The sequence below is a fragment of the Nymphalis io genome, chromosome 13 (assembly GCF_905147045.1).
Source record: "Nymphalis io chromosome 13, ilAglIoxx1.1, whole genome shotgun sequence".
In the NCBI taxonomy this organism is placed as follows: Eukaryota; Metazoa; Arthropoda; class Insecta; order Lepidoptera; family Nymphalidae; genus Nymphalis; species Nymphalis io.
Window position 1 is genome coordinate 6,352,162 of NC_065900.1, and position 141,044 is coordinate 6,493,205.

General features: G+C 31.5%; 1 protein-coding gene across 1 annotated transcript; it reads left to right on the top strand.

The window, feature by feature from the left end:
• Nucleotides 1–17,754: 17,754 nt before the first annotated feature.
• LOC126772839 (lachesin-like) lies at nucleotides 17,755–112,917 on the top strand. The gene is made up of 9 exons (XM_050493441.1): nucleotides 17,755–17,982; nucleotides 57,133–57,215; nucleotides 58,919–59,040; nucleotides 73,000–73,185; nucleotides 74,052–74,241; nucleotides 108,715–108,846; nucleotides 109,082–109,201; nucleotides 111,695–111,874; nucleotides 112,658–112,917. The coding sequence occupies exons 2-9, from the start codon at nucleotides 57,152–57,154 to the stop codon at nucleotides 112,840–112,842; spliced, it is 1,179 nt and encodes a 392-aa protein (XP_050349398.1). The 5' UTR covers nucleotides 17,755–17,982; nucleotides 57,133–57,151; the 3' UTR covers nucleotides 112,843–112,917.
• Nucleotides 112,918–141,044: the final 28,127 nt, after the last annotated feature.

Genomic DNA, 141,044 nt, shown 5'->3' on the forward strand with positions numbered 1-141,044 from the left:
GCGATACATACTGATGATCAAAAGTCATATCGATGACTATTGAATATATAAATTAAAACAAAAATATATACGAAAAACATAAATATAATAATGACGGGCGAAATAAATAAGCATATTGCTTATTAACCTTATCTTACATGTTCCAGATTCTTGTGAGTCGTCAGTGAAGCAAGTTCCTGTAACAATATCTAAAACTGTGTCGATCGACGGACGCAATTTCGTAAAGCGGTCGTTTAAAAACTCTTATAAATACTTTTAGCAGCAACCAGATAAAAATGGAGGCTGTTGGTACGATCACTCTAAATCCGGGTGACGATTAATATGTTTAAAGACTATTATTATTGTTAAATAACAATTATTGTACTAAGTACATAAGAAATGATCTCAAGAAGTGCTTTTACATTACCGAGTACTCATAATCTTATTCAGAAAAATGTTACTGTGTAGTGCGATTACTGTACTGAATATACTCTAGCGGATACTTGATAATTCGACATGGCGGGAGGCTATGTGGCTTGATCTCGGTCGCTGCATTAGTGTCCCATATGGCGATGTCTTCTTGTATTTGTTTAGGTGATGCAGTTGTGGGGTTTGATGTTACCGTATAACGTCTTCGGCGATAAGGTAGGGTCCCTCCTTCTGTTACCGATGAGGCTGCTTACGCGAGATGGTTTTGGGATTTGAGGTTACTATATAACGTCTTCGGCGATATGGTAAGGTCCCCCACTCTATCTTGCCGGGTTGCTGGAGTAGTGTCTGTAGTCCTTATTAGGGGACGTCCCTAGCTTAGTGTAGGGATATCTCAAATGACATTATAGCATTTCATAGTAATAGGGTCATTTAGTTATATTTTTCTACATGAGTCAATATACTAGCGATAGAAAGTGCAGCCTGCATATATCTCATTTGTGTAGTTTACAATGTGCAAATAATGTGCAAATAATAATGTGCAAATAATAATGATCTGGGTTTTGTTCTGGTTTAGGTAATCGACCAATAGGTGCGTTGCTTTCTGTAGGCTGACGTTAAGTTTTATATTCACTATAGAGTTATAGATTTAAGTAAAGCTTATAAGAGGTATATAAATAGGATAGGGATGCGTTCAGTTTAGTTAATAAGTCTTAGCTATAAGTCTTAATTTTAAGTAGGGAACCGCGTTTATAGGTTACAAAATAATAAGATATATTTATATTTTATAAACAATACGGAAATAAGCACATGAGCCTATTGAGGTAGAACATATAACAAATTATATTTAAGTCCACTTGAGTGGCATCTACGTGATTTACACAATTGATGCAATATTTAATTATTGTATATTATTACACAATGGTTGGAATTAAAACATATTATTATTATAACGGCGCTCCACTTCGGTGGATATAAACTTAAGGCGTTATACTTGCATTAGGCCGCCTGGCGGTTGTGCACTTAAGCTGGAATGAGAACCAGTAATTTATCTATATTATTACAACCTAGGGCTCGTCCCTTTAGCTTCGGCTTTTCTACAGCTTTGACTATCCGAACTTTGGACTTTGTTCCTTATTTTTATTATTGTTGTGGCTACGGCTACTTTATAAACACCGCAGTTACGACTGTGCTTCCTACTGGACTACGGTATAGTATATTGATTTATTGATAAGACTTTTATACACCTCAGCTACGGCTGTGATACCTAAAGGACTTTAGTTCCATTCCATATATTATTAACTAATTGTGAGCGCACTATAAAATTGTATGTCCCATGATCGAGGAAGGTTCACCGATGCGCGGTCGGAGCCTATAGCTGATGGCGGGTGTGGGGCCATTTCAGCCTCCTCCCCCTTTTATATTTTTCTAAATAAGTTAAATATTTAAAGATGGGAAGGAGCGACATCCTTCAACTACTCGTAAGAGGTGTTAAAGAAAATGGGACCGGGATCTCATTACTGAAATTGTTTACAATTTTAGTCAATTAATGTATTTAGCATTTATTAACCAAATACATAAAAAAAATATTATAATAAAAACGTATTAAAGATAAACATAGTTTTATTTGACTCCTCTATACTTTTTTGAACTTTTTTTTATGTGATCTCTGACGCTCTAAAAGAACACGGTTATTACGAAAACAACATTATTAAGATCCTAACTAACTAGATGAAATCACGAGCCAATGTTTAAATAATAAAAATATTAATATTTAATTCTTTTATAATTAAGGTAGGCAGGGATTAGTAACAAAGTGATAGATTTTTTACAACAACAACAATATAAAAAGTTTAACTTAAAGTCGATGTTACCAATAGTTTTACACATTGGAAATGCTTTTACTGGTGGATTGTTTCACCATCACCATATGCATACAGGAGCAGAATACGCTGAAGTAAAATTACCTACATTGGCTCGTATCGTATGACACCCATGGGTTGTCGGAAACGAACTGCAACAACAATATTAAAGATAGATATGACTATGTAATTTAATGACAAATATACAAAGAAACAAAAAATATTTGGGAACATAAACAGAAAATAACACGTTTTTATTTTAATTAAAAATGTGTTTTATTCGTTACACTTACAGATTTATTATTCTCTGAGTTTTAACATAGCAAATATCAAAAGGATTCAATTTTATTAAATAGCTCAGTATAAATTCAGATACCAGAAAAGGTTTCCCAAATTGACGGTAAAGTACACAAAGACCGGCGATGCGTTATCTGACCTATTTGCCTCGGGCCGCGATACCACAGTCGGAAATATAAAATATGACGTCATCAAAAATGCAACGAATACGACTGTACAAATTACGTTCATTGATCATAGGTCATTTAAATTTATAACTAGCCTTTGTTTGATTTTTAAATAAATTTAAAATAAATGCTATTTATTAAATTATTATTGTTATTCCTTTATACCATTACTCTCATTTCATCTAACCAATATTTGTATGTAAAGCATACAAATCACAAAACAATATATATATATATATATATATTTTATATATATTTTAATTTATGCCAGGTACGAAATAAGAATAAAACTTAACCCGCTTAAAGTAAATATTGAATAGAAATACTGCTTCATGAGTATCGACAAGTGCTTACGTACAAGTTAATTGGTTGCAACTTGTACGCAATACCGAGGGGTGAGTTCATGACCCAATGTGCTACAACTATTGATGTGATTTTAAAATATACCTTTAATTACATTAATACTGCTTACATTATTTATTATTGGAATATATGTGAAAGAAATTAAAACTTTCTAACTACTATAAATAAAATAAACAGGATACATTTTTAAGATATATATTTTATTGTTTTTTTATAAAAAAACATATGTCGGTCGTTTTGCTACGTTCTGTTCTGATCGTATTCCCACAATGTTCTTGACAATATAATGTGGTATGTGCTATAAACTAAAATTTCCTTATTTATTATTGAAGCGTTACACGTTTTTTATTAATAGTCAAATTACACTGGTTAGTAGAAGAAAATAAATCTGTGTTTTCTTTGACAAGTTCAACATCAAAATTTTAATAGCTTGGAGGCGATTGTATTATTCTCAAGGTGTGCTATCATCTAAAAAGCAACTAATCGTTGGTAAAAAAATGACCCTTTATATTTAGCTTCTGTATTTGTAAACATTGCCCTGTCATAGAGTTACTAACTCCATATAGTACTTGACATGCAAATAAGTTTGTATTTGCTTGTTATATTATTATTACGCGTATCTCGATTTCTTACGAAATCCGAGCATTTGCAATTGCGTTGAGAAATAGCAGCGCTAAGCGCTTTCTATAGAATGTATCACGGCGGGTGCTCTGAGGAATTATTCTCCCTCATTCCCGCTTCCCCTTTCCTTCACTAATCTACGCGTGCTGGCTCTCGATGTCACCGCCTTACTGTGACATCAATTCCATCGCGCACGAAGAAATTTGGCAACTCTTTTCATTGTCGTACCACTAAAAAATGGAAATCTTTACCAGCACACGTGTTCCCCTTTTAAACGAGGCGTGAAGAGGCATCTTGCGGGCCGGCAAGGCGGGGGTGGCTAGTGCAGAACATTCTCGACTGTACTAGCCGTCATCGCGTTTGGACTCCACTACCACTTACCATCAGGTGGAGTGGAGTCATTTGCTTTCCCGGAATATATATTAAAAATATATATATTCACTAATAAACATTAATAAAGTATTCACAGAAATATAACGATTATTTTACGATATAAGCTTAACTTATAGCATATGAAAATTGTGTAACACGTGGTAGCGTATTTAACCTATTGTGTGTGTCATTTAAATGAAATGGCATAAGTGAAAAATAAAATCAAGCATAATTTACGGGCGTTACATTAAAAGCGTAATGGTATTAAATCGACAGAACGTGAAAACTGCAACGCCGAGAACAACGCTTACAATTTTCCTGACGCTATATTTTTATCGACAATAACTGTCTCATTAATGCAATTGTACATTTTGTTACTTGAATTTTACAAAACCACCGATTTTATGAAACATCAATTTAAATGAACGCCCCAAAATATTCCGTGATGAATTATGGCGGGACCCATTATAGTTGCTACGATATAAAGTATTAAAATTTACGATTGGATATTTTTAAAATACTTCTTTGTTTTAACAATCATCAAAATAATTTAAATATTTTATTAAAGTTTACCAGAATATTTTAAGAAATCAAATTTAACGGAACAAAGAGAGCGTAAAAATTTAAAATTGGCTTGAATTCTTTTATCTTAATTAGCGTTAAAAATAATTAGTCCATATTTGACTTTACTGTCTTTCTACGTGTCTTAGTATTTTATTTTTAAACACGCTTTAAAACATTGCATATAACGCATACATTGTTATTTTGTAGAGTAATATGAACTTGTGTATTCGTAAAATGTTATGTAATTGCATATTATATTCAGATTTTGTATTATTTATAATAAGCTTTTGAGCAACTTTCGTCTCGGTCTATACCAACGCAATAATAAGGTCAAGTACGAAAGCAATGCTTCGCTGTATTAAAAATCCTAGCTATCTTTAAAATTTAATATAAGCATTTTAATGCTTTTTAGGTTTGCGCAATGAACGTCGGATTTAAATTAAAAATTAAGTCTCATTTCAATCTCCATAAAAAATTTCCATACTACGTTTTTACTTCAAATATAGTTTTTAAAATTGAATACAAAAAGCGTATCATATATTTTATTAAATTACATAAGTAATAATTTAAATTAAAGCTAAATGCATGCGCTGATAACTTACTTTACTGAAGTTTGGGATCCATTCTTCCGACTTTCTATTAACTTCTTTCTCGGACTGCAGTCTCTTAAATGCAAGTTGCTTACAGCTGTTTGAGTTATTGAAATTCAGATGATATTGAAGTAATTACATTCTGTAGTACTTTATTATTTGCGTTATTCAAATGAAATATTCAGAACCTTAGAGTAATGTTCTCATCTTAGTTAATGAGTTACATGGCGTAAATGTCCGACTGTGCAAAAGCCACATCTCTGGTTGGAGATTATCTTGATTCGCATTAAGTTTTTATATAATGAGTTTAGTATAACTGTTCAAGGCCTACTAATTAATAATTTGGCATACTGTTTTAGTAGATATAAATATCGTTTATCTTATTGTACACAAATGATTATACAAGAAGTAAGCTTAATTAAAAAAAAAGAATAGCAGACTTAATCCCATTAGATATTAGTCTGCCTAGACAACAACAGATTAAGGTTTTGAGATTATTGCAAGTGGAGTATATAAATGTGGTTGAGTTTCATTCATAATATGATATATACCTACGATGTTGTCCTTCAATTACAACGTGACTTAAAAACACAATTTAAGCACGGAAATTAGATACATACAGGTTTCCTCACGAGGTTTTCCTTCACTGTCAAGCACAAGATGAATTATAATTACAAATTAAGCACATAAAAATTCAGTGGCGCTTGCCCGCGTTAGAACCCACGTTCGTCGGTTAAAATTTACGCGTTATTACCACTGGGCCATCTCGTACTTTATTTATTTATTATGAATGATGTAAGCAGCAATATTTTCAAAATTGCATTTAAATTTGAGAAATCTCAAACAGATCAAATCAGAAAGCACAGTAAAAAATTATTTACAAGATTTCGTACAAAAATATTCAAAATAAATCAATTCAGTGCTCTAGATAATAAATGGCAGGCATTTGTATCTTGCCAAATCTAAATGAAATATTATAAAAATATTACTTCATCCTTAAAGACTTTCTTTATATATTTAATCTAAATGATGTATTTTAAAAAAAGTACTAATTTATGCCTCCCACTTCGCCAGCGAGAACATTTCGTAGGACAAATTTATAAATAAGTATTTTTAATGACCTTAAAACAACATGATTTAAACTTTATTTTATGAAGTAAGTTCTCAAAATGGAGAAATAAGTTTATAAAATAATAATATAAAATATATAAACAGTGACTTTCTTATATGTTAATTATTATATAGTTAATTATTTGATATATTATATCTATGTACCAAGCTGTATTTTTTTTATATTTTTTTTTGTTCTCATCATCAGCTTGAGCTATAGTTTTTTTTTTTTCAGCCTTTTGCCGTCCACTGCTGGACGAAAGCCTCCCCCATAGAACGCCAACCATCCCGATCTTGGGCAAGCCGTTTGTGGTACCCTGCCGTAGCCCGGGGATTCTTAGCACACTCCATCGCACCGTTACCATGACCGGTACCGTGGCCAGGAATAGTGTGATTACCGGGAATTGGGGGCCGTGAATTTTTGTCGTCGCTCATAGGGGGGTTTTTGCCTTAGTCACCACGCTTGGCAGGCGGGTTGGTGACCGCAGTGGCTGGAAATCTTTCACTAATAGCGCTGCTGCCCGCTATCAGGATTTGCACTTTCGGATTCCAGCATTTGTGTGGTCATACCGCCACGATTTCGGTCGCCAGAGCCTCGTTCGTTGATTAGCAGGATGTACCACGAGCAGGTGAGGTTGACGGTAGAGAGCCTAGGTAGTTATCGGCTCCCCTTATACCCCAGATGATTTCACTTTGACCAAGTCATGAGCTATAGAGTACAAGTGAAAATTATTGTTGGATGTCACGTAACTGTATTTGCATCTCGTATATAGTAAGCCCGTCGGTACGTACCACCACGACTTTTTTTTTGATAGAATAGGAAGGCGGATGAGCATATGGGCCACCCGATGGTAAGTGGTCACCAATTTTTGCTGTCGTGTCTATTATTGAATAGAAGTAATTAATTGTTTTTAAAGTAATATATTCTTTTTATTATGTACCGGTTAAAATACAAAATACAATACTATAGAACTTGAATAATAATAGAACATAAACATTTGTATTAACTTTATAGAATATCGTAGTTTTCATACAGTGTAAGGCGATACATTATTAAAACAAACGTAACATAATCTCTTAAGTCTTTTAAGCACGCTTGTTACTGTTTTTCTTTTTAAATTAAACATAGAGATTAAAAAAAAATAAAGTTTTAAATTTTTTAAAGTTTTATTATTATTCGGTTATATAATATTAATATTAGCGATATTTCTCGTTTTTAGTGGTATGTTTTGTTTAATAATAAAGGTATTCTAAAGTAGAAATTTAATTAAGCTTGTCGTAAGCAAATGTCTTGTCTCTCGAAGAAATGTCACTTAACCCAAACTCGAGATGACGTAATAGGTTTAGATGGATGCACTTCACATTCTATTATTTATATTCCAAATTCAAGTAAATCAGTACACCAGTGTAGACGCTACACGTAGTGTTATACTAAGACTTATAATTTCTTAGGTTATTTTTGAAGTCGATTGTATTTATTACTTTTTTAACATATGTAAGTGTAATGTTTTCATATTGAACATTAAAGGTAAGCTAGGTCTGGCATTTTTGCTAATTGCCCATCTGCAATCTTTACGATATTGGTATAAAACTCCAACTTAGCACTTTATTATTTACAAAGTGATTATTTGAACATTTTCAACTGCATCACGCGAACTTTTATGCTGCATCAAGCAAAGCTATTTGAGGTTGTATCGACCCTTAAGTGCATTTTCTAATAAAAAAACCTGTAACGTTCGATTTGAACTGGCGTGGAGACGCTTAAGATTTTTGTTAAGGATTTCGTAAGGTTCTGTAAGAGTGTGCCCTATAGGTTTTTCCTTTTTTATTAACAGTTTCGGAGATATATAGAGGAAGAAGGTTCGAATATTTATTCATTTAATTTATATTAAACAATGGATTACGTGCATATATATTATTAAATATATTTGGACACGAATCAAAATCATTTAATTTGATATAACACGAGTTGTAGCTTACAAATACAATTGAATATTGATTTGGCTTCCAAAATTTACCCATAAAACTAAAATATATTAATTTACGTTATATGATATTCAAATATCCGTGATTTGATCACGTTATTCTAAATACTGTGGACCAAAATACAGCTTTGTTATACACTATACTTAGATAAAATTATTATAGATTTTTGTATTTTATAAATATATTACTAAAAACAAAACAAATATAACAGTTAAAATGTTTTGAAATTTGTTAGTCAGTATAATAAACATTGAGCCGTAATACCAGATAAAAAAAATATAACATTATCTATGGGCAATGTTATTTTAAAACAATTGCTTCTTACTAGAATTAAAAAGTTAAAAATAGAAGTAATTTTTTGTTCGATATTTAGGTTTAGGTTCTCAAAATAACTTTTATAACCTATAAAAAAACGTAACAACACAAAATTTTAACTCGACTCTGTCTTAAAAGTAGGTACCATAGTATACATAGAAATAATTGAACTTGCACGCAAGCGTTTATTATTAATATTTTGTCACTCATGCGAATGAATTAAAAATCTTGGGAATATTTTCTAGATTAACCTTTAAATAATGAAACTATATAATACATATTTTATTTTATTGTCATTAATTTCAAAAGAAAAGTGAGGTTAGAATTATCCATTTTTTATATTCTTAATTAAATTTTATATAAAAAAATATATCTGTAAGTATATCGCTTGCTCTTTAAAATCAAATAAGTAATATAGATCCGTGACCGGGTCACCTGAGTAAAACTAAAAGTTTGGTGTTCTATCGGATTTCCGAAACCTTAAAACTCTAAAAATAGTAAGTTTATATATTTTTATTCTGAAATAGAAAAATACAAGTGTGACTACAATAAAATTGTTATATTTACTTATTATGTACAGAGTAAATTCTACCTAAACAGATAACGGCTTAACTTATTAAGTTAATGTATATACGTGTAAGCGTTAGCAGACCGACATATCCAACAATGTCCATAGTATGGCACCAGGATGTAATGGATAGTGATACTGCTTTGTCCTTTGTGCCGGCGTTGTAGACAAGTTAGCGGTTAGCGGACACGTGTGACGCGGCATTTCAAATTCCAGCGGTGGCTCCCTTGGCCCTCGTCAAGTGTTCACAAATGGTGTTGAATTATGTATACTGATTTTGCTACATCATATGAATAGCTTGATAATTTATTTGTTTTTTAAAAATGTTCAATATATTAGAAGCTTTTTGTTGGTTAAAATTGTGTTATGACAAGTGTAAATATAAATTATTATTATGAGTTATATTTATTTATTTGCTTTCTGATTACTGAAACATTTTACAAGTTTCTTTTGAGTGCTCACAATTCAATTTCAAAAGTATTTTCTTAGATATAATATATTTCGTGTATCAGATACCATTTTTATTATTTTCAGAGTCTAAGAAAGGCGTCTTGTTAAAGGCGATTTTCCAACTGCACAGGAGATATGTAGTGCACAAGTATGTACGTACACGTAAGTGCACTTACTTGGCCTATTTTTTGACTCATATAATCCAATTGAACGGCATATTTCACAAGACCGAAAAGAGTTCTGGTGCACGGAATGTAAGCTGACAATTCCCAATTTTCAGGTTGCGACTAAGAATTTCTTGTACCAATAAACATATATTTACCAAGTTAACATTTAGTAAATTAGAAAGCTAAATAATAAAATTGTTATTGACACCTATAAACAGTAAAAGTTATCTTTGTTGTTCAGTTCATTTAATTTTTAAATAAGAACGCAGATGCACTCACATGCTACCTCATGGAAAGTGTTTGCGTCGAGCGCCTTGTCTTAACGTCTAAGAGGACATACATACGTACGTGATTATCTTCTTGTAATTAAAATGCCTTCTTAGTCATTTAACAGAAAGACATAGCAATAGAAACGATACTAAATGTCGTTAGAATTACTAGTAAGTAGTATACGTAGTTAATCCGCAATGGACCTGGCCATAAACAAAGACTTACCTATTACATATGTACTTATTTATATTTACTTTTATACCAACAACTTGTATGGGATGTCTGCTGTGGTTTCCTGTAACTGAGGGATATATAGATTTATTATTATTAGAACGCGCATAATATATTTGAAGCTTATCATATATATTCCTTGTTGGAGATACTGTTTAAAAAAAACCTTTAAACTTTAAAATGTGGTAATTTAAAAATCGAATCAATTAATTTTAGAATGATAAGTTAAAAATATATATTCCCACACAATAATGTTTTAATTTACAAAATCATTTAACAATATTTCACTGGCTTTATTCTGATCTTGACTGCCTGTTATACGCGGAAGGCGAACTTTTTCCTTCATTGATTGTTTTCTTGCCAAACACTTGCCTTGAGACTCACAACAAAGAGAGATGCTAGAGACTTTATTTGTCTTCCGAAATTAAATTCTTAACCTTTACCAGAAGACTTAGATTACTGCTATATATTGTACGATGATGTTTTACAGTAGTTTTATATTTAATAATCCAGTTCAATGAAGACAGTCAAATTAGTTAGCTAATTTTATATGGTCACCACAACTTACAGATAATTGTAAGACATATTAACTTTAGTCTGAGTTTTAATTCGTCGCATATAACTTTATCTTATAAAATAACGATTCAAAAGTGCTAATGCTTAAATGGACTCTGTAAGCCTACTAAAATACAGTATATTTTAAGATGATATATTACTTTTTCTTTGTTATTCACGCGTTCACTCAACCTTCAAACCAATACTCACCAATAAAATGTATTACAGTTTATCATCGGTACAATAATAACTGTTACTACTGGGTAGATGCGCTAGCAAAAGTGACCTCTCAAATTTTTATTTCAGTTAGTAGATGTTCTTTCTATGTATAATTAATGTTGAAACATCTTCAACGATAAATATTTTTAACCCATATAATATAATTCAAACGCATAAAAAGCGGGTTCTCAAGAAAAAAAATTATAGTAAATTTTGAAATGTCAAATAGAAGAATAGAAGCATAAGGTCTTATGTACAATAATATAAGACATCATATATTTTTGGTTATGAATATTAATACAATTTTTAACTGATAAAAACAACATACTCTTATTTTCAGCGATTTCTTATTTTTATTCATAATCTAACTTAGTTTGTATAATGTATTGCCAGTAAGCCCACTTCCCAGCACCTGAGTCAAAGCTATTAATCCGTGCTCCATCGCACAGCAGTCTTTCAAACTTTATTCATTGTTTTACTCGCGATGCACTTTCGTTGGGACTCACGACAAAGCTTGTTCAGATTGAACTTGTCTTCCGAAGTCTAATTCTTAAGTTTCTTAAAATAAAGTTAAAATTAATTAATTTTATTATTAATAAGATTATGTCACGCTTAGAAAGGTGTATTAGATGTTCGTTTATGAAATAAATTGTTATAAACATTTTAAGACATTAAAAGTTTTGATAAAATTAAATGAATAAATTTTTCATTTGTGAATTTATTTACGTAACTGCAAACAGCAGATTTGCAACGCTTGTCTTGAGATTTGTTACTAGATTTCTGAAGCGGTAGCAATATATTCTCGCTATGTAAGTTCAACGCATAATTTTTCATGTAATAACAAACAGCGTGTGCTAAAGGTCTTAAATATCATAGATTTACTAAAAACTTAAATTTAAATACATTTCAGTACGAACACATAAATATTCTCCAGTTGGAAAAGGACTCCACTCCTATTAAGAAAAAGGTTTGAAACCAATAACACTATTGTTTGATATACATACATTTTGCAAAATTTCATTTGACGATCCTACGATCTTCTGGTAAAATTCGCAGGTTCTATATCCATTATCAAAATACAAATCACGAACCATGTGATTTCAAATACTTTATGTACTACGTCTGAAACTTATGTTAACAAAATTATTTTAAACATTTGTTGCCAAACATTGGTATATTTGAATCCAATATTGTTGTCCACATATCCCGTCTAATAACATGAAACTCTGACAATTGGCGTACGTCATTTAATTTTGCTGATCTCATGTTTGTTCTCCGCGCCGTCATATTTAAATTGAATTTTGGAATAACCATGTAGGAGCAAACAACAGCGGATTATTACGATGCTTTCAGTTCAAGTAAATGAGTTTTAATGTACGTCCAGAAAATTCAGATCTACGTTCAATTGATTTTTTTAAATAAATTAAATAAAGCTTAGCGACAAATAATTTACACTCAAAATTTGAAATTTAATTTTTACGTACAAATTGTAGGTTTATTAATGTTTTTATCTTTCACGCATTTAAATTAACCGCATATCAGGGGCGAATAAAATAACCTTAATAATCTAGTAAACTAATAATCTGCTGGGATTTAGTAGCCGGCATATCATTACATGCAGAATGTCGTCATACTAACGAGCTGCGAGCAAATAACTCCTCATGATACCACAGGGAACTCGAGGACCATAGATGCTGTCTTTACATCAATTTTATAAATAATACAAATTGACATAAATACATACATTGGAACTGTATGATTATTTAATTTATTTTGTAAGTAAAAAAAAATAACAATGGATGGTCCATTTGAGGTCTTAAATTATTAGTTTAAATTCATTTTACTCTTTAAGTTTATACGTTTTATTTACTTGTATGAAAAATATTGTAGTATAGTATTTAGAAAAATGGATGTATAGAATTTAGAAAAATGTGGGTGACAGAAATATGGATAATTAAAAAATAAATATTAACTTTTTTTTAAAAATATATATCTGATATATTCAATTCATCAAAAAGAGGAGAGGAGGCCTTTAGCCCAGCAGTGGGACATTCACAGGCTGTTACGGATATATAAAATTATGAAAGTAAACTAGCAGAGCTTAAACGTACACCCTGACATAGAGTGTGGTTCGCGCGCATATTTACCGGCAACTCTGTTTCTCTGTTATTAATAAAGCCTAGATTAAAAACATAACATATATGCGGTTTAAAATACATCCTTTGAGATGTGCTCTACTGTGTTATTAGATTTTTCGAGTTACAATTCTAAAAGGCCACTTAATATATTGAATATTTAATAATACGTATTGCATTTTTTAGTTTTATAATAAATGTTGTTTTGCAATATATGATCATTATTTCTCTCTAAACTTATGTAAATAATATGAATAATTATAGTTTGTCAATTTTATTCAAAATATTCGTTGATTTTCTATACTTTCTTCTGGTTAGTTAATAATGATTAAAAAACTTTTGCTATCGAAGTATAATACAAAGAAATTTATCGCCTCGAAGTTACTTTTGTATATCTTATTTTCTTTGTCTTCGGCTATCTTATACTTTAACTTTGTTTTCTTGAAGTTCATACAAACGAAATGGAAAAAAATTGGTCGTCGTTTTGAGAGTATCTCAGAACTTAACATTTATAAAATCCGCTGAAGGCCAGAGTTGAGCAAACTGTCGACGCATTTTTGTCGGGACCCTAAAGTTAGCATTTCATAACTCTTTGCCGGAAAGATAAGTTCCAACAAGTTCCCCCTGACACAGCAGTCCTTGCTCTTATACTTTTAACAAAATTATAAACGAATTGAAAATCGTTTTTAAAAGGTTTTAAAAACATTATTATTATTTTTTTGCTTAAAATAATATATACCTTGTCATAGGGGAAGCTCAAGGATGAGTCAACGAAACAAGAAATATTTCAGATCAAAAATGGGTGCACTCTCTTTTTCCGCACTCTCATTATCTGATGGGACAATAATCTGATACAACCAAAGAGTGATGAGACTTGATCCAACGCCTTATCGCCTTTACGTGCTTTCCGAAAACCTAGCTCAATCCGAGCCTGTCTTCAAAAATATAACTATTTTTACTCGGGCCCTTTAATATGAATCTTTATTAAATGCCCACTAGATAAACGAGTGAGTTTAAGCTTTAATTTAATATAACCATCGTAAAAATACACACATAACTTTGCTCTGTATAATTTATACAGGTTAATTTTGTGTGGAAACAAAACGAGTATTTGCAGCGTTCCATAACAAATGAAAATGCATTAAAGATGAAACAAAAGTTTGTACAACATTTTTAAATATTTGCTTTTATTTAATAATTAAAAATAATACCCGGTTTTATGTAATAAATCAATATTAAATAATAAAGAGAGTGCATATAATATATTAATAATTCTGTTCAAATATAGTACAATTTTACTTGTGAATTAAATTATTTAAATAGTATTTTTTTAAATATAATATTAAAACCCAGACACTTGCAATAAAGACATCACACAATAAAGCCCAATTCAAAGTTTCAGTATAAACTCATGAATTATAACAACTTTCATAAGATGTGTCAAACAACAGAACTTGAATTTTGTTAACAAGGAGTTAAGAAAGAAATGTTTTAATGGATTAATGGCAAAGTCGATGATTTTATAATTCTAAGAGATTTTATTTTAAAATTTTATCGTGTTATTTCTTAATATAATTCGATTATGTTATCCAATACATACCTTATCATATTATATTATTAGTGTCACATGAAAAATGGCAAAGACAAAAATAGCGCAATCACGATATTGTTATAACCGAAGATTGAGCCTACGCCGCAGATAAAAACTTTACTTACCATTTAGCGTTCTGTAATTGATTAATTTCGAAAATTTTATATTTAAAGCATTTATAGTTGAGACGATCTAGTGGATAAAACAAGAGAATCGTTCTAATCCGAGTAACCATCACTGAGTTTAGAAGGACTTGTTATAAATTTATTTTTATAATTAATCTGGTGTGGCGTTAAAGGAAACGACACGAAAAAACTTGCATGAATTTTATCGCAAATATGCACCAACCAATAATAACGGCTGTTTGACTAGTTGGGAAACATATAATATTTATTCAAATAAGGGCAAAACCTTGGCTTGATATATTTACTCTTATTGGTGTAAGCTAGTCTGGGTAGGTACCATCCATTCATCAGATGTTATACGGCAAAACAGCAGTACTTGGTATTGTCGTGTTCCGGTAAGAAGGGTAAGTGCGCCAGTGTAATAACAGGCACAAGGGACATAATATCTTAGTTCCCAAGGTTGATGACGCATTGGCGATGTAAGCGATGTTTGTCTATGAGTCTTGGTGAACGCTTGCCATCAGCTGGCCCATATGATCTTCCACCTACCAATACTATAAAAAATATCCAATGCACACTGCATTTGCATAATTGATACACTCGCAGACCGTTACTGTATTTAAATAATTTTAAAATATATAGATGTAATCAATAATGTATATATAATTATCATATCAAATTAATATATCATAATGAAAGTTTATTATAAACGAGTAATACCGATTTCGTAACGTCACGTGAGGCTATTGTTCTGGAGTTTGGGCACTTCAGAACAAAGTTCCACGCTCAAGTGTTTGCGCTCTCGGCTCTTTAGTAAATTGTTATTCATAGCTCCGTATAAACGCTGGAAAGAGTGCTCCATACTCTTATCTTATGTTTAATATCTGTAGCAACTAAATTACTTGGCTGTCATTGTTTTGTTTCAGTTCTTGTTGAAGTTATGGTTTATTTACTAAAATTTCAACTTGTAAATAGTTACATATGTCATAAAATATCGTTAAACTGTTTTTATTGGAAGTTTTATAGATATCTAAAAATGATTTTAAGTATCTTGAAAATTCCCTATTTTTTTTTAAATAAAATAGGTAGGCGGACAATCATATGAGTCACCTAATGGTAAGTGGTCACCACAGCCCATTTTCATTAGCGCTGTAAGAAATATTAATCATTCCTTATATTGCCAATGCCTTGTGCCTCTAGCGACACTGGCTAACTCACGCTTCAAACCAGAAAACTACATTTCTAAGTCTTTGGTACCTCCCCAAACGGGCTTGCACAAAGTCCTACCAGCAACTAAATTGCTACCCAACCACAAAGTACACCACTAAGTAAAATGCTATACTGTAATGATAAAATCATTTTAACTTTGACTGTTTTATATACATATATCTGAATTATGAACTTATTATAAATAATGCGTATAACTCATGAAACTTACACAAAAAGATCTAGTATTAAGGATTTTGTAGCTGTAAGTTTTAATAGGCTCCGCTTTTTCCGAATTCTTCGAACTTGTTTTTATAATATATTAAATTCTCTAATATATTTATTCCACAGATAATTCAAAGAATTATATGACTGGCTGTTGTAAGAAAGGGGTTACCTCAAGCCAATTAAACTGAGTCACAAGTCCTGTCCGATCATCTTACGAGTGGACGAGATTTGCCCACACGATAATAAAAAAAATGTACCTTATAATTTGATTCAACTTAAAATGATGAACTCCAGTACTTGTATATTCCACAATATAATATGAATCCAAAACGTATTTACAGTGTTCCTTGAATATTACCAAAAGTAAGCGAATAAAAGATTTGTCTTACAACAAATTAATAGGAACGGAAACGAAAAGCACTTCTATAATTTCGTTGGTTACTTTGAAGTTCTTTGAACGTTATATTTTCTCTATTGAAATTGCAGTTCATTTAAATTACGACTAACAAGCAATGTAGCTTAAGGGAGATTGCATAATTTGTATCTATGGATACTTAAATAAGAATAAATAGGTTAGCCTCAATTAAATAGTACTTTTTGAGGTTACATACACTCGTATTTATGTAGAAATGTGCAATTTCTACAAATAACTATAATTATTATCTTTAATTTAATTATAGTGAGTTTATTAACAAATATAAAATAATTTAAACTATTATACCTGAAATGAAAAAATAAATAATAACACATTAAACTATTAATGATTTACATGCATATTATTTTTCTTTAAAAACACTGTTACTGCAAAATATGGGATAATAGCTTTATAATGTTAATATAATATACTAAATGCAAACAACTAGCTAGCTATGCTGCAACACAACGTTTCCATAAAACTTTTCACGAAAACTTAAAGAAAAATAAGGACAACAATAGTTTTCGTAGTTCAACAGATAAAATACTGAAAACAGACATGCGCAAATATTCAAATGATTATTTTAGAATTGGACGTATCTACTTCATGGATGTTTTGAATTTTATACCTTATTCCATTGCAATGAGGTTCTGATATTTAAAAAAACCTTATATTTTTGTGTGCAGCATTGCAATAGTAAGCAATCGTGAAGATGTGTCCTAACAAAACTCGCACATATGTGCAATCGATGCACACAGACTGATAAAACGGAATATGTACAGAATCATACTAAGTTGTTTTTTGTGTGTGTACGGACCCCATTTATATATATTCGTGAAAGCAAGATAGGGCAAGAGAGGAAAACGTTGGTAGTAAAATCGTCTGCAACACCGGCCGGGAGTTCCGTGACAGTTGTCAGTATATTGTGAGGCACGGAGAGGGATGGTTGTGTCGTCCACAGTGAATTTTGGCGCTCGATCTCTCGATTTCCCGCGCATTAACTGCCCACGTGGTTATTTACGTGAATGAATCAAATGAATGAAAGTTACTGTACGGTAAAAATTAAAGACGTGGTAGAATGAATTTGTGTTTATTTTTAAAAACAATTATTATAAACTTATGACTGTGGCGTGCTGTTTTTATTGTTATCTTCGTTCGATTGAGGAAGTAAGTTAACCTTATTGTAATCATAATTTATAGTTTTATAAGAATACAAAATTAAAAATTATAAATATTATTATTATTATTATACTATATTATTTCATAATAATAAATTTAAATTACTTTTACTACGCACTGTATTTTTGTGATGAGTTGTTTCTTAAAACTATTCGCTACGAACCGTGTCATTAAATTATATAAACAAATATATTTCACTTTAAAATTACAAAAATAGTAATCAACAACTTAAATATTTAATTTGAATACATAATTTAATAGCTTTTTAAAGCTTCGATTGTAAAGCTAATATATATTTCTAAAAAAAAACTTCTCAATTTTCATGTGCGTCCCCAGGGGCCAACTATTGAGAAGTGATCTTGTTTCATCAATTTTTATCGAGGTTGTTTGAAATTCAATATAAAATTGCTTGTAAAGCAAAATAAATGATTAATCTATGAATAATGTAAACCTCATATCAAGGTAATATTATCGTATTTAGAAGATTATTTCAAAGCTTAGCTAACGAAAGCTTATTAAATATTATGTACCAAGAAAAAAATTATGTATGTACTTTTATCAAAAAAAAACAAAAATATTTCTAATAATAACTTCATATCAATATTTCAAATTATATCTATAATATAATTTGTAACAAAAATAGCTATTAATATTAACTCCGTCGTCAACGGTTATATGATAATTTGAAAGGAAATTTACATAAAGAAATTACATGAAAGAGGGCGAAATCCTTAATAATGAGAGGGAAGGAAATTCTGCAGGAGGTAATGAAATAAGGATTTACGACATCCGTAGCACAGCTCTCACGTAGCACGGTGGCAGCGCTACGTTCACTCAATTTTTACGTGTAAAACTAAATTCGTTACATTAAAATAGTGATTTTATTTATATATTTGTTTTATAAGTAACTCAATATATTTAGCTTTTTAAAAAGTTTGTAAAGACTACTATAACAAGTATTTCCAGAAACTTAAAAAAATATTGTATTCTTAATTTTAGTTTTTACCTAATCTATTTTATGATATACGATTATAATTACACTTATTTTCTATCAAATAATGATGTAGCTCAAGTATTGTTTATTTATGATTTTTTTATAAATAACGTAACGTAAATATGATCATAAATTTAATTTTATCCTGATTATAATGAAGCTATTTTCATGGTATTGAATATTTTAAATATAAAAATTCATTTTATTTAAAAAAAAATATATAATTGATTTTATTAATTTGTGCCAGCGGGCAATGCAAGTTTTCCGTTTATTATACGTAAATAAATCTGCATAACTTATGAAGCAGCATTTGTAAGGTAATTAAGATATAATTTAATAAGAAATATTTTTATAATTCAATCATTTTATTTTTTGCATCTTGCAGATTACCGTGATTGTTAAAAACGTCATTTATAATATTGCTTCTCATTTAAAAAAAATGAAATCATTATGAAATATGAATCATTATGAATAATATGAATACGAGTGTATCACAAAAAACAAATTCAAGTTAACACAATATTTATATTTACTAAGCTAAAATTATTAACTAAATAAAAAATATCACACATTGTGTTTAATATATATGTATTTGATTTGATATAATAATCCATAATTAATAATATTCGGAATGATAAATTATTATTCACAACGCTCAATCCAAATCATATACATATGAATTGTTAACCGCGCACTACGTAGGCGTTATATGTTAACTAAATTATTATTTAATAATATTTACTCTGCATTCAATGTAATTGAAATATTTTTCAAATATAGAACATGATATAATCAACTTTTAAACAGTTATATTTGATTAAATGTCAAACAAAGAATCATTCACGATTGTACATTTTGTATAGAAAAAGCTTAAACGTTTTTAAACTAATTATAATAATTTATAATTTTGAATAATGAGTATTCAAAAATAAATTCTTAGATACAGACCGATTTACAGTTCAATTGGAACGATAAATGTCTATACGATACAAATAAGTAGGAGTCCTAAACATAAAACTGGTTTCAGCCAGTTTTTGTGGCTTTAGAGATGACTTAAATTCTATTACAATAGTTTACATCTCTGATTTTTAACCGATAACAGTTTACAAAAAGATGATAATGCGTTTAACATAATAAAACAATATATTATCTAAAGTGTCTTAGTATGACACCCGCGTTAACAACAACTAAAATGTTATACAGAAACCTTCATGGTCACTTGCCGCTTAATATGTATAGAACAAACTAGTTTGATTCTTGTTATATTGAAGTATTTTCTTGTTCAACTAGGTTAAGTATTCATTTGATCAAATCAATTTTAAACTCGAAACATTATGTTACAACAGTTAAAGTATAAAAAATTAAACATTCACTGACGATGTAGCATTTGTAACAAAAGTATATAATATCTCGTACATAAAATGAGTTCGTTTTGAGAAGTTGAAATAAACACTACTTCCTTAATGTTGGTAAACATTAGCTACCAACATTTGAAAATTACCGTAATCTTGAATAATTAAGGTAATAATATATATCCCCAACTTAGTATATAGCATTTAAATGTGAATTATACGAGTAATTTACACTTACTTAGTCGGCCTGTCCAATGCAATTATATCTTATCACACGCAACACATATATATTTTTACAACAAATATTTTTAGTTTTTAATACCTTAAAAACCTCAAATTTCCAATAGAAATTTCAATCTTCGATATTTATTTATTTTCTGTAATTATCAAAAAAGAAAATAGTATTTTTATAAAGTATTTTTATCATGTATTTTATTTAAAATAAAGATAAAACATTAAATCACTTTCGGTTTTAAAACCCCTTATAAAAATTCCATACACAATAATAACCATTAAGAAAAAAATTAAAAAGGATTTATAATCTAAAAGTTAAATTTTAATGTTAATGGGCATTTATTGTACGTGAAAATCAAGTATTTAGTATTCAATTTTTATTTTTTTGTTTCGAATGTAGAAATCTATATGAATATATTTTGTTCATATTGTTTTACGAATTTAGACAAATACCATCTCTTCTTGTCATGCAGTTGTTTTAGTTAATGAGAACTAGGGATACTATATTTCATTAGCTAACTAGGTAGGTCTTTGTGCAAGACCGTCAGGGTAGGTACCACCCACACATCAGATATTATACAGCCAAACAGTAATATTCAGTATTGTTGTTTCAATTTAAAGAGTGAGTAATGTAATGTAACTGCAGACATATGGGACAAAGCATCTCCTAGTTCCCATGGTTGGTTGCCCATTGGTGATGTAAGGAATCGTTGATATTTCTTATATCGCCACTGTCTATGGGCGGTCCTGATTACTTATCATCAGGTGGCCCATTTGCCATTCCGTCTCTCCTTTTCATAAAAAAATACTTTATAATAAATTGTCATTCTATTTCCATATGAAACTCGTTATATAGTGGTGTTCTTATATAAGGGATGATTGAACTCAAGTTATAACACAGACAAGGAACATGTTATGCTTCGCTTTACAAATGAGACATGATCAGAGTCCATGAACAAACGTGACCACTTATTAATCAAGTCTACTCTTACTTCATTCCAAATTGAAATAATTTGTATAGTCACCCATTTAACATGCAAGTAAAACCAATTGCCAGAAAAATCATTTAAATTCTAAAGCGTAGTACAGTACAGTTTAAATGGTGATCCATTATGAAAAGTTTTATAGATATGGAAAAAATAAGCCCAGGAAAAATAGTCTGGTGCTATTCAGCTCACTTCAAAACGAAAACATAGTTGGTAGTAAAAATGTCATTTGCACGTGCATTTGAGCTATAGTATACAGGGCAACAAATAAGATAAACATTAGTAGTTCTTATTTGTATAAAAATAAAGTCTATAATGCATGGAACTTGATGATGTTCACACTGTACAGAACAAGAATGCCTTTGTTTGAATGAACAAAGAGTATGCATTTACGCTCATGCTTAGTTATGTACGTAGTAAATTTTCTGTGACGACAATGTGTTATCAGAACTTGTGCAATATTGGTTGTCATATAAATCAGATTGGCTTAACATGAATTTTGTTTTATCACACTGCGTGGAGGTTTTATTATAAATTTAGATAAACAATAGTGTGATGTATGTGTTTTTTATTTTATTTTTTAAATATATCAATCTATATTTGTTTATATAAAAGGCAATGACTAGATTGACTGATAAATAATCAGCCCACAGACTAATCTTACAGACTTATATAGTCGCAATTTTTGATCGTGTAATGTACAAGAAAATTATGATAGGATTATACGAAATTTAGTTCTTATGGGGGTGCCACCTTTCAATCTTTACCTTGCAGTTTTAGTATAATGAGACAAATAAATAAAAGCGCATTTTGAATTTGAGGCTTATGGAATTAGACTAATGTTTTACGCTGAAAAACTTTTTTTTAAACGAACCTACAAAAATGACTATACAGATATAATAGCGTGAATATATTATACGCATACATTTCAATAAATATAATTAAAAAAAAAAAACATTTTTCTTAATATTTTTTTAATTAAGATATAATTTCAAAATAAAAGATTTCTTGCTACAAAATCGCTCATTAAATTACTACTCGTGTATATTCAAACCTTTAAACATACATTTAAGCGAATCATTCCAATTTTTTAAGTCTATCGAAGTAAGAACACGTTATTACCGACTTTGTGAGATTTTCATTTCAACGGCCTGAAAATTACGGGAGCGAGGAAACTGTTAATGGACTTGAAAGTCGATATTTCGCGGATTTAACGTCAAAATAAAAATTTAATATTACGTAGGCACGAGTGAAAAATTTATCCATATGTTTTATAATTGAATTTAAACACTAGAAATACTGAAATTCATTTTCAATTGCTTTAAATATTAAAACTTGTTTAATTGTTAAATTTATTTATTTTAAGATAATATTGTTGAGTTAAAAGTTTCAATAATGTTTTATTCATAAAATATAACACATTTTTATATTATTTTAAAAATTACTGCAATCAATAACGCAGATCTGCAGTGCAATTTCACAAAGTTAAGAAGAATTATATTTCTCACGTTGAAATAAGTTTCTGCAGTCGAGATAACAAGTAAAGTAAAAGAAAAATCCGAAGATACTTCAGAAAGAGTCGCAATCAGCTCTACATAAAGTTCAAACCTGCTGGATGACAATCGAAAATTGTTGAAAGCACCTCAACACTGTAGCAACGAATCTCTTTATGAGTAGAATATTTGTTAGAAGCACGAACAATATAAAACAAGCGTGTTGCTTTCAAAAATGTTCGTCGTTAGATACTACTAACTTTTCTACTACACAAAAACATTAAATTTATGGTATGACAACCATGTCAATAGTCTAAATTACAAAAGGATGAAAATATAAAGTGTAGCTTATAGAATAATATTTTTTACAAAAATATCTCCAAAACGCGCTGCAATTACTGATATAAATTTTATATATACATAAAACTATTTTTGTAGTTTTTTCAGTTTTTCAAACAACTTCGCTTTTTAGTATAGATTCTACCGCCAATTTGCAATATTGGCGAGTGAGCCAGTGTATTTATAAGGGATATAACATCTTAGTTTCAATAGTTGGTGTGCAATATATGGAATAATTATTATCTTTTTTATTAATTCACTGTCAGTGAATGATGACCGCGTTTGATCAGATGGCTCCCACTTAACCATCTGCTTTCTTTTATTTAAAAAAAAAACATCTTGATAGATGTAAATGCAATGTGTTTGGTTGTTTACGTTATTGGTTTTCTGTCATACGTTAAAAATTTAAACCTTCGGGCACACGTTCATATCATTTTATTCAATTCGAAACCCAAAAAAATGTAAAACGAAACATTCAGACTAACTGCCTATTAGGTTTGTTGTTTATTTTTTAAGAATTGATAAATTTTAAGTTATGTATTTTAAGTGAATTTATAATGAGAGACCAAAGTATTAAGATTTTATTAAATTTTATTTTCTATTGAATTTAAGAATCATCGAGTATATCGAGAAAAGAACAGGAATTGTAATTACAATACAATTGTATTTAAGATATAAAAATTACAATACAATTGTATTTAAGATATAAAAAGTATTGTTTGTTTTGTTTATATTAATGGTATAATATTATGTCGAGTTTTATCAGAAAAAATTGTTAAGACAATTTAGCCTCATTTCTACTTAAGATTTTTAATAGATTACGGGTTCAAACCCGAGCAAGCAATGAGTTTTTGTGTGTATCATTTGTATTTCAAATTCATCTCGTTCTCAGTTAATATTACATACGTTCTCAAGCGCAGTAGAGGCTTTTGTATGGGACATATTAGAATGCTATTTATTAAAACCAATCTGGTGGTAGGACTTTGTGTAGACCCATTTCGATGGATGGTAGCTCCACTGTTATTAAACCATAAACCATAATTAAATAATACGCTGACTAGCTCCTGAACATATGTTTTTAATTCAGATGTAGATGCCATCCCAAGCTTGAATTAAACAACTTTTATATTTGAGTCAATATTTTATTTTAAAAAAGTTGTTGTTTTTATGTGAATAATTAATATAATATTTCTGAATTCTATCTGAAAGTTAACAAATTTATTTAAAATATTTTGTACTCATTTATATCTTCTGTAACAAGGAGAGCATAGAAACGAGACGAAATAAACTCAAGGCAAAGATTTAAGCCGGTTTCAGACCGCCCTGCTTCGCTACTCAGTATAAATATATGGATTATTCAGAAAATCGATTTCCATTTTCCTCCCCGATAAGAAAATTGCCTGTATAGATTTAAGATGATATAATAATCCGTGTAAGTTTTTAATTATATATACAGTAACAGTAACAGCCTCTGAATGTCCCACTGCTGGGCTAAGGCCTCCTCTCCCTTTTTGAGGAGAAGGTTTGGAGCTTATTCCACCACGCTGCTCCAATGCGGGTTTGGATCAGCTACCTCGAGGGAAGCCAGTACTTGTCAAGCTGGTTTAAATTGACAAATCAGTTAGATGACTCAAATAGAGTTTACCTTAAGCTAGATCAGATTCCGCTAATTATATATGCTGTAGGGTATTATTTATATCAGTGTTTGTTCAGTGGTCGAAAATCCATAATTATGAATGTTTTTTATTGAATAATACATACGAATATTTTGATTCGAATTAAAGAATTAATAGGAATATTTCGAACACTTTTTTCTTCTCTTATATTCATTTTTTTATATGAATAGTGATACCATTAACACTTAACATTAGCTACCAAAACAAAAAAGGAAATCATACAAATAGAAAAGAAGAAAGGTACTGCCTGTCATTACCTATTTGTATTTTGGTTAACAAGAACAAATTTAGTTGACATAAGTATTATTATTATAATAGATCGTACAGAGACAAATAAGACCTTTGGAGAATTTTAAAATTGTATTTATACATTCTTATTTCTTTGTTTTAAATATTCGTCATGTCATTTAAAAAAAATCATCACTATATTTTACATTGGCTAGGTGATTTGTATTAAATATATTATAGCCCAGTGGGCCACCACTGGCCAGAGCCGTGTGAATCTTAACCGAAGATAACTAGTTGAAACCCGAACTAGCTCCAGTGATTTTTTTTTATATTTATCTCATGCTCGGCGATGATATTAAAATCATCGTGAAGGGTGAAAATCTTCCAAATTTGTAAGAATTAACTCATATTGGAGCAGCGTGGTAGATTAAGCTCCAGCACAGCAATGTATCACAAGTGGCGTTGTAGAAAATGCTAAGAAGAAGGAAGAAAATATATAACAAAAACATCTTTGTTATAATAATTTTAAATGAACCTATTTCGTGCATTTGTTCCATATAATCTTCTACATATCTGTCTCTTTCAGATACTTGAAGGTTTGGCTGTTAGAAATTCTATCTTCGTCTTGGTTACTGAAATTCAGAAAACAGTACTTTAAGCTGTCCTTTGCCTTAAGATATATAAGGTTTTTAGGGAATCTACTGTTTTCAAAAACTGTACATCTATTCGAAAATACAAATGTGAATGTCTCACTGCTGGGCTAAGGCCTCCTCTCCATTTTTAAGGAGAAGGTTGGGAGCTTATTCGCATTTAGCAGAATTTCAGCGAATTTAGACACATACAGTCTTCCTCACGATGTTTTCCTCCATCGCAAACACGAGATGAATTATAAACACAAATTAGGCACATAAAAATACAGTGGTGTTATCCCGGTTTAAGCTCACGATCATCGGTTAAGACTCACTCTTTCTAACCACTGGGTCATCTCGGCTTTAATAAACAATAATGATGTTAAAATTCAAAACAACACAACAGTTTAAAAATATACGCTTGATTATGTAAGCTCAATTTAATTAATTAAAATAATTTCCAACTTTCGATATTCTCACCCGTATGTTTACCGAGCCATGTCACGTACAAATCAAGATTAAATTCAGAGCGAAATTGAAATCGAAACAATCTCAGAATCAATCAAGATGCTCAGGATCATTAAACTTAATACAGTGTCAGTTCAGTAAACGCAGGGGACCTCGGGTGTTGCATAAATAGGGCTAAATTGGACTCCTCCGAAATTCAGCCACATACTGACGCCGGACTAGGTCCTTGGGGACGGGGAGGTGGGAGGAGGGGACAAAGTTAGGAACTTCAGAGTTTGCATTGTTGGTTCGACCGCTATGACTGGGACAGAATTCACATTGGGATTGAATTGGACATAACGTTCCCGCTATCGCCGAATTAAATCATCGACATTTGCTTATACGGATAGTGCTATTTTAACTTTTGTTGTGAACTTTTATGCTTCGAATAGTCGGGAACTGTTTTAAAACGATTTGAATAGATAGACCTAGATCTAATATACGTTTGTTAGATATGAATGTAGTGCATAGAATTTCTTGTAAGCAAATTGATTACATTGCTTTTTATACTTTATTGCTGAAGCATAATATGTATGGTAAATTCCAGTTATCTAATCAATTTTTTTATTGAATGAATTTATTGAATTTCTTTATTGAATGAGTATTTCTCGTTTTGAATATTGTAAGAGGTTATACAATTTAGTAAGAGAGCGCAATCTAACAGATTGTTTCCAATTTATTTAGATTAAATTATTTTGTTGTGCCTATTTTGTAAATGTGGGAATATTCCAAATGTTTGAAGTTCGATCGACGAATAAAAATTGAAAATCTGTCGCGGCATTTTTAACAAACAAACACTTAGTTTCTTTCACTAACTCTACTAAAGCTAATTTTTCCAAAGAAGATTAATAAAATATTTATAATGCATATTTTATTTTATTTTAGGAAACAAAAACCTACATTAATCTGTAATTTAATTTTAATTATAATAATATATTTATGTAACAATAAGAGTAAGTAGCATAGTCTGAAATAAAAATCATCAATAATTCTTATGGTTAATAAAATTTTTAACTGTGATCATAATGTATATTATAATATATCATCAAGTGTCGAACGGACTTTATAAATAATTCTAAATAAAGGTTAAATTAACTTTTATAGACAAATACATTGGGAATTAAGCGATCGAACTTAATTGATAGAACTACCAATTATTTTAATTATAAATAACAATTGTCGGATTATAGCACAGCTGAATTTTCGGTCTAAGGTATTATTTATTAACCGTTGGTATATTTTTGATATTAATTAATAAATATAGGGATCATGTAGTAAACACTTACTGTGTACATAATCCCTATATAGTCAAAGTCAAAGTCAAAAATCTTTATTCAATATAGAAGCTTTACACTTACTTATTCATTGTCAAATTCAAGGTGAAATAAACACCTCAGACCTAAGAAGAACTGGCGAAAGACACAGCGGGATTTTTATTTTTTATATCATCCTTTACAATTATAAGTAATATTTAAAATATAGAAAAAAATATTGACTCTGACGTTAACATCTACTCTTTCGCCTAAATTTATTTTTAACTTCAGTAAAAAATAAAAATAAGGCTAAGCCTCAATAAGTAAGTTTTCATGTACTACCGACGGAATTTCTATAGAGTGAGTGTATTTTAGTAATTTAAGCACCGAATTCACGTGAAAAACACTGAACTCAATATATAAAGGTTTATTTATTGCCCACTCACTCCGGGTTAATGTAGAAATTTCCTGTTAAAATGTTGCACCCACGGATACGCGAAGTTATTTTACATAGCGTTTATGCAAAATAGGTACAGAATTAAAAAAAAAAGAAAAACGATGATGATATTTTGCTTTTCATATTCGCTGCTTCGAAAGTTAAGAAAGTTTTCACTGCTATAAAATATACGTAGCTATTTGGTACTAAATATAAAATAGACGTAAATATTTGGTTGAAAATTTAAAATGTTTTGTTTATATTAATACATTACAAAGATAGAATACAAACGATACAACATTGGATACGTACATACATAAAACCGACAACAACACAATATTAAGTTATATCTCTTAATAAACTTCCGATTATATTGGTAGCACTTTTTTTAATTTATTATATATAGGCTAACGGGAAATGAGGCCTCATCTGATGGTTAGGGGCCATCCTTAACATTGGCAGTTAGACACCTGCCCACACCACAACTCGTGGGCAAAGCCGCGGGCGAAAACTAGTACGAAATGATACTACAGACCTTTTTTAAATTGTATTATATAACTAATTATCTAAAATAAAAAAAAATGCCCGCCTTAAATCGATATCAACAATACAAAATACACTATTATAATAATTATAAATCAATTTATAGTATGTTATAATTACATTAAATATATGTAAAAAGTTTTATACTTCAATCTATCTCAATGCGTCCATGAAAATTATCTACCTAATTTAATAGTTCATTATCAAAAAGATATGAAAACGCGTAAGATTAGAAAAATCGCACCTGATCTTAGTTGACCTTAAGATCCAACTTAAATGCCTTTAAGATGGAGCTTATATAAGAAGAAAATCATCCTCTCTTAACAACCAATAATACTATATAATTTTCTTATATATATATATATATATATTACTTGTTTGTCAGCTAATCGAAGACAAAATATAAAATGCAAATAAGTTTCCTTGGATGTGTTGGTAAATTTAATAATTCTGACCAACGAATTAACTCAAAAACAATATGTAAATTGACATTTAAATAACAACAAAGGTCTATTTTATATATATTTATTTGAGATATAATATAAAATAAAACTAATTATAATAATAAATTAATTATTAAACATTAGGAACATATTATGAAATTATATTATAATTATGACAAAAAAGCGAAATAATAAATACTAACCTACAGATTATGATTTTAAATTTTTATACTATATATATTTTTATATAACAACATAGAGTGATTAAAGAACAGAATAATCTTAGCCGTGCCAAAATTTTACTCACTCCTGTCGAGTGGCGTAGCGCAATCGCATGGCAATAGCATACATTGTTGCTTCAAATGTATTGTTGTATGCACCTGCGAGTTCCCATTCCTCTTGTTCAGAACTAGAACACACGGACCGCGTCTTTTCATTGCAATTGTATTGCATCGTATTGTCTCGTTTCATTTATTCAGTGCTATAGTTTGGTGACAGTTTTTTCCTTTCTTAGCTTGTTTATTGCACTTATTATATTCGGGGTTTTGAACACTATTTCTTTTGTGTATAATTTGACTTAAGCATTAAAGCAATCGATGGTATCAATTTTACTGGTGGTAGGGCTTTGTGCAAGCTCGTCTGGGTAGGTACCACCCACTCATCAGATATTCTACCGCAAAACAGCAATACTTGGTATTGTGACCAACAAATTAACTGAAAAACAATATGTAAATTGACATTTAAATAACAACAAAGGTCTATTTTATATTTTATCTATTATCTATTGGGTGGTATCTACCCAGACGAGCTTGCACAATGCCCTACTACCCTAAAAATGTATATATAATATATAACAATGTTATCAATAAAGCTGATTCGTAGATATTCTAAAATCTTTTCGTAATATTATTCTAACTCTTAAACAAAAACATGGATCCATCTGCGAGTTAAAACAAAGTATACCCAATACTTATTATACTGACTTTCGTTACATTGTTTTCGCCATTTTTAGATGTTAGACCATTATTAGTAACATTGAAACTTTTTTACCTCATTTACCGTTGGTTTTGTGGAGACTAGTCTAGTAGTATTCCACAAACTGATACCAAAACTTTGATTGATTCCAGTTTAAATGATGTGATAAAATATATATACAGTGTACACAATCAGTTGGTAGATGTTAGTTAATAATTAAGATAATTGTAATTATAAATTTCAATTGCTTGGTAAAAAATGTATTTAAATCAACTTAATTCCTTTAACTTTTGCAAAATAGTAAAACAAAAACAATTTGAGATTAAATTAATACTTGTAGGTAACACAATTGAATTTAGTCATCATTTCGAAGGAGTCCTGGTGACAAAAAGTTAGATCTATTAAATTTTTGCCAGTGACTTTTGTAATTATTTGAATTGATTAATCCGACTATAACTCGTCATGATTTGCGGCTTGCACGCGGCACTGGTGTAGCTGCGGGGAGGCTTTAATATTAAGTAAAAAACAATATTGCGAATTAGCACCGGTACAGCTGCTTCGCTATGAACGTGGAGCCTTGAAACGAGAAAAAATATTTACTATAAGAAAACTTTAAAACCTATGCATATTTCGAATTGATATTAGTATTATGAATATTTTGTCGTAAAGTTATAAATTCAAAACAATGCTATTTGTAAAGCTCTTGAAAGAAATACGTTGAAATATGTTTATAAGGGATTATATTTTTGTTTTGTTTTGTTATATTCTATAAAGTTCACTTTGAAACCTTATACGAGTATAAGTTTTAACGGGTGATATAAAATGAAAAAAAGCCAGTAATTTTAACCTTCATTTAATAAAAGGAAAAATAATGACAGTTTATTGTAGCTGATTAAATGGAATTGCATTTATAATAATTCTTATAGAAAATCATAAATTTTTAACATTATTCATGGACAGTTAAATTGAAATAATATTTAAATAAAAACCTAATGATTAATTGTGATTGTTACTAATAGTATACAATCATTATAAAATTATTTTTAGCAACATAACATTAAACTATTATTTTATTATATTTTAAATTAACAGCTTGGGAATATCCCACCCCTAAAGTGTATTTGGGGTAGTGTCTTCTCTTATAGATGAAAAGGTTTGGAGCTGATTCCGTCATGCTGTTGGATACACATTTAGCAGAAACACATACATGAAAATTTAGTGATGATTGCTCGGGCTTGAGCTCAAATCATCACATCATCAAAAATGTTCAAAGTGCAAGAATTTCTACTTATTGCCTGCACTGTTCATGTTAATAATTATGATATTGCGTGACACGGGAGGTATATAAAATGTATTTAATACCTGCAAAAGTAACTAAGCGTTTTTGTATTGCATTTTTCTATTTACTTAAAGTGACTTGGTTCATCTTTTTTCAACTGTTTTTTAATTTGATTTTAAATTATTTAATTCTTTAAATATAATAATAATGGAATAGTTTAAATTCGTTAGTTAATAGAGTAAATTTACAGTCAGTATATTAATGTATTAAAAAAAAACAGAAAAATTATATTCATAAATTTAAATTTATTGTAACCCTCTTACTGCATTGGTGTTTTATTTACAACCCAGTTTTGAAAACGTATATTTTCCTTTACACATGTGCCCTGTCGTTAACAAACTAATCTGCGTAGTGTATCAAATGGCACAAAGCTGTGGTCACCCGGGATTCAAGCGGCTGTCCTCTCATCAATCATTTTGATATTGCGTGACGCATCAACTTGCGACCCAACTGAGCATCCACGACATTTCAGTTTACATGTTCGTCAGGATAAAATTGACCGCCTACGGAGCCTGAGTTGAGGGTTAAGTCAATAGACATTACGTTAATGAAACCCTATTTGAGCCTCACAAAAAAGGATAGTAAACTTTGTTGCATGGTGCGTTGGGAATATATATTTTATTTAAATAATCATGCTATAAATAAAAAGGTACTTGGACGACATTTGATGAAATCATTTAACAAAAAGCTAAATATTTTCTCATTACTCAGTTAATAAAATAAATATATAAAACTAAATAAAAATATCATATATATATGTATGGTTTGCATGTAAGGGTTTATTTATTATATTATATAAATTTAAAAAGTCTGCAAATATCAATGCATCCTGTAAACTGCAACATTGATTGTTTATTTATCATGAGAACCAATTTGCGTGTCATCTTTTGATATTCATTAGTTGTATGTAAATTATACGAACATTTAAACTTTTTGATTCAATAAATTAAATAATTGCCGAGTTATTTTACACTGGTTTTTCTCAGTTGGATTCGATATGTACTCCAAATCAATTATAACTTGGCTATTCAAAAATATAGTTCAATAATTATATTTTCATTTGATATTATTTGAATGAGTATAAAGCTTATATAGGAGAAATAAACTTGCCTGTTTTAAGATTAAATCTTATAAATTGAAAATATACACGATATGTCTTTATTAAGCTCGATTGCAAGGAGATTTTATGTTAAGTATATATAAAAATAAATAGATATAAAAAACTAAATGAATATTACAATAAATGTACGAAAACGCATTATTATTGATATTTATATTTAAACAAGCTGTACATTCCCCGGAATAAAAACATTGGCTTACAGACATACAGCTAGGAATAACTACAAAATTTTATATATATATATATAAGGAGTTTATTTAAAACTTGCATAAATATTTCCTACAATGTCAATTACTTCAAATGTATCAGTTAGCTCAAAACAGAATGGCATGTCAAGCATACCCTCACAAGTTCGGATCTACTTATAAACTCGTTCACAAAGCAAATTCTTGTGAAACACGCACATTCCTTTTAAATAATGAGTGTATCGTTAAGTTTACTTCAAACTTGAGTAGCCTCGAGAGCTAAATTAAAAACGTAATTTATTTAAATAAATTATTGTGACAAGTTGGTACATTTGTAGCCCTTTAATTAATTGGTACCATGTTTTTTTTTAAATTGAAAATAGATAGACGGACTTTCGAATAGGCATTGGTGGTAAGTGGTTCGAAGTGTCAATAGTTTTTTTTTTATAGAATTGGAAGGCGGACGAGCATATGGGCCACCTGATGGTAAGTGGTCACCAACGCCCATAGACATTGGCATTGTAAGAAATGTTAACCATCGCTTACATCACCAATGCGCGACTAACCTTGGGAACTAAGATGTTATATCCCTTGTGCCTGTAATTACACTGGCTCACTCACCCTTCAAACCGAAACACAACAATACCAAGTACTGCTGTTTTGCAGTAGAATATTTGATGAGTGGGTGGTACCTACCCAGACGAGCTTGCACAAAGCTCTACCACCAGTAGTGAAATGGTTCATAGGCCGTATAGCTGTGTAAATTTTTTTTAATGTAAAGCGATTTTGACGAACCGGTTGGCGTGGTTGGTGGATGCTTGCCTTTCACGCCGAAGGTTGTAGGTTCGATTCCCACCCAGGACAGATATTTGTGTGCATGAACATGTCTGTTTGGCCTGAGTCTGGGTGTAATTATCTATATAAGTATGTATTTACAAAAGAAAAAATAGTATATATAGCATATCAGTTGTCTGGTTTCCATAGTACAAACTCAGTACATGCTTAATTTGGGATCAGATGGCCGTATGTAAAAATGTCCCAGTATATTATTATTATTATAAAAATATGAGGTTCGATCCTGACCTTTTGAGTTATTGTCATCCCCACATAAATAGGAATATAAGTATTTTTTTAAACAGTCATTGCTAAAATAATCAAAAAAAAAAAAAAAACAAACACAACGATACTAAGTATTGCTGTCTGGTGATAGAATATGTAATGAACAGGTGGTACCTACCCAGCGAGGCTTGCAAAAAGCCTTACTAACAAGTGAAAGTAGGAAATCATGTTTTAACAAACCATTAGTCAATTTATCGCATTACGTCTGCTATATTAATGTGACGTTAGTTAAACAAAGCCTTACTTTTTACGAAGTGACAAGGCAACGTTTGTTTCTCATTAATAAGCACAGTTTTCGGAATGGTGTTATACAAATAAATCGTTACAGTAAGACATAGTTGCGGTGACCGTAAAACACTAGTTACAGCTAAACCATATATAATATTGTATATAATTTTAGTTACAAATTCAAACTGTGTTGATTAAAATATCTTGAAGACAGCGCACATTTTATAGGCAATTCTTACCACAAGATTTATATTCATGTGTTTTTTTAGTATGAACACAAAAACTGATTTCTATTTCTTTGAAAATTGCTCATAGTTAGTACTTAGTTCATTAGACACAAGCATATAAATGAAGTGAGTATTGTCTTAACTTATATTCCTATGTCATTATCTTGGCCGCAGACTACCTTGAAGTCGAATTATATAACAATCGATTCAGTGACTTAGTCGTAATGAGGTAAGACAGACTGATCTATAATAGTCTCGGATTTATCATAGGAGTGTAGATAAGTAACAGTAATTATTTATAAGTTACCGTGGCTTTACCGGCATGTAGGGAGGGTCGAGTGCTAACTACTCTTAATCCTTTTTTAGTCCTTTGGCATTTACAGGCTGTTTTATAAAATACTAGTTTGTATCCGCAGCTTTGTCTGCGCGAGGGGGAGGGAGTTTGTTAGTATATCCTTATATCACAGAGGAAGAACGTGTAAACAAAATTTCATGATGGTTACTTTCGCATTTATAATATTAGTAACACATATAGTTTAATACTGTCCAAATAATATTTTTACAACATTTATAAACACGTTCATACATTTTTTTTACGAGATAGCGTTTCAAATATTATAATCGCAGTGATAGACGTGGAATATTTATGTTGCGATACCGATATGCGGTGCTCCCGAAGCCTTTACGGTCTGAAATAGAAATGGGGAAATTCAAATAAACGCCACAACGAGCGGCTCTGAGAGGAATGGATTTAGATTTGTTTTACGGAATGTGAACAAAAATTGTTTAATATCCACGTTGGATATAGTAAAGGAAGGAATCACGAACGAAGGCTTCACGACTTTACTTCAGCGTTCAGTGTTATGTAGTATAATAGAACTATCAATTTTAATATATATATATATATATAAATTTACACGTAGTAGTCTCAGTTGTATATTTTACATTTACCAATAACTAAAGGAAAATGGTGAGATTGCATATATTTCGGGACCCACTGATAAGGGGATAGCGTACAACATAGAAACTTAGCAATAGATGATAGAACTTGACAAAACTAAAAAAATCAAATTAAGTCTAAAAAAGTGGGAGAAAAAAGATAACCTAAAATTATTCATGTACCAAGTACGGGTAAAGGTTATTGTTCAATTGTATTAAACTCACATATGTGTCTCTCTAGTCTATGAAGTTATAAGATTTATTTCATAGTCCAACATTACAGTGGTAGTATTTTATAAATACGCATGCTTTATATTCTGGTAGTAAAGTGGTCCATTTGAATCAAGCTCTATTTGTAATAATATATGTTGTCTATTCTTAATTACTGCCTGCGAAAAGAGAACTGGGACAGCTGTTGAGAAGACTGTAAATCCCTAGAGTGGTCTATAGGATTTACTATCCTTAGCACCTTTTATAAGGTTGATTAACGAAAGAATAAAAAATTAATAAAACAATATTAAATTTATGCTATTTTATTTGTTTTTAATTATTTAAGTACATAGTAAATATTAGGTCCTTACATATGAAATTAATGTTTTGTACGGGAGGAATATAAAGTCTTTTTTTTTTTTGTAAAATATATTTAATTAATCATAGTCTGCAACGTTGTTATCTATGCACTTTTGCCATCTCATAGGTATATAGGTTCATTGATCCCTTTACTAAAAAAACCATGGGGGCGAGAATCAATAACTTCTTTGAAGGCAGTTTTGTAATCTGTTGGAGCAAGTTCCGGGGAGTACGGTGGACGTCGCAGATATTCCAATTGTAGCTCATCTAACTTAGTGGTTGTTTGTTGTGCAGTGTGTGGTCTTGCGTTGTCGTGAAGCAGCAGTGGCCTAGAGCGATTGACCAATCTCGGTTGTTTAGCAGCTAGTTCTTCCTTCATAGTTTGTAGTTGCTGACAATAGATATCTGCCGTAATCATTTGGCCAGATTTTAGTAAGCTGTAGTGAACGACACCGGCGCTAGTCCACCAAACACTCAAAAGTAACTTTTTCTGAGTCAATTTTCGTTTAGGGCAGAGGACAATGTGATGATGATTTAGTTTGTGATACGATAATTGGGTGTCTTATTTTTTTTTCGCTAGAAAAACGCGTAATCTTTACCCCCCCCCCCCTTATGTGGGACTCGCCGGATGTGCGCCGGAATACCCACTAAAAAACCAGCGGTACCCACACCGCCTTTTCGAGGGGCGTCACGGGATGGCTTGCACATACTACCGTGACGCTCCGATGGCTGGCTCGCCTCTGCAGGCCTCCAAATCCTAGTGGGTTCTCGGGGTACAAAGACCCCCTAACCCCGGCAACACTTACGGCGGGAGGAGAAGATGCGCATAGCGCCGACGCCTTCTCCCCGTTCTTCTTCGGCGAAGTGAGTCAGCAGAGGCCCTCTCCTCACGCTCCCGCTCCGCTGCCTTCTTCTGCAACATGACATTTTCGCAAAAGGAGACCGTCTCCAGCCAGCACCTCTCGCTACCAAGCATGGCGCTTATCACATTCGGCAGCGAGAGATCTCCACCGACTACCGAGGCCGCTAGGAACGGGCGCTGAGGTCCCCAAGCGGCACACTTCATCAGAGTGTGGCATGCTGTGTCCGAAGGCGCACCACACTCATAGAAGGAGGGTGTCACCACCCGCCTCGCTATCCTGTGCAGGTACTTACCGAAACCGTGTCCGGTAAGAACCTGCGTCAGCCTGAGTGTGAATGTGCCGTGACTCCGTTCCATCCAGCGACTCGAGGGGGCGGACCGCCTCCACTGAGCATCCACCCAAATGGGTGCACCGTACAACGCCATGGAGCGTGCCACGCCAGCATATAAACGTCGCCGTGGTGTTTCCGGCCTTCTACATTGGCTAGGAGGCGGCCCAGGGCGGCAGCAGCGCTTATGAACTTCGGGCCGAGTTGGACAAAATGCTGCCTGAAGCTCCATCTTCCGTCCAGGATCACGCCCAGATACCTCATCTGGGCTTGCACCTTAATCAGCGTCCCCAGGACAGTGATAGACGCCCCTCGAGGGGATAGCTCTGGTGTCTAGTATAACCCATATACCACAATATGCACGTAGAATTTGAGCAGCAGCGTCTTATGTGACTAGATTTATTTCTATCACGTAAAATAAGAGGGTGACTGTCATCAAATATCCCTTCTAGATGTAACATTTGCTCATCCTTTCGTCGCTAAAAGTAGTCGTTAAAAATCTACAAAATTGCATAAGTTAAAACATCAATAATTTCTTTTTTTTGACTCCTAGAGTCTCAATATTTTTTATATAAACATCCTATAAAGTCGTTATTATAATTTATATAAACTTTTATATGGATGATGCTTCGTTATTTTTTTAATTGGGTCATTGTCGCCATTCTCCTTTAAAACTCATGTATTTTTTTTAAATAAATGAGGTTTATTATTTTGTATTTTAAAGTCTGTTACTACATACCTACGGGAACGAATACTAAATATAGACTTTATAAACCTCATTTTGACGTACGAAGTAAGGATTAAATATGACTTGCAAATTAACCGCTGACTAATTTTTAAACTTTTTTATTCTAAAAATGTTTTTATGAATACCTTTTTTTCTGAATATAAAAAAACCTGATTCCGAATCAAAAACTTTGTTTTGTATAATTCGCATAACCGATACCTATATGTAAATTGTATGAAAAACACCTATATAAAGCCTGACTTCTCATTTACATGTCCAAATGCGAATGGAAATAATAATAAAATACATGAACGTCTATTCGTTCAAATAAGTAATTATTAGATAGTTATTTTAGATTAGTTTCAATATTTTTGCATAAAAACACGTCATCTTTTTAATTTTAAAACCGGATACGTACTCATATTTTGAATGGCAGAAACAAACACAGTGAGCGTTTCAAAGCGTACCTATATAAATAAATGTCAAAATGCTGGGCGTGATCTTTCCTATGGTAATTATACCCATGCTATAAGGTAATGAATATCATTAACGTAACAATATACCTATTGTAAATATTAATTAATTGTTATTTGCTCAGATTGAATTCCAAACTCAACTTGGAAATTAATGTCTTTTATTATCTGGACCATCTCACTCTATACCAAACAAACTCTTACGCATTCTTTTATATAGGAACATAAACAGATATAAAACGAAAACAAAGAACGAATCATATCATTCATAGCTTTGTGCAAGCTCGTCTGGGTATGTACCACCCACTCATCAGATGTTCTACCGCTAAACAGCAGTACTTGGTAATTGTTGTGTTCCGTTTTGAAGGGTGAGTGAGCCAGTGTAATTACAGGCACAAGGGACATAACATCTTAGCTCCCAAGGTTGGTGGCGCATTGGTGATGTAAGCGATGGTTAACATTTCTTACAACGCCATTGTCTATGGGCGTTGGTGACCACACAGTATTTTACTCTATTTATTTTAAATATAAGATAAAATAAAGTAATAATCATAAGTTTATATTCTGTCGAAAGGATATTGATTCATTTTAACTATTTGTTTCCATTGATTCTATGAACATCGGTCGTTTACCATTGTTTGCTATTAGTACATACGTATATTAAAACTTTTTGGAATAGGCTAAATGTACAAAAACGATGATATGTTTTATATCTTTTAGTATCTTCTATCAGTATGCATTTATAATTTTGAGTAGATAACCAAAATTGCTATTCTAGTAAACTAGCATAATTCTAGAAACCATTTAAAATGGCTATGCGTTTGAGTATCTCTAAAAATATTTTATTTTGTAAAGATTATTTTCATATTACCATTAAAAAAACTATAACGAAGTATATATTGTATAGCTTGTGATGTCTTATAACACAGCTTGAGATTTTATTACATTGTTTAAGGATTTCAATGACGTATGACGCAACTTGCTTAAACTATAGTTATTCAGGTTTCATACTAGCTCGAGTATTATAAGTCTCTTAAGTTATTAGGTGAGAATACCTACAAATTGCATAAAGTTGCGAACAAAGGGCACGTAACTTGAAATACTATTAAGTAAACTTGGCTTCTAAAATATTAGCGAAATCAGATCAATGTTAGTATTTCAAAATTAGTTAGAAGACTATGTTAATTAAAAAGTAACTCTTATTGGGCTAATTATAATTATCGAATATTTAAAAACTATTAATATACATATAATTACAAGATTAAATGTAACAATTATAATATAAATAATAAAACTCAGCTGTGTTAGTTTAAAAAGCCGAGATGGCCTAGTGGTTAGAACGCGTGAATCTTAACCGATGATCGTGGGTTCAAACCCGGGTAAGCACCACTGAATTTTCATGTGCTTAATTTGTGATTATAATTCATCTCGTGCTTGACGGTGAAGGAAAACATCGTGAGGAAACCTGCATGTGTCTAATTTCATTGAAATTATGTCACATGTGTATTCTACCAACCCGCATTAGAGCAGCGTGGTGGAATAAGCTCTAAACCTTCTCCTCAAAAAGGGAGAGGAGGCCTTAGCCCAGCAGTGGGACATTAACAGGCTGTTACTGTGTTAGTTTATGTTAATAATAATAATAATGTCCTCCAGGCCGATTTCGGTCACGGAGGCCAATCTCAAGAGAGATTAGACAACTACGCAGTAGATATTATAGTGCACAAGTGTGTGCGCAAACACAAGTGCTCTCTCTATTCCTTAACTCTTATAATCCGATGGGACGGCAATCCGACACGACCGGAAAGAGTTCAGGCGCAGGACCAACGGCTTCACGTGCTTTCCGAGGCACGGGAGTGTACACACTTCCAACTTTCAGACTCCGGGCTGTTACTGAAAATTTTCTGTCAGAAAAACCCAATAACTTTTTATTGGCCCGACCTGGGAATTGAACCCAGGTTCTCCGGGTCTGCGGCCTTACATCAAGCCACTAGACTAACGAGGAAGTTTATGTTAATGAAATATTAAAACTTTATAAAGCTTAAAATGAATTTTGAATAATTGCTATGTTATGCTGATAATTAATAATTTACGTTTTAATTACATTTTAGACTCAAAAATTACAAGACCATTAATGTCCCATAGCTGGACAAAGACCACTTACTGGTGGTAGGGCTTTGTGCAAGCTCGTCTGGGTAGGTACCACCCACTCATCAGATATTCTACCGCAAAACAGCAATACTTGATATTGTTGTGTTCCGGTTTGAAGGGTGAGTGAGCCAGTGTAATTACAGGCACAAGGGACATAAAATCTTAGTTCCCAAGGTTGGTGGCGCATTGGATATGTAAGCGATGGTTGACATTTCTTACAATGCCAATGTCTAAGAGCGTTGGTGACCACTTACCATCAGGTGGCCCATATGCTCGTCCGCCTTCCTTTTCTATAAAAAAAAAAAAAACCATAAGGAGTTTTTTCCAAAATATCAAAATGGGTGGTTAGTTTATCTTGGCCAAATAAATCATGTTGTACAATATTTAAATAATCGTTGTTAATGCGCAATGTAAGGGTGAAGAACAACCATACTAAGGGCTATTAGTGAAAAGTCTGACTGTCCTATAATGAGGCACTGGATGTCCGCATAATTATGTTTATATAAAAATACATAGTCTCAATACACAAAGGAAAATCTATACAAATAAATAAACTTGAAGTGTCTTTTTCTCTGATTCAAAATAATAGCCTCTTTTAAAGTTAATCTGGAAATTATCAAAACCAAAACAACCATTACTTTTTTGTCTATCTATCTATCCATTTTTACGAAATAATCTTTGAAACGGGTAAATACTATAAATATAAATATTTGGATGAATTATTATAGTGTGTATTTCGAAGTATCATTTAGTTGGCTTTTATAAAAGTCGATTGTGACTATCGAAGGTACGGTAACAACGAATTCATTGTGATTAAATAAACAATTCTGTTTCTCTCAATCAAAATACACCTTTAGAAATATTTTTTTATGTCATGTATTGAAATCACCGACTACGAACTCTACACATTTTGTCATATATATGTTCTTGTATTGTGTAATAAGCCTCATATTTTAATATTTTCTAAGTTGGTTTTCTTTTAAAGTTAAAAATATATGTGAAATCTTGCTATAGTTAAACAGCCATAGATAAATTATTTTTCACTAAAATGAAACTTACAATTTCAATTAATATTAAAACCTTTGAACCACATTCCGCTTACATTGAAATGTACATATCCTCAAGTAATATATCAAATAGAATAAACTTGAATAGAATCCGATAAAGTAACACTGAAAAGCCGCTTTTCGTTCGGTAGCCGTGAATGTAAAGGGGAAACGTTTGTGTAAAAAGCGACTATGGTAGTCGCTATTGTAAGGTGAACATTAGGCTAATCATTCAATGGGTATATACTGTGCAGAACTATGTAATAATTAATTACGTAAAAAAGAAAATATGTGTTTTAATCAATTAATATTTTTTTCAAGTACATGAATTGAATTTCATTCGGGCATCGCATTCATATTTAGCGTGGTTACGCTTGTGCTTACAATGCTTTAAATAGACGATTAAACGTGAAACAAAAATAAAACTTACGTTACAATAATAATGTAAAATAATCTATACATGTAATAAAATTTTAACAGGCCAATGTTGGCCTTTACATTATAGTTATTGGAAAAAATAATAATTTGAAATCTTTATTAAAGCAACCATGGCCAAGACAACAGTTTTTAGATTTTTTGTCTGTCTGTCTGTATATTTGTACCCGCCTCAAGTAAAAACTATTAAATGAAATTGAATACGAGCTCTTTGTGAGCTCTTCGAGGCACGAGAGTGTACACCCTTCAACTTCCAGACTCCGGGCTACTGAGAATTTTTGACAGAAGAAGACGTAGGGTTTGAATCTAGGGCCTCGGGGGCTTATATCTAGCCACTAGACCAAAGATTCACTCATTTGGCACTTTACTGTATGGACGAATAGATCGATTGGCGAATGTTTAATACATTGTTGATTAAAAATGCACGGGAAGAAATCCTTATTTTGCCCGTACGAAGTCGGGGTGAGCAGCTAGTCTTATTTAGAAAACATTTATCTATATATTATATAAGTGTAGTCTGCTATGTCGTTATATTGGCTACTATAAACCAAACCAGTAAACCATTCCACCGACAAAATGTTTTATATCTAATTCCTCTATAACCATAATTCTTTAATTTTTATCTGTTTCTATCAAGCAGAAACAAAGGCAAAAACTTATCGCAATGACTCGCAATACATAGCGTGTGACCGGTAAAAATTAAGCTTTAGCCAACAGTTGCAGTTGTGGCGTCGAACAAAAAAGACGTGATGGTGATAGAAATGACACAACGAATAAAAGAGACGTTTTCATCGTCACCTATCGCGAGTTGTGCGGTTTTAATTTTTTTTTACATGTTTTTTCATGCGGTATGATGTGAATGTGGAATATATTTAGTTATAACGAGATGCTTTACTTGAAACTTTATCCGCATTTTTAGTACGAAGTTACGCTCTTTATTATCTCAATTCCTTTTCTGCCTTAACTCGAATAAAAATTCTATCCTGGGAATAAACTAAAATAGTCTAACCGATATGGCCTAGTGGTTAGGACGCGTGGATCTTAACCAATAATCATGGGTTCAAAGCGGAGCAAGCACTACTAAATTTGCATGTGCTTAATTTGTATTTATAATTCATCTCTTGCTTGACGGCGAAGGAAAACATCGTGAAGAAACCTGCATGTGTCTAATTTCACTGAAATTCTGCCATATGTTTATTCCACCTACCATTGGAGCAGCGTGGTGGAATAAGCTCCGATTCTTCTCCTCAAAAAAGCAGCAGTGGAACATTCACAGACTGCATTTTCCATTAAAATCTCGTTAGGTTTTAATATGTAAAATGCATTATTGTAATAGTTAAATACTTTCAAATAATTATTAAAGTATTTCAAAACTTTTCTTTTTAAATTGTTAATATAGTTAATAATCAGAAGAATGCTATTTCTTTGAATGAATGAATAAAAAGGATATCTTAATCCAAATCTTAAATATAAATAATATATGAATAAAACGAAGATGAATGTGACGAAATTCACTAAAATCAGCTTAACATGCTTACATAAGGATTTAACAGTGAGCAAATATTGCGCTCACGAAGAAAATCCAAAGTGACAACATTCAGAATCGTAACAGCAAATAATAATTACAGAATAAATAACGACCTCAATATATATTTTGTACTTATATATACATAAGCGCTAAAGTAAAAACATCTAACTTATCCAGCTGTTGATGTAAATATTTGATAAAAAATACATATTGGTGGTAGACACCATTCATTCGTCATCTTATATTTTTTTTATATAGAATAGGGAGGCAGACGAGCATATGGGCCACCTGATGGTAAGTGGTAACCAACGCCCATAAACATTGGCATTGTAAGAAATGTTAACCATCGCTTACATCACCAATGCGCCACTAACCTTGGGAACTAAGATGTTATGTCCCTTGTGACTGTAATTACACTGGCTCACTCACCCTTCTGGAACACAACATTACCAAGTACTGCTGTTTTGTGGTAGAATATCTGATGGGTGGTCCCTAACCAGACGACCTTGCACAAAGCTCTACCACCAGTGAAAGTTTTCACCAGTTTTACCGCCAAACAGCAATATTATATATGTATTTTAATGTTTCGGTTTGAAGGCCAAGCCAGTGTTTTTATACAAAGGCCATGATATCGTACATATTTACCGAAGAATTTTGTTTAGCTGGTGATTTGTTAAACATTCCTATGCCTTCTTATAATGTCAAACCAATGATGATAGAAAGAGAGAAATCATGTTTAACTAAATTCCCGCTAAATAACGTTTATGATTAAGGCTGTTAGTTTCCACGGTTAGTGTTTTTAGCAATGGCTCGTCTGAATAATTAAGAAATTGAAAAAATACACGTAGGTAATGTAAATTATATTATGGCTATAATATCGTTAAAAAAAATGTCAATGGCGTATAGCTGTTTTGATAACGTTACTGAACCGATTTTTCTGAGAATTAATAATAATCTATCCTGTAATCACACGTAAGCAAATTTAAAAAAACTTTCATCGTCATTGATATTAAAAAATTTAAATATAATTTCATTTCATTGCAGTTCCAATGAGATTAAGCTTATATAATATAATGACACGGTAAATTTAAATATATGCGTAATTAGGTTCGATTTTACGTAATTTGCGCAATAATTAAACGGATCACATAATATTTCATGACAACTATAGGATTGCATTAATGTTTTCTCCAGTATTATATGCTTATAGTATTTTGAATATGCGTTCAGTTTTACAATAAAAATAGCTATAATTAATTAATGTATATTTTGTCACACTTTTAAACAGCAATATTACAGTTTTTTTTTTATAGAACGGAAAGGACGAGCATATGGGCCACCTGATGGTAAGTGGTCATCAACGCTTTTAGACATTGGCATTGTAAGAAATGTTAACCATCGCTTACATCACCAATGCGCCACCAACCTTAAAAATTAAGACGTTACGTCCCTTGTGCCTGTAATTACACTGGTTCACTCACCCTTCAAACCGGAATACAACAATACCAAGTACTACTGTTTTGCGGTAGAATATCTGATGAGTGGGTGGTACCTACCCAGACGAGCTTGCACAAAGCTCTACCACCAGTAGATTACATATGGACTGGTTTTTTCGAGAGACGTAGTTTATGGACCAGATGACAGTAATTTATGATAGAGCGTAGAATAAGACGAAGACGATTATAAAATTATCGCTTGTAAAATTAATTGTTTTTGAATGGATTGTGACAATAAAATATCAGCATTAAGCCTGTTATAATCTATTATAGATTTGACTTTAATGTAATGGTAACAAAATGTGTTGTCAAACTTTTCTTCCAACAATATAGTAAAAATATTGTAATATATTTCATGTTGATTTTACTTTTAAATAAAATTTCAATTAATAGTAAGCTCTCGAATATACTTTAGCGTTTTTAAATTGCGACCTACGTTTAACAGCAGTTTATCTAACTACATTGGTGTAGTGGTTTTACCGTTCTGTGGTAGTTACGTGGAAATAAATTGAGTCAGCCTTTCTACGGCAGGAACACCAAAACTTTTAGAACGTTTCTGGTCACGTATATACTTTTATTCCCATTTAAAATTTAATGTAATTCAACATAATAATTGTTTATATTGTTACATAAAAATACTGATATATGAACGGAAAAATATGTTGGTATATGTAAAAAGTAGGTAATGTATGTAAGTGGTTAATCTATAGAGTGATCCCACTCACACACACACTCAAAGGAGCATGCACGCAGATTTTCTAACACTATTCTGGAATAAAAAATATATATTTGTTTAACTAATATATTATTTAGCTTTCATATAAAGTTTGATTTGTATCTATTGACATTCTACTTGTTATTTTTGTTAAAAAATATAAGCATTTACATTGAACAACAATAAAGTAAAATATTTAATATTCATTCGTAAAAAATATATAACAAAAATCGTATATTCGAGTTCATCCAGCAAGCGCATTAGTGTCTGACAGTTCATTTATCTTGTTTGTTTGTCGGTTAATTAAGTCGCCCCGTCGAGGTGTCGTAATTTCCTCGTTGATTTGTTAATTTTAGACAAATTTTAGGAGTCTCCTAAAATATTTCGAATTCATTTTACGTTTCCATTTTGAATTGTTATTCGAAAAATTTTGACAAAATAATAATTATACGTTTAAGAAGCACTGTAATATTACGTTTCACTTTTAATTTAAGAGAATATTGGTGTTGAAAATATGAATAATGCAATTTTATTTTAAGGCAAACTTTTTAATGTAAGGACATAAATATATATAAATTTCAATAATTTCCTAAGATGTATTATTAAATATATTTATTTATATACAAACAATATACGTGTTCTTACTATATGAATATACTATACATTTGTACCGGCTTACTTACCACTTACAATCAGGTAGTTAAATATTTAACAACGTTTTTTACATAGCAGAGGTAGAAATGGATAATATAAAAGTCCGATAAAAAGGCGAAGGTAGATAATTTCGTTAGAAATCTTATCTTTATTCTTTCCCACATTTCCCGACAGTCAACTCTGCGAACGTGGCCACTGATTTGCAACCCAAATGTTCATTAATTATGGGATTCCCGCCACAGTCTAAACCTCACATTAAATACTAATTACATTCGGTAATTGCATATTTGATTATATGGGAAACAAGGATAATTGATGTGCTATTGAGGTAGATTAAGTCGTATTGTGTAACGTTCTATATTTTATTACACGATTTTCAGTATTTATAATAATTTTGTTTATCATTTATGATGTTATTTATGTATTTATCATTTATGTATTTTTGCCTACAAAATTGAATAAAACTATTACTAAAACTATAACTACTAAAATTGAAGACATGTAATTTTTTTAAGTTTCTACAAATTTAAAATATAGCAAATATTACTAAAGTTTTGTAATAATCTCGCGTCAGGAAGTTCATGATAAAGTGACTGCTTACAGAAAGAATTACTTGGTCTGGAAATAAAATGAAAATTTTCTCGGAAAGTAAGAAATTGAATACTTAAAAGCATAACAGTTGTATATAAAGTTGTTCTTGTATTGTAGATATCTGTGTATTTTTCTTAAACAACATATGTACATATTAACATAAATTATAATTGTATTGCTTTTATGTATCTTGTAACATATGGAAATATTTCAAGATCACCATTCAAGATCTCATATCATTTCATCATCAAATATGTTGTATGTTGTGTAGGTGTTTTCGAAAAAAATGGAGGAAATATATAAAAAAAAGTTTTTTTCACTATTTTGCTCTGTGATGTTATATATGAACCGAGATGGCCCAAAGATTAGAACGCGTGAATATTATCAAACTGTTGATTGACTATTCAAGCCCAGGTAAGCACTACTGAATTTCTATGTACGTAATTTGTGTTTATGTATTATGTAATGCATCTCGTGTGGCGAATTAAACATCGCAAGGAAACCTACTATAATCTTCACCAGTCTGTATCTGCACTCTAGGACAAAGGTTTTCTATTATGTTAAGAAGTCGGCTTCTTCCACTGCTCCAATCCTGATTTATATATATGAAAAAGTAGGTTTCGCAAAGATCCGTCTCTGAACTATAAATAAAAGATAATATAACCACAATAAAACGGTCACGGCCACAAGGAAATGGTCGGATTTGAACCTGCAATTTTCAGTTAAGAATTGCATACAATTCATTGGGAAACTTGGCAAATAGTAAAAATGACCAAAATAGTATAACTTAAAAGTCCATTAAACAGCTGTTAGTTAGTAAAAACTAATTTATCATTTATAGTATAGGATGTTTGTGACACACGGAAAATTGTTGTTATGACTAATGAAGGCGGATGACATGTCGACGGATACCATGAATGATTCTGACCTTTGGTGACTATATTTATGCCTTTATTTACTTTACTTCCATAGAAATCTTTCACTGTAATCACGTATACTGTAATGTAAATATGAGGATTAATCACGTATGAATTTGATGTTACATATATTCATGATTAGTGAAATTAAGACAGATTATGAATAGATTATTGGTAAGGGACATATCACTGGTTATTTTAGATTACTGAAGAAATGTATTTTAACAACTGTACCCTGGACTTTTATGATAATATATTGGACTTAAATTGGACATTATATTGTATACATTTGACGTGATGCAAAGCAAGGTGATTGAAGTGTCACACATCGATCAAATGAGCTCTTTGTTTTGTTTTTAGAGTTCCAAGTTCACAAATAGTTTGTATATAAAATAAACGCAATAAATTTTGTATATATGTTTGTTGTGGTAATTCTAGTACCTAAAAATAATAATAAATATAAAGAACAAGTGATGAAATGACGATGATAGAAAATATCAAAAGTGCTATGCTAGTTTAACTGACTGAATGTGCTACAAAGTAAATTAAATACAACACGATATGGCAATTAAAAAATCGATTAGCTCCATCTATTGTTTTTGTTTTTATTTATAGCTTTTAAGCGATTGTTTTAAAAGTCTTTATTCGATCCGATAAGGTTATGGAATGTGTATATAATAGTGGTTAGATGACACCTATATTAAAAATGTCGTTCAGATGTTTCCTTATGCAATATTTATTCAATATGAAAGGATGCAAATCTATGCATGTGTAATAATGTGTGCATGTCACATTTTACAACGAATTTTTGAACGGCTAGGATATCCATGAGATGGTTCAGTGGTTAAAATAAATAACTTAGCAGATTGTGCTCAAAGCCGTGCTAGCAATTGGCGCTGAAGGAATACATATATAATACTGTATTGAGCCATATATGTATTTACCAACGATATTGAAGCAGAGTAGTGAAAAAAGATCCAAAACTGCCTCTCAAAAATTAGAGGATACATTGAGCCTGCAGTAATTAATACATATATAGCCTGTAAATGATTAAATGTTACTTTAGGTTATAAAAATTAAGCAAACAAACCTGTTGTTAAAATTTATAATGGTATAAATAAATACGTAAACGTAGTCGGAATGAAAATTGCCGATCCAAATGCTTTTGTGATACGTTATCGAAAATCATTTACATTTCTACAGTAATTTTGGATTTGGATACGTGCAAAGATGTGTTTGCTAAAATAACATATAGGAGAAGTTTGAGTTAACTCGTGTATCTTATCTTTTACGTGTATAAATAATAGCTACCCGTCCCGCCTTCGCTCGAATAGAATAAGGGTTTGCATAAAACGTTTTTATTGAATAATAAACATACAAAGACAAATTCAACTTTTTTCAGCCAAAAACCCTCGCTGGCGTAAGCAGTACAAACCACCAAATTTTCATTACAATCGTCTGAATGGTTTAGCAAGACATAGAGGGCACACATACAATCATTCATTTTTATTTATATCGATGATAGAGATGTATGTTTATATATGTAGAGTTAGCCAATTACAATTAACCGATTGCCGCCTGCACGGATTTCTATTTAGCCTAAATGTTGTCTGGCAGAGAATTTATTCCGGCATTAAGTAAAATGAAATATAAATAAATATAATTATATAAGAAATTCTCTAACATAGCTGTCTGCATTTGATAAGAAACTCCAAATATTATATAGTATGTAAATAAGTTTAAATTAAGGCTTAAGAAAATTACGTAGGACGTACGAGACGATGTGAAGTATTACCGATAAGAAGTTTAACTGTACCCTTGAGAAGCTAAGACGAGTAACATCATTTATTATAAATGGCTACATTGTGGAATTTCTTTGTCTTTCTTAGGATTTTGAAATACCTTTAACGAATTTCTTTACTATTGGTTTCGTCCTAAAGACATTTCGGCGATTACGTTTAAAATCACGTTTCAACTATATTTCTTTTAAGATTAAATATGTTTTTTGATTTGTTGCTCGTTAATTTTTTATAACTAATCGCCGAGCTTGAGATGAATTATTATAAATAAAAATACAACATTAAAAAATGAATTAAAATAACTCAGCGATTAATTAAACAATTATTATTGAAAATTTGAGGAAAATATATATGAAAATATGATGAAATATATAAAGATAAAATCTATAATCTAGTGGCTATCTTATATGGCTGCAAATTTGGAGGTCCTGAGTTTTAACGCCAGGTCGGGCCAATAAACGATTATTGTTTTTTTTTTCAATTTCAGTAGCAGTTTACTGTGTATAATGGCCAGCTGCGCAGGACGCTGTGCAGTTGGCTAGTCTCCCTTGTGACTGGCTGCCGTATCCAAAATCAGTTAGGTCAACATCACCAATGAAGATTATAGACATTAATAACAGATTCAAGTATAGCATATATTACATGCAACATATTTTATGAATTTGAGCTATGATAATGATACAGATGTGCAGACATTACGAAATTGAGAGGTTTTTACTCAAAATCTGAAACAAACTGCTTTATCTAGTGATTAGTTTTCGGTGAGGAGGGTCGTAGTCACTTTCTAGCTAGACCCTAATGGTCAACAGCCGCGAATATTAAAATAACCTCGCGGCCACTTCGATCCTTGTCGATGACGCCATCGCAGGGATTTTAGTGAATAAAAATCCCAAATATCTAATATATATTAATCGACCACGACTTCAACTGATATTTGACGATTTAATCACAGACTACATTGATGTATTAATCTTTGTCACAAAAAATAACTGACATATAAATATTATATAGGAAGTATGACCATACTTACGTGAGTTATGAAAATTTTCTAACAATCGAGTTACTTTTGCACGAATTTGGAATAACAAGCCAAACTTATCTCTTTACAACAATATCATCGCATTTACAAATTTTGAATGATTTTGTTTTACTTATTTTGTGTGCCAATTCTACTGAAATCTACAACACATTATCCAGAAGAACCTTATTGTTGGTAACGTATGAACACCGAGAACAAGCGATAATCTACCGACCTTCGAATTATGACTTGATGTCGAGCGAACGACAATAGCTGGGGCCTTGTTGCTCGATTTATTTGACAATTTATGGCTACAGATTCTGACTCGAACTGGATTTATTAAGGTATTCTCGGTAACAATTTATGAGTCTTTGTACTAAGCAAAAGAAATCACTCTTGTTACAACTTTAATTGGTTCGTTAAAGATTTCATATTTAATAATAAAAATAACTATTACTAAATACTGTATGTAGGTTAGTCTTAATATCCGGTGTTGATTCTTTGCCTTCCTAAAACGATTATGTTAGATATCGCGATAATTGCAAAATTTTAAAAATTGTGTATGTAACTGTGTTATTATTACATATATTGTTTGTGACTGTAAATGTGTGGATGTGATGTATTTTGGATGATTGTGTTATGTACGCATCTATTTAATTCAACAGATTAAATCTCTATTTTTCTATTATCAACAAAAGAATAAAGTGCTTTACATCCCATGATTCAATAACTACCCTAGTCATATATCTAACCATGGATAAATAATATATCACAATGTATCTTGCTTTTCAATAGCTACCATACATTCATCAGGATCAACACTAAAATACACAGAATATCCGTTCAGTTTTATCCCTATACCTCCATTAGATTCAGCTTTATGTCAGCAAATTTTCATACGATACTTCTTTAGATACGAGCACGTTGCGTAGCTAAATTGAGCATTTATTTTTCGTGTTTATTACTAAACGTGTTTACTAATAAACTTTAAACGTGCATTTTAAAAAATATATATGGTTTAATTGATAAGTTATAAATCATACTGTCTTTAATACCGAGAGGATAAAAGATTTAACACGACTCATCAAAATATATTTTTTTTTTTTTTTTTATATGCCCCGGGATGGCAAATGACTCCACTCCACCTGATGGTAAGTGGTAGTAGAGTCCAAACGCGACGACGGCCAGTACAGTCGGGAAGAATGTTCTGTACTAGCCGTCCCCGCCATGCCGGCCCGCAAGATGCCTCTTCACGCCTCGTTTGAAGGAACCCGGGTTGTAAGAGGAGGGGAACACGTGAGCTGGTAAGGAATTCCATTCTTTGGTAGTGCGGCAAAGAAAGGAGTTGCCAAATTTCTTTGTGCGCGATGGAATTGATGTCACAGTTAGGCGGTGACATCGAGAACCAGCTCGCGTGGACTTAAGAAGGAAGGGGGAAGCAGGAATATAATTCATTAATACGTAAGAAAAACTAGATTATATTATTTTCACAAAAAATGGGGGTGTAACGCATGGCGTCTTATTGTTTTTTTTAAATCAGCAAAATAAATTACAGTCTCAGTCATCCTAGAAATTTCTTTTGACCTTAGTAGTAGGTTTAAAAAAAATTACATGTTTTTACGGCTGCTTGTCTGACGCTAATCCTTAGCAACACTTTTGCTTGAGGGTTCTCATCACCATATTATTTAACTCCTTGTGAAATTATTTTAACGGCTCGACTGTGCTAATTAAAAGTGATAAATAATAGAATGATAAATGAGTATAAAAAAACATTTTAGTAGGCTTTTTGGGCACACGTGGGCTGAAATAATTGAGTTAATTTCTATTAATTTTTAATCTTTATTGACATAAGAATTATTTACATTGAGGAATTATGTATTTAACTCGTGCTGCAAAGACTTAATTTCATTATCACGCAATCAAATAATTATATCTTCTATATTTCTACCTCAGCTGTCATGTAACCCAATTGGTACGTAGTCAGATAATCTTACGCAATAATTATCGCTTTATCACGCGTGGCTTGTGGCCATATGATTGGATTTGCATTGTATACAATTTCCTTATCTTAAACGAAATCTTATTAAGACCAAAAGCTTGATATTGTACTTAATCATCAAGTACACTAAGTGTATTTATGTTGATTATTAGAAAAAAATCTTCAATATTTTTAATAATATTTATTTATTTAAGTTCCGTAGTAACGTACGTTTTTTAATGTTTTTTTTTTATAATACTATCTAAGTAGTTATCTGTTTATAAAAGCATTCTACGAGAATTACGAATGGGTTTGCGTGGAACTCAATACATATGTTATATCCTATCGAATACTTTTTAATGGTAGATACATATAAAATAATATTCAAGGTAACAGTCGGTTATAATGCACTATTTACGTAACTAAAGTATATTCACATAATCGTGTATTTAATAAAATAAGCTATCTTCTACTAATAAAATCAATAAATGTTTTATTTTTAAAATAAATTTGTTGCATTAACAAAACAATCTTAAACCAATTGAATATTAGATGAAATTTAAATTCTAAATTTATATAAATTATTCGGTTGTGCTGTCTCTAAAATGACAAATTACATACATTTGAAATGAAGTGTTAAATACTGAAAATCAATCTGCGCTTCACTTAATAAAGATTAACATTCAATAAACCCGCAATTAAATCAATTATTATTAATTAACGATATCATCGTTGTACAATATCAAATTAAGAAGCAATTGAAGTTAATTAATATACCCGGACAAATATGAAATATGTAAATTATGTACATATATTGTATCGATTATATACAAAACTTCGTATAATATATTATCTACTTTCCTAAGCGGCTGGAACGAGTTTGATTAAAGATTAAAACAAAATAACTAATATTACTATTTTACTCGTACGAAGACGGGTAGTTAATATTTTTTATATAATTAAAAAATTACATTTGCAAATGATTCAACTAACCATTGACAGAGTTTCAGACAAACGGACACTGAAAGGATTTTTATTTTCTTTCCCGATAATTTTATTTATTTGTCAATGTCATCTTGGAATTACGATAAAACATTATCAAAATTATTTGCGCTCACTGGTTGTTTATATTATCTTAAAATGCTTTCTTGTTACTGTAACAAATAAAAATAATTATAATGTTTTTGTTTTTTTATTTTTTTATTTATTGACTTGCTGGTTGGCCTTTGTGCAAGCCCGCCTGGATTGTACCACACACTTATTCTACAGCCAAACAGGAGTACTACTACGTAATGTTGAGTTACGGTATAAATGGTTAATGCAACTGCAGGTACAAAGCACGAACAATCTTAGCTCCTAAGGTTGGTGCCAAATTGTAAGTAATGATTAATATTTCATATTAAAATAAAAAATAAAACATTACAGTAATACAACTGTGAAATGTAAATTCAACAATCCGACATTTAGTACGTATAACATCACAATGCAAATACTGATGTCAGTAAACATTTGACAATACCCTATTCAAATTGATTTTCAAATACTGTTATAATTATATCGTCCATAATTGCATTTCTCATTTATTTGGTGTTGGAGCAATGTGTAAGCTACATAGCAGGCTTACTGCCGGCACGATGCCAGACCTCATTGGGAATGCTTGCACTGATAAGTTTATTTTTTTATGTCTATGGAAGACAAATGTCTCCACGCCACCTGATGATAAGTGGTAGTAGAGTCTAAACGCGAACGCCGTCCGGAAGAATAATCTGCATTAGCCGCCCCCGCCTTGCTGGCCCGCGAAATGTCTTCACGCCTCGTTTGAAGGATCTCAAGTAAAAGTATACAGGTGGTTGAGGCGCTTACGTGTTTGATTGAACTCACGAAAATCATTCTCATTAATTCCTACAACACAACCATTGATAAGGAGTGGTTTGGTTCTACTTTATTGAAACCACACACCATGATTATAATATTTGCGAAAATAGTTTCTTAGTATAGGATTAAGAAAAAGATCATTCAGGGTATTATGTAATACTAACACAAAATTAAAAAGCTAAACAAAATTAAACCCAATATTTGTAGAAATTAATATAACAAAAATTAAAAATATAATTATCTTTCTCAATTTGAAAAAATAATTATCCCGGGATAAAATTTTAATTAATTTTGTGAAGTTGAGCTAGTAGAATATAGATTTGTAATAGATTAAGAATTTAACAAATAAAACGTTATAGTGATATACGATAATGGCATTCTGTGGATCAGCTTGGATAATTTACATTGATCCCCGTTCGTTTGTGCCATCAATACGGATAGGGCTGCAATTAGTTTTCTAGGGGTGTTTCCGCTAGAGATATTTATTTCTCAGCCGGTTTCACCGTAGAACATAATATGATTTGGTAATGACATATGATTCGATAAACTTATAACATATTTAAAAATAATTAATCATTAGGAATTAATGTCACTATTGTGATTTTTTTTTAAATCACTTGTAAATATTGTTAAAATAAAATAATTAAAAAAAAAACAATTTTATCATTAGATGAAATGTCTTTAAGAAGAAGAAGCCCCAATATTTGTTGTAAATCCCTTATTATTGTTTTATCCCTTAAAATAATCTGTCTATATATTTCAACTTCTTAAATCGGCTATCTAACATATAAAAAAATTATTATTCAAATCGGACTAGTAAATCCTAAAATTAACTTTAAAAAAAAAAACTTATAGTATAAACAAACTTATAAGTATAAATTCAATTAAATTACATAATTTATAACCAATTCTTGTATACATACAACGTATTTTGTGTATCTCGGAAACCGTTCTAACGATTTGGCTCAAACTTTGTATTTAGATAAAGTTTTGCTTTTTAAGTGTATATATATAAAGGTGTTTTTCTGACAGGGCACATATTATTTCGTTAATGCCACGAATGAAGTGTAGACAAGGATTTTGTATTTGGCTTTGACATTGATGACGTTATATGACAGCTCCGAATAAATAAATATCAGGGTCATGTCAAAAAAAAAAACTACTTTTACTGCAAAAACATTATTCAATATAGCAATTAATAACTTTTTTTAAATAATACACTTATTATATGACGTTTTGTTTTCGTTTATCACTTTTGCTGGATTACATTCTAAGGAACTCACCATTTCCATAGAGATCGAATGAAACTACAGAAGGCCGGCGATTTGTGGCGTATTGATTGATTTTCTATAGCCTCTAATTATACACGTAATCGAGTTGTGTAAGCCGGATTTGCTGAATTAATCATATTATTTGTGTATCAAATCTGATTGGCGACTGTTTGTCGTTTTGTGTAATATTATTTTTCGCTATGCTTGCACACACAACACATTTTAAAAAGTATTTAATGGTAATTCAGACATTGTTTTAATAAAAATATTAAGTACTTTATTAAAAACTATACTTTAAATATAAAAACGGTTCGTCAGAAGTGACGTAATTTTTTTTATTGTATCTCTCACAGATAAATTTCTGTGATATTATAACAGTTGGCTATTATAATAACTAAAGGAACGATCCCTCATGGATAGTTAAGTTTAAAAAAGAACGACACATAACATATGAGATTTATATGTGAATAAGATAAACTAAATATGTGTAAAATTTGTTTTTTTGTTAATATGTTAATGAATTTAACTTTTTGCCAGTGCAATAAATATACGTTAAATTTTGTTTTTATATTAATAAGCTAAATTGCTATATTAATCATAGCAAGCGTGAGATATTCAAAATTATATTCTAAAGTTATATTTGCTTAACCTTTCCTTGTTTAAATAAAAAGCAGCGTAAATGAGTACTACGTGCAAAACAAAAGCGTTACACCAAATTAAGCGAGCACTTTTAGTTAACAAACGGAGTTTCCACTATACAAGTTTGTTTAATTCTATTTAAAAATAAAATTGTTTCTGTATTTAAAAATTATAATATATTTCACTATGTTCTTTTTGGATATTAATCAGATTAATTCGAAAAACCAAGGATAGTTTTGTGAACAAAGATATTTTAAGAAATTATAATGATTTTAATCTGAAATTAAATGTAGAAAAATAAAAAATATAAATAAAAGAAGTTTAATGATGTCCTAATAACCAATTTCGGTCAGCACGAAAGTTTACAAATGAGATTAGCAAACCGCGCATATTATAAAATATTATGTAATAATGTTTATTTGAAAGTACAAGTGTTAGTGCTTATTAATTCGATTATAACGGATGGAATCCAACACAACCAGATTCAGGACCAATTATGGGTGTTTACTATTAATTTCCATTTTTCAGTCTACTATTGAGAATTTCTCGACAGAAAAACCCAATAACTTTTTATTGGCCCGACCCGGGTTTTTAACCTGGGACTCGGAAGTGTCACCTTTTAACCTAAACGCTAGAACAACTTAGGTTATAATATGCACGAAATTAAAAACGAATATATAGCGCAGTGAAAATTATTTACCTCGGTGAAGTGTTGCGTTAATGCCTCAACCATTTGTCTTCTTCAGCTGCCGGGAAAATTTTCAACTAGAATTTAACCTATAGTTTAAGAAAATGAATTTGTATTTTTCATTTTTGTTTCAGATATATCATCGACAAACACATGCTTTCACCGTCGACGAAGGCGGCCTGCTGGCTGATGACGTTTCTGAGTGTGTTTGTCACAGGTACTGGGTTTGTTATAATTTATTTCTTTATTAATATTGACTTCACCGTGTGAAAATTTCACATGCTATTTTAAAATTTAAGCTGTAGGTATATACACTTTAATCTAAATTACTAACTAAATTAAAAAATATATATGGTGAGACCTTTACAAAACAATTATAGCGAGAATATGTTGTTTGTATTCGTCATAAATCGCACTCTCAACCTATCGTATTGAAATTCGAAAACGTGTTATGTAGTTGGAGCAAGTCAGGCTTTTTGTCCTAATAGATAAATTACATAGCCCAGATAGTATATTTTTTATTAAAGTATTCAAATTAAAAAAGAAAAAAAAGAATAATCTTTTCGTGAAATCTGTTTCGAGACGAGAGTTAGCGATGCATTTTTATTAATGACGATATGCCGCTTAAAAATTTAGCATCTGTCGGCAGACTGGTTGGAAGAAATTGTACAATATTACACATATTTTAAATAATTTAATTTGTCCAAAACATAACATAATGAATAATTATATAAATAGTATTAATCATAACAGAAATAGTCAACTGGGATACCTACTTAATGTTCATTGCGTTAGTTACTTCATAACATCGTAAATATAAAATAAGATATAAAGCAATTGCCACCACTGCAGCTGGCACTTTCATCCCTTAATACCCGAGAGGAATTATTTGAAGCATAAAATGATTTTGTTGTTTTCAGTGCGGCCTCTCGGCCAATATGGATTCGACACCAAGGAGAAAAAAGATTAAAATATATAATTTTAATGACAATATGTGTGCGTGTGTGTAATTTTTAATAAATGATTAATAATAAATCAATGTTATAAAAGTAATTTAGAATGGCATATATACTATATATATTAACTGGTGGTAGGGCTTTGTGCAAGCTTGTCTGGGTAGGTACTACCACTCATCAGATATTCTACCGCAAAACAGCAGTACTTGATATTGTTGTATTCCGGTTTGAAGGGTACGTGAGCAAGTCTAATTAACATTTCTTACAATGTCAATGTCTATGGGCGTTGGAGTCCACTTACCATCAGGTGGCCCATATGCTTGTCCGCCTACATATACCCATTATATATATAGCCGTTTTCGTATTAGAATTTAAAAAAAAAAAACTCGTCTGCACTTTTTAAACGATGTATACAATTATGTACGTATTAAAAGTTAATTTCAAGAAAAAAACGTTATTTAAAGAAATATATAATTCACAAACGCTGCTCTTTTACAGTTTTATTGTATAGATTCAATATGAAATAAGGCAACGGAAATTCTTAGACATTTTCAGAATTCCACTTGTGAAGTTAAACTGAATATTCGACTAATCATTTTACAATTCCCGACATCGACAAGTTAAGACTCGGGATTTGCTGAGTAAAATTGAATATTAATTTATAAGAAAATCTTTCAGATTTCGCTTCACTGGTTTCCTTTAGCCATTCCATTTTGTACTGCTAATAGAAAATGAAAAAAAAAAAACAAATTAAGCTTGTATAATAAATTATTGTGACATTTTTTTTTCTAAATATTATTTTAAATTTCAATTCAGTTTTTATGATCTCATAACAAACAAAACGAAAAATTATGAAGAAAAATTTTAACGTTCCTTCCATATTTGAAATATGGCAAGTAAATTGATATAGCAAATGTATTATTTATATTTTTTTAAACATTTACTTATTGCTCAAATGTTTTAGGAGAAATGCCGATTCAAGCAGAAGTGGAACCAGAATTTTTACAAGCGCTCGAAAACCACACTGTCACTCAAGGCAGAGACGTCCACTTTACCTGTGTTGTCAATCACCTCTCCCATTACAGGGTAAGCTGAATTTTTATTTGGACACATTTACGATCTCGGCTTACACTAACGAGACAACATATATGAAAATACAAATATCACACTAACGTCTAATTACTACACACAATAACTACTGTGTAAATCATGTTAGTGTAGAATGAACTATTATATTTATATACTTTAAGCTTTAATAGCGCGTGTCTCGTCTTAAAACTAAACAAAGATATAATTGAGATTTAAAGATGAATATTTGCTTTAGCATTTCTCGCTGCGGCTTCGGCCTTTAACATTAATTTCCTGATAGAAGACGGACATGGTGTCAAAGCAGCTCATTCTAATGCCAAAGGAACCAACCGGTGGTGGATCCATTCTAGCAGGTTCCTGTCATCACAGTTAATTACAGAGGGCTCAATGTCATATACATATATAGCAAGATCTTTAATGGTGGCGAAAGCCCTGTTTATTATATAGGTAAACGAAGAACATCTATAAGTTATGTATAGAGTCATACTTTTATAAGATTTTATATATCTTCTAGTTAGCTTACTGGTCAAAAAGTAAAATGACTTAAAGTTTTTTATTGTTAAAGAATTAATTTGTATCTACGAAGCTGCGCTGGAGCAGCATATTGAAATACCAAGCCCTTTCCTTTATCATATCATTCCAATTTATGTTCGAATAAAACAAAAACTGAACGTGGAAAAAATAAATGAAATATCGTTCAACGAAGAACATAGTATACGTAACACAAATGAAACATTATATCTATAGTCAAAAACATATTTTATGTTTAATGATTCACAGAACAAAATGATAATCAAACAAAAAATGCACCGTTACAATTGATTTAGAGAAACATACAAATTATTTAATTTCTCTCGACGCAAACACGACATTCGCTTAAAATTTAATAAAATAAAATAAGCGTCTATCCTACGATAGCAACGAAGACTACAAAATATTTTTAATTGACGAATTCAAAATTTTAATACAAAGTTTTTAAAATAATACAAAATATTGTACTGTAATGGTCAGTTAATCATTTACATGTTAACTTATACCTGATAAGTAGTAATAATAATTCTGTACTTATTATGTTGTTTAGTTGAAACTAAACAAACGCTAACAAAATCAATTTAATACTTTTTATTTGCAAGCCAAAAGTTTTGATTTATTTTTATAAAATTTATATAAGTAATAATTATCACGCATGGTATCTTGTTTATTACAATTATCAATTATTTTAGGTTCTCACAGCATTATGTTTTCGAAGATATCGTAAATTTAAATTATATACTTAAAAATTGGATTAGTTTTATCAATAATAATACTAAATAACTAGCTGTGCTCGCGGTTTCACCCGCGTATAACCTAAAAAAGAACAGATACATAATATCTCAGTATATACAACATTTTTAGTTTTATTTTCGTGGGATATTAGTATTCATTGGTTTTCACCGCACCCGGATCTAGATAGAACAACAGCATTCCCTTAAATCTATTTCGATATTCTTAAATATCTTTCCCTGTACTTTATTTAATCACAGATTTCTATACCTATCCTTTACCTACAGCGAAGCCGCGGGCAATAGCTAGTTAAATATACAGGACCGAAAAACAAAAGAAATGTGTAACACGTATAATAATTGTTGTTTTTTCAAAAACGAATACAGACAGAGGTTTACTAGGTCCCTGTTACAAGTACCAGCATAAGCTGAACCCTGTAAGATATGATTGATCACATTGATCTGAGCTCACTTACTCTGAAACAGTCCAATTTTTAACGTTATTTTGTTCCTATTAACTTTCAATCATCATCATTTTACAAACTACAATTTATAGGTAGCTAAAGTTTTAACCAATTCAAGTGAACAGTTATTTTATATAATTTTTATTAAATAAATGTGCGAGGTGATTCTTTAAATTGACATAATTTTTTTTTAATTATAAGCCTATTGAAATAAAACAAATACTAAATTTTAAGCGAAGTTTGCCACAATACATTAGTTAGAAGCACACCCAAATCAGTTAAACCGTTTCTAAGATAGATAAGATAACCAAAGTTAATGAGTCGCAGGTTATGATGCAGAAAAATCAAAATTTTCGCATTATTGAGGTATGCATGGTAATTCGTATTTTCATGTAATACAAATAGAAAAGAGTACTAACTAATATTATATCATTTAATTCCAATGAATTTGTTTATTCACCAACATTATCTTTCTCATTTGCATCACCAATATTAATATTTTCACAATTACAAGCATTTTTTACAGTTTTCATCACTATGACAGAAAAACGACAACAACGTCAACGTTTAATTTTAATTAAATCTTCATTGAAATCTTTTTTTCTACTTATACTTCATCTACAATAATGATAATAAATTTGTTTCAATAACCATATAAAAAGCACATAATTTCAAAATTTGTTAACGATATGCACATCTTTACTTTTAGAAAAGAAATAATAGATGTTTTTATTATTTTCTGTTTTATTATTTAAAAAAAAGTTTTCATAAATAAAATCACATGCTAAATTTGGGCTATTTCGTGTATTTATTTTCAACGACGAAAATATATTTAACAATATATAATTAATATAATAAATACTGCTTACAGGATAAGTTTAATATAAAATGTTATGTTTAATTTTAATCTAGGTGTGTTTTGTTTTACTTACTTATTTTAGATATAAATTTAAACATTGAAGGATTCGTATTTGAAGAATACGAAATAAAATAGGCAAAATATGCATTATATATAAATAATTTCTGATTAAGCGTCAGGTTGTAAGATGGCCATATCTTTCGTTGTTTTTTTCGAACTTCCTACAAAATAAGCTTCTATCTCTTTAACACTTTTATTTTTTGTCTCTGGCAAATAGAAATATAGAACAAAGGTGATAATTGATGATGAAATTGCAAAAAATAAAAACGTCCCTGGTAATGTAAGGGTCTTAAAAAGGAACAGAGATGCTTTTATCGATATAATCATCATTAAAGTGGTCATCAGGCCATACATTGTGGTAGTCAATTGTTGATATCTGAATGAAATAAGTTCACCGTAAATAGACGATAAGAGAATCATCGGACCACAACAGACAGTTACAGAAAATATTGCCAGTAAAAATATCGATATTATACTGTTTTCAATAATTATAGATTCACGGACTAAAAATAAATAAAGAGAAAATATGTATAATAACGCAATGGCTATAAATGAAGTAGTGAACAATAATTTTCTTCGTCCACAAAACTTTGATATAATGCAACCGCAGTATGAACTAAATACAGTTACACCATCTAAAATAAGCATCCCCTCGTAGGCCATGGCATCATTTCCTGTTATTTTCTTCAAAATTTGTATAGCGTACATACTACATATTAATTTCCCCAAGAAATGATATTGCACTCCTGTCATAGTAACAATAAGCATTGGACGATAAAATGTTTCACACGTTAATGGTTTAATGTATGAATAAAAAAAAATCTTCCACTTTTCTATCTTACAGTCCTCATTTTTATCTCCATTGAAACTATAGTAATTGATAATATGGTTAAGATCTTCTCCAGAATTTCCTCTTAGTTTTCTGTACGCCTTTTTGCAATCCTCAAAACGTCTCTCTTTGGCCAGCCAATAGGGTGATTCAGGCCAAAAAAAGATTGTCAAAGTATAAACGTGACATATAAACATAACTAAATATATATTCTTCCAATGCCAAAATGTTCCAATTATGTTGGCTACCCACATACCCCAAAATCCCGAAGCCGATTTAATTGTCAAATATAGCCCTCTATATTTTGGAGAGGTGTATTCAGTAATAATCGAAGGTGAAATTGTGTTAAGAGAGCCTAATATAATACCTAAAACAAATTTACCAATGAGTATTTGAGATATAGTTTTACTCGAATAAACAATCAAGTTACCGATACAGCCGATAAAACAAATTAAAATATATGTTTTTTTTCTGCCAATTTTGTGTACGGTTATTGGAACTATAAAAACCCATGGTAATGCGCCAAATGCAAACATAGATGCTGTAAAAGAAAAGAAAATAGAGTTTAATTTTAGTTAATTTATTTATTATATAATAATAAAATAAAAAAAATACTTTGATAAAGATAGCTTTGATCAAATCTGATTTCGACTTACAGAAAATATCACGTTTTTTTTTTAAATATTCTCACTAAAGATGAATCTTTCCGCATGTTCACCAGGCAAGCATGTTGTAACAAACGGACTGACAACGATATTATAAAAACGAAAACATGTGAACTCTTTTCAATTTTACGCTTAGATAATAATAATATATGTATTTATGGCACATCTTACTTATCCAAGAGCTAAGATCATCGTCAATCAGTAGAGAAGAATTCGCTTGTTTTCGTAATTGTGGAATGATAACAGTTGGCGCTCCCATTTGTAGACCATAAATGAAGTATAAATTCCACATCGTGCTGCATACTAATACCTGTAATAATAATATGGGTAACATAATGAATATCTATATAATTAAGAAGAACTGATGCGGGTTGGTGGAACTAGAGATGAATTGCAAACACAAATTAAGGCCTTGGAAAGTTATCGATGCTTGTTGATGTGTTGGTTTATTTCACATATCCTATGCACTGGGCAATATCTGATCTCATGATTACTATTAATTTATGTAAATATTATTATTAAAATTAACATTTAAATAAATGTTAATCGATCGGCACCGTAGCCATATTCGCACTGATTATACTTACTGCGTATGGACATATACTTGGTCCTTCGCTTATAGACTGGCACGGCTTTATAACGCCTTGGGGGTCCATTTTTATGCAATATGACGTTTCTAAATAAATTTATTAACACAAACAAATTACTTAAAGTAAAATGTTAACGACCATATTAAAGGCGTTGCTAAAGTTTTGTTAAGCTATTATTCTAATAACATACAATAGGAAATGTACTGTAACTCGTAAGTCAGTTAATTGTTTACATACAGATACATTAAATACATAAAGTTTCGGAATATTATACAAAGTTTTAAATTTATTTTACCATACAACGTTATCATATATACCATAAAAAATTAGTATTCATTTAATATAATTAAATACCTGTCTCATTAAATTCCACCGCGATGTCTTTGTCTGTTCACCGACATTATCTGTCTCATTTGCATCACCGATATTAACTTCTTCATAATTTAAAGTATCTTTTACAGTTTTCATCGCGTCTTAAAAAGGAGAACCATCACCTATGAATAAATATTGCATTATTATTAACATGAAAATGTCTTATAATTATTAAATCTATTTTTTCATGAGTCAAACATTTAAAAAAATATATATAGGAGAATTTAATCTAATATAAAATAATTCTAAATTTTATTTATTTAATACTTAATTATAAGTAGACGAAATAAAATTCGCCAAAGCAGAACTAAGTATAAAAGGAAGAGAATTATTCAAGCACTAGCTGTGCTTAGGGTTATACTAGAGTTTAACTTAAAAAAAAACACCAATAGGTTATAATATTTCAGTATATACAACATTTTTAGTTTTATTTTCTTGTGATATTCGTATTTATTGTTTTCGTCACGAAAATAGGGCAAAATACAATTAGCGATGAGAATAACAGTTTTTCCTTAAATCTATTCCTTCATACTTAAATGTATTTTCCTGTACTCTATTTTATGTGACTGCAAACGACAGCTTCACAGAAAATAGTATTTCAAATTAAAGATAAATCTGTGTTTAAAAAATAAGTACTAATTGTCAACTAACCGACCAAGTATAAATTTAAACATATAGTTATTTACAAACCGAAAACAAATCTTAAGTATGAGTATTTTCAAAGAACCTACTCAACTACCTGTTAGAACTACATATGTCAAACATATTAAAAATTACTAAACACTAACCACTATCTTATGATATTAAGAACAAATTTGATTTCCATACAAAAGGTTATAGAGTCAACCATAAAAGATAAACATAATTTATCGCGGACTTTTACGTCATTCTTTGTTGTGTAACTTTAACCGTTTTAGCAGCGTAAGCAACGGAAGCTTTCAAAAGAAATAATAATAATAAATGTATTACATATATTGTTATACTTTTTTTAATCCGCCACTACACAATCCTAACATATTACAAACGAATACAGGTTTACCAGATACTTTTGATTTTGAAATTTTGACTGTGATGTAAGTAATAAATTTGATTATTTTTCTATTTTTAAAATAATCACTTTATAGTTTATAAAACACCATACAACCTTTAAGTTACTTAATCATGCAATTATAAAAAAAATAAAAAATAAATTACCCCGATTCAGTCGGAAATATTAACGTGATACGATGCGGCGTGGCGGTCGACTCTTCGCCTCGCTGGCTGCTTTTGTTTTGCGCCATTAATTAAGTAAATAATTGTCAATTAGTATCCATAGATAGCGGGGAAGCTCACGAATCGACTGGGAATCGTTCCCTTTTAGTAACGCAACTTCCAATAAAAGAATTTTAAATTTTATTTTCGCTTGTAATTATGGATAAATTGAGCTGAATTTTAAAAAGTAATGAAAATATTTTATTAAACTGACAAGAGTATATTTTCATAATAATATAATTGTATTCAATACCTTTATTGATGTTATAATAATGTAATCAATAAAGCACATTGAATACAAATATCGATAATTTATCGATAATAAATGTTGCAATTTGGTTTAAATCAATATTTGATGTAATCACTTAATAAGTGCATCCAAAACATACAGACATAATAGATTATTGTACATAATTTGTAATAAATCTATCATTTAACTTTTCTGGCTTAATTGAATATTGATCAGCAGTACATTATCAAAAAATATAATGAATTTTATAGACCCCCTATTTTTTACGGCTGAAACAATCATATTGTGTACGTATTTCATACAATATATTTATAATATGTGCAACAAGTGTAGAATATGCAAATTAATAAATATTCTAAATTAAAATTGCATTATAAAATATCCATGTTTATTTTTTATTTGTTTTCCGCTAGTAACAGTGGATTTAAGACATTAGGTTTAAAATTCCTGCTCCGTCTCTTATATCGTACCGTGATGTTGTTCTAGTATACTAGCATCTTCTCGCGGCTTGGCTTGCGTGTTGAGTGGAGAAGGTATTAGTACCCTATGCACATTTTTTGGTAAACTGTATTGATATATATTTTAATATTAGGTAATCAATTTCAAATAAAAGTTTAATTTCTTTGAAATCCTTGTCATTTAAGTATGGAAAAGTATAGTTGGTCTTGAAATTCAAAACATATAACGTGTATTGTTTATTCAAAACGTAACAAATGGTACTAAATGTAAACGGAATAAAACATCTGTATCAATGTAACTATTAAATTATTATTCATTGATTTTACTTAAAAAACAACTTGTAGCATAATATTAGCACACTGTTTTTTTCAGTGTTTACCAGATATACTATCCAGATCCAGAAGTTATCCAGTTTAACTATATAACAAGGAGCATAAATAAATAAAATTCTAAAGTCGTATTGAAGATATAAGGCGCCGATAATATTTCTTATAGTGACATCTGTATAAGGGGATGGACCACTTACCATTATTTGACCCATTTTCCAATATTAAGCAGAATTATCTAATTTTGTATAAAAAATAAAAATGTACTTTGATATTTTACATTTATTATTCTTTGTGTACACGAGTTCTTAGTGCAATAATTTATGCCGATAGTGAACCTGTTTTATGAATAGAGTTATCTGACTGTAAGTCTGGTCTGTTTAAATTTGATTAACGAACTTGTTAACTTTAAATAATACTGTTTTATTCAAACATAAAATTGAGAATTTATTTATAGACAATATTTTGCTTTATAAATGCTGTTTTTTAAAAAATCATTCAATCACTAACATTCCTTTAATCACTAAGTGATTTCAGTTTAAGACATAGAAAAGTAAACATCCCAATAATGTCTGGCTTAATTTATTAGTTAAGTGAACAACGTCACTATCTCCATGACCCTACAAACTGTTAAAATATAACACAAAAAATTGTTATATTTTCATAGAAAACAGTACGTAATCAAAACGTTAATTTACTTTTCTAAGGAATAAAGTTTATTGCGTGTCACGTAAATTGTAAGCTTTTTCACCGGGACAGAGTCATAAACTTATTAATGTTGTGTAATTAATCTCTCTCATGGTACAATTTAACGTCTTCTACGTAATGGCGTTCTAGAACAAATAGATATTATGAAACAAAAATGTATTAAACGAACTTCTACAAATACGTGTTTACCTCGCTTAGGTTATAATATTTCAATGTAAGTACCACAAATATCTCAATAAATATTTATAATTTTTATCTATTAAAATTCAGATTTTTAAAAATAATTCACCACTAACTACGTTGTACGCGTGGAATATAGAATCAAGTATTTATATTTATATTTTTTAGAGACGGTTGAGAATTAAATACAATTGTTTTGGAACGGGTAGGTAAACAGTGTTTATTTTTTGCATTCTATCAAAAGGTCTGGTAGTTCTTGTGTTCTCTCTAAATTAATTTTGCCAGATGAACAACACATTTCTTTGGGTTCTCCATGGCACTTCAAGGCACGAAAATGCTTACATATTTCGTTCATTGAGCCAAGATAAATATGATTAGCATATTTTGTTACTGGGAAATAATAAAATTAATAAATCTTTTTTTTTCTTTTTCTATCCACGGCAACTCTTCGGGATGCAATCAAAGCATCATCATCGCTATCTTCTTAATGCGCCGGTATCTTCTTAATGCGGTCCTTTTCTTAATGCGCCGTTCAAATTTCACTGGATTGTGTTTGCCGCAATTCTTGCACACGACTCCTTTCTTCTTCCAGGTGATGAGAGGTAACTTCTTTCGTGTCTATCACAATAGCGACTGCGAGTAGCCGGTAAGTCATGCTACGCACCTGTATATTTGATGTCGTTTACGATCAACAGACAAACGCAATACTTATTTCTCGCGCGTTTCTAGAGAACGTGAGATTCGTGGCGGATGCGATCAGCAGACTAAAATAACTTTTTCTCATGCAATTCTAGAGGCCGTAAGATTTTATGACGGTTGCAGACGGTTATAATAAAAAACAAAGCTAAATTTTGTTTTGTTTTCTATTATTGTATAAGAATAAAGAGTTTTAATGGGTTAAGATCGGTTGAGAAAAATCTTTTATCTTTATGTAAGTGCGGCGTTAGTTTCCTCAAAATATGTTAATTTTGCATTAAGTTCATTGAATAATGTGAGATCCGGGCTATACTAAATTTATAACGATCAAAATAAAATATGTTCCTGCCAGTAAAATGCATACCTATATTTTAAGAAATACCTCTAGCAATCTGTGAAAACTGCATTCAATTCCACGCAGTAGTTTTTACGTGATGCGCGTACAAACATATAGACAGACTGACAAAAATTTTAAAACTGTCGTTTTGACTTATGTTGCTCTAATAAAGATCCCGATATTAATTTTTTTATTTCTATAATGTACAAACATCAGCCTGTTACAATTGTAAGCCTCCAACTAAAGAGATGTAAAAAATAATAATATTTGAATTACTAACGAAATTTCTCACATTGAAGGTTGTTTGAGTATAGACTCGTATAATTGATGTTTTTTTTTATTGAATAGGTAGGCGGACGAGCATATGGGCCACCTGATGGTAAGTAGTCACCAACGCCAACGCCATAGACATTGGCATCGTAAGAAATGTTAACCATTGCTTATATCGTCAATGCGCCACTAACTTAGGGAACTAAGATGCTATGTCCCTTGTGCCTGTAATAACACTGGCTCACTCAACCTTCAAACTGGAACACAACAATACCAAGTACTGATGTCAATTATTAAATTAGACATGCATTTAAAAACTAGAAATTCTAAGCTACACTCCGCTTTGGCGTGGTACATCGAGACCGCAGACGTAACGAATAGGACCACAATCAGGCAGTGAAAATAGAATAATTTAAGTATCAGCTAAATGTGACAATGTAAAGAACTTGTGCACTAAATTTAATAATGTTATAAAAAATAAGAATATATATTTTTTCCTAATGTATTTCACATCGATGTAATAAAATTTTCTCTGAGTAATTCCGGTTTTTATCATCTGTTGTATTGAATCAGCTTTGTAACATAAAGAAATAAGATTTTTTTTAAATACATAATATAAAAATATATTATATTATATATGTATATCACAAGATACCAATCATTTTTCTACCTATACGTTACCCTAAGCCTTTTTCTATTAAATTTCGTATATGATATACATATATTTCTAAAAGCAGACAGTTGAAGTAACGCTTAATAGATATTATCTATCTTTATCTTAATATCATTATGTAACTAACTCGTTTCAATATGAAAGAGAAACGATCAAATAAAAACAAATTTGCTAAAAGATTATCTAATGCCTGGCATACATTGCAATGCCTCTTTAAATATTTATCCGATACAATTCGCACGCTGCCTGTTTTGCTTTGAGGATACTATTGGAAAAACCTTTTAGGAAGAGTCTAATACATCTGTACAAATTTCAACTGAATCGAATAAATATTCAGGATCGTACGCGGTGCAAATAAATAGACACATTAAAAGATATATATATATATATATATATATATACATAGACAATAATAAGATAAAAAAAATAATAAATAAATAGATATAAAACCTGCTATCGAAAATAAAACTTTGTCATGCGAACAAATGCCAAGCTGTTTAACCGTTTACCAACAAATTCACACTTGCTCGGTGAAAAGACAAAACAGTTTGTCCGCCAACATATGTTTTGTCCTTCGCACCCAGAAGACAAACTTCGATGTCTCATGCAAATTGTTTCTTACATGATATAATAAAACTAATAATGGTAAAATAAACACACTAAAATACAAACAATAGGTATATATTAAGTTTCACGTTTAAAAAAATGTACGATTTTATTAATGCATGCGTTTAAAAGGTGTCGTACCTTTTAAACGCATTAAGTGTCTCCTATTTTAAATTGATGGCACGGCACTCCTCCAGATCTCCCCAAATCAATCATATGAGCAATTACATTGCTATAATAATATGCAATAAGTAGTATAAATATTATGCAACAAGCAAGAATACCGTCATTTTTATATTATTTGTCTATAATATATACAGTTGTACTCATATAAAATTAATTTATTTGTTAGCATTTTTATCTTTGCGAACTCTACTAACTGCTTGAAGCTGTTCCACCGTACGGAATATTTACTTGTTTGTGGTTTTAGTTTGTTTTAGTAAAGTTTTTCCGGCGTTCGCCACTAAAATAAAAATTGCTACACGGACGTGTAGAAATTTTCATCACGACTACCTCGACCTAACTAATCTATAAATGAAAATACAACGATTATATCTTTTATGTTTTATTATATTTTACTCTTGATGACTATTCCTGGATATGATGTTAAGCAAATTTTAAATGCTTTTCGGCCTTTCTCTCATTCTTCTTATCATTTGTACATAAATTTAATAAGCAAGTGCAGTTCAAAATATAGATCAGATTATAAGTCTCTGACTATTGACTAACTGTAGTAGTTCGGGATACCCGTGTGGACTCTTTCTTGACTTTTTTTCCTTTATCGACGTCTCTGCCCTCATTGAGCCCTCTGAAATTTATGGTGATGATACAGAATCAATAGAGTTCTTTGAAAACGGAGATGGAGTCTAATGTAGGACAATTATATGCGTTGACACATTGGCCCTATAGTTATAAATTATATTAATTTGCCGCTTGCTATTGAAACAGACCTAGGAGTTACAGTAAAAAAACTTTATTAACAATATAAGACTGTCTTGATCCAATGATTACTGTGAAAAGAGCTATTTTAAAGAGAAACAAGAACAAATATAAATGTTAACTGATTGATTAGAATAGAAATTCCTTATGATAATAAGTTATAATTCAGATATGATTCAGGTTCCTTAATGATATTATCATTCACCACAAATTATTATTAATACAAATTTCAACTGAATCGAATAAATATTTCAGGATCGTACGCGGTACAATTATTATTAAAGATTAATATATTTAGATGTATTATATTTAATTTTTTTAATTATTATTCATTCACTTTCCGTACCGGAATTTTTAGGACAAAGTTTATGTTTCGTTGTCAAGGTTAGTTTGATTCAGTTAACTTTAGCAAATTAAAACTCATTTAATGATTAAAAAACTGTTTGAATTCTGTCATCATTCTTATCGCCAATAATTACAATTTAATATGATTCAAAATAAGCTATATATAATTCAATAATATCCATGACAATGTTATAATACTGCTTCCTCGATGTAATTCTTTAAAAGCATCCTATAAGAGAAGATTTAAAAGCATTATGTTGAAACAGACTCCGCTTTCTTTCAACTAATGATAGTAGTAAAAGTTTTGTGATATCTAGCAATACTATTTTGCATCATGAACCCAATATAAAATACAGCGTTTCTTAGAAAATGTGTTTGACTTGAAAGAAAATGTGCATACTTGAAGTTGTTTGTTTGGCTAAATATAGAAACTTTTCTCTGCTATAAAAAAAAATTAAAATATTGAAAGCATTATCACGTCACAGGAAGATTTACTTGATAATTTGTGAAGTAAAAAAATGCGTTGATAACACAATCACATGATATTTAAATATATTGCTAACAAAATATCTAAGACCAAAAACATAACTACATAAAACATAAATATTTTGTTTTATAGACCACTAAAATATCTACACAAATGCCGTCATTAAAATTAAAAGAGGATTACAAGTAATACAACAAGAGAATGACTCAACAACACCATATAAAGTTAACACGTTCATAACAACGTTCACGAAAACACTGCTAGAAATGTTAGCTTCAGCGCTAGACTGAAATAATTCCTACAAACAATGAAATTGTTACTAATTTATTTTCCAACCGCAACAAAGGGAGATGTCACATGAAAAATAGGTGGAAGCGGCTGGATGAGACGCCCGTACATTCCTCAGTGAAAACACGATACAATTTTATATGTCACATCCTCACTTTTACTGCTTGCCATAGAGTTTAAGTCACATTAAGTTTTCAGCCTCTTACACTGAACAATACAAACGATTTAAAACTTGGAGAAGCGCCGAGGAAATTGCGAGCAATTTATGACATTAATCCCAGACATTAAATGAAATTTCACGCTCGTATGCAATCCCAGATGGTTTGTTTTGCCGACACTGATTCTAATTGCATTCTAAAGTTAGAATAAACAGAACAACAATGGGACTTTTCAATTTAATTTCCAAGATTTACATAATGATATTTGATTTATTTTTACGATTGATAGCTGTACTGACAAAGCAGAACTTAGGCTTTGATGGTTTGTTCAATTCTGTGCAGACCAACTGATTGATGACGCTTATTAGTGATTAAATTGTTTGCAATTTATAATGTAATTTGTGGTGAATAATAATACCATTAAAGAAGCTGAATTATATCTAAGAAAAAACCGAGACATATAAAGCGCAATAAGGCAAAGAAGTATAAGCTCCTTGATTCTACCCCGTAACGTAGAAGATCTTCACCCAGCTTTGGTATGGTTATATGCTGTCACATGACTTGTTTTTACGTATTTATACAACGCGTATAAGTATAATTTTTATTGTTGTATTAATATGAATACTACAAGATCAAAGGAATTATAAAAAAAACAGACTTTTTATGTATGCATTAATTTTCGGTATAGTATTATACAGATAAAAATGTCAAAATAGTATGTCATATTTACTTTTGAAAAACCAGTCGCCAATAAAATTATTATCACAATAATATTATATTAAACACATTATGTTTGAAAAATGTATATGTAAATGCTATATTTGTTACATTTTTATTTGTATTTATATAATACGTGTTAATTAAGTGTCACTTTACTTTCAGGTAGCATGGATTAAATCAGACTCCAAAGCCATTCTCGCAATTCACACAAACATGGTCGCGTTAAATCCGCGTCTGTCTGTCACTTACAATAACCACAACACTTGGAAACTCCATGTCAGTAACGTCCAAGCAAATGACTCCGGCACTTACATGTGTCAAGTCAATACTGACCCTATGAAAAGTCAGGTAGGTACATTTTTTTATCAATGTTGACGGTGGTCAGATTTTCTAGACATTTTTCTTAGAGTTCTATGAAACACGTAAAATGCATAGAATAAGAACAATCGAATGATGATGATATAAACTTAGATGCAAAAAAAATAAAATGTTCCATCCTTACTCATCATACGTTTGTAATATTCTAATAACCAAAAAAAAAAAAACTATAATTTTGATTGTTTCGCAAATTGATATTGTAATCAAGAAAAAATCCATAAATTTCCTTCGCGTATAAAGACATAACATAACATCGATGCAAACAATAATCAATATCCTTTTGGTCTAACTACCAGCCACAAAATATTAATTTTAATATATCTTTTAATAATTTATATAACAATAGACTATTTATAGCAATATTAAAGGGTTCAAACGTAATTGCCATGGCTTTGTGGTCCAACCGTTTGTGATCTGGAATTGACAGCTTATAAAATCAATCATAGAAGGTTTCTCGATTGATCTGTATGGACATTATATTAAATCTCCGTGACTACAAAGCTATTTTAATTAATATTCATTTTAAAGATAACCGTACGATAAAAGAGGTAAACTGCCCGTTTTAAATACTTAACCTTGACATTAAATAAAACAAATATCAAAATAAAAAAAATATATTGGTCCTTTTTAAAATTATTCTTAATATTATAAATGTGGTTGTGAGTTTGTTTATTTGTTACGCTTTCACGTCTTAACTACTCAACTGATCATCATGAAATTAGTAAACAACTAGTTTAGTATTTTATAAATAAAATTTACATTCACCTAACAACTATCTTAATATAAATTTCTTTAAGTAAAATTTTTATTTGTTCAAATCATGAGCTTTCTTACAGATGGGTCACTTATACGTTGTGATCCCTCCGGACATTGTGGACTCTGTGACAGAAGGAAGTTCAGCAAGAGAAGGTGGCATCATTCGTTTGATTTGTAGCGCCATTGGCGTCCCATCACCTACCGTCTCGTGGCGTAGGGAGAACAACCGGCCGATTGTTTTCAGACACGAAGGGGGCAGGGAGAAGAAAGGTAATTTTTATTTCTTACAAGTGCATAGATACATAGTAATTATTAATAATGCAGTTATATAATAATAGCACATTTACTAAAGCACCGTATTTGCACGGCAACTTTAAACTAGTGGTTCAAAATTCAAGGTTCTACAAAAAAATTACAAAAATTGTACATGCCTTTTAAAATCATAATATATACCTTTATTAAAATAAAAGTACATAAAGTTTACCGTGCGCTATATAGTATTCTGCATTTGATACAAAACACATAATACTTCCTTAACAATTTTAGAATTGCTCGTGCGATCAACGTAATATTCAGATATCGTCTAGAAATGCTTTGCAAAATTCGGAAAAGTCTGATATTTTATTCTTTGCAAACATCTCATCATCATATTGTTTTTTTTTATGAAACAGGTAGGTGGATTGGCAAGTGAGCCACCTTTTTTTTTTTTTATATTCTCCGGGAGGGCAAATGACTCTACTCCACCTGTTGGTAAGTGGTAGTAGAGTCCAAACGCGACGACGGCCAGTACAGACGGGAAAAACGTTCTGTACTAGCCGCCTTCGCCTTGCCGGCCCGCAAGATGCCTCTTCACGCCTCGTTTGAAGGAACCCGGGTTGTAAGAGGAGGGGAACACGTGAGCTGGTAAGGAATTCCATTTTTTGGAAGTGCGACAAAGAAAGGAGTTGCCAAATTTCTTTGCTCGCGATGGAATTGATGTCACAGTTAGGCGGTGACATCGAGAACCAGCTCGCGTGGACTTAAGAAGGAAGGGGGAAGCAGGAATTAGAGAGAATAATTCCTCAGAGCACTCGCCGTGATACAGTCGATAGAAAGCGCTCAGTGCTGCTATCTCACGACGCAATTGTAAAGGTTCAAGGGTGTTTGTGACCTTTACGTCGCCAATAATGCGGACGGCACGTCGCTGCAACCGGTCCAAGGCCTCAAGTAGGTACCTACTTACTAGCGGAGCCATCCCAAAGGTGCGAGCAATATTCCACGCAAGACCGTACCTGTGTTTTGTACAGCAGGCACAGTTGTTGTGGCGTGAAAAAGCGCCGCACCTTGTTCAGAACTCCGAGTTTCCGTGAAGCTGTTTTTATAACAGCCTCGATGTAATCCCTTGGACTAAGGTCGCAGCGAACGTCAATCCCCAGCATGGCGATTTTGTTTTGCATCACCAGCGGAGTACCACAGAGGGAGGGAAGAGGGGAAAATGTTGACTTTTTCGCCGTGAGAGCGCATACCTGTGTTTTCTTGGCATTAAACTCAACAAGATTATCAGAGCCCCATTTGGCGATGAGCTCTAACGTCCTATCGAGTTCAATGACAAGATTCTTCCGCCTCTCCTCAATTTCCGCTCACCCAGCCACTGCGCGTCCGTGGTATCCACCATGCACTGTACTATCGTCTGCATAGCAATGTATGTTCCCAAGAGAGAGCATATCATTGATATGCAAAAGAAAGAGTGTGGGAGATAGCACAGATCCCTGGGGGACCCCAGCATTCACTACATAGAATTGTGAAGCGCAACCATCAACTAAAACACGAAGGCTACGCTTGTGTAGGAAGCTGGCAGTCCAGGTGCATAGCTGAGCAGGCAGACCATATGCCGGCAGCTTGGAGAGAAGACTTCTGTGCCAGACCCTGTCGAAAGCCTTGGAGATATCGAGGCTGACAACCAACGATTCTCCATGCTTGTCGATAGCTTCACCCCAGAGGTGCGTTACGTACGCTAGAAGATCACCTGTGGACCGTTTTGGTCGAAACCCGTATTGACGATCATTAATTAAAGAGTGATCTTCTAGGTAATGGATCAGTTGGTTGTTTAAAATCCGTTCCATCACCTTACAAAGTACTGAGGTGATAGCTATTGGCCGATAATTTGCCGGGTCAGACCGATCCCCTTTTTTGGGAACCGCTTGCACATTAGCTCTTCTCCAAGCCTCCGGCACACTTCCCGAAGAGAGAGAAAGTTGGAACAGGCGCGTTAACACAGGAGACAGCTCCGCTGCGCACTTCTTCAGCACTATGGCTGGTATTCCATCGGGACCGCTAGCTTTCCGTACATCAAGTGATTGCAGCTCCGCACGCACATCACGTTGCCTGATTTTAATGTCAGGCATCGTATGGCCACATGCAGGTATTGTAGGTGGCAGTGCACTACAATCATCGATGACGGAATTGTCGGCAAAGAGTTTAGCCAGGAGATCAGCTTGCTCTTGCGGACTGTGAGCTAGCGATCCGTCCGGATTTCTGAGCGGTGGCAGCGAAGGTTGGCAGAAATTGTTTTGCACAGACTTGGTCAGACGCCAGAAGCTACGGGAGCCCCTAGGATGCGAAACAAGGTCATGACTGTGCATCCGCTCTCGTGTATGCCTTTCTACAGGACTTGGAATTTTTATTATAGTTTGCTTTCAGTGAGTCAATGTTAGATGCCCCGCTAATGCAGCCGTTGATCCACTTGCGATATGCCGCCTGCTTAGCTGATACAGCATCGGCACATTCACGAGTGAACCAACGGTTACGCGTACTCCTACTGACGAAATCTGAGCTAGGAATGTAGTATTCCATTCCCAGCATGATCTCGCCAGCAACAGCAGCGGCACTAGCTGTCGGGTCACTCCCACTGAAGCAACGTTCCTTCCAAGGGACCGACGCATAGTAATCGCGCATACCGTCCCAATCCGCCGACTTATAGTGCCAAACGCGACGTTTGCATACCGCTAGTGGCGGCAGCTTGGCCTGTGGCACTCTGGTAGAAATAAGGCTGTGATCCGAAGAGCCAAGAGGAGCCTGAACCACAACCTGATATTCCACCGGGTGAGAAGTCAGCAGAAGGTCCAGTAGAGAAGGTCCCATCAATGTCTGGGATCCTGGTGGGCTGATCAACCAGTTGGGTCAAGTCATGTGTGAGAGCAAAAGCATGAGCAGTCCTTCCAGCATGGTCAGTTTTGAGGGATTTCAACCAGGATTCGTGGTGAGCATTAAAATCCCCCAAAAACACCAATTCCGCGTTAGGAAATTGCTCTTGCGCAGCATCTGCCACCCGACTAAGATGGTCAAATAATCGGCTTGTCTCCAAGTCACCATTGTGGGATCTGTAGAGGCACACGTAGACTCGGCTCTGACGAACCAGGTCCACACGTACCACCAACATGGAGAAGGAGGGGTCCTCCAAGCAGCGCAGTCGGTGACAGCAAACATCCGTCCTGACGAACAAGCATACTCCGGCTTTCGCTTTGAAGGATTCTTCAAGCGTGTAGCCGGGATAATTAAGGTAGCTGGTATCGGCAGGACGGAGTATTTGTGTCTCCGTGAGAAACAACATTGCTGGCCGTGCTGTCTCGAGATGGTGGTGGACAGCGTTGAGGTTAGTGTGGAGTCCTCGGATGTTAGAGAACTCGACCTCAAACAGCGAGGGTATGGTGGGGGTGTGCACCGCTGTACGACCGTTATTTCTGTTTTGTTGCGCCATTTGGGAAAAATAGAATGGAAAAGAGACGTGAAGCGAGCGATGTATTGCCACAATAGGGATGGGCAAAGCGTGGAGGCGTGTTTCCCCAAGTGGTTGCCAAAAGGGAAAATACACTGACCCGCCGGACGGAAGGGCCCCCGAACCCCCCCGGAAGTGGCCGCCGGGACCCCACCTACCGGTCACCAACCGGCACGACGGTCCACCCCGAGATTATGCGTGGCCTGGTGGGGCAGCCTCACGAGCTGGTTAGGCACGCTCGGGCCCCTGTACTATGCCACGGGCGGCCAGCGGAACAGCCGTTTCTTCGGGTCTCCCTGTCCGGCAGGTCAATACAGTTTCCCCCGGCATTGGTTCAACAGCCGTCTCCAATTGGACCAACACCCATCGCGGCAATACTCGCTCGGGCTCTGGCTGTACGCTGGCTGACCTTGAAACGCGGCTGCAAGCCACTTCACGAGTTTTTCACCATGCGTACGGTGGTAACAAGCCAGGCGGATGTTAGCATCCTACCACCAGATGAGCAGATGGTCGCTCAGATATCCCTTAGTCGCCTCTTACGACACCCATGGGAAAGAGGGGCAGTGAAATGTATTCTTTCTCCGTCACTGCACGGATAAACTTACCTGATGGTAAGTGGTCACTACCGCCCACAGATATTGCTGATGTAAGATATATTAACCATTCCTTACATCGCCCATGCGCCACCAACCTTGGGAACTAATATTTTATATCCCTTGTGCCTTTAGTTACACTGGCTCACTCGCCCTTCAAACCGGAACACTACAATACTGAATATTACTGTTTGGTAGAATACCTGATGAGAGGGTTGATACTTAGCCAGTCGGGCTTGCACAAATCCCTACCACCAAGTATATCCCATTATTAAAATAAATTCACGAGTAATATTTGTATGTAGTTATTTATCACTCTTATTTTATTAATCCTCCTATAGTAAAAAAATATGACCAATAGATGTTACCGCAATTGAAAAAAAAACTGATTTCAGATCAATAGAGAAATTTAGATTATATTTGACAAATGTTTTTTACTTCTTGCAATGACATATAAAAACATTCCAAATTATAAAAACCTGTAAATGTTTCAATGCTGCGCTAAGACATCCTTCCTTTTTGAGGAGAAGACTTAGAGCTTGTTCTAAAAAGCTACTCCGATGCGAATTCGAGAATACGATTTTGGCAAAATTTCTACTGTCACATACACGTTTTCCCTTGATGAATTATAAAATAAAATAAAACTCGTGTTCACGATTTTTCATTAAAATTCACATGTTCTAAATGGTAGATCATCTATATATTATTTACCAATATTAAAATAGTTTCACGTGCAATATTTTTACGGAGCAACTTTCCACAATCGAAAGAGCCTAGCGTACTTACGAGTATATTTTACGGTAAGCATTGTATTTAGGTATAGCAATAATTTTATATAAAATTTATTAATGCTTTGGCAAGATTATTAATAATACATTTTAAGTATTCACACTCCGCTGCAAAAATTAAAATTCAACCGTAAACGGAATCTAATTGAAATGTAAAAGTTCTACCTTCGGCGAACTAATTTCATTACACTGTACGCCGTACCCATAGTTCAGATTTGTGGAAGGTTGTAATCGTTTATAGCAGTATTTTGTTATTTCTCCATTGCTTCATTTGCTTAAAGATTTTTAAGATACTTCTTACGGGCTCATAATATTTAAGTCTTATTTTAACTTACTGAGCTAATTAGCGAACGTTGCTTTTAATAAAGTTTTATCATAAATATTACTTATTCAATTTGAATTTTGCTTTATTACTAGATCTAGTTTTTTTTAGTTATTTATGTTCTGGTAACATAGTAGAATTAGGCATGATTAGTAATTTATTTATTTGTAATGTCTCAATTCAAATAAACATTACTAGTTCAGTAGTGATAATATTTTAACGTTCCCTTGCCTATTCAACCTCATCCATAGCCATGAAAAAGTTAATGAGAAACTTGCATGTGATGAATGACATATCTGATTTTACAAAATAATTAATTGGCATATTTCGCCCAGCTACGGGAAATTTTTTAGACTAAACCTTAAGAAAAAGTCATATAAAGGAAGTACTTTTATAAAATATTTTGTCTTCATACATTGTAATTTAGGATTTGTATAATTGTAATTGTATACCTCTTATATATTCGTCTACGTTTTTTTTTAATATTTGAATATGGGTGAATTCCTTTAAGAGATAAATGAAATGTATATTCTTTGGAATTGTATTTTTTTCTGGTATATATAAATAAAGTGTTAAAAAAATATAAATTTAAATTAAAATACTTTAAGTTCTAAGTGCTAAATAATTTAATTTCTAAATATTACATTGCCCCTTATAACAAACACTAATGTAATATTTCTTTTTCCCTCAACGCCTTCTCGATTCGATTGATAATGTGCTTTCATATGTGAATGCAAAAATATCAAACGTAGAGAAATTCGTAACAAAAGGAGCCAGTAACAATTTGTTTCGTTACACAATGACGGCGCAGCTCCCGGCAACTTATAGGTTGAAAAATATTACAGATTGTTTCTGCGTTGTTTACAGTTCGAATTGTTTGAAAATGACATTTGAAACTTATAAAATAGATTGTAGCGTATATGTTATTATTTAATTTGAAGATTGTCCGAAGTAATTGAAGTACCTAACTTCTTTTAATTCCACTTATCATTTGTTTTATCTTTTAAGGCTTTTTGTTCTATATTTTTTTAACGAATAAATAATATCATAACGTAACTTATAAAGCAAAAGCTATAATAACAAAACCACATTTTACGACAAAAAAAGCGATATGTCTAGTAAATTCTAGAGTCTAAATAATAAAATAACACATATATTATATACATATATGTATATTTTATTAAAATGAATTTCGATTTTTTACTGGGAATTATTGGAGAGTTAGGTTTCATAGTTTAAAAAGCGCTGACATGTAATTGTAATGCTGTCTTACAATAAATATACAAGTACATTAAAATAACATAAATATAAATAAAAGATAAAAATGCACCGATAGCGCGGACAAGATGTCTATGGAGATAGGAATATAAGAAATAAAAAGTCCTAAAAGCTATTAAGTAAATAGTAATCAGAAACACCAAAACCCAAATCGCTTCAGAATGAATTAGAATAAAGAATAATCGTACACATCATATTTTATGTAGTTAAATGGGTATAATTAAAATATTGAAATTTAACCAGAAATGATCACTTGCAATGTACATAGTGCAGTCATCGCCTTATTGTACAAATATAAAAAAAAAAAAATACATCAAACATGAATGGATTCTAGCAATATTTTCAATTGTCCAATTTCAATAACAATAACTACTTGCTTTTTAAAAATCACGTTGCAGCTCATAAATTTAAATGTTCAGTTTCATTGTTCTACAAGTTATTCAGTTTGGACTGGAATTTTCAATTCAACCCTTATATTACTGCATATTTTGAAAATAGTTATTCAGCAAACGCCGACTTTTAAACTTCCAAGAGAAATTAACACGAGCGTCCTAGTGAGATGTGAACAATAAAAATGTTTTAAATCCACCCTTTGTATTTCTTTAAATTTTTTTCTAACTCAATATATTAACATCGACTCTGGTTTTAATTTGGTTGGTTGGCTTAAGTTAGAATCCGCAGAATTATTGAGGGGCCTTTTGGTCTGTTTTATTGATCCCGAGATTCTGATTTAAGATCTAAGCTTTGGCAAAGTTATTCGATTTTTTGATGAATAATTATTATTTTAAGTAGTTAACACGGATATCAAATGAAAAGAGTCGTTATAAAATCTGTATTTACTGGATGTAAAAAAACACTCGTACATCAAAACTAACTTGGTATGAAGCAGAGTTTTGGAAAAAATCTTGCTTCTTAGGAGAGGCCTTTGACAGACTGTGACACTAGTAAGCTGTATCTAAATTGTACTGAATGAATCTACTTCGAAATAGAAAACATATTGTCTGCAGAAACCGCATAAAGAATGGAAGGCATTTATGTCAAGTTGTCAACAATTCCCGTCTTTTTCCCTTGTACTTCATAGTGAAAGCGCTTTATTTAAAATGTTTTATTCAATGAGTTTTACATATAAGCGGAACATTCAATGATTGATTTATACCATAATTGATAGAAAATTTAAAAAAAAATAGTGTATATTTTATTCAATGATTAAAGATAATTTATTTTTGTTAATCGGAAATTATATTTGCCTTTAGTGTGCGATGCGACTTATAATGGTTACAGGTAATATCCACCGAGTGCAATACAAACACCCATCCACGTAGAGTTTTGTAAATATACTTAACCTGTGTAAGTAGTTAGCTCTTAGGTGCTTATATATGCAACTTAGAGTATGTAATCTACAATCACGGACAAAGAAATAGTGAACCACACTTAAAAACCCATCCATTTTACTGGTGGTAGGGCTTTGTACAAGCTCATTTGGGTAAGCACCACCCATTCGTTAGATAGTCCCCCGCAAAACAGCAATAATTGTTATTGTTGTGTTCCGGTTTGAAGGGTGAGTAAGTCAGTGTAATTACAGACACAAGGGACATAACATCTTATTTCCCAAGGTTGGTGGCGCATTGGCGGTGTAAGGGATAGTTAATATTTCTTATAATGCCAATGTCTATGAGCGTTGGTGACCACTTACCATCAGGTGGCCCATATGCTCGACAGCCAACCTATACTAAAATAAAAAGAATAAAAATATTTATCACCAAAGACAGGTAGATGTGTCTTTCAATCAACAGCCAATCGTTGTCCACTGCTGAACATAGGCCTCTCCCAAGGTGCGCCAAAGCTCCCTGTCCTCCGCCTTCCGCATCCAGTTGGTGCCCGCCACCTTCTTAAGGTCGTTGGTCCACCTGGCTGGAGGGCGCCCTACGCTGCGCTTGCCGATTCGCGGTCTCCACTCTAGGACTCGTCTGCTCCAACGGCCATCGGTCCTACGACATACGTGACCAGCCCACTGCCACTTCAGCCTGCTAATTTTGCAAGCTATGTCGGTAACTCCGGTTCTTTTCCGGATAATCTCATTTCTGATCTTATCCTTCAAAGATACTCCGAGCATAGCTCGCTCCATAGCACGCTGAGCGACTTTGAATTTGTGGACTAGTCCCGCAGTTAGTGTCCACGTTTCGGCACCGTATGTCATGGCAGGTAAGACGCATTGGTTGAAGACTTTCGTCTTCAAACATTGCGGTATAGACGACTTGAGGACTTGACGAAGGTTGCCAAATGCTGCCCATCCCAAGCGAATTCTTCGATCGGTTTCCTTCTCGAAGTTGTTCCTACCCACTTGTATTATCTGTCCTAGGTAGGTATATTCACTAACAACTTCGAGAGGTTTCCCCTCGACGTATATCGGTCCCGGCACGACATGTCTATTGAACATGACCTTGGTCTTGTCCAAGATGTGTCTTTGGTTATAGATTATTTTTTATTGTTGTCCCTGAATATAAGTCGTAATGGAATTGTTAGACATAAAGTAATAATAAATCGTACTATAATTTGTAATAAAGCATTTTCCCTCAGCCTACCAAGTTAATCAGAAAGTTCATATTAAATGATGCAATAACAAAATAAAAAAAAATACTGTTTTATTCTTACAATATTATTTTTATTTTTTAAATAAATATATTCCACATACAGTACAATTTCAAATAATAATTGAAACTTTGTGTCTAATGTATGCTGACATGGTTAATTTAATAAGGCAAGTATTCTTTTTTTTGTGCTTGCAATGAACATAATGTTTGACTCCCTGACGTTTGATAAGTTGAAAGATAAAATGTTCGACGCACCTCGCAACCGACTATCCTAAATTGCGCTTTACGCTTCACGCTAAGAAGTTCTGGCGATTTCATTCTAGAGTACACGATAGAGAAGTACGCGCTATATTTAAAACTATATTTTAGGTTTTTCATTTATTTAGTAATCCGACAAACCAAAAAAAAGTTAACCTTATTATATTAAGTATTGTATAGAATTTAACTAAAACCAAAATAGAATTACACAATTAGCATAAATATATATGGAAGAATTGACTAGAAGAGAGTAAAGTAAAATTATTATATATGAGAATCAAATGAACGAGATTGTAAGTGCATGCATGTGTATGAATGTGTTTTGTACTTATAGTAGTTTTAAGTTGAACTTAACGACATATTACTTATTTATATATTATATTAATAATAAATAGCCTTATATCACATTAATTAAATCGATATGGTAAGAACGCGTGAATCTTAACCAATGATCGTGGGTTCAAATCCGGGCAAGTACCACTGAATTTTCATGTGCTTAATTTGTGATTATAATTGATTTCGTGACTTTACGGTGAAGGAAAACATCGCGAGGTAACCTGCATGTGTCTAATTTCATTAGACACATGCAGGTTGCATGTGTCTAATTTCACTGAAATTCTGCCACATGTGAATTCTACCAACCCGCATTGGTGCAGCGTGGTGGAATAAGCTCCAAACCTTCTCCTCAAAAAGAGGAGAGGAGGCCTTTAGCCAAGCAGTGGGACATTCACAGGCTTTTACGGTTACGGTTACGGATAGGGTAAAGAAAACCGTATTAGGATATTTCATAATACAAGGTTCCTCCTCCACATCCTTATTTCCTCCAGTGAGTGAATATAAAACCATATTTTTTTTGTCTACCCTATATTTGGTCGTATTGTATAATTAATTTACTATCGAAATAAATAATTTATTCTTTATTATTTTTTACAAGAATATTTTATTTATTCCATGTTAAAATTAAATAGCTTCAATTATCATGACCTGAATACAAATTAATCTCCGTTAAGCAGATTACTCTTCTAAGAGAACTAATCCCTCAACAGTGGAAGTTACAAACTTCACTTTGAAACTATATTCATTTTTCTAGCAACCCTGCCACTTTTATCGCACAAACTTGTACTATTATATTTACTATTAATTAAGAAGTTAGTTTTCACTTAAGCGTGTCTAATTAGATTTGTATTTTAATTCAATAAAACGAATGAATAAAACGATGAAATTTTAATTTTAACATAAATAATTTTGTCTGGAACTAATGACGGATATTTTTTTCTTGTTTGCGATCGCTGCTAAAAAACCTTTAAGCTAGGGTAATACCTGCCTACGCACATAATAAAAATGTTAGGTATTCAAGAATTTGCGTTGATGTAATTGTTTTAAATATTTATATAATCATTTTAATGATGATACGTGATGTCTTACTGGCTTATGTATTAAATGTTATAATTTACTTTTGGTCACATTCGTCTTTGACATTTTCAATATTAAATATTTTTATCAATGATAATTGATGAATGATACTGAAACTAACTTTGAGATGTTTCTGTTTTTTAAATGTATTTTTTATAATACATAATAAGGTAAGCAGGTATTAGTAAAATATTGAACGAATAAATTTTTATATTAAAGATTTAAATTTGTCTAAAATAAATAAGTAACTATTTTATACAAACTAAATATTGCTTAAAATAAATTTATGAATTAACGCGCTAATTTTAAAATACGCCAGTATTATTCGGAAAATAAATGGTCCTTTAATTGGAGGAGGTCGTTGATTGTATAACTTGTCGCTACTATTGTTAGTAGCGGAACAGTAGCCATTAACGTCAACGTAGCAAACTGTTTGAAGCAGACGTGAATATTCCAGAGCGAGACACAGATATTAATAAAAATATAAATATTTACGCTTACTACGAGATATTCCTAAAATGGTTTAAAATACCTGTAGAAATTATATCCATCTGAATATATAATACAAATTCATTACAACATTTTACATTAAATAATTTATTTTCACTTACACAAAACAAGTACAAGCATGAGAGCCACCTGGCGTGGTTGGTAGAATCTTGCCTTTCACGCCGAAGGTTATGGGTTCGATTCCCATCCAGGACAGACATGTGTGTGTATGAACATGTCTGTTTGTCCTAAGTCTGGATGTAATTATCTTTATGTTTGTATTTACAAAAGAAAAGTAGTATATGTAGTACATCAGTTGTCAGGTTTCCATAGCACAAGCTCTGCTTAATTTGGGATCAGATGGGTGTGTGTGAATAATTTCCCAGGATATTATTATTATTATTATATAAAAGATTTTATTTTTATAAATAGATAATTACGCAGGACATCTTATTGCACAAGTGCAGTTAAGTGCACATATTCCGACGGTAAATCCGTCACGACCCGAAATAGCTTTCCGAAGCACGGGAGTGTAAACACTAACAACAACCAGACTCCAAACTGCTACTGAACATTTCTCGTCCGAACAACCCAATATAATAATAATAAAACTAGCCACTAGACCGACAATCAATTGTCGCACTGACATCGAAATAGATGTGTTAGTTTAATATGTGGTTCATCTATGTAAGTAGTAAGTCTGTGAATATCGCACTGTTGGGCTAAGGCCTCCAAACTCTTTGAGGAGAACACTAGGTTATTCCAACACGCTACTAGCACTTTCCTCCTAATTTTCTTACGATATTTTCTTCACAGCCGAGCCCTAGAGCAATTATTATAAGTACATATTAAACATATAAAAATCATTGCCTGGGCTTGAACACTCTGTAATCAATTAGGATTCACGCGTTCTAACTACTGGTCCATCTCGGCTTTACGTGTTTTTATAAATAACAAACTCTGTCGCGTTTTCGCTCGCTTTGTATTTGTGTCTAGAAGAATTTGTGTTTTTAAAGAGGATTCATATCAGCTTGTATATATAATAGCATCATGAACGAATTAATTACTTTTATTGATTTGATTGTCCAAAATAAATCGCGAATGTCATTGTATATATAAATTTATATTAATATAACGTACAATATACATACCTTAACAAGTTCCTTAACTGTAGGCCAGTATTCACCGTGCAACAAGGTATTTACGAACTTTTACTTGATATTTATTTTGTATAAACAAATATTCATATAAATTATTCATACAGACAAATTCTAAGATTATTAGGAATAAAAATAATGTTGAAATATCGATACTCATTCACATCTCCAAAAAGCCGAGATGGCCCAGTGGTAAGAACATGTGAATCTTAACCGATGATCGTGGGTTCAAACCCGGGCAAGCACCACTGAATTTTCATGTGCTTAATTTGTGATTATAATTCATCTCGTGCTTTACGGTGAAGGAAAACATCGTGAGGAAACCTGCATGTGTCTAATTTCACTGAAATTCTGCCACATGTGTATTCCACCAACCCGCATTGGAGCAGCGTGGTGGAATAAGCTCCAAACCTTCTCCTCAAAAAGAGGAGAGGAGGCCTTTAGCCCAGCAGTGGGACATTCACAGGCTGTTACATTCACATCTCAAACATACTAAGTTTCACACGAACATAAAACAATAAATAATATAGAGAGACACTGAGTTAGTGACTGTTTTTCGTGGTACGCTTTCATCACTGTTGTTTGAGTATTTTCACATAAATATTTATGGCACTTATGGGACGAATAGTGAGAACAGACAACCGAGTGAGCACCTGCGGGCGTACGTTAGTAATACTTTTGTATTGTACATTTTCTTTTCTTACCTAATCGTAAATTATTTTCAAAATTAATAAAACTTACTTTTAAAATTATATTTTTTTTCAAATTTGTAGTGATGCTTTATCTTAAAGGTGAACAACATATTTTACCAATAAATATCATTATGAGGCAATGTTTTATAACACAGGTAATGGTTTGAATTATTTCATACTGAATTATTGAGTTGAGAGAAGATACATATTATTTTGTAAATTGTTAAATCAGTGTGTTTCGATGAGAAATAATTCATTCAATTTAATAGACAAAGCTTACATAATTTTAATTAGGATTAAGAGGATATTGAAGTGTGTTGTTAACCCTTTATTTCGAGTTTTCTTGTTCCCTAAAGCGTGAAAGTCTTTTTTCGATTCAATCTACTTTGCATTGTCCCCGAGACTCGCATGAGGCATTACACCTAGCCCATCGCCTGCCTCCCTTGCACTTGGTCCTAAGCACTTTTCTCTCCAATGGATTTTATTTACGCAAGAGAAAGCAAGCTTTAATACATATATCGCTGAAGACAATAAGGCGGCTCTAAACGAGATATAAAAGCTTTGAGTTACTCTTCGTTCCTTTTAGTAGGATTCCTTTGAAATGATTCGAATAATTTGCGGACTTTATAGTCATCGTTGGGTTTTATTTGCGTAATACTTTGTTAAAATTGTAAATAATGATCACCGCAATTCGATTGAAAGTTACATATTTTCTTATGAATATTGTACGACAAAGAATAGCACCGGTTATATTTTTGTTCCGTATTATTTTCATGGTGATATTTTTTACTGTTGGTAGAGCTTTGTGCAAGCTCGTTTGGGTAGATACTATTGACTCATCAGATAGTACTTGCTATTCACGCCGAAGGTTGTGGGTTCGATTCCCACCCAGGACAGACATTTGTGTGCATGAATATGTCTGTTTGTCTTGAGTCTGGGTGTAATTATCTATATAAGTATAATTATTTACAAGAAATAAAGTATTATATGTAGTATATCAGTTGTCTGGTTTCTATAGCACAAGCTTTGTAAAAGCTTAATTAGGGATCAGATGGCTGGAAGGGATATCGCAAAACAGTAGCACTTAATATTGGTGTGCTCCGATTTGAAGGGTGAATGTGCCAGCGCAATTAAAGGCACACGGGTCATAACATCTTAGCTCCCAAGGTTGATGGCGCATTGGCGATGTAAGAAATGATTAATTCTTCTTACATCGCCATTGTCTATGGGCGGTGATTACCACTTAACACCAGGTGGCACATTTGCCCGTCCACCTACCTATTAAATAAAAAAACTACCATTTCTTATAGATAAATATAATTCGTGCCGTTATAAACGCCGATCCGATATTATTAATATTTGTGCCTTCTGTATTAATATCAATTTGATCGAAAATTTATTTTGTTAAAATACGAAATTTTAAAGTTAATTTTTAAGTTAACTACCTTAATGTATAAGTAAATAACGTAATTATTATTCTCTTTCAATAAATATATTTAAATATTAAAATCTTGATTTACAATTAAATAAACAATATTTATTGCATGAATATTAACGAATACTAATGACACGTTTTATACAATGTAGAACTATAATATAAATATTACATATATTTTTGTATACGTATGTGTTATGTATTAAACTTTTCATTTTATAATATTACAACGTAAAATACGAAAAAGTAAAAAAAAAAGATATATGAAAATAAAAAAGCTATTCCTTTTGATTACTACATATTTCATCTCGTTGTTTTTCAAATCCAATATAAGACATATAAAGAAAGGTAATATAATTTTTCAACTAGGACGGTAATAGAAATATATCTCTTATTTTCTAAACATTATTTCATGAAATGTAATTTATCACTCTTCGTAACTTAAATCGACTTCCACGAACAAGTTTCTGTCAGACTCTTTTACGTCGGGCCGTTCAGGGGGGGACCAAAAGGACAACTGCGCTCTCTCCACTGAATTTTTATGAATTTTTGTTTGTTTCTTTAAGATTGAACCTAAAGTTACGGTACCACGCGCAACGGGAGTAATGGCGAAGTCTATGCTTATATTGTAAGGGCAATACAGCTTACGAAAAGTTGCTAATGATATTTCATTTTACGAGAAACTCAGATATTTTTCGTGTTGAAGTAAAAATTGCCCGTGGCTGTTTAGATTATTTAACAAAAAATGGAAATTACTTTTTATAATTATTAAAGTTTATTTTATGTCTCTATTTTTTGTAATAAGCGAAACCTAAAAACATTTTTGAATAGTTAACCTGCTTTATTAAATTATCATATATATATATATATATATATATATATATATATATAAACATTCTTTAAACATTCGCATTATTAGGATTAAATATCAAATTCATACAAAGAAGAGCAAACACTTTTTTATATTAAATATTGATTATAAGTTCTATATATTTATTTACGAGATGGTCTGAGGACAGATAAATATTGTATAGATTTTCCTGATACCACAAAGACAATGACCTAAAAATTTGATTGTTGAAAACCAAGGTGACGAAAAAAAACTTCTACTGCTAATTTGAGAGGGTGACAAAATTAAAATGTAAAAATATTTTCAATTATAATTTGTTTTGAAAGTTGCTAAAGTTTTTATCTTTGATATTTTATTGTTCATTCCTGTGAGGTTTATGATAATTATTTAAGATTATAGCGGTAATTTATTTATTTAAAAAAATTAAAGTTTATTTATTTTTAAAAAAAAAATTCGTTATATACAAAATTTTATTTAAATCTGAAACGAAAACAATTACCTGCACACAGTATTTAACATGCAGTATTTTTGTAATATCCAGTCCAGTTATCTTATGACGATGAGTGAATTACAAAAATATTAATAACTATCTCATAGGAATCTTGCAGTTTTAGCGCGATAAAAAGTATCACATATTATTCAAATTCGCTAAGCCACTTAAAGCCACAGGAACCCACGATCAAAAAAAGACGTTGTTCTGCAGCTGCGTGTAAGAATGACATGATAAGACAACAAACCAGCAAACAGCAGCAACATTATACTCGAAGGTCTCTAGGATTCTAAGGTTATTTTTCTTCTTCTTCGAGTGCCACTCCGACTAGCGAAGGTTGGCAGGCAGCTTTAAATACTCCTTCTTGTTCTTCGCGAGGCGAAAGAGTTCGGCAGCATTCGCGATTTCCGTCCATTCACGGATGTAATGGTTATTTTTAAAAAAGGTTAATTTTTTATCATTATCAAAACCATAGGTTAGTTTAGCTAACATATTTTTCCAAAACTTTTTATAAATGAAATTCTTCCGACTACACTTACACATTTAACATTATTGAAAAAAAAAATTTAAGCAATCCTTATTACAGCTTGCTACATTTCCTCGTTTCTCACCCCCAGGTGCCATATTAGCATTCCGATCAACATTCCCATGCAATATGCACATAGAACTCATTATCACTCCGATGCACATATAACGATGTTGTTTAGGCTATAGCCGAACCGCTAAACAAACAATTGCCTAATAATTTCGTTCTGCAAACTGCCACATACCAAATGGAAATTTCACATAACAGAAGCAACGGATATCATTGGTTGCCTTAATGTAAATGCGGTGTTTCGCAATGTATACGTAAATTGTAAATTGCCTGTTTGTTTTACGTTTGAATACCACGCTTTTATTTGAACTCGGATTAAATTTGTACCTTTAATTAAACACAAGCGAATAAAGTTTTCCATTGTTTTTATTGCTGGGGTATAGCGGCATCTTAAATGCACGTTCTAGCTTGCCTTTGACTGAGAACATAATATTGAAGATTTTCTCTTGTTTAAGCGTTTCCTTTTAATAACGATTATCTCTCAATCAACTAATCTGCTACTACGTAAAAAATGATTTAGTGCCTGCAACTTAATTTGTATACTTAAATAATAAATATAATTATAAATACTGTTTTTTTCTTAACTTTCTATTAACTTTTTATTTACATGGCTTAATTTTTTTTTCTTTGTAAATAATCATCTTATATAAGATCGAGTTTTATTAAAATCCGGAAAACTCAGAAAGGCAATAAATTGATCATTTCTTCGCTTTAAAATGACTTATAATAAATAGTTAAAAATGTAATATATATATTATAGAAAAACATCGTGAAAGAACTACATGTCTCATCGTCAGATGCTATTCCGCCACACACCACACCAAGCCGCAGTTGGGCAAGATGATCGAACTAAGTGTCTATTTCACCTCAAACGGCTTTGTTTAATGTAACATAATAATAAAAAAATCAATAATCACTTTATATATTACATATATTTAAAGTTTGTTATTTAAACTAATGGTGTATGTGTTGTGAAAACACGACTCATAAACATTTTTTTTTATAAAAAAACCAAACAAACACATCGAAATAATAAAAAACGCCTATATTCAATTAATTCCTTACAAACACTAAAAAAAATATGTTTTTTTTTTTGTAACAGCCTGTAAATGTCCCACTGCTGGGCCAAGGCCTCCTCTCCGTTTGTGAGGAGCAGGTTTTGGAGCTTATTCCACCACGCTGCTCCAATGCGGGTTGGTGGAAGACACATGTGGCAGAATTTCAGTGAAATTAGACACATGCAGGTTTCCTCGCGATGTTTTCCTTCACCTTTAGGTGAAGTGCTTTAGCACGAGATGAATTATAATCACAAATTAAGCACATTAAATTCAGTGGTGCTTGTCTGGGTTTGAACCCACGATCATCGGTTAAGATTCACGCGTTTTAACCACTGGGCCATCTCAGCTTTTTTATTTTTGTTATCTAAATTTAATAGAATATGGATACCATGTGAATTATATTCTTAAAAAAGACTAACAACAAGAATAACCTACCTATAGATAGGCGGTATATAAGTATATGTATACACGTACTGCGTATCAAATCAATCAATCAATCAACAGCCAATCGTTGTCCACTGCTGAACATAGGCCTCTCCCAAGGTGCGCCAAAGCTCCCTGTCCTCCGCCTTCCGCATCCAGTTGGTGCCCGCCACCTTCTCAAGGTCGTCGGTCCACCTGGAGGGCGCCCTACGCTGCGCTTGCCGATTCGCGGTCTCCACTCTAGGACTCGTCTGCTCCAGCGGCCATCGGTCCGACGACATACGTGACCAGCCCACTGCCACTTCAGCCTGCTAATTTTGCAAGCTATGTCGGTGACTCCGATTCTTTTCCGGATAATCTCATTTCTGATCTTATCCTTCAAAGATACTCCGAGCATAGCTCGCTCCATAGCACGCTGAGCGACTTTGAATTTGTGGACTAGTCCCGCAGTTAGTGTCCACGTACTGTTAGTGTACTGCGTATACTAAGTACTATTTTTAAGATCGTTGCTTCATGGTGATAATATGCACAAATGAGGTGGGAGAAATTTTAATTCGATAATCACCCGATGGTATATAGATAGTTTTTAACGGCAAATTCTCAGATGTGATTTATGGGTTGTTACTTCAACTACATTTTTATTTTTTATTTTCGTTCTTATTCTTATAATTTTTAAAAGTAAACCAACCAACTGAATTATTTCTTAAGATAATATATATCTAATCGTCAAGAATGGTCATTGTGGGAAATAACCAATTTTATAAGTTAGGTAACGGTGCGAACGTCACCGCAGTAACCATAACGTTTTAGTGCTCGTTTACCCCTCGTTGAAACACTCCGTATTTTTAATAAAAAAACGCAATATAGTTTTCTCGAGACTAGGAATGGTAGTATCTACAATGCCTTGGAATTTTCAATTTTTAAAATTAAATTGCTCTTAACAATTGCTAACGAAGAATATCGTAGACCGGTTTACGATTCGAATTATTTCTCCTGAAATTAGGTCAGTCATACCTTTGAAGAGGAAATTTGGTTTATTTGAGTAAATTGTTGAAATTATATTATTTTTATAATATTAAGATAATTTTCAAAATGTTTTGGCTTTTTGCTTATAAATATAATTTAGAAATGTCTGTACGAAGTGAATCTAGCAAATAATATGGCACGAATGAAATATTAGATATTGCCTCTGTGTTGTTGTAAAGGTGAGCCAGTGTAATTACAATCCTAATCAGTATAACATCTTAGATCCACTTATAATTTCTGCATTTTCGCTGTCAATTGGCGTGATCATTTACCACCAAATTGATCATTTGTTGGACTCCGAAAATAAAAACAAATTATAAACAAAAAACGTGTATTTTTTTCTTATTTTCTTAAAAGTTTTTCATAAAATGTATATAATTCTAAAATTATCTATTATGTTTCATCGTCATCTCTTTGTCGACCACTGCTGGATATAGGCCTCACCAATAGCAAGCCACTGAGTTCGATCTTTAGCTCTCAATCTCCATCCGCTGCCAGCTACTTTGCGTATATCGTCACTCCACCCAGCTGGAGGGCGAGTTTCAGTGTTGGCTTTACTACGCTTGATTGCAATTCATTTCAATGGGTTTGATATACCTCATAAACTGCCTCATATAACCATAAAAATAAATTAGATAAAAGCCAGCAATGAAACTTTAAACATTACATTGTCGGCATAAAACATGAATTTTCACTAGATTATCCGATTTAATTAATAGAAATACTCGCAGGAGTTGTCTGAGCTCATTAACCTTAAAACAACTAGCTTGTAACGAGCTATGTACAACTATAAAGTCGCGTTACTTACGCTAATCCTTCTAGTTATTTTGAGCTGAACATCTTGACGTAAATCATTATGAAAAATAAGATTTATTGAATAACAGGAAGATTGAATTCATCCAATTGCTATTTGTAACTTTACTTAACTAGATCTTTATAATAATATATTTTTATTATACACTATAATAAACACATCAGACGGCCTTATAGTACACTAACTGGCCGCCCGTCTTTGTATAGGTAAAATAAATATTTTAAACATAAATATTATTCTATATATATACACATATATATCTGAAACTTCATATTGGTAAATTGTAATTTTTATAAGCTTAAAATAAATATTTTGATAAGAATCAAGTCCGCATTTCCTGTCTATTTATTTATTAAATAATTTGATCTAAAATTATTAGGAAATGGCCACAGGTCAATCGAGTTTAAGTAAATTAAATTGATCTAGCCGTTTTCTCAGTACTCGGTGAACGTATATAAAGGAAACAAACGCATTAACATATAACCTCCTTTCTTGAAACCGATTAAAGAAAATCGATGTAACTTAAATCGTCAATTATCACCATCTTTATCATTAGCTTGCCCGTAACACATTTCTTGTAGAAAACACAGTGTTCGTTTCCGCCATTTATCTCTGTCTCTAGTCTTATCCTTAGTTACTCCTTCGTTCCTTATGTCATATTTCACACAGGTTATTTATATTTTTTGGTCTTCCTCTTGTTTTGTAGATGTCATATTTAGAACAGTTTAGCTGCAAGAACAAATTCGACATACACCGCAGACGAAACTAATTTTTCGAAAAGTAATATGTAACATTGACCATTATAAGAATATCAAAATATCAACGTAAGTCGGTTTTAAACATTTCAGGGGTGACAAAGTGAGTTCTTCAGAAAATATGGTGTGGTATGTCTATACCACGATAATCGGTGCCTTTACATATTTTCTTTTACTAAAGTTAGTTTTATACTTCCTTCATATGGTTGTTCGATGTTTAAAATAAAATTATACTTACAAGAAGGCTGGATAAAGTCAGTATTCATAATTTACAATAGCTTAACGGCTAAAGATTTTAAAATGATTTCCATCATATCCATCCATAACAGTTCAATTACAGAACCTAACATAAGTTGATATCATAAGAATTGATGGTATGGGGAGATAAATTAATTTTAAACGACTTACAAATCAATATATGCACAACTCAAATTTACAAAAACAATAATTAGAATTAAAATATTCCTAAAAAATAAAGTGTAATAAATTATTATAAAATTTAGTATATTATTGGAATAAAACGATAAAATACTATTATCTAAATGATTTAAAATTTTGAATAGGATTATTTAATCCTAACAACAGTAAGATGTTATATTAAACAGAATATTCAACATTAAAATTTAGCTTTACTGACAAGAATTAATATGGAAAAAATATATGGAAAAAATAATATAAATATCGAATTTCATATTCCATAAGATTGTATTCATATTTGCAATATATTGTAGCACAATGCTGATCGCTATTACCACCTTATATTCAATTTTCAAATTTGACTCCTAGGAAATACTCTAAAAATCATAATCATATGTATTAAAAACTTATATATATTTTTTAGACAAATAACAACATTCTCATAATTCATATTGTATATAAAATAAGCTAAGTACTAGGAAACAAATGTTGAACAAGGCTTAAAATCAATGTACATTTAACGTGGTCATTTTTTATGTAATAATACAATAAAAAATGCAGTAACCTTGTCACAAAAAATAGTACATTAAATGTTCTGTATGGAATACACGTTCTCAAGCAATATTAAAGGTCTGGACAAAGTAATTGCAATAATTGTGGAAGTAATGTAGAAACTAGTCGACGCCGGCTTATATAACGCTCAAAAGAGAAATATTGCTATTTATTAAAAGGAGCTGAAGCGTAGAATGATAGTGAGAGGAGCGCGAGTTTTTTTTAGTTATGGTTATATGCACAAAATCATAAACAACAGCGACGGTAGGTTTGATTTTTAGATTGGTTATTTTTTACAACATAAATTTAACAGTGACATAATTTTTTCTTTAAACATTTTCATTAGATTTTAAGTCATTTAAAAAAAGGTTCTTTTAAATTAATTTGCTTGTGAACTCCGAGTAAGCAACTTTTTTATGATAAACATGTTTTTTTAATAATTTCTGATGTTATTTGCTTAGTTTTTTTATTATTTATCTTCGACAGATTTCGGTAGCTCGGTTAAAACGTTTAAGATAGTATTGCCCTCTTACATATTAACGCCGAACTGCTTAGCACATCTACATCGCCGTATTTAATTATTACAGTTGTAATTAATTATATAACGAATTTAATATTTATATTTAAATATTTAACAGATTACTTTTAATAATTAAAAGTGCGATAATATAAAATCGAGTCGACTGACACGAGGAATGCATTTTTAGCAAAATTAAATTAATTTAATTTCATCATTTTTATACATTGAATACTTTTCCGAACCGGTATTATAGAACAACCTTCAAGAAAAGAGCATACTCATTCCTTAAAAGCCGGCAACGCACGTGCGGCTTGCACGTGCGTTGCAGATGTCCAGGGACGGTGGCAGTCACTCTCCATCAAGAGAGCCTCGTGCTCGTTTGCCCTCTTACATTAATTTTTTTTAAAGTAAATAATACTTATCTTAATAAATATTTTTTCATTATTTAATCTAATATGGCAACTAATGAAATGAGCTCTTAAATTTATTAGAAGTAAAGTTTTTGAACGAACTCTTAAGCATTTACTTAATTATCGATAAGTAAACCTAGCGCTTCACTACGCTTAAACGCGCTGTAAGCTTCACCTACTACAAATAGAGAATAGTGGTTTCAGTAATAATAGCGTACAGACTGCTCATAGAGCGTTAAATTCTTATTAAAATGGTCTGTCCGTTCTACACACGAATGAGCTTCTTAAAAGGCAGAATAAACGTAAAAATCTCTTATAACAAATAATATTGAAATCAAACAAAATAATAGCCTTCTAATGTCCCACTGCTGAACTCAGGCCCATTCTGGGCGTTAAGACCAGGGTTATGGTAGGTTTGGAGATTATTCCACCGATCTGTTCAAATGCCTTAGTCGTGCTTGTTTTATTTACTGGCAAGCACGAGGTGAATAATGAATACAAATTAAGCACATGAAAAACCAGTGGTGTCTGCCCGAGTTTGATTCTATAATTTTCCGTTAAAATTCACGTGTTCTAACCACTAGACCTTTTGGACTTAATTAAAAAAAAATTAAATTACTTGCCTTAAAAATATTATCAGATAACATTCAAATTAAGCTATCGTTACAATTTCATTTAGTCATTAATGAAGTATTTTATTTTACACAGAAAATTGTTTTCGTTGGTGATCATCTGCAAAAGCTATTATAATGATCTGCTTTTAAAGCCATTCGTCGCAGCTTCAATTCCCACTGGAACAGATTCATTTTATTTTCCGCGTTTATTTCTGATGAGTTTACTTACTATTAGATTTAACTCTTTTTGACGATAGCAAATATAAATAATAAACACTATGTAAGGCCGAATATAGAAAATAAAGTAATGGCCTGAAATTGTTGCTGGGCATAGGCCCCTTCCCCTAAGGAGGAGGTTCGGAACTTATTTCCAACTCGCTGCTTCAATGCGTTTTGGTGGACACACGTATGGTAGAGATCCGTCCGACTCATGTTGATTTCATTACAATATTTTCCTTCATCGCCAACAGTAATGAATTACTACGAGAAATTAAGTAAATTAAATATCAGTAGTTCAATATTCATGTGTTCTAGCCAATTGATACAGGACCATCGTAATTATTTGGGGTAGGTATGCAATTTCATGTTGGGCAGTTTGATATGGATCCTATGTTTCCAGGATAACAAGGAGAATTATTTTCACATTTCTCAAAACAAATAATAAGTGAGAGTAAATCTCGTGTAATATACATTTAACGCGATGGGCTGTTTTGATCTTTGATTGAGCCATTAAGCTGATTGCCGTACTTTTAGAAATTCAGTACTTAAAGTTAGCAAAGTGTTTTAATTAACGTCTTAACTCGTTGCCAGCGAAGGGAATAGTATGAAGTTTACGAATTAACTAAAATATCCGCTTCGAAGCCTGCAATAAGTTATTCGTCTTTTAAAGTAAATCTGTACCCGAAGTTGTTACAAAAGTATTTTCTATACGATTTTGTAACTGATTATTTATTTGATATTTGTTAGAAAGTATTTAAGGTCATCTATGTCTACAAACAGAATAGCTATCTTAAATGATGTCCTGAAGACAGCATTATATTAGTAAAAAATTGATATTTGAATTAGTATTTAAAAGTTTAAAATAATTATAAAAATAAAAAATCATCAATAGATTTTCTTTTTTACATATCATCGGTACTAACATCATATATTCTTCCTATGTTATAGATAACACTAAAAGTTACCTAAAGAGTTCTTAAATAAATAAGTATTTAATAAGACCTCAGGTAACGAATAAATAGTTTTGTGTAATGATCAAATATTATCGTAACTAAAATTATAAATGCAAAAGTAAGTTTATTTGGTTTTTGTTACGCTTTCACGTCTTCACTACTCAACATGTTAACATGAAAATTTACATACATAAATCATACATTATCAGGGAAAAGGCAAAGGCTAATTAAAACCTGCTCTCCATCGCACCGCGCAGGCGAAGCTACGGGCGAAAACTAGTTATTAATATTTTGTACTTGAAATGAGCTCATTGTTCTTAATTTAATATTTAACGAGTACTACTTAGTAAAATAACAAATATTCTAAGTTTATTAATTAACAAAACACATCTCGTTAGTATAGTATATGTGGATCACGTGCGATAACCAAAAAGGCAACTTTATACATTCTTATAAAAATCTAAGAATGGATATATTCATTGGCCTAAATCAAAAATATTTTGCTATTGACTATTATATTACAATCGCAGAAGGAATACTCATATTATTTACATATTCCATGCGATTTTCTACTAGCTCTGATACGATTATATGATGCTCTACAAACAATTATTGATTAATTTATCTTTATTTATAATACAACACAATTATACCTATCCACTTTATTTTAATTTTATTCATAATTTTGACTGATAATAACGCGTCAAATGAACATCAAAGTTTTGTTTGTATTTGTCTTTACTCATCCTCTGCTATGTTATATTACAATAACCGTGTTAAATAAATCTAAAATAAAATATTGCTTTATAACAACAAACATGTATTGTTTGACTTAATATCTCAAATCCCTGACAGGGGTAAATTTGACGTATCATATGACATTAAGGTATACATTTTGATAAGGCTGTATACATTCGACGTGACAGGAATGTAATATTGTATAATGTATAATGTTACCGTATGTTATACGATCAAATTTAATATTATAAGCTGAGAATGTGATGTCTGTCAAGATAACACATCACTTTTGCGATGGTTCATTTGTGTAACAATCAGCTTGTAAAATAGAACCTTCTTAATAACGACAGGTTACAGACAATAATGATCTTAATTATTTAATGAAATATCATAAAATTGGGCCTAGCGATAACAGATTATTTCGCTAATTTCATTTGTTCTTTCACAAACAATATTAGGTAACAACCTGTACAATGTAAGTAAATTAATATGCCATTAAAAATGTTTACCATAGATTGTTGGAAATTGTTTGCTTATATTTATTTTAATAAATTTAATTAATAAAATCAAGTATCGAAAATGATACTACAAAATTTATTTATTAAGCAAATTTATTATTTTAGAATCAACTTTTAATTTCTTTACATGAATAATGAGGCACATTAAAATTACTCGTTTTAATAATCTACACATTAATAATTTTACTAAACGTAATTGATTTTATTAATCCGTCTCTATTTCAATATTATTTTATGATAACTCCAAACGAAATAACATACTTTAATATAAATTATGTACATTGTACATTTCGTATGTTCCATAAATTCATTTTCGCATAAACTTTTCGCATAAGGTTATTTTTTACATTTGAGCTATTGACCATCTACATATAAAATATAACTTTATAGGCAAAATAAATAAATAGAAAAATATATTACCAGTCACGCTCTTAGAAAATAAAAAAAATGCGGAAGGCCAATCAATTGTCCAATCTCGAAAATGTATATAATATTTTTATTCATCTTGGCGTGTTAAAAATAATGTCACTTTATATGAGTCTATAAGACAAAGTGAATAGTTGGAAGGTTGCAGCGCGATCCATAAAATTGAGATATCGCCAAATCTTAACTTACAGCTTTACGATTCGACGCGAAGATATTTTCTAAATTTTAATTAATTTAATTTGATTGATGGAAAATAAAGTTGATAGTATAACAACCTTCTCCATGAAGAAATACACACATGTCCCAACTTACATGGTGATCGGTCAAACTATTTCGAAGTCTTTAAATCTCAAAACATATCAACATTTATATCTTTATATCATAAAACGACCCGCCCCGTCTGACTGTCTTTGTCTGAATGCGATAAACTCTATAACTAACGAACCGATTTTGTACACGGTTTTCACTAATCGTCAGATTGATTTAGGAGGAAGATTAAGTTGTTTCATTAATTAAAGTTACATGTATTATCATTTATATATAGAATAGGAAGGCGGACGATCATATGGGCCACCTGATGGTAAGTGGTCACCAACGCCCATAGACATTGGCATTTTTAGAAATGTTAACCATCGCTTACATCACCAATGCGCCACCAACCTATATATATAATTGGAAACTAAGATGTTATGTCTTGTGCCTATTATAACACTGGCTCACTCACCCTTCAAACCGGAACGCAACAATACCAAGTACTGCTGTTTTGCGGTAGAATATCTGATGAGTGGATGGAACCAACCCAGACGAGCTTGCACAAAGCTCTACCACCAGTAAATAAACATTTTATACATATTTCAATCCATCACCATGATAATTTATACACATAGGTATTTTGAACGGATTGTATTTTACATTCTTCTTTTGTTTACAGGTGAATAACATTCAATTATTTTTGTTCAGAACGATTTATTTTGTTCACATACTACTGAATTACTATTGGACGCATCATTTGCATGCAAAAGTAAACATACACAGACAAGACGACAAAACAAATGCCGATTTTTAATAGTAAGATATAGGTTAAAAAATATATAACGCGTGAGTTACTATTTTGACCATAGTATGTATGTTTTTATGTCTGTTGAGCTTACAAGCTATACCTATCAGAATACATTAAGTGTTGGTTTTAATTTCATTACAAAATATATCTCTATATTATAATAATAAATAAAAGTATGAAGTATATACCTCTATATATCTAAATTACATTACTTAAAAATAGTTATTTTTAAATTTAGAATATTGTTATATTTAAATATCTACATCTTTTTATTAGTTTGTACTTTATTGTAAAGCAATATTATATAATGATCATTTTGCATGTATATAACTACAAAGCCTAATTTCACGAAATCATCACAATAATTGAGGTATGATTTTCATTGTAATTGGCGATGACGTCAGCGCAAATATTTAAATATAGATAGTCTTTTATGATATTTTTTATATAATATAGTGCTATTATATAATCGAAATATATTTGTAAATTTGTTTTAATGTGTAATAGTATTTTACTTTTAATTTTAATTTTTTTAAGCGATATATGTCATACATGTATATATGTAACCCAGCCGTGAGATATTCGAGGTTGTTTCCATTCTCTCTACTTATAGAGAAGATTCTGAGCTTATACCACCTCGCTGTTTCAATGTGGGTCGGTGGATACTCACGATATTTTATTTCAAATCCGAGCACCAGATGAATTATAAACACAAATTAAGAAAATGAAAACTTGGTGATCTTATCTGATTTGAACCAGCAAGGTTCACATAGATTAGCCACTAAGCCATCACGTCTCATAAAACCAGTTAATGTATCTTCATTCAAGATATAATTGAATTGAAGCATAGTGATTTGATCATCAATGTATATTACTTTCTAGAATAGGATATTTCTTCAACAAAAAATACATATAGTTCCATGGTCGGGCGCATACATGAGTATACACTTATGAACATAATCCTAATGGATTTAGCATGTAAAATGCATTTAGGTTACGGCACGTTGCAGGGAAATTCTATATATCTCGTTTCTATGTAATCAAAATTCAGGATTAGCTAGTCTATGGCAATTTGTTGTAAGGCAGAATTATTATCTTTGCTTTGCATTGCGTTTTCAATAAAAATGGCTTCTGAATGCCGCAGAGAAATATCACTAATGTAGAGTTATGTAATTACAAGTTTCAAGATAAAATATCCCTTATCTATTTTGATAAGGGAAAAAATTGAATAACATAATTACTATCTACATTTCAAACCGGTTTTTTTTACATTCTTTTATTATATAAAACATGATGCGAAACATCTCAAAAACTGCCGAAACCTTAACATTACAATGTTATATAACAACACAAGTTTCAGGATAAACTCAGTTATTAATTGTTCATCTTTGAACTGCTATTTTTGCATTTAAATTGTAATAACCGTTTAATAAACATTTTACAACATCAAAGTTATTTATGCTTAAAACTGTTGTATTTGCAAACTTCATTTATATTATACGAATTGCATAATGAACGCCTAAAGACCTAGCAAGATGTTAAAATGATTGATATGTTATATAATTACAAGTTTCATAATAAGCTAGCTTAAAGTAACTTATCATAAAACAGAACTATTAAATAATATTAAGTCGAGATGGCCCAGTGGTAAGAACGCGTGAATCTTAACCGATGAACGTTGGTTCAAATCCGGGCAAGCACCTCTGAATTTTCATGTGCTTAATTTCTGTTTATAATTCATCTCGTGCTTTTCGGTGAAGGAAAACATCGTGAGGAAACCTGCATGTGTCTAATTTCATCGAAATTCTGCCACATGTGTATTCCACCAACCCGCATTGGAGCAGCGTGGTGGAATAAGCTCCAAACCTTCTCCTCAAATAGGGAGAGGAGGCCTTAGCCCAGCAGTGGGACATTTACAGGCTGTTACTTTACTTACTTTTAAATAATATTAAAAATTCTATTTTTAAGTTTAGTACATTCTAAAAGTCACGAAGAACTTAGCGAAACGGGAAATAACGTCTTAAATTACAATCAACGTTTTCCGTACTGCAATACGCTGTTGCTGAAATGTAAAATTAAAATAAGCACATAGTTTATATAATACCATTCATTCCTTAGAACTTATTGCTCGCTTTAAAATAACAATGCAACCACAGTCATAGAATGTCGGTAATTGGGTATGTAAATTGTGGAAAAAGCGCCACGCCACCGTCCGAATCAACGGATGCACTTTCAAACCGTTCATTAGCATAATTTATTCGTGGCTGTCAGTGCGGGTCTTAAATTTGTGAGGGCTGTTTTTCAACGGGGAAAAAATCGAGTAAAACGATCACGTATTTTTTAGCGTCAGTGGATACGTACGGTCTAGTTTAATAATGTCATAACCGCGATGCCAGCGTGATAAGATCGCGAACACTTTGGTCGCTTGTCGCTTGAATTTCCCTATAATTTATTTTATGCGTAAGGCCTCTTTCATCTTTTAATGTAATATTCATAGGAATACTGAATACTACTCATCCAGATAAGGATATAAGGTTTTTTGATCATAAGGCATATATATCATATCTATTAATAAAATCATTTACAACTGCGTTTCCGTAACAACTTGACAGTGGTTTTCTATGAATTATTAATAAGCGCCTTAAGTAAGTAAGACCTCTGCATGCTTTATACCTTAGCTATTAATTATGATATTTCATTTAAGTGTCTGTTATTACTATGTTGTACTCACTTCAACTAGCTAGATTTATTATATTAAATATTATTTAATTTTCGTGCCTCACGTGTGCTTATAATTTATCTCTTGCAGTGTAGTTAAACACCGTGAGCAAACGTGCATTTATCATATATGCTATTTGTGTATGCACCAAACTGCATTAGAGCAGCGTGGTAGAATAAGCTCTTAAACTATTCTTCAAAAGTAGAAGAGGCATTAGACCAACAGTGGGATAATTACAGGGTTTTACTTTTTGCTCCCTTTTAAGTACCGGAACTCTGCCACATGGTTATATTCTTGTTTGGCGATAGAGTAACTTATTAGTCGATGCATTCAAAGGCTTGCACTAGTCTTTACTTCTTAAATATAGTAATATATATCTATTCAGTATTTAAAAAATCGTTGACATCGAAAGGAATTTTCTGGCAACAACGAATAACTAAAAGAGAAATATACACTATTTCCCGCCTGAAAAAAGGCCATAAAGCTATTTTTTGCTTGGTATAATTAAAACATCGTTTGCCGGTATCGTTGCGAGCCGCGAAACTTTGTATTTGTTTTTCCGCTGTGCATCAAATGTGTGAAAGTTTTGCCTCGATGACAGAATGATGGACGGGTGGACGGGAACACAAAACAGCAAAAAACTGTGTAGTTTATTATAGATGTGTTTGTAAGCAACGAACAAATCTTTCTTTTTATTACCAAAAATATTGAAGCTTTAACATAATTTATGTCAACAACTAATCTATGATAGACTTGTATGTAATGATCGTTTCAAGCAAGTTAGAAGTATTAAGCCTGACCCATTTCACATGGGCAGACTTAGGGCTTAATCGCGAGATAATGATTTCAAATTTATTTATTATGATAATAAAATATACATAATTCAGAAAAGCGTACTCCTCTATTTCTAGTCAAGTTTCCTAATGCTAATACTGTTACTAATTGTCCAAATTACGAAATGAAAAAAAAAACACGAAGAATGTTGAAGCATTTTTCATTAATTCAATATTTTTACTACGAAATAACAATGTTACTTACCATTCTCACCCTTCAAACCGGAACACAACAATACCAAGTACTGCTGTTTTGCAGTAGAATATCTGATGAGTGGGTGGTACCTACCCAGACGAGCTTGCACAAAGCTCTACCACCAATAAAATTATTGGAAAATGATAATTAAATGATTTACGTATAAATACAAAGTTTACAAATTAGAATGTATATACTTGATAGAGATTAATATTATTATACTAGTTGATAGTTTTATTTTTATTAAAAAAGTTGTATTATTCTAATAGAGAAATATGTTAATTCACTTATTTACCATTCATTTTTGAAACGCTGATCAAATTCAAATTAACTATACAACTTAAATCTGAATTCGAAGATCATTGATCGATCATTGGATAGTCAATGAGCGTTTATTATTTAGTCAAATTAGTAAATCTGATTTCATTATCATTTTAGAAACTGGATGTGAACCTTGTACTGGATTGTCAAATTAAGGGAAACTCTTTTTATAATAATGAAAGTGAACTTAATATTAATTGATTTTCATGAAACTTTTTAATACATAAATAGAAGTGATTGAATTTCCTGCTTACTTTCACGGTAAAATTTACACTCCGAAAAAGATAGCTTTACAATAATTTATGTTCTAATTTTTTAAAACAATAATTCAAAAGTGGTCGTAAGAAACAAGTGAATCGTCATCAATTATTAAATGGAACTATACATAAAAATAATAATGTATGCGATTTTGATTTGAATATTTTCTAAGGGAATCTCACAATGAACATTGCAGTTTATAAAGGATTTTCTCTAACGATTTGATTCATTTAATGTCACGACAGGAAACGACCTTAATTACTTTTTTCGTTTAAGCTTTAACTTTTAAAAGACTCGTAAAAGAGCAAATTGAAACTCTGCTTCGTAATAGAAATAGTTAAAAAGTATAATAAAGTTGTTTTGTTTACTCAAAATTATATTTGTATGTTGCTATTATATCCGTATTCAGGATTTTATCAAATTTCGCAAATGCACGAATCAGACTAACGGTATGGTTTTATTTTAGTCACGTACGACTTTATAGTCGGCTGGAATGGCTCCTTTTTTGGATTAAAATGTCAGTAGCAGATGAATTCTAACAATGAAATTGGATCTTATGAGAGAACATGCCGTAAATGTAAATTAAATTAAGGAATCACAAATGTAACATTTCTTAAAACTTCGCACTATAACTTTAACTGTAATATACGACCGTCTTTGTGCTTCTGCACAAACAAACTACTCATCAATAATTCAATTAATATGCCTAATGACGTAATAACTCACGTTGGTCTTGTGACTGCAGAGATCCTGGGTTCAATTCCTGGGTCAAGCCAATTAAAAATAATTGAGTTTCTCTGTCAAAATATTCTCAGTAGCAGCCCACAGTTTGGAAGTAAGCCGTGATAACAGTTCTGTCTCTCAAAATGCTCGTGAAGCAGTTAGTCCAACGCCCGAACTCTGTACTAATCATGTCATTTCTGTCCCACCGGATACTGAGAGTAAGGAAATAAAATACTATCACCACCACCACAACCACTATAATATCTTCTGCGCAATTGACTGATCATTGAGAATTACTACCGTTTTTCAATTTGAAAAAAATAGACTGTTCTATTCTTATTGAAAACAGGATCACCATTTGTTTTTGTGAACAATAGGTAATCAGTAATCAATTTATTGTTTGGTAAACCAATAGTGGCCGAATTAACGATGTATGAAACAAACTAAATTAAATGCTATTGTTTAACTTGGTCTATTTGAAAAATGGTAAACTTGCGTGAATTTTTTTTTGAATATAAGGTAGAACTATACCATTTGTTGACCCTTTAAAGATAATGTAAAAAATAAAGTATAAAGTAGAGTGACCTCCTTTTCTTGTTCGAAGAAGGCTTTTTAAGTGTGGTAGATTTACATCCGACTTATAAAGGTATCCTCACGATGTCTGCCACGAGGCGAGCACAAGGTGAATCATAAATACATGAAAGAAATAGTGGTTCTTGCGTCGATTTGAACACTCAATCTTCATGTTCTACACATGAATTTTGAACGACCACTAAGCCATCTCGAATATTGCTTAATATATTTTCTTATATATTTTCTATAACAAATTACGTAATATTTTAGTATCATATGTTAGAACTATGGCTTAGACACTATGTACTGTTATACTATTAGAACGTTATATATTCAGTCCTCGATCTTCTATTTCAGTGTGTATGACCACTCGAGTTCATTAGTTAGCGACTCGACTACAAACGTCCTGTTCCACGCTTTAACTGCAAGTAATTTATAATGTCTGATTGCCATCTCGTTAAACATATAGTTCGTTAATGTCCGTTTTTGCCTTTATAATCTCATAATTACAGGAATGACTACAGAAATATACCAATTTGTCCGCTCCTAATACCAGCATATTATTCATACCACGAAATATGTACAATTTCGCTGTAATTATAGCGCTTTTAATGTGATTTTTAATACGCTGTAATTACTGCGAAAAATAACGTTAAATAAAAATATATTAATTACATAACGCTGCTTGCTTTGAGGAATGATAGATAATATCATATATTATAATTTAATACAAAGCTGGTCTAAAATTTTAGTAGGTAATTCAATTCTAGCGCTTAAAGTTCATATACTGGAACATTATTTACATTCAAATTTGGTTTATCTGTACATTATTTGTTAGCGGTTTACCACTGCGGATCAAATTTTAGCATCGATCGCTACTTTCATTTATATATTAACCAAAATACGCACTCTATTTCACGAATCATACTCGTCAAATATTAGAATACCATTTTTATAATAATTTATTCATAAAACCAAAATATCACTATTAATGTACATTAACGTTGGCTTTGACGTTGCTTATAATAATTTAAAATCATTATTATTATTACCAAACCAATCGTTCGTAATTTATTGTTCTTTCAGTGTCTCAGCAGTTTTAATCCTTCTTTTTTTTAAACGGTGTTTTACAAATTCACATGATGCCGTCAAATGAACCGTGTTGGCATAATAAAAGAATTATACTGAAAGCAATTTCAAAAGGGACTATATTTCTGTTGAATGGGAAAAGCCACTGTCGACGTCGTGGCTTCGTCTCTATCCCAGAGTCCGAATATTTTTTCACGCCTCAGCGACTCGGAATTTCGGCATTGAAGCGGTGAAAACATCACACAAACAAAATGTCGATTACTTAAATACTGTCGGGTTTAAACGAGCACAGAGCTATCTCCCCAAAAGTTTATACGTTACTTTCGTCATTTAGAAACGGGGTTTTAATTTTCCAGTGAATTTATTTTCTGAAATACCCGCAGTAATTAGAAATAAGAAATAAACGTACAGTAATTTCAACCAGAAATTTGTTTTTCCTACATCAATTGAAGAGTAAGCGCCTACTCAGTATTCAGTAATATTTTCTCTTAATTGGGTCAGCTCAGGGCACGAATTTAAACAATAAAAATAAAAACAGTATGAGAGTATTCTCATGTATCGATAAATGACTCTGAATAATGAAGGTCCCATTTACCATATAAAATATTCTAAAGAGCTTTATTTCGGTAACGCGCTAAAACAGGGCCTTGAAAATATATTGCTAAAAAAAGGATTATCTGTAGCTCAGGGGCATACTGTAACCAAGGTCATCATTACAAAACAAAACTAGCTTAAGACTATCAACTATAAGACTCAGTAAAGTAAAAAATAGAAACGATATAATTTCTAATTAAATAAGATAATAACTTAATTTTTTTAACAGTGGAAAATAGTCACAAAGGAGAGAGTCTTGAACTGTCCCACGTGCAGCGAACAGACATGGGCGCGTATTACTGCATTGCGAGCAACGGGGTGCCGCCCACCGTCAGTCGCCGATATCACGTGCAAGTGCATTGTAAGTCATCCATTATAGTAGACTTAACACCGCTTCGATATATTTACAAAATTCGTGCAAGCAACATCGTAGACTATTAATAAGGCTAATTACATACTATACAATATAGCTCTACTAAAATAGTACCATCTAATATATAATATTATAACATTAATATTATGTTAGTAGCATAAATTTCAATTGCTTTGTAATAGTTCGGTATTTGAACATAAATAACAGTTTTTTTTATCAACAGTTATTCCACAAGTAAAGGTTACAAACCAATTAGTCGGTGCACCTCTTGGAAGTGATGTGGAACTCCAGTGTTACATTGAAGCCTCTCCTAAAGCTATGAACTCCTGGTACCGTGAGGACTGTAAGTATTTATTTAATAAGGTTTTATATATAGATGTATATATTATTTATGTATTACAAATATTTAAGGAACTATATTTTTATGTTTAGGCTTTGGTAAGCAAAAGTCATAATATAACTTTGTATACGCAGGCATGTAAATGCCTCATTGCTGCCAATTATTTTGGGAGATGGTTTGGTAAGCTTATTCCACCAATTTGCTTCAACACGGTTGATACACATGAGGCAGATTTTCATCCGAAACATATGGGTTTCCTTACGCTGTTTTCCTTCACCTCCAAGCATGATATGAATGACAGTACGTAAACATTCAAAATTTTTTGCCTGCGTTTGAGCCTGCAATCATCCGTTAATATTGACGTGTTCTAATCAAGGGGCCACTTTGGCTTTTTCAACTAGTTGCTATTGAATAAAACGTTATATGCTATATTATATAAAAAGTAGTATCCGCGTATTCGTTTCGTATAATGAATATATTGCATAAATGACAAATTTATTATCCATTTAGAGATTTATTAACCAGAAGAAATCAGATAAACAAGAATAGATGGCTTTTACTCAAAGCGAGGGCATTAGATTACATAAGAACAGGGCAATTAATCACGTAACAAAGCAAAATCTATGTAATTAATGATATTCTCTTCTTTGGGCAACACATGGAGTACGTAATAGCATTATTAAATATTCGTCCATACTGAATTTGGAGTCCCGCCAGACAATAGGCAGACAGATTACTCGAGTAAGATTAACGTCTAATCTATCGAAAGTTTTAACATTTCACTGTAATCTAATATATACAATCATTAGATCTGTAATAATTTCTATCGAATTCAAAATATCATTATATTTAATTCGATATGTTTTATAAATACAAAAATAAATATGACTTAAAATTATCGACGAATCCAGATATATATACCGTACATATTTTTTTAATCATAGACAACTTAAGATTCTATATAAGCTTTGTTGGATCCAGAATAACTAGCAAATCAAATTGAAAATATATATTAAAATGTTTGTAATATAAAGTACTACATGCTGTGAAAACAAGATTCTCAATTAAAATTCGGATAAAATCACTCAGCCCAAAAATTTAAACTAAAACCCATTAATACAATGTACACTTTAGACATACCAATGAAATTATGTATGTAAAATAAACTAAATAGAATTCATGTACTATGTTACACACCGTACCGTAACCGTACCGTAACAGCCTGTGAATGTCCCACTGCTGGGCTAAAGGCCTCCTCTCCTCTTTTTGAGGAGAAGGTTTGGAGCTTATTCCACCACGCTGCTCCAGTGCGGGTTGGTAGAATTCACATGTGGCAGAATTTCAGTGAAATTAGACACATGCAGGTTTCCTCACGATGTTTTCCTTCACCGTAAAGCACGAGATGAATTATAATCACAAATTAAGCACATGAAAATTCAGTGGTGCTTGCCCGGGTTTGAACCCACGATCATCGGTTAAGATTCACGCGTTCTTACCACAGGGCCATCTCGGCTTCCATTCCATGTTACACACATACATTTTTAATAAAGGCTTTATTTAACTGTAAATTAAACTGTAAAAAGAAACATTTAGGCAAGTTATTGGCAAAAGTATAGTTTTAGAGACGGTTCTAGACTATTCTCTGATTTTAATCCATTAGTACTAAAAACTTGGACGTAGAATTAATAACTCACTAAAATATTTTAATTGATTTGAATAAATAATAATTTCTAAAACCATGAACTTCGTTTGAACCTGTCAGCTATCGCGTGAAACGTTCCAGTCTAATTTAATTATGCGTCTAAGTAACTGTAGCTGCAAATTAGAGATATGCATTTGTGCCGTTTGAAGCGACCGTGGCACTAACAGTAGTAAAATCATTAAATTTTTATCGAGGCGTATACAATACTATGTATACAAAGCGCGGTAGGCAAAGGTTTAATAAAAAATATCAAATTTTATTGTTTTCCAAATTAAATAAGTAAATATATTCTACATTAACAATATAATATATGAAAATACGTATGTTTGTCAGAGCTAAGCCACTGAATCAATTTATATGTAATTGGAAAAAGATAAAAGTTTATTGGATATACTTTACTAAACGAACGATCAAATCACGTTTAAAAGATACTCCATGGTATTTACAGCATATAACTAAGTTTTTTACTACATTTGTAACTTAGTTTGAACACAGGTCTCTTTTAATCACTAAATTACACAATTCTAATACATTACATAAATATACAAAATGCAACAGCATTCTTAATACAACATTTTCTGCCAAGCTTCAATAGTTAATATGAAACAATGATTACTTAAAAGCACGGTTAGCAGAGAATAATCAATGTAATAACTATTAGTAATACAATATTATATGTCTAAGTAATTTATGCGGACTAATAATACTAATTTTTTGTTCAAACGACATAATTTCACCTATACATTTTTGAATACTAATAAAATGATATTTCATATAAATTTAACTTTTTACAGCTTTAGTAAGTGACAAATTATTAGAAAATCCGAAGTTTCGCATTATGGAGACAGCGGTGAACGAGTATTCTTTATGGATGAACCTAACGATAAAGTCTTTGGCGCCAGGCGATTTCGGCACTTACGTGTGCGCGTCTGTCAACGCGCTCGGAAAGATGGAGAGCCAAGTTAGCCTACACAGTGAGTGGAATATTTTATGAACCATATGAATTTATATGCATTTGCAAGGTATCAAATATGTTTTCAGCAAAATTTTGTCGCATTTTAACGTTGTAGATATATTTTATTATTTTTGAAAAACACTTTTCCCCTCTTTTGAGATTTATTTGATTTTGTCTCGTATACAAGTCATCGATGCTAGGAATAAAATTCATCGCCGAACAAATCACATACAACGTACTCGACACAGATTTCGATCCGAAACCGGAGCATCCTCAGGAAATACACTACGCGACAGACGATCACCCGTATGGTGGCGATTTATTGCTTTTCTGCATATACTTGGGCTTACAGCAAAAATGAGGACAATGCATTCATTCACAACCATACATATCGTGTTTGTTTTATTATTGTTTATTGATCCGGGCAATATCTACATTTATTCCAATTAAAAATGTTTTTTTTTTAAAGTATAATTGTATTCAGTCGGTAATGTAATAGTGCTTACTATAGTCATTTATGTACAATAAATAGCTATTCAAGGGAAAAATAAAATGATAAGAGTTACATAACAGTGACGAATTGTGAAGATAATATTATCTTGTATAGATTATATCAAAAACATCATGGTATAATTCAAGCAACATTATTTTACAAACACTATGAAACGGGAATTTGCAAAATTAAATTTAATGTCAAGCTACTTGCCTACTTCTGCGTACATTATAAATTCTAGCGAGAATTTGCTAATAAAAAAATCAATAAGTAGTCTATCAAGAGGGCTTATAATATATATTTTACCAGAACTGCAGCTCAGCATGAACGGATACGCGGACGAGCCGATGGTGTCGGGTGCGGCGTGGCAGCGTGCACGGAACTTGCCCGCCATGCGACCCGCAGCGTCACACGCGCACCAATACCTCAAACACCTTCCGCCGCAACTGTACGCTCTTCTCTTGACAACTATTCGATACATACACACTTTTTAATTTCGGATCATATTATGTAGCATTTTGTATGTGTGCAAATAAATGTATGAATCGTTAAAGTTGCAATGTTTACGAATAATAACAAACGAATATAAAATTAATTGTTTAATCTACTTTTGATAACATTTCAATGTTTGCACTCATTCTATTCTAAACGAATTGTTAATATAATTTATCAAAAATGTTAATACATAACAACATTAATAATAACTCCTGTTTATGAAAATATGATCAACATTAGATAAACTAATTTGACTTCAATCTAAAAAGTTATTAGTCCATGACATCGTATCATGCAAAAGGCTACCAATGGAAATTAATTTTTTAGTGAGATTAGTTCATCTGACTTTTCTCATAATTTCAGAAACGGACAGTGCTTTTACTGAAATGTGTGGTCGACTACTTAAAGCGAGTGATGTTCAAGGAAAAGTTGGATCATCTATAAAACTACATTCTTGCAATCACGTGATATTGTAACAACATATTCACTTTATTCCAGTTCTAACTGTATAGCTTTACAGATGAATCAGACTTGGCATTGCCTTCGCTTCGTTCGATCGCAGAAATCCATTCATATTTTCATTTTCATATTAAAATATAATTTTAACGTTAGATTCGAGAATTATTTATATAATTATTGCAATACCAACTATATTATCTTTTATTATTATACATTGAAAATTATCTTTCCTTATAAAGTATATTAAATGCAATATCAGAATAAAATCCTGATATTATATTGTTATATTTTATGAATTGTAAGACACATTTATAATATTCTTATGAGTCTAGACATACTATGACAAAAACTAGACTATTTATAAGAAATTCATTTCAATATAAAACTAAATTTAAGTCATCTTTTTAGTACGAATCTAATATATCTATGCCTTGTACAAAAATCATTCCTTTATGTTACAATATAATGTTTACGGTTATATAATATTGGAAAATATAAGTTAAGTGTTTCATTTTATGTATTATTACGTTATGTATTACATAACTTTTATGTAAATATTGATGTATGCCATAAATATAGGGATAACTTAGATTTTCCATCCAAATATTAAAATATTTATAGTGACGTATCTTCATATTATAAATATTAATAATATAATCATAAAACATGAAAAATATCTACTGTTTAGTATATAGATGCTAAACTTAATAAATATAAAGGTGGAAAAAACACCGCGTAATAATTATCGTATAAATAACATTACAACGTACATTTAAAGAAAAATATTTTACTTGGAATGATATAATACGATGTTCTATGTTACATACATATAATATCGATTAAATTAGTGTATTAACTTCGCTTTTCTAAAAAGTGCGTAATGAGAGACAAGTTATTAAATTCAATATGGATATGTAAATGTAATAAAAAAGTGAATGTGTGTAACTGTAATAAAAAAAAAAAAATTGTTTTCGTGCACGATTAATTTTTGAAATATAAAAAGGTACTATTTACATGCGGAAATATATAAATACGTTTCAATGAATCTCCGCATTATTACTGTTTATATCACCTAGTGATGATGTTCTTTCGAGATTATTTACTTAACTACCTCCGTGTTGAAAGATATTTCATCGATGAAATTAGCGGCCAATGTTTGTTAATCATATGACATTTTTTAACTTCACTTCACATCTTACAGCGAATTGAACACAAAGTTATGTCAAATATTTATCCTTATTGTAATATATTGTGAATTAACAAATTTATCAATCGATTTGTAACTTAACTTGTCAAGGCTCGCGTATTTTGATATGACTAAAAATATCGCTTTATTTTTTATTCTTACACATAAGAAAAAGACGGAAATACTATTAATCCTGTTTTTATTTCAATTCACAAATCACTTCATATAAACTTTACGATAAATAAAATTACAAAAAGGCTGCCGCGTAAAATGTACATCTCAACCTTATAATATTACTGGTTGTTTAAAATTTCGAACTCTTGTGCTAATAAGCATGTATGTTATGTTGACTTTGACAATAAATGTGTAATTTAAAAACTGGTGTAAACTTTAAATAAAACGTGAAAAACAATACGTGTGCTTATTTTACCTATCATTATTTTTTATGTTTATTCTTTATAGTGAAATTGTAAATTTATTGTTTGTTATTGCAATATTTTTTTTCAATCATTAACTACTCTGAGCTTATAAGCTAATTGAAGGGCGTGGCGTTCCATTCTATGTATAAAACAATTACTCAATTTGAATCGTAAGTCTAAAACTCATGATTTAAATGGAATGATATCTTCTTAACCAATATCGACCAAGGTGGCCATTCTCGATGGACTCTAGTCAACTGCGTTAAAGATATTATAGTGCACAAGTGTGTGTGCAGCAATCGGACACGTCTGGAGAGGGTTCAGGCGCAGCAGACTTTACGTGGTTTTCTAGGCCCGAAAGTATATACTGCTAACTTAACTTCCAAATTCCGCACTGCTTCTGAATCTTTTTTAACAAAAAAATCAATAACTTGGTATTGTTCTGGCCTGGAGTTTGAACCTAGAACATCAGGACGTGCAGCCTTATTTTGGTGTTACAGGCAGACGGACGAGCAAATGGGCCACCTGATAGTAAGTGATCATCACCACCTATAGTCATTGATGAGGTAAGAAATAATAACCATTCCTTACTTCGCCAATGCGCCGCCAACCTTGGGAACTGAGATGTTAAGTCCTTTGTGCCTGTTCTTACACTGGTTCACTCACCCTTCAAACCGGAACGAAACAATACTAAGTATTGCTACTTCAATCAATCATTCAACAGCCAATCGTTGTCCACTGCTGAACATAGGCCTCTCCCAAGGTGCGCCAAAGCTCCCTGTCCTCCACCTTCCGCATCCAGTTGGTGCCCGCCACCTTCTTAAGGTCGTCGGTCCACCTGGCTGGAGCTACTTAGCAGCACAATATCTGATGATTCGTTGACACCCACCCAGACGGTCCTGTACAAAGCCATACCACCAGATATAACAGGAATCTAATATACTGATAGACTTTTTTTTGAAGAGATACCTTTATAAGCCAGTACTTATAAAGTTACTCTTCATAAACTTTTTGAATAATTTAGATACAGTTCTTTATGTAATATAATAATTTATACAAGGAAAACACATGTATGTTATATTACACCTAACCCTGTGTACACACTTTTTGTAGGTACATCCTGAATGAAAATTTTTATTCCCGAAAAAAAAGTTTCTGAAGTGATTTTTTATAAAGTTAATAAGTTTTTAGCTATAAAAGAAGATTGTTATTGCCGATTTTATTACCCACTTACCAATAAATCCACCAGAAAATTCGCTTGTCTCTAGCGTATGTTCGCAAATTTAAAAATCTTTATAAAGATGAAAGCCAGAGACCAATATTATGACTAATCCCCACGTAACTAAATCGTGGGTAAAAACACCGTACAGGTCAGCCAGACAGCAACCATATTTGCAACAGATATCATATATCCTTTGTCCGAAAAGCTAAAACGCAGGAGATTTAAACTCATCGGCTTTTGGAAAGCTGGAATATATATTTTAATCCTCAGTGCCTTAAGGCTAACTTGTTCAACCAATGTGTTCCATGGAATATCCAATTCACAAACGCTATAGACCCAATATAATTTATACAAAGTAAAACACAAACATCACCTAAGCGGACACACTGACAACAACTACTCAACGGCACTTATATACGTTTCTCTGCTTAACTGCTGGATTAAGGCCTTTTATTATTTTTTAAAGAGAAGTTTGTTCCACTAAGCTTCTCAGGTGTAATGCTAACATGTAGCAGATTCCATTGACCATCTCGGTTTTCCACATTACATATATATAATAAGCTTATTACAATTATTGTATTGATTTATTAGTTGTGAAGTGAAAGGGCTTAGTACTTTGTCAAATTGTTGATTGTAAAGACCAATCAATTGATCAAAATCATTCTAAGCACACGTACGAATGACAATTTAACTAACAGTAAAAAAACGTTAACCACAATGGATTTTTAATGTCCACGCCAATATTCTGCGGGTTAGCGTTGTCCCAAAGAAAGGCAGGACAATGACGAATAGCCGTCGTCCACTAATGCATTTTTCGTGTTGCACTTGAATTAATGCGTCAACGCTTTATTCCAGTCGTTCTCTTTAAAGAATTAATCGAGCTTTATAAAAGAAATGGGTGGCTTATTTTTGTCCATTTTTGAACCCGGACCATAAGAAGTTTTAGTTCCGTATCGTATCTAGATAATGAAAATAATATACTAAATAAAAAACATCATTAATTCATTTACTATCAACGTTATTTTAATTTCCTGTTAAGCATATTATTCTTTGTCAGGCATACTTTAACAGTTATTTACCGTTTATCCTATGTATATAGAACTCACAATTTTCCAGCTCTTTAGCCTGACAAACGAATTTCTCCTATTACTTTTTCATTAATACTTATATAGAACTTATAAAGATATTGTACACGTCATAATATTAAATAAAATGAAAGCTGAAATTCGTCTTAATATAACAAAGAAGCTCAAATAAATACAACACGATGAATCTGTAATCTAGATCATGAATCCAAATCAGCGAGGTTTGGTTTTCGATTGATGTCTCATTATTAATCCACGTTCCTATACAACTTGGCTGAATAAACCAACTCTTTTGTACATCAATTTCTCATTTTATCTTTTCATTTACACTTTAATTATGGCTATGACGATAATTATGTGATAGGTTTAAATAATATCCTTACACAAATTAATTTAATATATTATATTATACTCGGTATTTGATTAAATAATAAGCCGTAAGCTATTTTCATCGGGAACACTTACTACTTTCTCTCAGCTTGTTTTCTTAAACTAGCAGGATGCCGCAATTAGACGAATGTACATAATCATGTCGAATCAAATTTAAATAAAACAAACTTGGAATTAGGGCTTTGTGCAAGCCCGTCTGGGTAGGTACCACCCACTCAACAGATATTCTGCCGCTAAGCGACAGTACTTAGAATTGCGTTCCAGTTTGAAGGGTTATTGAGCCAGTGTAACTACAGGCACAAGAGATATAACATCTTCGTTCCCAAGATTAGTGGCACCTAGCAGTGGTGACTCTTACCATCAGGTAGCCCATTGCCATCTACCTACCTATTTTATAAAAAAGTGTATAGAGCGGTGACGGAAAGGGTATAACCGAATGAAATTTGAGTTAAGTAAAGTTGGCGTCCATATTATACCTTATTTCCAAGATGTAAAATAATAAAAAAAACAAATCATTCAAAGGATTAATAGAAGAATTAATTAAATTACTTATACAGCAAAAAACTCATTTATAATAATATAATCTATAAATTGAATGCTCATTTATGCTTCTATTATATGCATTTTATACATCGATTACGAGATAAAGTTGAAACTTTTACAGATGTTGATGCGTAAAGACAAACGTACAACAGAAGGTAACTAAACCATGATTCGAATATTTAAGTTTTCGAAAGTGTTATGAGACTATAATCGAAACAAATAGTAATAAAAATTTTACTTTCATTTTCGCAGCGGTTTTGACGAAGAATATTTTATCTTTCGAATCAAAGTAAGTTTTGGGTGACGTGCATGCAATATTAATACAGAAGTGAAAACTTTTCTTCATATAATTTATGTAGGTTACTTACGCGGTAAGTGCCGAGGGAAAGCTACCGTAATTTTTATTTTATTCACTTGAAGGCCCGGGTTTTGGACTGGATGATTTTTCAGAAGAGAAACGTCAATTGTGCAATTCGGTCACGTAGTTTTTTAGCGTCACTCCAAGAGAGATGCGCTGAAGTTTAATAATGTCATTGCCAAACGTACCTACGCTTAGAGCAACGGCTTCTTAATCCAAATAGAATTGACTCTTTAAATCTTGACGAAACTTCGTGGTTATTATAGAAATACATCTCGTTAAATTAGAAAAAATATATACTCGTTTGAATATAGTTTTAGTGAGACATGAATACTTAACATACAACTTACTAAAGAAATGCATATTAATTTGTTTTCTCCTAGTTAGTTCTATAAATAAAAACATACGGAATAAATTAAATATTTGTTTTGTATAATGATATGAAATAATTTTGCAAATATTCCACTGGTTGGGACCTCCGCAGAGTACATATTTAACATTGCGTATTGATACGTGTGGCAGAGATTCGTCCGCCACATTGACGTTTTCTCACGATATTTTCCTATATTGCAGAGCTCAAGATGAATCATAAACTCTAATTAAGCAGAGATCAGATTTAAATCGTTAAGATGTCCTGCTATATAAACAATGTCACGGCTAACGATCGTAACTTATAAGATCTTGAAACTATTTTTGAAATATAAATTATTAAAACAAACTTTCAGATGTCATATTATAGTCATTACATTATATTATTACAATATATATACGGTAAATGAAACTTTATTTCATTTCTCGTCTTTAAATAAATTAAATATAAGAATGTCGTCATAATAAAAATATTAGCCGTCTAACAATAGCAGTGAACATTGTGATTTGCGGTATTTCGCTACGTGCATTCGTCTGCACGGACAGCTCCGTCATGTGGCAGTAATTCTTTAAAACGTTCCTGACAGCTTCGCCATCAGGTACGTCAGCGCTCGAAAGGATTTACTGCGGCAGAAGCGGGAATATTTCATAAAGACATTGAAAATGGACTAACGCTGTTATTGGGAAAGATATATATTTATACCGCATAATGCATACATTGTTACTAATTTATAAATAATACCCTTACCATCATGACATTTATACGCAAAAATCTGGAAGTTAAATAATCATTTAAAAAAAAAATAGTTATAAATTGTTTTCGAAAGAAAAAATGATAGATAGAAAATTAAAAACTTAAATAACGCATGTCCTATTAAAAATAATCATATGATGTTATGTTCACTATTCAACTTAATGATAAACACAGAAATATAAAGGAATTGCTAGCAAACACACATTGCTATTTCTTTTAGTAAATAAAGTATAAGATTATAGAAGCGTATCGTTGAGTTACAGGGATCTAGGGACATCAGACGGTGATCAATCTATCCCTGTACAACGACTGACATCGACGGACAACGAAAATATTGGATCGCTGCGGGTCTTACTCTATAATGTACGGTGTGAGTTGGGAAAACTATATTTGTTTATTAATGTGATATACTAAATTGAACTATGGAATAAAAATCGAAATCATTTTTACCTATACAATACAAATGCGGTAAATTTTATCGTATTTGACGAGCTGGTTGGCGTAGTTGGTAGATACTTGCCTTTCACGCCGAAGATTGTGAGTTCGATTCCCACCCAGGACAGACATTTGTATGCATGAACATGTCTGTTTGTCCTGAGTCTGGGTGTAATTATCTATATAAGTATGTATTTACAAAAGAAAAGTAGTATATGTAGTATATCAGTTGTCTGGTTTCCATAGCACAATCTTTGTATAAGCTTAATTTGGGATCAGATGGCCGTGTGTGAAAAATGTCCCAGAATATTATTATTTATACCTCCGAAGGTACTTGACCAAACTCCAATGAAAAAACGGTAAATTTAAAATTTATTTTTATATATATAAACCAGTAATACCTAAGATGTGCATGCCATATATTTTGATTAATACAAAGCTAATTTTATGGCTTCCTGAGCGAATTTTTGCAACCTGATATAAAAATTATTATAGTGCTCGAGTATGCTTAAAACACACATGCATGAGGAAATGGAGGATCCTCGCTCCTCTGCTTCGATATTCTAATTTCGGAGTGTAGATTTTTAATAGATCCTCGATAGAAAAAAAGAGGTTTTATTTACTCACATATAACTGCTTAATTTAAAAATGGAAGGTTGTGAGAGAAATAATCCATCCGATGATGATATAATTACTCCCCATAGCCATTTAGCACCAACACTTCAAGAAATATCACAATTCCTTTCACCAGCGATACTCCCCTTACCGTGGAAATTAATATATGTCCGTCGTGTCAATAATTACACTAGTTCGTTCACCCTTAAAACCAGAATGTTTGAAAGTAGAACCCACCCAAACCACCTTGCCGTACAATATATTTCACACCTAATGTCATTACTATCTATGAGCAAATGTTACCTTCACACATTGAATTCTACTTAATTAGGTTTGCAATTAAAGCATTCAAATCAAGTGACATAGACAGAATAATTAAAAAGCCAAACATTTCCTGAACGACAAAGGATAGACAAGTCTTCAACTTATGACTTCTAAAATTATGTTCATTACCTTTGAGCTCGTAATTTGCAACACTTTTGCTGGAAAATGTTGTTCTGAATTCGCATTTTGTTTCAATCCTTTCTTATTTTCTCGAGAGCATTTAATAATTTCTAGGTCAAGAAAATAAGTGAGAAATATATTTAATTTTCAATGTAAATTTAAATTATTATTCGTATTATAATTAATATAAAAATGAAGTTATTTATTTTGTTATGCTTTTACATTTTAACAATTCGCAATTATTATTTTAATAAGTAAAACACTTTCAGAATACAACATGATAGGTAAAATTATATTTAAAAAAGAATTATTAGGAACAATTATTATTGCATCCATCTCGGCATCCAATGGGAAAATTTTTGGTTCACCTTAAGACACATCTTTAAAGATAGAGATACAAGCAAATATCATGTATAAAATGCTAAGTTAATCAGTACTGTATAAACTTACATGTTGTTAAGGATTTATACTATGCAACAAATGATATATTCCCTTTATTTTTATTCTCTTAGAATAAAATAAATAAACTAACAATGTGACTTAAAACACTCGCTATTATTATCATGTGATATATAAATGCTTAATACATATAAACCATACCGATGAAAATAAATAATTGTGTATACCATGTCGAAACCCAACATGTACCTTAAAAGTAGTGGCCTTCAGAACTAGTACTATTTATTTATTTATTTACATTGAAGACATATAAAAATAAACATAGATATAAATAATATGACCGCCTGAATAGAATGGCATAAGCGTTTTTCTGCTGAAACGCAATTTCTATTCACTTTGCGAGACATTTTTACATTTTTTTCCATTATTATAACTTCAAGATCTAAGCAGCCTTTCCGTAGTGGATGCATGAAGGTCAGATATTTCTACAATTTTTACTTTTATATTATATTTTTACTGGTGGTAGAGCTTTGTGCCAGATCGTCTGGGTAGATACCACCCGCTACATACATTAGATATTATATACTTGGTATTGTTGTGTTCCGGTTTGAAGGGTGAGTAAGCCAGTGTAATTACAGGCACAAGGGACATAAAATCTTAGTTCCCAAGGTTAGTGGCGCATTGACTATGTAAGCGATGTAACATTTCTAGCAATGCCAATGTCTATGGGCGTTGGTGACCACTTACCATCAGGTGGCTCATACGCTCGTCCGCCTTCCTATTCTATAAAAAAAATCCAATTTACACGTGATTAAAAACTGAAAACGTTACAAAACCACAAATTGGGATTAATCAAATATTAAACCAGTGATTAATAAAAGAGAATATCTTTAACATAGATAGCGGACTCAGAGTCAACAACCCATTGGATTGCATTGGCTGTTTAAACAGTGAAACAGGCATTCACGAATCCCGAACCCTTTTCACGTAGGAATTCAATAAGCTACATTGCCGTCGTTCCCGATGGCGGCAGGACGGTTATGATATTGCTAAAGAGAGACGCGATATCACTCGTTCTAAACACGATTGTTTTATAATACTTACGTCACGTTGTTATTTAACCCGTGTCTCCTTTTTTTATTAAAAAACTAACTGAATGAAATATTACATATAATTTAATGTTTAAGCATTTTTGTTAATTGTGGAATGATTTAATATAATTTACTGGCTCGTTAGTTAAATTTATTATACACTTTCTTGTTAATTTACAAGTTTCCAAATGAATGTCCAGTGATGATTATCCAGCCTCCAAAAACCAATTCTTTGTACTTTGTAATGTTTTTAGCATACGAACACAAATACTCTAAATTTTTAAACATATTTTATCGTGAGCGAGGCTCAAATAGCAATAGTCATCGCAACTGTCGAGGCTAGTTGTATTAATCATAATACCTCGAAATGGACAAAAACATATTAATTATACACTTAGTGATATAATATAAATAATCAAATTTGCTTAGAGGGATTACAAACAAGAGGCTTAACGTAGAGACAAGATATTTAAAATATCTACTGTAAATTTATTAAATTAAATTAATGAAAAACAAGATTGAACTCGAACGAGTTTCAAGTCGAACGATTATGTATCCTACATGTCCAAGCTACGAGGGTCGCGCATGTCGAGGAATTTTTGCGCATTATCAAAAACTGACAGCCAATGGATCGCCTTTTGTGAGTCAAGCTTTAAGGTCGAAGTACGTGCCCTAGATAGAAAAAAACGTGCACAACTTTAAGTAAACAAAAGGTATCCTTATATTATGCCTTTCTGCAAATATTAATAATTGCTGATAAGAGAAAGCCACTTCTATTTAGAGAAAGCTGGTGTCTGTCTTGTGGAGAGCATCTATATTGGTGTTGTACACTAGGACGTTAAGATGGAACATACAGGTGTATATCACGCTACGAGGTTTAAGGGATTTGCAGTTTTTAGGTGACAGTATCCAGAGTCCCTTGCTTTTGTTGTGGGGAAATAATAAAATATTTTGTGTGATTGTGAAATGTATTAGACAAAAACAATTATTAAGATATAATCAAAGCCTAACAATGTCAATGTGCTCTTCAGATTTAACAGAAGATAACAAAGCATTAGTTTACACATATGTTTATAATATAGATCCTTACTACTCAGTGTTTCTTTTTCATATTAAGTTATATACTTTTAGACTACGTAAGTTAGGATATATTAGCAAGTTTAGGTTATCAATATGAAATAGTTTTTACAAAGAAATTCAATAACCAATATTGAAATCAAGACATGAAGTCAGAATAAGTATTATTTTAACTTTCATAACGTAAAGAATATAACAATTTTTTATACAACTTCAAAATAATATATAATTTGTATGTAATGATTTTATAGCGATAATAAAAGTGGTTAAAACATAAATCTACGTAAGGAATGTTCACGACCTTGTCACTTTTATTGTACTATTCGTTCCGATGCCAGCGACGGTTTGCCAGGTTGGTTATGATATTGTTAAACCGAGAAGCGTCGAAGCCACTGACACTAAAAATACGTGACTGTTTTATACGATCCTATCTCACAAAGTAAATCGCCTTCTTCTGATATAAAGAGATTTAAATAAGCTTACTTTACCCGATCATGCGTTTCTATATAGAAGATTGAGAGAATCACTCAATCTCTTCTACAGTGTTATTCAATTTCACTTAATTTAACGCCAAGGAAAAACTTCTTATATAGCGATATCCTCTTATATATTTATGTACGTTTTATTTTTGTGTTTTTAATTTTTTAAATAAATATATTAAAGATTCATATGAAGAATGCCGTACTCTAACGTAAGTATCGATACTTGTTTTATCAACTATCCCATATTATACTAACTTTTAAAACTTAAATGTAAGATCCTGCTAAGTTGTTACAAGAGACTTGTGTTCACACAAGTCTCTTGTAACGATACGATACGATATGTAACTCTTGTATACGACACAGGTTATGACCTAGAAGGAGACAGTGGAGTTGGGCTGGTAGGGCCTCCCGCTCGGTAGAGGTGACGAAGCCTGCTTCAGACAACCTCGAGAAGAACGGCAGATAACATGGCCTCGCCTTGACATACGCATATGAAGAGGGTTCTGCCATATTCCGATACGAGCACCTAAATGTGTATTTGAAAACTTAAACATTCGACGATTGTCGCATCATTTACTAACTTATATTACTATGAAAATTGCAGTCATCCCGATTTATACAGTTTTCTTATAAACATATATATGTACAAACAGACAAATAGATAAATGCATTAAGCTCTTTCGCGTTAACGGTTAACAATACGTTAAATAATAAGGGATTTTTGCAATTATTTCCATTAATACTATTATTTAAGTTAAGTATTATTACTTATTTTTATAAGTCAATGGTAATAAAATAATATTATGAATAACGTAAATAATAAATGTAATATTAAAAAAAAAAATTAAATCTTTTGTTTTTATTCCAAAATTTCATATCACGTTTACATTTCGCCGTGTTCAAAATGTAATTGAACAAAACGACTGCTTTCACCAAATTTAATACAATAAAAAGTAATGTTAGTACAGCGTCAACGCCCTCTTTGCCTTTATGACCTGTACCACAATCTTTCTGTTATTTTACGTTACCTTTTTAAGTTCTTTTCATTTTATTTATATGATAGTGGCATACTTGATATCAGACTTTATTTTAATTAAACGACAAAAAAATTTAAGAGAGTTTGTCTGTAATTGTTAAATTAAGTTTCAACGGATTTATCTTGATAATGTATTTTACAATAAATAAACAAATAATTTTTTTATAATGAATTAAATCGAATCTAATTTGATAGAAAGATAACTTGGCCATTAAAGGACTCAAATAATTTCCTTTATCATGAGCACGTTATATTATTATTGAAGATGAGGATTTGAGTATATAATTTAAATAAACTACACAATAAATACACTTGTTGTGAAAATAATCAATGTATTAGAAATCATTGATATAACCTATTCAAATATATATGTATATACGTAAATTTAACAACATTAAACTGATATTATTACGAATGTTAAAAAAGTACCTTAAACTTGACCTATCGATGTATTGTTGTCTGTCGATGTATTGTTGTGTGCAGTGTGTATTTGATAATGTAGGCGACACCTGCCTCCGCAATAAACCACAATAACGCATGTCGTTTGGGTTTTATGTCAGCTGAGAAGCAATATGACGACCCTTTCTAACAGAAAATGGCGCGTCAGGCGTTCACCTTGATATTGCTCTTCTAAATATTTTTCTCATAACTTTTCTATTACTCCTTAGGATTTGATAAGATCTTAGAACTTTTGAATATTAGATTTTAAAATGCAAAGAAGTTTATTAATTTAAGTTGCTACGCAGACTTTATTGGATGGAAAATATTTAAGAGTTCGAGTATTTATCACGTGTCATAAATTCTAGCTACAACGGGTAGCAATAGTTAAAGTATAAAGAGTTAAGATTTTAGTAAAACTAAATTAAAATTTATACAATATAGAATTTACTGTATTCACTAATTACTGCAATCAAATACTCAAGACAAATTGTTTTAAATTTAAGTTGCTAATTTACGATATAAATGACATACACTAAAATATTTAAAAATTATTAAAATAAACAACATTTCGAAGCTTCTTTTAAAACATAACGATGCCATACGACAGCCGCAACCACAAAAAATAGTTAAAAAATCCGTTATAATAAATAGTTTATCAATTCGTAATTTTTTCTATAAATTAAATGTAAGCTATAAGTCAGTCAGCATGTTAAACGTCATGCATATAAAATCTCAGTTTTATTCGTGAACTTATATATAACATATTGATGAAACTTGTACGAATTCGAGCTCCCAAGTTGAAGAACTTCTACTAAACGGGGAAGTTTAAAGTAGCATACAAAGGTATGCCAAGACGCGTGTAGTTTATAAATGTAAGATTCGAATTACAAATTTTCATACTGTTGCTGTTGGCAAGAGCAAACTCTACAGTTTAAATAGCTATTCACACTCCTTAGAATGTGTACGTTTTATTTTACAACGGCTTTGCTGACAAGTAAAAATAAAAATATTATATTTAAGCTTTGTATTTCTTTAGCTATTGTTTTGTAGGTGTTATGAAATAACTCTATGAGACAAAGATATTTGTTAGAATAACTCTAAGCATATTTATAAGTATTTTTTTTCTTTACTAATTATGTAAAAATGATTTTAAATTTCTATTACATTAAAAAAAAAATTAAAGATACATTTCTTGATATTTTTCATTACTAGTTTGTTGTATGAGTACAATATTGTCTAAGCAGAAAAAATAATGGGTTTGTGTGTTTGTGCGTCTGTGTGTGTCTCAATTAAATGTGTAAATTTGAACATGACGGCATTGCTCACACACACTGCATGATTTTTAAAGAAGAATTCAAATTGTTTACCTTCGGGTATAACAAACTTTTCATGTCGAAAAATAAATAAAGTTCTTAGAGCAAAGTCGAGAGATAATACTTGCGGAATAAAATGATTCCTTCCAAGCATTTTAATAAACTAAAAAGCTGTAAATAAAAAAGTTTCTTTCGTCGATTCTCCTTGAACTTTTTTCTTATCATTTTCAATGAGAAATAGTAATGGTTTACATTTGATGGATTTGTTTTGACTGTATTGTGACGTTAAATGCCAAATTTTTGTACTCACTGCCATATCTTATGTTTTACAAATAAAAAAAGAATTTCATAAATAGTATTCACACATACATCTCAATTTCAGTTTAAATAATCTTATTTCTAACAGTGTAAACCTATTATTAAAGCAAAGAGTCCTATTTCATACAGCAATATAAAATGTTCAATACTCTTTCGGGTCAAATGGAACAGCAATAAATCGGTTAAAGTGACAGCGGAACGATAAGTGGCGATCGTTCGATGTATTTGATAATGGAGGCGACACCTGCCTCCACCAATAAACCACAAAAATGCATGCACGTTTACTTTTACGTCTCTTGAAGTACCGACCATTTCAAGTAAAGTGATACGTGTGCAATATTATTCACATGGATATACTGTTTTTCTAAATCAACACCTACTAGTTATTGATATTTGTTTTGAATTTATCACACTACATTTAGTTTTTTTATGTGAAATTCGCACAAAAACACACAGTTGAAGTAAAACCTTTTTTTATAATGTGCATAAATGTGTACGTTAACAAAAAATTGTGAGAAGATAGCATTTAGGGATTTGAATCTAGAACGTCGCGTTCTGAAGCTTTATAACCTAGCCACAAGGGACTAGCGTAAAAGAGGTGGCTTAACTTGTGTAAACTCGAAACAATGAACTAAAATTCGATTTACGTATAATTCTCTTAACACAACATATTAATCTCAAAGAGGCATTTGAATGATTTGATATAATATATGCATATGCACAACTAATATTATAAGAATTTAACACATGAATTAAGTTAAAGACAACAGTAATATGACGAAGCTCTCCGCAATTACGTATATTGCTTGATTTGGTCAAATCAGTCAGTAATTAATTAATTGGTTCGAATTAAATTCGGAGCGCTATCAATAAATATAACAATTTGGTCAAATAATAATGTTTATTAATAACACTGCGTTTGCGTTTTCACAGCCACAGCTAAATTGATGAAAGCTATGTAATTAGATTAAAGATATGCAAAAAATACTCGTCTATAAACAGAAAAAGGTGCATTTTACTTTTTATAGTAAGTGATTTGAAATTTTTACAAAAATAAAATATTACAAGTTATGAAATTCTATTCATTGATTTTGTTAACGAAAAAAAAGAGATTTTAAATAGTCTACAGATTTATTTTTAATCGATCTTCTTATAAAATTAAACGTAACTACGCCATATTTTTGTTTTAATTGTAAATTTTCTCTTTGCTTGTGAAATTCTAATTTCTATTTATAGGGTATTTATAAATTTTAACTAAAAAGACTCTAAATATAAAGCTTTCTTCGAAACCACTGCACGAAACATTCAGTAATAGACGTTGCCGACATGGCAGGATTGAAAACGCCCGAATGTCACTTGTATCATCCATGTACACATATAGATAAACCATTACTCCTCTGGACTTTATTTATAAATTTTATATTAAATTACATGTCTCAAACATAGATTGTTATATTGCCTAGTAATAAACATGCAACATTAAAATAACATGTTAAGAAATTAAATATACAATACACTAAACATACGGAGGAGTACTTAATCATAAAATATTATATTTTGTAGTGCATTCATAATTTTTGTCTTGATGTTTATAAAACGAATAATATTTTCATACAAAATGTTGAACTATTTTTATTTTCCACCTTGTTGAAGTCTATTGATGTTTATAAAAAAAATATATTGAATTTTATAAACAAATGTAAGATTATTGCTCCTCTTACTTATAAATGAATGTAAATATGATTTACATTATGTATGTATGAAAAATAAATGTAAAAGTATAATATGCTAACGTAGACTGCGCCCTGTACGTGTTTTCCATAGGCTTTTGCTGAAGGAACAAGGCAGTACACACACAAACACAAACGCATGTGGCGCTGTAGTCGCGCGTCATATAATAGGAACGTTTCTATTCGGTTCCTCTAATATGAAAGGACAAAGTACTCAAATTCATTCCCAAAAAAATAACTAGATAAATCTTGTTTCTAAGGATTGTGTTGTCTTTTAAAATAAAATAAAAATTAATAATTATATTTGTAGTATAAATTCTGATCAGGAAATTATTAGAAGTTTATTCCAGTTCGGAACAATCTCGATCGATTTAGTATTATTAGCACTTGCAGGAAAATAGTTTCAGAAAATGTTTACTCCTGGCTGACGTTTTCCCAAGGCTGGAATGCTTTTGTCGATGAGTTGATTTCTTACCACCTTTCGGGATTGTCAAAATGTATGTAGTTGAATCATTAATTAAATATTTAATAAGATTATGTTATCCTGACTGTTTATTGCCACTACGGCCATTTTAACGGTGGTTAACAATATGCAGACTAGTAAAATGCAGAATCAATCGTAACATGTTTTTTTCTAAGGCACGGAGTGCGGTACTGCCAGACTTCGAGACGGATCAAGAATTTCTGGTCGAAAAAATCTAACAATTTTTATTGTCTCCACCCGGGTTTCAAGCCCGAGTCCTCGTTGTCATCTAGCTAATGAATGAACAAGACAATTATAAGTTAGTATTAATTTAAATAGAATTTATGTTACATTTAAATCACAGCAAATGATAATAAGAAATCCTGATGATTTTGACTTTGACTTTTTTTTTATAGAATAGGAAGGTGGACGAGCATATGGGCCAGCTGATGATAAGTTGTCACCAAACGCCCTTAGACATTGGCATTGTAAGAAATGTCAGCCATCGCTTGCATAGCCAATGCGCCACCAACCTTGGAAACTAAGATGTTATGTCCCTTGTGCCTGTAATTACACTGGCTCACTCACCCTTCAAACCGGAACACAACAATATCAAGTATTGCTGTTTTGCGGTAGAATATCTGATGAGTAGGTGGTACCTACCCAGACGAGCTTGCACAAAGCCCTACCACCAGTAAACTAGAGTAGACTTTGAAATATAATAATATACTTATTGTAATATGGCTTTATACGCTTAAATAACCATAAACATATATAAATGTATTGCTTAATATTTGAGTATACATTACTGAAATGTAATAATATACAATTTATGGAGCACTTTAGCTCGTAGAAAGCCATAAAATACAGTCAATTGCGTTACTGCCGTTATACATATCTTTAACAAACTAATATTAAAATTTATACATTGATTGAATACCTATATTTATTTCTAATGTGTTATTGTATTCAATGCTTTATGTTACTACTGTCTGTTCCGGCGGTGCAAACCTTGTAAAAAATCTTTAAAAAATATATATTCTGCAAAAATAAACCAAAAGTTCTCTTAGTATTGTGTTACTTAGTTTACGTAAATAAAAAACATCTTGTGTTATATTGCTAATAATAATAAATTTAAAATTATATTTATAAGAAGATATTGCATGACTTGAAGTTGTAGAGAGTTATAAATTTTAGACATGACATATTAAGCTTGCTAAGCTGTTGCAAATATAAATATCTGAGTGTGTAAAAAAAAATTAATGTCTTACATGTTGTATTTTACAAAATTGAAAGAAAAAATAAAGCGCTAATGTTAGTTATTTATAAAGCGAAGCAATGTCGGAATTTTCTCTTCGCACGTTTAAAAGGCAAGCAAAACATACAACACGTCGTACTCACACCGTTATTATTAAATTCTTTTCTGGTGATAGCAATCGTCTTATTCAATTACACTCAAAAAGGCATAGGAATTGCTGACAATGAGTTGTGAACGAAGGAGTGAAGAAGCCATTGAAATTTCGAGTTTGTTTTATTAAAGCAGAAAGTGTTGGTACTCAGAGCGTGTGTGCGTGACTTTTTATTGTTTAGAGATGAGAGCATTGTTTATTTGATATTGTTTTATAATGTTATGTTTTAATAATTCAAATATACTACTACTTCATATTTTTATTTTATTGTGCATAATATCTAAATAAATATACTTTATTGTTAACTGACTTTGGCTTCTTTTGCTTCAACGGTGCATAGTATCAAGTTTTTTTTTTTACTTTGCGGCAGTCTGCTCTCTCTTTCTATCTGACTCACTGGTGTTTTTTAGTCTGTGATAAATTTTAGTTAACATTTATTAATTTCTTTATTATAATAATGCAGCTTAGATTGTTATCAATATTTAAAATCATTGTTCTTAAAAAACTTAAGAGTTCTGTTTGATTTTAATATCATTTTTAGATACATGTTGATTATATTTATTTTTACAATATAGAAAACATGTTTCCTACAGGATCACTTTTCATTATTAACTTTCTAAAGTACAATATTCTTTATAGGCTATTGTGCCATACTATATGTCACATATTTCATATACATTACAAAAGATTCTTGCGTATTCACTTTATGACCGTTCCACTAAATCATACGTGGGACGACAATTTAATGAAATTTCCTTTAATATTTAAATGTCGTTTTATGTTTGTATTATTTAATATTAAAGCGTAACACCTACATTTAAAAAGCCATGCCATTAAAGTACGTTGAAGATTGCGACTTTGACACGGAAACTAAAAGTGGCATGCATGATGCAATACCGCTGATTTTTTTCGTAATTTAACTACTTTAAGATTATTTAGTCAATTAGCAAGTATAATAGATTTTTATTATGACTGAAAAATTGAGAACCAAAAAACCTATCAGCTTCTGGGAGATTGAATTTTTAATATAATACTGTACTGTACTTTTTACAAGTGATTTACTTTCTTATTCACTGGTTTTATTATAAACTTATTCTATACTTCTATATAATGTATTATTTTTACTCTAATTCTTGTTATTTTACCTGTAATTATTGATGCAATTTAGTGTGCATTGGTTTCAATTTGTTCTATTGGCAAAGCGCAATATTGTGTTTCGGTTTGCATGGTTGGTGAGACATTAATTTAATTAAAGGCACAAGAGATGTATCATATTAGATTCTGTGAATGGAGGCGCAATAACAGTGTAAAAGTGTATTCTTACAACGTCTGCGTCTATAAAGGTAGCCTTACCATTAGGTGGTGTAATGGACCACCTAAATAGCTTAGTAAAATAAAATAAAAAATCATGTCTTCCTAAAAGTCACTGCAATTAATTAATTCTTTTAACGGTCATTTCATGACAATCCTCCGTGACTACTACGCCTCTTCGCGACCCAGTCAAATATTTTTGCTCTGATTTTTCCGTTTAGCTTTCTGTATATTGCTCTAGTGATTTTCTGGAAGCAGTGCTTATATCGTTCTTTTATTTTTCATACTATCAAACACAGTTGTCTATGAATCCTATCACGAAGTCGACGCCACCAGAATACTTACAGAAACAAAACACCGACAACGTGTTCAACGTGTGGAATATTCAACGTATATTCGTATGTCGTTGAGCTTGGAATGGAAACCCAGATTGCTAACAAACTTCTATTGTAGTATGATCAAATTCTTACAGATTTCAATGACAAGAATGACAAAACAACCTCAACCCTAATCTAAAATGAATTTAAATTGATTGAAAGCGATTGTCGCTTTTTGAATTTACTCACGCTTTGACAAAGTTATTGCGAATTTGCATAACATTGTATATTATGATGCTTATTATTATCTGGTGAATACCATCAGTTGGTTAAATAGTAGAAAATTCGGCCAAATAAAGTATTTTTTCTTTATGAAAAAACCAAAATATGTATAGTCGGACATTAGTTGATTTATAAAATATTTTTATGTGTTACCAATATATAGATAAAAAAATATCGCACTTTGACTAATTCAACTCCAGGCCAATAATATCGAACAAAGATAAATCATTTTTTCTGGCGTAATTCTCAATAATATAACTTGATTTGTCTCATATTGCATCATGAGTATTATATTGAAAAATAAATAACCGGTGATCGAATCCCCTCGCTAGAATCCTACATAAAAAAATATTGTATTTTTGCAAAAAATATTTTTGATAGTGACCGTAAGAGTCAATTTCCGGAATCAGATATGATTTCGTCACAAGCTCCTATACGGAGTTAAAAACATTTTTCACATCAACCTCTAATAGCACCTCGTATGTTTTACAAAAGTTTCAAATTTAATGTATTACTAACAAACGGTCTTTTTTTCCAAGACGAACTAGTACTTGTTAGCTTAAATGAGCATATTTAGATATGTAAGCAACAAACCTTAGTACTAAAATAATAATAAACGTGTCAATCTCCAGTTAATATTCGAATTTTAGGAATAAATTAATCAAATGAATGAATTGCAATGCTTTCTAAAAAAATTTTTCTTTTAAAATGTAATTAATCAAAATAAAATTTTATTCAATAATTCAGACCAAAAAAAGTAAAATTTAAAAAGTCCCCTCCCCACGATCCTTAACCGACGCAAAGCTGCCCATAACACAAACATATTTATTTTTATGTTATTTTAACAAAGAGAAATAAAATTGATTGAGACCCGCCACCTACTGTTAAAATTCATATGTTCTTGGTACTGGGTATATTATAATATACAAAGAAAAGAAAGTTACTAAGACTAAGCGTCCGTGCCATTGCTTAACTTAATTTCTGACTAAATTTATTATGATTTTATCGTTTACAGCTATATCAATAGACAAGTAACAATTAAATAAAAGTTAGTTTAAATTAACATTGTAAGCATGATCTAACAAAAAAAATATTTATGCATAACACTGTATTGTTTGAAGATGTTGATTAACTTTACTCGTTGGCAAAGTAGCCCACTTACCAACAGACAGTCCATCTATCTACTTCTAGCCACTAATTACTTATATGCATATATTATAAACGTAATATAAAATACCATCACAGACCAAGAAGAAATAAGGATACATAAAGAAAGAAAAATGTTAAAAAAAGAACAGTGAAAAATTATGTAAATATTGTGATTAAATTAATAAACATTTCATTTATATGTTGATAAAAAACTGTTTCATATTCAATTTTTCTGAGCCGTGTTGATAAAATTCATTAATCATTTACATCAGACTTTATTTGGGGTCTCCCAATAAATTCATCGTTATAATGTAAAAAAATTTTGAGAGAACAGTATTGTAAGTAAATTGTTTAAGTTTTTCGTATGATAAAATTATATATTTTTTCTGAATTTTTGATTTTATATATTTTTTTTAAGATAGAGAAATTAATAAGGTAGACTTGTAAATGGTACTGGTAAATGATTACCATCGTCCATAGACACTGAAAGAAATATTCACCAGCTCTTACAATCTAACATCGCCAAATTGCCCTGGCAACTAAGATGTGATGTCCTTTTTGCCTTGATACACTGACTCACTCATACTTCAAACTCTACACACTTTTTATCTTTAGCATCCACTGTTCTCCGTCTTCTTATTTATTGGGTGTAAATATGGACGATTTTTAATAGTCATAGCATGATATTAAAGTCCTCGTTCCGGAACTAACTTTATATTAGTAAATATTTCTCAATAAGATACTTAGCAAGGATCAAGTAAATTATCACCTGTTCCAGTAATATGCTGGACTTTGAAAAAGTTTAAAACGAATATTAAGCCTTTACTTGTAAAATATCATTATTCAATTTACTAAAGGAATAAATTATTAGGATGTATAATCCACTTACTTTGGTCTGACTAGAAGCGGATAAATAAAACTGAAGACACTCGTATACTCCTGACTGATGTCGGCCACGGCGGCCTTTCTCAAGAAATACAAGCTAACTGCACTGGACATATTATAGAGCATAAGTGTGTGCGCGAATACAAGTGCACTCCTTAATCCGGCAAATCAGACACGACCAGAATGAGTTAAGGAGCATAGCCCAATAGCTTTTTTATGGCCCAAACTGGGCGTGAGCCCAATACTGGGGGATCTGCGGTCTTATAGCAAGCCACTGAATGAATGAGGAAGGCAATATATATTCAATTGTGAATGAAACTACGAAATTATTTATCAAGAATTGTATTATTAAAATAATTGTTATGGTTCAAGACCGACAGAGTACGTCTATATAATATTAGTGTTGGAAATTGGAAATAAATTTTTCATTCTTATATTGTATGTGATAAAATGTTATAAATATAACATTAGGTACATTTTGTTGTCAAAAATATTCTAGTTTGTGCATATTTTATTCGTAACTGTCACTTTACCACAACTTTTGCTACGAATATTTGAGTATCAATAGTAGGTACTCCATAAGAAACTTTGCTGTCGCAAAGTTCAAGCATTTTCGAATACATTCGTAGTTTGAATATGTAAACATATCACTACGAGTTTTATTGACAAGTAATGTATGTTATTTCTTTTTATAAGCTTACACGAATATTTTTATAAGTGAGTAAAATAAGAGTAAATGAGTAGGTGATTATACGATTCAAATATCCGAAAAATCCCAGAGGCTTTCGCACATTTAATTTACATTTATAAATTTGTGTCCGGCAGTGAAAGAAACGTCATAAGGAAGCCTGACGGGATAAGCTCCAAGACATTTCCTCAAAAGGAGGGAAGGACTTAGCTCAGAAGTGGGACATTTATGTTCTTAAGGTGATGTCCTTTAAGGTTTACTTTTTTAAAAATGTTAAGAAATTGCACTTAACGATAATAGGAGCTGCTAACTGATAAAATTGCGTTGCGCCCACACATTTCTGCGTCTATTTATTTTATATTTTCACAAGGTAATCTGCCCGCTTCGCTGAATATATAACTTAATAATATTATATATTTATCAAGTTAATTTTAGTACAAGCCTAAACTTTACATTTCTTAAGCTGGAACTTCATACATCGAACTTCTTAGCTCAGCGAGCTTATAAAACTATAGATGCCGAGTGTAAGTTCGCTTCCAGGATCGTATCAATGTAAATAAAAATATTCTTAATTTTATATAAATAAATTATTAAGCCTTGGAATTATTATTGGAGTTTAGAATTTAGCAGTGTTCAGCAGTGTGTAGCAAATATGCACAGTCGTTCTACCTGTACCTTGTTTCTCTCCGTTAATGAAAGTGCACCTATGTTAGCACATACGTTTGTAAGCCTTAAAATATCTCCACCAGTTGGCTAGTCTCATTTAAGAATGGCGACCGAAATCGATTAAGAGGACATCACTCAATCACTCAATTTGCTTACGGATTTTTTCAAATTAAAATGATACCGCCCCCGATTCTTTTATATTCCATCAGTTACATACTGATGGAATAAAAAAGAAATATCAACATCGGTTCGAATTCGGAGAACCTTTCTAGGAATATATACAGAAAAAAGTAAGGCTGAATAAATAACCTCTTTATTCTGAAGTCCGCTCAAAATAGCAAACAAATTAAATAGGTCTGGCAAATTATTCGTAATATTTAAATACATATAAAATATATTTGTTATTGATTTTTTACATATATGTGATATGTCTTTACTTATTGTAAAATAGATATTGTATTTTGTTACAATACATTTTTGATGGTGTCCGTCTGACCGATTTTTGTCACGGCGGCATGTCTCAACTTTTATAACTAGCCAACTGCGCAGGAGATATTATAGAGCACAAGTAAGTACACAAACACAGGTGCACTCTCTATTCCCTCCTCACTCTCATAATCCGATGGGACGGCAACCCGACACGACCGGAAAGAGTCAGGCGCAGGATTAAAGACTACTTTTTTTCAGAGGCACGGGAGTATACACTCTTATAACTTCCAGACTTCGGGCTATTAGACCAACGAGTATCAAATGTGGATAATTATTTTACTGCGTTTAAAAACTAAAATATAATACCATCTATATAATAATATAATACCATCGAAATGTGTTTTTGGTGTGTGAAAAATAATAAAATTTATTTATTGTTTTATTGCCATGCTGCTATTGTATCTCGATATTATAAATCTGATTTTGTACAATATAAAATTCATCACAGACAATTTTGATAGTAAGAATAATAATTAAAAAAAAAAATAATTGAAGAAGGGATTATGAATTCTTTTTACCATTTCATCTATAAGCACACGCCTCACTGAAGGGATAACGTGTGGGCGAAGAAACTTTGAATGGTGATCAATCTACCGTTACCCTAAAATACAGATCGATGGATAGAAAATAACAGGACCCTTATTTCCTATCCTGGGTCCACGCACTTATAATATGTAAAATCCGCTTCAATGAATTTTGTACAAATATACAAAAATATAACTATGATTGATTGAATGCTTTGTTTTTTTCATAAGTATATTATTAGATGCTATTGTATTCATATAACCTATATATAATGATACCTAAACACTATAGTTAAAATTAATACAATATTAAGGAGATAATAATATAAATATATAGTAGTAACAGCCTGTCAATGTCCCACTGCTAGGCTAAGGCCTCCTCTCCCTTTTGAGGTGAAGGTTAGGAGCTTATTCCACCACGCTGCTCCAATGCGGGTTGGTATACGAGTATTTTATTTTTTAATACTCGTAATATTTTTGAGGTTATTTTTTTTTATCATTTTACAATTAAAATAATCATACCTGAAAAATCTGTAACATAAAAACAAGCTAGTGACCAGCATTTTTCCATCTGTTTTTAGCGGAATGTAATTCTATATAATACATAATTATTAAAAGTGAGACAGCAACACATTAGTTATACTACAAATATTCAAAACGAATATTAATCCAAATAACATATATTCAAATTTTTATACTTTATTAATAAAACACTCAATATCCATTATATTTTTTTAAGGTACGGACATTATCGGACATTGTAAAAACGATACGATATATAATATATACTTATATATATACATACACAGTTTCAATAATATAAATCCAATATAACCTCTATGGATAGACTTCAATAACTTTTATTCAATTCAAAGTAAAACGGAAAAGACGAATAAAGTTGTTAAGATACAAAAAGAACCGGAATGAGCTCTTATTTGTAAATGTTTTTAAAATACAAAACGGCGAAGTAAAGACTTGGAGAAGGCAAATAGAATGAGAATTGCCAGGTTAGTATTAGAGAGTACACATTACAGACTTTAACTGACAATAACGGAACCAAGTAGGGTTAAGAATTTAATGCACAAATGTCTTTATATGAGTGTATATACTAGCTTTTGGCTCAGACTTTTATATTTGTATGTATTTTATTGCACATAAATATATTTTATTTTTAAACTACAATACTGTTGTTTCATTCGATTGAGTGTTGTTTATTTCATAAACTATGAATGTGTGCAGTTTTTATGTAAGGCCGAAATATTTTTAGATTTACTCGAATTGATAGTTTTCGTAACAGGCATTCAGTTCTAAGTTGCACGAAGTTTGCTCAAGCTTGGATTATTATCTGTTCTAGATATGATGCCCACTTAAGATCTTCCACCTAACTATTAGATGTACATAGATAATATTGTGCACTCTAAAATACATCTGTGCAAATTAGCTCGCCATGTTTACGTTTCGTTTCTTTTGATTATTTTTTACAATTTATTCAACTCTATCTGCATGGCAAAGTTCCTTGATACAGTCGAAATCATTAAGAATATTTTCGATGTCGCGGTACTTTTACTTGACCGGCCTATTATACTATTGAGTGCGACTAAATAAAAAAGGGATGAAAGAAACGTTCTCGTAGTACATCGCATTTACATTTACTTCTTTGGAATTACTATCACGTGTAACATTACAACAAAAATTTCTATAGATGGACTATACTAAGCTTCGTGGTAGGGTTTTATGTTAACCCGTTTGGGTATGTATGCCATCCATTCCACCATATCTTACCAAGAAACAACAAAATTTATTATTATTTTCCGGATTGAAAGGTGAGTGCGCCAGTGTAACAGGCAAAATAAAAAAAACTTAGTTCCCAAGTTTACTGGCGCGATGGAGATGTAACGGATGGCTAATATTTTCCGATGTCTACGGGCAGTGGACCGCTAATCATCAAATGGCAAATTTGCTAGTCTACCTTTTCTATATATAATAATAATAATAAACTATTAATATTTTTGCACACATTTTTTTATAAAAAATTGTAAATAATAAAAAACGTCTATGCTCTGTAATAAAGCCATAATGTGCGGTTAGATTGAATAAAACTCCTAGTCATTAGACAATGGACGAAAAAGTTAAGCCCAATTGTCTTCGACGGTCTGGAAAAAAGGACCTGGGTCCTAATGACCCTGTCAATCAATATCTATTATATTAGTCCTAGCACAGTTTTAAGTAATATTAAACAATAGAGAACAAACACAATTACACTTTGGTATTGAGTAAAATCATATTCAATTCTTATTCATTACAATTCTTAATATAATTTAAATAAGTTAGAGTTTAGTTGAAAAATAACTTTAGAAATACTAGCAATAAATAGCATTTTTTTAATAGTCCATGAGTTTAATTATTATTGAAATTTTTTATTTTTATTTTAATGAATACAAGTAATTGTCACAATATAAGTTCACATTGTGTGGGAGTAAATAATCGCATTAACTTATTTTTAGTTATAAAATACAGATACATATTTACTGGTGGTAGGGCTTTGTGCAAGCTCGTCTGGGTAGGCCCAGACGAGCTTGCACAAAGATGATATGTAATAGAAAATCTGATGAATGGGCGGTACCTATTACGGCGGAGGCGCCGCCTGATATTCTACCTCAAAACAGCAGTACTTGATGTTGTGTTCTGGTTTGAAGGGTGAGTGAGCCAATGTAATTACAGACACAAGGGACATAACATCTCAGTTCCCAAGATTGGTGACGCATTGGCGATGTAAGCGATAGTTAATATTTCTTATAATGCCTATGTCTTTGGGGGTTGGTGACCACTTACCATCAGGTGGCCTATTTGCCCGTCCACTTACCTATTCTATAAAAAAAGGTTTAATTCGTTAAATTAAAACACAATAAACTTAGCTTGCCCTTTGAGACTCATGACAGTAAATGCCTCTTGGGCTTCTTACATTCTAACTCAGTGAATCGGTCTTAAATAATATATAAAAAAACGATTAAATTAAAATGGTACAAATATAGACATCTAAAATAACAAGAAAATTCAATATATAAATTTTTAATATTTTTAACATTTAATTTTCAAACAAAACGAGGACTGCATTCAAATTTGAAGTCACAAAACATTTATACGGTAATTTTCCCAAGAAAAAAACGACGACAAGGCTTCCTTTCTAGTTTTCCTGAATAGTAAAAGGGAATGGCTAATGGACGATATTCCGCTGAACTGTGCGGCCGACTTGCCCAACTCTTCAGCTTACAACTTCAAATGAGAAAATAATTTTTCATTAACGCTCTGCTGCGTTTTAAAGTACTGCCAGTAGAATTAAAATCAATTACTTCCGTTAGAACACTGCAAACTTCCAAAGAATTCCTCCGATACTGATTTCGTTAAGAGTTTCTGAGAATAGAATTAATTGTATCTTAATTGCTATAGAAATTAACAAATAAGATTTGTTATTTCTTTGAAATTGAATTCATATAAACGTTTCTTACAATTAGTTTTCTCTTAATAGTGAGAGAAAAAACTAATCTAATCGGTTAATTGCTTGATCCAGACTATGTTGTATTTTACTAACTATATTTTCTAACCAGCCTTTTATATAAGCAATAAATTAATTAATTAACTGTAGACTGATCAAGTTACCTTCATGAGTCTAAAACAGCATTCGCTCTAAGCAAACATATTAGTCTGTCTTTAATAATTAAAATAATATTACAATAATAAATACTTGTACAATAATAAAATCTAGAATAGAAAATGAAGAATATATCATTCAATAAATGATATCATTATATGTAGAAATATTCAAAGTAATATTATCTGAACAACATGTGTTAC

Coding starts and splice junctions, on each gene's coding strand:
- LOC126772839 (XM_050493441.1), top strand. CDS start 57,152: ATGCTTTCACCGTCGACGAAGGCGGCCTGCTGGCTGATGACGTTTCTG. Junction 59,041..72,999: donor ATCACCTCTCCCATTACAGG/GTAAGCTGAATT, acceptor CTTTACTTTCAG/GTAGCATGGATTAAATCAGA. Junction 108,847..109,081: donor ATATCACGTGCAAGTGCATT/GTAAGTCATCCA, acceptor TTTTATCAACAG/TTATTCCACAAGTAAAGGTT.